General features: G+C 43.7%; 1 protein-coding gene and 1 pseudogene across 1 annotated transcript; both read left to right on the plus strand.

The window, feature by feature from the left end:
- Window positions 1–19,882: 19,882 nt before the first annotated feature.
- LOC124553881 (pancreas transcription factor 1 subunit alpha-like) lies at window positions 19,883–113,265 on the plus strand (the record flags this gene model as incomplete). Its single annotated transcript, XM_047127885.1, has 4 exons — window positions 19,883–20,017; window positions 32,709–32,889; window positions 96,203–96,396; window positions 112,521–113,265. Coding segments are annotated over 3 exons (504 nt in total), but the record flags the coding sequence as incomplete, so codon positions are not given.
- Window positions 100,312–100,429, plus strand: LOC124554348 (annotated as a pseudogene).
- Window positions 113,266–144,179: the final 30,914 nt, after the last annotated feature.

Below are 144,179 nucleotides of genomic sequence, written 5' to 3' on the forward strand. Positions count from 1 at the left end.
TATGCTATGTATATCATGACATGACTCCAGTGAGTACATCATTATTACGTTTTCATCGTAGGTTTGAGACCTTGTTTTTCCACGTATACACAGGAGTTTTCATTAGATTTATTATTCCAATAATCGTTATAATCCTTGAAACAGCACCATCGAAAAAATTAATTACTGACCGAGAAAAAAAAATCGCCATTTGAATGTGAATATGATCCAAAAAGATCAGCACGAATACCATTTTCCCTCCGATTCTTCTTAATCGCTGAAATTTTTCTAATCTTTGATGTAGAAATTGCATTAATTCCACGTATACACAAGAGTTTTCATTAGATTTATTATTCCGATAATCGTTATAATCCTCGAAACAGCACCATCGAAAAAATTAATTACTGACCGAGAAAAAAAATCGCCATTTGAATGTGAATATGATCCAAAAAGATCAGCACGAATACCATTTTCCCTCCGATTCTTCTTAATCGCTGAAATTTTTCTAATCTTTGATGTAGAAATTGCATTAATTCCACATATACACAAGATTTTTCATTAGATTTATTATTCCGATAATCGTTATAATCCTCGAAACAGCACCATCGAAAAAATTAATTACTGACCGAGAAAAAAAATCGCCATTTGAATGTGAATATGATCCAAAAAGATCAGCACGAATACCATTTTCCCTCCGATTCTTCTTAATCGCTGAAATTTTTCTAATCTTTGATGTAGAAATTGCGTTAATTCCACGTATACACAAGAGTTTTCATTAGATTTATTATTCCGATAATCGTTATAATCCTCGAAACAGCACCATCGAAAAAATTAATTACTGACCGAGAAAAAAAATCGCCATTTGAATGTGAATATGATCCAAAAAGATCAGCACGAATACCATTTTCCCTCCGATTCTTCTTAATCGCTGAAATTTTTCTAATCTTTGATGTAGAAATTGCATTAATTCCACATATACACAAGAGTTTTCATTAGATTTATTATTCCGATAATCGTTATAATCCTCGAAACAGCACCATCGAAAAAATTAATTACTGACCGAGAAAAAAAATCGCCATTTGAATGTGAATATGATCCAAAATGATCAGCACGAATACCGTTTTCCCTCCGATTCTTCTTAAACGCTGAAATTTTTCTAATCTTTGATGTAGAAATTGCATTAATTCCACGTATACACAAGAGTTTTCATTAGATTTATTATTCCGATAATCGTTATAATCCTCGAAACAGCACCATCGAAAAAATTAATTACTGACCGAGAAAAAAAAATCGCCATTTGAATGTGAATATGATCCAAAAAGATCAGCACGAATACCATTTTCCCTCCGATTCTTCTTAATCGCTGAAATTTTTCTAATCTTTGATGTAGAAATTGCATTAATTCCACGTATACACAAGAGTTTTCATTAGATTTATTATTCCGATAATCGTTATAATCCTCGAAACAGCACCATCGAAAAAATTAATTACTGACCGAGAAAAAAAAATCGCCATTTGAATGTGAATATGATCCAAAATGATCAGCACGAATACCATTTTCCCTCCGATTCTTCTTAATCGCTGAAATTTTTCTAATCTTTGATGTAGAAATTGCATTAATTCCACGTATACACAAGAGTTTTCATTAGATTTATTATTCCGAAAATCGTTATAATCCTCGAAACAGCACCATCGAAAAAATTAATTACTGACCGAGAAAAAAAATCGCCATTTGAATGTGAATATGATCCAAAATGATCAGCACGAATACCATTTTCCCTTCGATTCTTCTTAATCGCTGAAATTTTTCTAATCTTTGATGTAAAAATTGCATTAATTCTGCCAACAGCAACGTGGTGAATTCATGTTAATCAAGAATGTCTTTAAGGCGACAGAGACGCCATTATCCACACGTGACTTAGTTTCAACGACATCGTGTTCAAATGGTCCCAACGGCTCTAAGCACTATGGGACTTAACATGTGAGGTCTTCAGTCCCCTAGAACTTAGAACTACTTAAACCTAACTAACCTAAGGACACCATACAGACATCCATGCCCGAGGCAGGATTCGAACCTGCGACCGCAGCGGTCGCGCGGTTCCAGACTGAAGCGCCTAGAACCGCGTGTACAATAAAGCACAAGCATTGTACGTCTGTAAAACATATAAACTGTGGAAGCGGTCAGTCGGCAGTGTCGCCGCATTCTTGTTAAATGAAATAGCGCCGGCCAGCCAGGACGCCCCAATAGACGTTCACCACATCCCAAATGAACTTTACCACCTAAAACATTTCTTCGTACAATATAGCTACATTGGACGGGGAACACCCGAGAAAGATGTCATCAAAGTCAAGAAAATATACCAAAACTTAATGAACTTTCAGACCAAGAACATCATCATAGAACAAAAATACGTCGGTCACTCTTGGCATGATATCTGGAGGAACATACACCACCCGTATTTACCAACAAAAGTGCGGTCATTGTGGTACTATTTTGTGAATAGGAAATTTCCAACCAACTTCAGACTACATTCCATTCACCTGGCTGATTCCCCTTTGTGTACCACTTGCAACCTGATTGATACATATAAATATAAATTTGTCTGTGGAAATGCAAATAATATATGGTTGTCAATCAGAAAAAAATTAGCAACTATGCAGAGAAAACCGCCGTATTTGATAACGCCAACGTGCCTTTTATACCCGGAAGAGGAGTTATACCCCACCTGGAAGAAAAATGCCGTCAACTGGTTGAAGGGACACGCGGTATTTTACCTGCTGTCCAGTAAAGAAAGGAGCGAAGGAGATTTTTGGACGTACATTTCCGACCAGCATCACAAGCTACCACGCATGAATAATTATTATGATACATACGCCAACTTCCTCAGAAGAACAGTCATGTGAACTCCATTTTCGATGATGCGATTCAGAACATTAAGAAACGAGAGACAATTTGATCTTTGAAAAACAAATACGATCAAGTGACGAACATCACTATCTGGTTTAGACTTGGATTTTTTCTAAAATGCCAAGGAACCTGTAATTAATTTTGATTTGTTTTATTATTTTTAAATGTCAGTTGAAAATTATGTACTACAGTGGAATGTTATGACTAATTTAAAAAAAAAAATCGCTCGGCCACCACGGCCGTCATGAACAGCATTCCAGGGGATGTTTTCCAACAAGATAACGCTCGCTCGCATGCCGCTGCTGTAACCGAACATGCTGTAGATGCCTTCGCCTGCTCGATCACCAGATCTGTCTCCAATCGAGCACGTATGGGACATCACAATCTGCATTGGCCGTCTACGTACTGACCGACCAAATGCAACAGGCATGGAACTCCATCCCACAAACTGATATCTGGCACGTGTACAACGTAGTGGATGCACGCTTGCGTGCTTGCATTTAACATTCAGGCGTTGACAACTGTTATTAATGCGCCAGCAAATGGCTCTGAGCACTCTGGGATTTGGCTTCTGAGGTCATCAGTCCCCTAGAACTTAGGACTACTTAAACCTAACTAACCTAAGGACATCATACAGACATCCATCCCCGAGGCAGGATGAGAACCTGCGACCGCAGCGGTCGCGCGGTTCCAGACTGAAGCGCCTAGAACCGCTTGGCCACCACGGCCGTCATGAACAGCATTCCAGGGGATGTTTTCCAACAAGATAACGCTCGCTCGCATGCCGCTGCTGTAACCCAACATGCTGCTAGATGCCTTCGCCTGCTCGATCACCAGATCTGTCTCCAACCGAGCACGTATGGGACATCATCCGACGCCGACTCCAGCGTCATCCACAATCCGCATTAGCCGTCTACGTACTGACCGACCAAGTGCAAAAGGCAAGGAACTCCATCCCACAAACTGATATCTGGCACGTGTACAACGCAGTGGATGCACGCTTGCGTGCTTGCATTTAACATTCAGGCGTTGACAACTGTTATTAATGCACCAGCAAATGGCTCTGAGCACTATGGGACTTGGCTTCTGAGGTCATCAGTCCGCTAGAACGTAGGACTACTTAAACCTAACTAGCCTAAGGACACCATACAGACATCCATCCCCGAGGCAGGATGAGAACCTGCGACCGCAGCGGTCGCGCGGTTCCAGACTGAAGCGCCTAGAACCGCTTGGCCACCACGGCCGTCATGAACAGCATTCCAGGGGATGTTTTCCAACAAGATAACGCTCGCTCGCATGCCGCTGTTGTAACCCAACATGCTGCAGATGCCTTCGCCTGCTCGATCACCAGATCTGTCTCCAACCGAGCACGTATGGGACATCATCGGACGCCGACTCCAGCGTCATCCACAATCTGCATTGGCCGTCTACGTACTGACCGACCAAATGCAGCAGGCATGGAACTCCATCCCACAAACTGATATCTGGCACGTGTACAACGCAGTGGATGCACGCTTGCGTGCTTGCATTTAACATTCAGGCGTTGACAACTGTTATTAATGCACCAGCAAATGGCTCTGAGCACTATGGGACTTGGCTTCTGAGGTCATCAGTCCGCTAGAACGTAGGACTACTTAAACCTAACTAGCCTAAGGACACCATACAGACATCCATCCCCGAGGCAGGATGAGAACCTGCTACCGCAGCGGTCGCGCGGTTCCAGACTGAAGCGCCTAGAACCGCTTGGCCACCACGGCCGTCATGAACAGCATTCCAGGGGATGTTTTCCAACAAGATAACGCTCGCTCGCATGCCGCTGTTGTAACCCAACATGCTGTAGATGCCTTCGCCTGCTCGATCACCAGATCTGTCTCCAACCGAGCACGTATGGGACATCATCCGACGCCGACTCCAGCGTCATCCACAATCCGCATTAGCCGTCTACGTACTGACCGACCAAGTGCAAAAGGCAAGGAACTCCATCCCACAAACTGATATCTGGCACGTGTACAACGCAGTGGATGCACGCTTGCGTGCTTGCATTTAACATTCAGGCGTTGACAACTGTTATTAATGCACCAGCAAATGGCTCTGAGCACTATGGGACTTGGCTTCTGAGGTCATCAGTCCGCTAGAACGTAGGACTACTTAAACCTAACTAGCCTAAGGACACCATACAGACATCCATCCCCGAGGCAGGATGAGAACCTGCGACCGCAGCGGTCGCGCGGTTCCAGACTGAAGCGCCTAGAACCGCTTGGCCACCACGGCCGTCATGAACAGCATTCCAGGGGATGTTTTCCAACAAGATAACGCTCGCTCGCATGCCGCTGTTGTAACCCAACATGCTGCAGATGCCTTCGCCTGCTCGATCACCAGATCTGTCTCCAACCGAGCACGTATGGGACATCATCGGACGCCGACTCCAGCGTCATCCACAATCTGCATTGGCCGTCTACGTACTGACCGACCAAATGCAGCAGGCATGGAACTCCATCCCACAAACTGATATCTGGCACGTGTACAACGCAGTGGATGCACGCTTGCGTGCTTGCATTTAACATTCAGGCGTTGACAACTGTTATTAATGCACCAGCAAATGGCTCTGAGCACTATGGGAATTGGCTTCTGAGGTCATCAGTCCGCTAGAACGTAGGACTACTTAAACCTAACTAGCCTAAGGACACCATACAGACATCCATCCCCGAGGCAGGATGAGAACCTGCGACCGCAGCGGTCGCGCGGTTCCAGACTGAAGCGCCTAGAACCGCTTGGCCACCACGGCCGTCATGAACAGCATTCCAGGGGATGTTTTCCAACAAGATAACGCTCGCTCGCATGCCGCTGTTGTAACCCAACATGCTGCAGATGCCTTCGCCTGCTCGATCACCAGATCTGTCTCCAACCGAGCACGTATGGGACATCATCGGACGCCGACTCCAGCGTCATCCACAATCTGCATTGGCCGTCTACGTACTGACCGACCAAATGCAGCAGGCATGGAACTCCATCCCACAAACTGATATCTGGCACGTGTACAACGTAGTGGATGCACGCTTGCGTGCTTGCATTTAACATTCAGGCGTTGACAACTGTTATTAATGCGCCAGCAAATGGCTCTGAGCACTATGGGACTTGGCTTCTGAGGTCATCAGTACTCTAGAACTTAGGACTACTTAAACCTAACTAACCTAAGGACATCATACAGACATCCATCCCCGAGGCAGGATGAGAACCTGCGACCGCAGCGGTCGCGCGGTTCCAGACTGAAGCGCCTAGAACCGCTTGGCCACCATGGCAGTCATGAACAGCATTCCACGGGATGTTTTCCAACAAGATAACGCTCGCTCGCATGCCGCTGTTGTAACCCAACATGCTGCAGATGCCTTCGCCTGCTCGATCACCAGATCTGTCTCCAATCGAGCACGTATGGGACATCATCGGACGCCGACTCCAGCGTCATCCACAATCTGCATTGGCCATCTACGTACTGACCGACCAAATGCAACAGGCATGGAACTCCATCCCACAAACTGATATCTGGCACGTGTACAACGTAGTGGATGCACGCTTGCGTGCTTGCATTTAACATTAGGCGTTGACAACTGTTATTAATGCGCCAGCAAATGGCTCTGAGCACTATGGGACTTGGCTTCTGAGGTCATCAGTACTCTAGAACTTAGGACTACTTAAACCTAACTAACCTAAGGACATCATACAGACATCCATCCCCGAGGCAGGATGAGAACCTGCCACCGCAGCGGTCGCGCGGTTCCAGACTGAAGCGCCTAGAACCGCTTGGCCACCATGGCAGTCATGAACAGCATTCCAGGGGATGTTTTCCAACAAGATAACGCTCGCTCGCATACCGCTGTTGTAACCCAACATGCTGCAGATGCCTTCGCCTGCTCGATCACCAGATCTGTCTCCAATCGAGCACGTATGGGACATCATCGGACGCCGACTCCAGCGTCATCCACAATCTGCATTGGCCATCTACGTACTGACCGACCAAATGCAACAGGCATGGAACTCCATCCCACAAACTGATATCTGGCACGTGTACAACGTAGTGGATGCACGCTTGCGTGCTTGCATTTAACATTCAGGCGTTGACAACTGTTATTAATGCGCCAGCAAATGGCTCTGAGCACTATGGGACTTGGCTTCTGAGGTCATCAGTACTCTAGAACTTAGGACTACTTAAACCTAACTAACCTAAGGACATCATACAGACATCCATCCCCGAGGCAGGATGAGAACCTGCCACCGCAGCGGTCGCGCGGTTCCAGACTGAAGCGCCTAGAACCGCTTGGCCACCATGGCAGTCATGAACAGCATTCCAGGGGATGTTTTCCAACAAGATAACGCTCGCTCGCATACCGCTGTTGTAACCCAACATGCTGCAGATGCCTTCGCCTGCTCGATCACCAGATCTGTCTCCAATCGAGCACGTATGGGACATCATCGGACGCCGACTCCAGCGTCATCCACAATCTGCATTGGCCATCTACGTACTGACCGACCAAATGCAAGGAACTCCATCCCACAAACTGATATCTGGCACGTGTACAACGTAGTGGATGCACGCTTGCGTGCTTGCATTTAACATTCAGGCGTTGACAACTGTTATTAATGCACCAGCAAATGGCTCTGAGCACTATGGGACTTGGCTTCTGAGGTCATCAGTACTCTAGAACTTAGGACTACTTAAACCTAACTAACCTAAGGACATCATACAGACATCCATCCCCGAGGCAGGATGAGAACCTGCGACCGCAGCGGTCGCGCGGTTCCAGACTGAAGCGCCTAGAACCGCTTGGCCACCACGGCCGTCATGAACACCATTCCAGGGGATGTTTTCCAACAAGATAACGCTCGCTCGCATACCGCTGTTGTAACCCAACATGCTGCAGATGCCTTCGCCTGCTCGATCACCAGATCTGTCTCCAATCGAGCACGTATGGGACATCATCGGACGCCGACTCCAGCGTCATCCACAATCTGCATTGGCCATCTACGTACTGACCGACCAAATGCAAGGAACTCCATCCCACAAACTGATATCTGGCACGTGTACAACGTAGTGGATGCACGCTTGCGTGCTTGCATTTAACATTCAGGCGTTGACAACTGTTATTAATGCACCAGCAAATGGCTCTGAGCACTATGGGACTTGGCTTCTGAGGTCATCAGTACTCTAGAACTTAGGACTACTTAAACCTAACTAACCTAAGGACATCATACAGACATCCATCCCCGAGGCAGGATGAGAACCTGCGACCGCAGCGGTCGCGCGGTTCCAGACTGAACCGCCTAGAACCGCTTGGCCACCACGGCCGTCATGAACACCATTCCAGGGGATGTTTTCCAACAAGATAACGCTCGCTCGCATACCGCTGTTGTAACCCAACATGCTGCAGATGCCTTCGCCTGCTCGATCACCAGATCTGTCTCCAACCGAGCACGTATGGGACATCATCGGACGCCGACTCCAGCGTCATCCACAATCTGCATTAGCCATCTACGTACTGACCGACCAAATGCAAGGAACTCCATCCCACAAACTGATATCTGGCACGTGTACAACGTAGTGGATGCACGCTTGCGTGCTTGCATTTAACATTCAGGCGTTGACAACTGTTATTAATGCACCAGCAAATGGCTCTGAGCACTATGGGACTTGGCTTCTGAGGTCATCAGTACTCTAGAACTTAGGACTACTTAAACCTAACTAACCTAAGGACACCATACAGACATCCATCCCCGAGGCAGGATGAGAACCTGCGACCGCAGCGGTCGCGCGGTTCCAGACTGAAGCGCCTAGAACCGCTTGGCCACCACGGCCGTCATGAACAGCATTCCAGGGGATGTTTTCCAACAAGATAACGCTCGCTCGCATGCCGCTGCTGTAACCCAACATGCTGCAGATGCCTTCGCCTGCTCGATCACCAGGTCTGTCTCCAACCGAGCACGTATGGGACATCATCCGACGCCGACTCCAGCGTCATCCACAATCTGTATTGGCCATCTACGTACTGACCGACCAAATGCAACAGGCATGGAACTCCATCCCACAAACTGATATCTGGCACGTGTACAACGTAGTGGATGCACGCTTGCGTGCTTTCATTTAACATTCAGGCGTTGACAACTGTTATTAATGCGCCAGCAAATGGCTCTGAGCACTATGGGACTTGGCTTCTGAGGTCATCAGTACTCTAGAACTTAGGACTACTTAAACCTAACTAACCTAAGGACATCATACAGACATCCATCCCCGAGGCAGGATGAGAACCTGCGACCGCAGCGGTCGCGCGGTTCCAGACTGAAGCGCCTAGAACCGCTTGGCCACCACGGCCGTCATGAACACCATTCCAGGGGATGTTTTCCAACAAGATAACGCTCGCTCGCATACCGCTGTTGTAACCCAACATGCTGCAGATGCCTTCGCCTGCTCGATCACCAGATCTGTCTCCAATCGAGCACGTATGGGACATCATCGTACGCCGACTCCAGCGTCATCCACAATCTGCATTGGCCATCTACGTACTGACCGACCAAATGCAAGGAACTCCATCCCACAAACTGATATCTGGCACGTGTACAACGTAGTGGATGCACGCTTGCGTGCTTGCATTTAACATTCAGGCGTTGACAACTGTTATTAATGCACCAGCAAATGGCTCTGAGCACTATGGGACTTGGCTTCTGAGGTCATCAGTACTCTAGAACTTAGGACTACTTAAACCTAACTAACCTAAGGACACCATACAGACATCCATCCCCGAGGCAGGATGAGAACCTGCGACCGCAGCGGTCGCGCGGTTCCAGACTGAAGCGCATAGAACCGCTTGGCCACCACGGCCGTCATGAACAGCATTCCAGGGGATGTTTTCCAACAAGATAACGCTCGCTCGCATGCCGCTGCTGTAACCCAACATGCTGCAGATGCCTTCGCCTGCTCGATCACCAGATCAGTCTCCAATCGAGCACGTATGGGACATCATCGGACGCCGACTCCAGCGTCATCCACAATCTGCATTGGCCATCTACGTACTGACCGACCAAATGCAAGGAACTCCATCCCACAAACTGATATCTGGCACGTGTACAACGTAGTGGATGCACGCTTGCGTGCTTGCATTTAACATTCAGGCGTTGACAACTGTTATTAATGCACCAGCAAATGGCTCTGAGCACTATGGGACTTGGCTTCTGAGGTCATCAGTACTCTAGAACTTAGGACTACTTAAACCTAACTAACCTAAGGACATCATACAGACATCCATCCCCGAGGCAGGATGAGAACCTGCGACCGCAGCGGTCGCGCGGTTCCAGACTGAAGCGCCTAGAACCGCTTGGCCACCACGGCCGTCATGAACACCATTCCAGGGGATGTTTTCCAACAAGATAACGCTCGCTCGCATACCGCTGTTGTAACCCAACATGCTGCAGATGCCTTCGCCTGCTCGATCACCAGATCTGTCTCCAACCGAGCACGTATGGGACATCATCGGACGCCGACTCCAGCGTCATCCACAATCTGCATTAGCCATCTACGTACTGACCGACCAAATGCAAGGAACTCCATCCCACAAACTGATATCTGGCACGTGTACAACGTAGTGGATGCACGCTTGCGTGCTTGCATTTAACATTCAGGCGTTGACAACTGTTATTAATGCACCAGCAAATGGCTCTGAGCACTATGGGACTTGGCTTCTGAGGTCATCAGTACTCTAGAACTTAGGACTACTTAAACCTAACTAACCTAAGGACACCATACAGACATCCATCCCCGAGGCAGGATGAGAACCTGCGACCGCAGCGGTCGCGCGGTTCCAGACTGAAGCGCATAGAACCGCTTGGCCACCACGGCCGTCATGAACAGCATTCCAGGGGATGTTTTCCAACAAGATAACGCTCGCTCGCATGCCGCTGCTGTAACCCAACATGCTGCAGATGCCTTCGCCTGCTCGATCACCAGATCAGTCTCCAATCGAGCACGTATGGGACATCATCGGACGCCGACTCCAGCGTCATCCACAATCTGCATTGGCCATCTACGTACTGACCGACCAAATGCAAGGAACTCCATCCCACAAACTGATATCTGGCACGTGTACAACGTAGTGGATGCACGCTTGCGTGCTTGCATTTAACATTCAGGCGTTGACAACTGTTATTAATGCACCAGCAAATGGCTCTGAGCACTATGGGACTTGGCTTCTGAGGTCATCAGTACTCTAGAACTTAGGACTACTTAAACCTAACTAACCTAAGGACATCATACAGACATCCATCCCCGAGGCAGGATGAGAACCTGCGACCGCAGCGGTCGCGCGGTTCCAGACTGAAGCGCCTAGAACCGCTTGGCCACCACGGCCGTCATGAACACCATTCCAGGGGATGTTTTCCAACAAGATAACGCTCGCTCGCATACCGCTGTTGTAACCCAACATGCTGCAGATGCCTTCGCCTGCTCGATCACCAGATCTGTCTCCAACCGAGCACGTATGGGACATCATCGGACGCCGACTCCAGCGTCATCCACTATTTGCATTGGCCATCTACGTACTGACCGACCAAGTGCAACAGGCATGGAACTACATCCCACAAACTGATATCTGGCACGTGTACAACGTAGTGGATGCACGCTTGCGTGCTTGCATTTAACATTCAGGCGTTGACAACTGTTATTAATGCACCAGCAAATGGCTCTGAGCACTATGGGACTTGGCTTCTGAGGTCATCAGTACTCTAGAACTTAGGACTACTTAAACCTAACTAACCTAAGGACATCATACAGACATCCATCCCCGAGGCAGGATGAGAACCTGCGACCGCAGCGGTCGCGCGGTTCCAGACTGAAGCGCCTAGAACCGCTTGGCCACCACGGCCGTCATGAACACCATTCCAGGGGATGTTTTCCAACAAGATAACGCTCGCTCGCATACCGCTGTTGTAACCCAACATGCTGCAGATGCCTTCGCCTGCTCGATCACCAGATCTGTCTCCAACCGAGCACGTATGGGACATCATCGGACGCCGACTCCAGCGTCATCCACAATCTGCATTGGCCATCTACGTACTGACCGACCAAGTGCAACAGGCATGGAACTACATCCCACAAACTGATATCTGGCACGTGTACAACGTAGTGGATGCACGCTTGCGTGCTTGCATTTAACATTCAGGCGTTGACAACTGTTATTAATGCACCAGCAAATGGCTCTGAGCACTATGGGACTTGGCTTCTGAGGTCATCAGTACTCTAGAACTTAGGACTACTTAAACCTAACTAACCTAAGGACATCATACAGACATCCATCCCCGAGGCAGGATGAGAACCTGCGACCGCAGCGGTCGCGCGGTTCCAGACTGAAGCGCCTAGAACCGCTTGGCCACCACGGCCGTCATGAACACCATTCCAGGGGATGTTTTCCAACAAGATAACGCTCGCTCGCATACCGCTGTTGTAACCCAACATGCTGCAGATGCCTTCGCCTGCTCGATCACCAGATCTGTCTCCAACCGAGCACGTATGGGACATCATCGGACGCCGACTCCAGCGTCATCCACAATCTGCATTGGCCATCTACATACTGACCGACCAAATGCAAAAGGCATGGAACTACATCCCACAAACTGATATCTGGCACGTGTACAACGTAGTGGATGCACGCTTGCGTGCTTGCATTTAACATTCAGGCGTTGACAACTGTTATTAATGCACCAGCAAATGGCTCTGAGCACTATGGGACTTGGCTTCTGAGGTCATCAGTACTCTAGAACTTAGGACTACTTAAACCTAACTAACCTAAGGACATCATACAGACATCCATCCCCGAGGCAGGATGAGAACCTGCGACCGCAGCGGTCGCGCGGTTCCAGACTGAAGCGCCTAGAACCGCTTGGCCACCACGGCCGTCATGAACAGCATTCCAGGGGATGTTTTCCAACAAGATAACGGTCGCTCGCATACCGCTGTTGTAACCCAACATGCTGCAGATGCCTTCGCCTGCTCGATCACCAGATCTGTCTCCAATCGAGCACGTATGGGACATCATCGGACGCCGACTCCAGCGTCATCCACAATCTGCATTGGCCATCTACATACTGACCGACCAAATGCAAAAGGCATGGAACTACATCCCACAAACTGATATCTGGCACGTGTACAACGTAGTGGATGCACGCTTGCGTGCTTGCATTTAACATTCAGGCGTTGACAACTGTTATTAATGCACCAGCAAATGGCTCTGAGCACTATGGGACTTGGCTTCTGAGGTCATCAGTACTCTAGAACTTAGGACTACTTAAACCTAACTAACCTAAGGACATCATACAGACATCCATCCCCGAGGCAGGATGAGAACCTGCGACCGCAGCGGTCGCGCGGTTCCAGACTGAAGCGCCTAGAACCGCTTGGCCACCACGGCCGTCATGAACAGCATTCCACGGGATGTTTTCCAACAAGATAACGCTCGCTCGCATGCCGCTGCTGTAACCCAACATGCTGCAGATGCCTTCGCCTGCTCGATCACCAGATCTGTCTCCAACCGAGCACGTATGGGACATCATCCGACGCCGACTCCAGCGTCATCCACAATCTGTATTGGCCATCTACGTACTGACCGACCAAATGCAACAGGCATGGAACTCCATCCCACAAACTGATATCTGGCACGTGTACAACGTAGTGGATGCACGCTTGCGTGCTTTCATTTAACATTCAGGCGTTGACAACTGTTATTAATGCGCCAGCAAATGGCTCTGAGCACTATGGGACTTGGCTTCTGAGGTCATCAGTCCCCTAGAACTTAGGACTACTTAAACCTAACTAACCTAAGGACACCATACAGACATCCATCCCCGAGGCAGGATGAGAACCTGCGACCGCAGCGGTCGCGCGGTTCCAGACTGAAGCGCCTAGAACCGCTTGGCCACCACGGCCGTCATGAACAGCATTCCAAGGGATGTTTTCCAACAAGATAACGCTCGCTCGCATGCCGCTGCTGTAACCCAACATGCTGCAGATGCCTTCGCCTGCTCGATCACCAGATCAGTCTCCAATCGAGCACGTATGGGACATCATCGGACGCCGACTCCAGCGTCATCCACAATCTGCATTGGCCATCTACGTACTGACCGACCAAATGCAAAAGGCATGGAACTCCATCCCACAAACTGATATCTGGCACGTGTACAACGTAGTGGATGCACGCTTGCGTGCTTGCATTTAACATTCAGGCGTTGACAACTGTTATTAATGCACCAGCAAATGGCTCTGAGCACTATGGGACTTGGCTTCTGAGGTCATCAGTACTCTAGAACTTAGGACTACTTAAACCTAACTAACCTAAGGACATCATACAGACACCCATCCCCGAGGCAGGATGAGAACCTGCGACCGCAGCGGTCGCGCGGTTCCAGACTGAAGCGCCTAGAACCGCTTGGCCACCACGGCCGTCATGAACACCATTCCAGGGGATGTTTTCCAACAAGATAACGCTCGCTCGCATACCGCTGTTGTAACCCAACATGCTGCAGATGCCTTCGCCTGCTCGATCACCAGATCTGTCTCCAACCGAGCACGTATGGGACATCATCGGACGCCGACTCCAGCGTCATCCACAATCTGCATTGGCCATCTACATACTGACCGACCAAATGCAAAAGGCATGGAACTACATCCCACAAACTGATATCTGGCACGTGTACAACGTAGTGGATGCACGCTTGCGTGCTTGCATTTAACATTCAGGCGTTGACAACTGTTATTAATGCACCAGCAAATGGCTCTGAGCACTATGGGACTTGGCTTCTGAGGTCATCAGTACTCTAGAACTTAGGACTACTTAAACCTAACTAACCTAAGGACATCATACAGACATCCATCCCCGAGGCAGGATGAGAACCTGCGACCGCAGCGGTCGCGCGGTTCCAGACTGAAGCGCCTAGAACCGCTTGGCCACCACGGCCGTCATGAACAGCATTCCAGGGGATGTTTTCCAACAAGATAACGCTCGCTCGCATGCCGCTGCTGTAACCCAACATGCTGCAGATGCCTTCGCCTGCTCGATCACCAGATCTGTCTCCAACCGAGCACGTATGGGACATCATCCGACGCCGACTCCAGCGTCATCCACAATCTGTATTGGCCATCTACGTACTGACCGACCAAATGCAACAGGCATGGAACTCCATCCCACAAACTGATATCTGGCACGTGTACAACGTAGTGGATGCACGCTTGCGTGCTTTCATTTAACATTCAGGCGTTGACAACTGTTATTAATGCGCCAGCAAATGGCTCTGAGCACTATGGGACTTGGCTTCTGAGGTCATCAGTCCCCTAGAACTTAGGACTACTTAAACCTAACTAGCCTAAGGACACCATACAGACATCCATCCCCGAGGCAGGATGAGAACCTGCGACCGCAGCGGTCGCGCGGTTCCAGACTGAAGCGCCTAGAACCGCTTGGCCACCACGGCCGTCATGAACAGCATTCCACGGGATGTTTTCCAACAAGATAACGCTCGCTCGCATGCCGCTGCTGTAACCCAACATGCTGCAGATGCCTTCGCCTGCTCGATCACCAGATCTGTCTCCAACCGAGCACGTATGGGACATCATCCGACGCCGACTCCAGCGTCATCCACAATCTGCATTGGCCATCTACGTACTGACCGACCAAATGCAACAGGCATGGAACTCCATCCCACAAACTGATATCTGGCACGTGTACAACGTAGTGGATGCACGCTTGCGTGCTTTCATTTAACATTCAGGCGTTGACAACTGTTATTAATGCGCCAGCAAATGGCTCTGAGCACTATGGGACTTGGCTTCTGAGGTCATCAGTCCCCTAGAACTTAGGACTACTTAAACCTAACTAGCCTAAGGACACCATACAGACATCCATCCCCGAGGCAGGATGAGAACCTGCGACCGCAGCGGTCGCGCGGTTCCAGACTGTAGCGCCTAGAACCGCTCGGCCACTGCGGCCGGCCAATATACCAGCAAAAAGTCGTATGGGACCAAACTGCTGGGGTCATCGGTCCCTAAGCTTACACATCACTTAATCAAACTACATCTACATCTACATCTACGTGATTACCCTGCTATTCACAATAAAGTGCCTGGCAGAGCGTTCAATGAACCACCTTCAAGCTGTCTCTCTACCGTTCCACTCTCGAACGGCACGGGGGAAAAACGAGCACTTAAATTTTTCTGTGCGAGACCTGATTTCTCTTATTTTATCGTGACGATCATTTCTCCCTATGTAAGTGGGTGCCAACAGGATGTTTCCGCAATCGGAGGAGAATACTGGTGATTGAAATTTCATGAGAAGATCCCGTCGCAACGAAAAACGCATTTGTTTTAGTGATTGCCACTCCAATTCACGTATCACGTCTGTGGCACTATGTCCCCTATTTCGCGATAGTACAAAACGAGCTGCCCTTCTTTGTACTTTCTCGATATCATCGGTCAGTCCCACCTGATGCGGATCCCACACCGCACAGCAGTACTCCAGAATAGGGCGGACAAGCGTGGTGTAAGCAGTGTCTTTGCTACACCTGTTGCACCTTCTAAGTGTTCTGCCAATGAATCAGAATCTTTGGTTTGCTCTACCCACAATATTATCTATGTCATCGTTCCAATTTAGGTTATTTGTAGTTGTAATCCCTAAGTATTTAGTTGAATTTACAGCCTTCAGATGTGTGTGACTTATGTGATTTATGTGACTTACCGCGTAATCGAAATTTAGTTGATTTCTTTTACTACTCACACGAATAACTTATCCTTATTCGGGGTCAATTGCCACTTTTCGCACCATACAGATATCTTATTTTGCAAGTCTTTTTGATCATCTGATGACTTTACAAGACGGTAAATGACAGCATCATCTGCAAACAATCTAAGACGGCTACTCAGATTGTCTCCTATGTCTCGTTAATATAGATCAGGAAGAATAGAAGGCCTATAACACTTTCTTGGGGAACGCCGGATATTACTTCTGTTTTACTCTATGTCTTTCCGCCTATTAGTACGAACTGTGACCTTTCTGACAGGAAATCACGAATCCAGTCGCACAACTGAGGCGATACTCCGTAGCCACACAGTTTGGTTAGAAGACACTTGTGAGAAACGGTGTCGAAAGCCTTCTGGAAATCTAAAAATATGGAATCAATTTGACATCCCCTGTTGATAGCACTTATCACTTCATGAGTATAAAGATCTAGTTGTGTTTCACAAGAACGATATTTTCTGAATCCGTGCTGACCATGTGTCAATAAATCGTTTTCTTCGAGGTACTTCATAATGTTCGAATACAGTGTATGTTCCAAAACCCTACTGCAAGTCGACGTTAGTGATATAGGCCTGTAATTCAGCGGATTACTCCTATTTCCCTTTTTGGGTATTGGTGTGACTTGAGCAGTTTTCCAGTCTTTAGGTACGGATCTTTCTGTGAGTCAGTGGTTGTATATAACTGCTAAATATGGAGCTATTGTATCAGCATACTCTGAGAGGAACGTGACTGGTATACAATCTGGACCGGAGGCCTTGCCTTTATCAAGTGATTCAAGCTATCTTTGTTACACCGAGGATATCTACTTCTATATTTCTCATCTTGACAGTTGTTCTTGACTGGAATTCAGGAATATTTACTTCGTCTTGTTTGGTGAAGGAGTTTCGGAAAACCGTGTTTAATAATTCTGCCGTTTTTATCGCGCAGTGAAGGTATTGATTGCGTCTTGCCACTGGTGTGCTTTATGTATGACCAGAATCTCTTTGGGTTTTCTGCAAGATTTCGAGCTTCGTTGTTGAAATTATTAAAAGCATCTCGCATTGAAGTACTCGCCATATTTCGAACTTCTGTATAACTAAGCCAATTTTGGGGATTTTGCGTTCTTTTAAATTTGGCACGCTTTTTTCGTTGCGCTAAGGACAAGACACAAATTCATGCCCGAGGGAGGACTGGTACCTCGTACAGGGGAAGCCGCGCGAACCGTTACAAGGCACCCAAGACCGCGCGGCTACCCCGCGCAATGTACCAGCACTTCACATTTGCGATGTCTTATCTGGCGCTTACGTTAACCTGTGAACTTGCGCTGTTAACCACTGAAACACGTTACCTACGCTACTGGCCATTAAAATTGCTACACCACGAAGATGCGTGCTACAGAAGCGAAATTTAACCGACAGGAAGAAGATGCTGTGATATGCAAATGATTAGCTTTTCAGAGCATTCACACAAGATTGGCGCCGGTGGCAACACCTATAACGTGCTGACATGAGGAAAGTTTCCAACCGATTTCTCACACACAAACAGCAGTTGACCGGCGTTGCCTGGTGAAACGTTGTTGTGATGCCTCGTGTAAGGAGGAGAAATGCGTACCATCACGTTTCCGACTTTCATAAAGGTCGGATTGTAGCCTATCGTGATTGCGGTTTGTCGTTTCGCGACATTGCTGCTCGCGTCGGTCGAGATCCAATGACTGTTAGCAGAATATGGAATCGGTGAGTTCCGGAGGGTAATACGGAACGCCGTGCTGGATCCCAACGGCCTCGTATCACTAGCAGTCGAGATGACAGGCATCTTATCCGCACGGCTGTAACGGATCGTGCAGCCACGTCTCTATCCCTGAATCAACAGATGGCGACGTTTGCAAGACAACAACCGTCTGCACGAACAGTTCGACGACGTTTGCAGCAGCATGGACTGTCAGCTCGGAGACCGTGGCTGCGGTTACCCTTGACGCTGCGTCACAGACAGGAACGCCTGCGATGGTGTACTCGACGACGAACCTGGGTGCACGAATGGCAAAACGTAATTTTTTGCGGACGAATCAAGGTTCTGTTTACAGCATCACGATGGTTGCATCCGTGTTTGGCGACATCGCGGTGAACGCACATTGGAAGCGTGTATTCGTCATCGCCATACTGGCGTATCACCCGGCGTGATGGTATGGGGTGCCATTGGTTACACGTCTCGGTCACCTCTTGGTCGCATTGACGGCACTTTGAACAGTGGCCGTTACATTTCAGATGTGTTACGACCCGTGGCTCTACCCTTCCTTCGATCCCTGCGAAACCCTAAATTTCAGCAGGATAATGCATGACCGCATGTTGCAGGTCCTGTACGGGCCTTTCTGGATACAGAAAATGTTCGAATGCTGCCCTGGCCAGCACATTCTCCAGATCTCTCACCAACTCAAAACGTCTGGTCAACGGTGGCCGAGCAACTGGCTCGTCACAATACGCCAGTCACTACTCTTGATGAAGTGCGGTATCGTGTTGAAGCTGCATGGGCAACTGTACCTCCACACGCCATCCAAGCTCTGTCTGACTCAGTGCCCAGGCCGTTATTACGGCCAGAGGTGGCTGTTCTGGGTACTGATTTCTCGGGATCTATGCACCCAAACTGGGTGAAAATGTAATCACATGTCAGTTCTAGTATATTTGTCCAATGAATACCCGTTTATCAACTGCATTTCTTCTTGGTGTGGAAATTTTAATGGCCAGTAGTGTAGAGAAATGTATTCCCCAAATTTCTTTACTCTACTTTATTGTTTGCTGGTCCACTTCTATTTTCCCAATCAGTGCATACAGATTAGGACATAAAAATACAGCTTGCAGAGAATAAAAGAATTTTACAGCTCAAGCGGTTTTATTTGTCAACACGATTACTGTATTTCACACTTCACGTGTACCCCTGGTGTGTGAGTGTGTTGCCCCTGTAGACGTGATAACCACCCCGCCCGTGTGAGTGCAGGCAGCGCCAATACAACCCCCACCACCATGGCTGCAGACACCACCACCATCACCACCACCATCACAACCACAACCACCACCACCACAACCACGCGACGTCTCCGGCCCCCGGAGGCGGCGCCGGTGCCGGCGGGCCGTTGGAGGCGGCGTCGCAGTCCGGGAGGCGGCGCTGCAGCTCCGTGGGCGGCGGGGGCGGCGGGGGCGGTCGCTGCCCCCAGCAGCAGGTGCAGCAGCGGCAGGCGGCCAACCTGCGCGAGCGGAGGCGGATGCAGAGCATCAACGACGCGTTCGAAGGGCTGCGCGCGCACATCCCCACCCTGCCCTACGAGAAGCGGCTGTCCAAGGTGCGTGCCCGGTCAGCCGAGACCAGAAAGTGACTGAAGTAATTACTTTTGATTAGATTACGGGAGTGAACAGTGATCAAAGTGTTACAAATATTTACTATCAAAAACAGTCTCGTACAGATTCCCGTATGGAGGACATAGTGATAGATATCCGTGGGGTTGTGAAGCAGCTGAATGGGCTGAAAATAAATAAATCGCCAGGTCCTGATGGGATTCCAGTTCGGTTTCACAGAGAGTACTCTACTGCATTGGCTCCTTACTCGGCTTGCATTTATCGCGAATCTCTTGCCCAAAGTAAAGTCCCGAGCGACTGGAAAAAAGCGCAGGTGACGCCTGTATTGATTGGCGACTCCATGGAGTGCCCTGTGCACCACGACCACATAGTGGATATACCTGGAACGAGAAACAGCATTGGTCGTATTTTTTTTTTTTTTTTTAATATCCGCAAAATCGATTTTAGGTCACTTAGTGACCATCCTCAGGGCTGTAATATACAATTTAAATAGTTTATGTGATCGCTCTAAGCTTGTTGACACCAATTTAAATTGTATATTACAGCACTGAGGATGGTCACTAAGTGACCGAAAATCGATTTAGCTGACAATAAAACAAAAAAAAAAAAAAAAATACGTCCAATGCTGTTTCTCCTTCCATGACGCCTATATATAAGAAGGGTAGAAGGACGGATCCTCAAAATTACAGACCAATATCCTTAACATCGGTTTGTTGCAGGATTCTCGAACATATTCTCAGTTCGAATATAATGTAAGTAGGCTGTTTAGGTTTTTATGTTGGTAACGCCACGTAGCGCTCCGTATGAAAATCACTGGCTGTGCTGTGTGCAGTCTGTAGCTGGGTGGCATTGTTGGAATTCGCTATTGTAGTGTTGGGCAGTTGGATGTGAACAGCGTGTAGCGTTAGGCAGTTGGAGGTGAGCCGCCAGCAGTGGTGGATGTGGGGAGAGAGATGGCGGAATTTTGAGACCGGATTATCTGGACGTCTGTCCATCAGAAACAGTAAATTTGTAAGACTGGATGTCATGAACTGATATATATATATATATATATATATATATATGACTTTTGGACACTATTAAGGTAAATACATTGTTCTTTATCAAAATCTTTCATTTGCTAACTATGCCTATCAGTATTTAGTGACTTCAGTAGTTAGAATCTTTTATTTAGCTGGCAGTATTGGCGCTCGCTGTATTGCAGTAGTTCGAGTAATGAAGATTTTTGTGAGGTAAATGATTGATGAAAGGTATAGTTTATTGTGAGTCAGGGCCATTCTTTTGTAGGGATTATTAAAAGTCAGATTGTGTTGCGATAAAAATACTGTGTGTCAGTTTAGTGATGATCAGAATAAGTAAAGAGAGAAATGTCTGAGTGCGTTCAGTTTTGCTCAACTGTTTGAAAATCAAATAACGTGTGAGGTTTACCAGCACAGTAATTCACTAATTTTTCGAAGGGGACGTTTCAATAATGAATTTCCTTGACACAGAGAAGTTGCTGTCCATGCATCAGCACGGCTTTAGAAAGCATCGCTCCTGCGAAACGCAGCTCGCCTTTTTTTTCACATGATATCTTGCGAACCGTGGATGAAGGGTATCAGACGGATGCCATATTCCTTGACTTCCGGAAAGCGTTTGACTCGGTGCCCCACTGCAGACTCCTAACTAAGGTACGAGCATATGGGATTGGTTCCCAAGTATGTGAGTGGCTCGAAGACTTCTTAAGTAACAGAACCCAGTACGTTGTCCTCGATGGTGAGTGTTCATCGGAGGTGAGGGTATCATCTGGAGTGCTCCAGGGAAGTGTGGTAGGTCCGCTGTTGTTTTCTATCTACATAAATGATCTTTTGGATAGGGTGGACAGCAATGTGCGGCTGTTTGCTGATGATGCTGTGGTGTACGGGAAGGTGTCGTCGTTGAGTGACTGTAGGAGGATACGAGATGACTTGGACAGGATTTGTGATTGGTGTAAAGAATGGCAGCTAACTCTAAATATACATAAATGTAAATTAATGGAGATGATTAGGAAAAAGAATCCCGTAATGTTTGAATACTCCATTAGTAGTGTAGCGCTTGACACAGTCACGTCGATTAAATATTTGGGCGTAACATTGCAGAGCGATATGAAGTGGGACAAGCATGTAATGGCAGTTGTGGGGAAGGCGGATAGTCGTCTTCGGTTCATTGGTAGAATTTTGGGAAGATGTGGTTCATCTGTAAAGGAGACCGCTTATAAAACACTAATACGACCTATTCTCGAGTACTGCTCTAGCGTTTGGGATCCCTATCAGGTCGGATTGAGGAAGGACGTAGAAGCAATTCAGAGGCGGGCTGCTAGATTTGTTACTGGTAGGTTTGATCATCACGCGAGTGTTACGGAAATGCTTCAGGAACTCGAGTGGGAGTCTCTAGAGGAGGCGTTCTTTTCGTGAATCGCTACTGAGGAAATTTAGAGAACCAGCATTTGAGGCTGACTGCAGTACAATTTTACTGCCTCCAACTTACATTTCGCGGAAAGACAACAAAGATAAGATAAGAGAGATTAGGGCTCGTACAGAGGCATATAGGCAGCCATTTTTCCCTCGTTTTGATTGGGAGTGGAACAGGGAGAGAAGATGCTAGTTATGGTACGAGGTACCCTCCGCCACGCACCGTATGGTGGATTGCGGAGGATGTATGTACATGTAGACAATGTTTTTATTACGGTGACAGGTTTCGACCATTACTGTGGTCATCTTCGGACCAATGAATAAGGACCTCCTTGTGTTGGAGAATCACTCAGTAGAAGGAGGTGCTTACTCATTGGCCTGAAGATGACCACAGTAGTGGTCGAAACCGGTCACCATAATAAATAAATTGTGATCAGGACAGTTTTTGATGGTAAATATTAGCGACTAAAGTGACTATCCTCCGCATTTTCTCCCTTTGCATGTGGTCTCCCAATCGGCGAACGTGAAACTGCATCCGCAATTACATTTGTTTTTTCCCGGGACATGTGTGATGCGGAAGTCAAATTGCTGGAGGAATGAAACCCACCTTGTCAGCCTATCGTGTCTCAATTTTGCCGGAAGCAAAAATTCCAACGCTCTGTGGTCTCTAAAGACATGGATCTTTTGTCCACGCAGGAAATATTTGAATCTTTTGAAAGCCCACGCGATAGGCAATGCCTCCAGCTCAGTTACTGAGTAATTCCTTTCGCACTTTGTATGGACTGGGCTCCCAAATGATATCGTCTTGTTTGCTAATGTCCCCTTTTTCATAATTTGTTGGAATATTACTACGCCAAGACCTGTTTCTCGCTGTGCAGTCCACATACAAAAATCCGCTGTTAAGTCAGGGAGAGCTAGGATAGGTGCCCCCACAAGGGACTGTTTAAGCGAATTGAATTCATGATCGGCTGCCTCATCCCAAACCCATGGTGTCTTCTTTCCTGTTAAGACACGAAGTCTTGGTGCTCCATTCTCCTTGGTTCTAACAAGCACTCCGTCTCCAGGCCACGAGTGGCCTACCGGGACCATCCGACCGCCGTGTTGTCCTCTGTGGAGGATGCGGATAGGAGGGGCGTGGGGTCAGCACACCGCTCTCCCGGCCGTTAGTTGATGGTTTTCTTTGACCGGAGCCGCTACTATTCGGTCGAGTAGCTCCTCAATTGGCATCACGAGGCTGAGTGCACCCCGACAAATGGCAACAGCGCATGCCGACCACTCCCGACAGCGCTTAAACTCTGCTTCTACATCCATACTCCGCAAGCCACCTGACGGTGTGTCGCGGAGGGTACCTTGAGTACCACTATCGGTTCTCCCTTCTGTTCTAGTCTCGTGGAAAGAAGGATTGTCGGTATGCTTCTGTGTAATCTCTCTGATTTGATCCTCATGGTCTCTTCGCGACATATACGTAAGTGGGAGCAATAAACTGCTTCACTCCTCGGTGAAGGTATGTTCTCGGAACTTCAACAAAAGCCCTTACCGAGCTACTGAGCGTCTCTCCTGCAGAGTCTTCCACTGGAGTTTATCTATCATCTCCGTAACGCTTTCGCGATTACTAAATGATACTGTAACGAAGCGAGCTGCTCTCCGTCGGATCTTCTCTATCTCTTCTGTCAACCCTATCTGGTACGGATCCCACACGGCTGAGCAGTATTCGAGCAATGGGCGAACAAGCGTACTGTAACCTACTTCCTTTGTTTTCGGATTGCATTTCCTTAGGATTCTTCCAATGAATCTCAGTCTGGCATCTGCTTTACCGACGATCAACTTTATATGATCATTCCATTTTAAATCACTCCTAATGCGTACTCGCAGATAATTTATGGAATTCACTGCTTCCAGTTGCTGACCTGCTATATTGTAGCTAAATGATGAGGGATCTTTCTTTCTAAGTATTCGCAGCACATTACACTTGTCTACATTGAGATTCAATTGCCATTCCCTGCACCATGCGTCAATTCGCTGCAGATCCTCCTGCATTTCAGTACAATTTTCCATTGTTACAACCTCTCGATATACCACAGCATCATCCGCAAGAAGCCTCAGTGAACTTCCGATGTCATCCACAAGGTCATTTATGTACGAGGGCCGTTCAGAAAGTAACCTCCGGTTGATTTAAAAAAATACACCAAGTTAAATAAAAATATTTTCATACATACATCTTACAACTATATCTTTGCACTATTTTTCTACATAGTCTCCATAGCGATTGAGGCACTTATCGTATCTCTTCACAAGCTTTGAAATTCCTTCTGCATAAAAATTACTCGCTTGTGCCTGGAGCCAGCCTGTGACCGCATCTTCGAGCTCTTCGTCGTCATCAAACCGCTGTGACCCGAGCCATTTCTTCAAATGCATGAAGAGGTGATAATCACTTGGCGCCAGGTCTGGGCTGTAAGGTGGATGGTTGATAACGTCCCACTTGAAGGACTCAAGAAGGGCCGTTGTTCTGCGAGCGGAGTGAGGACGGGCGTTATCGTGCAAAAAAACGATACCGGAAGTCAGCATACCACGGCGTTTGTTCTGTATAGCCCGTCGTAACTTTTTATTGTTTCACAGTACACGTCTTGATTAATGGTCGTACCACGTTCCATGAATTCAACCAACAACACCCCTTTGGCATCTCAAAACACCGTTGCCATCAGTTTTCTGGCAGAAAAATCTTGCGAGGCTTTTCTTGGTTTGGTAGGCGAATTTGAATGTGCCCACATCTTCGATTGTTCTTTTGTCTCAGGGTTCACGTACTTAATCCAGGTTTCGTCACCGGTCACGATTCTGTTTAACAATGGTTCTCCTTCGTCCTCATAACGTGACAGAAAGTCTAATGCAGAGGCCATTCTTTGAGTTTTGTGGTGGTCGGTAAGAATTTTGGGCACCCATCGTGCACAGAACTTACGGTAACCCAATCTTGCTGTCACTATCTCGTACAAGAGAGCCTTAGAAATCTGTGGAAAACCAGTAGACAACTCCGACATTGAGAAACGTCGATTTTCACGAACTTTTGCATCAACTGTCTGAACGAGTTCGTCAGTCATCAATGATGGTCTACCACTCCTCTCTTCATCATGAACGTTTTCTCGTCCACTTTTAAATAAACGTACCCATTCACGGACAACTCCTTCACTCATAACTCTTGGTCCATACACGGCACAAAGCTCACGATGAATAGCTGCTGCAGAATATCCTTTGGCTGTAAAAAACCTTATGACAGCACGCACTTCACATTTGGCGGGGTTTTCTATTGCAGCACACATTTCAAACTGCCACAAAAACTAAACTAGCGCAGGTACGACGTTCACTCGACCACGGGTTGATGCCGACTGACCTGTTGAGTGCGTGAACGCACAGATGGCGTCGCTACTCCCCCCACAACCCGCACTGTGACCAATCGGAGGTTACTTTCTGAACCGCCCTCGTATATTGTGAATAGCAGCGGTCCTACGACACTCCCCTGCGGCACACCTGAAATCACTCTTACTACGGAAGACTTCTCTCCATTGAGAATGACATGCTGCGTTCTGCTATCCAGGAACTCTTCAATCCGAGGCACAGGACTGAAATCTGCAGCAATTTGCGGCAGGGTTGCACTTCTGTCACGTTGAACGATTCTCTTCAGTCGCCTTTGGTCCGTTTCGTGCAGGACCTACTTCCGGCCGCAGTAATGTAAGAGATTTGATGTTTTACCTGATTCCTGATATTCACGGCACACTGATGGAGTGGTCCTGCTGGAAGATACACACTTCATCGCTCCCTCGACGATGCTACGCCCCACCGCTCGTGCGCGGACTATAGCACCACGTTCAGACTCACTTAAACCTTGACAACCTGCCATCGTAGCAGCAGCAAGCGGTCTAACAACTGCGCCCCCGCTGCAGAATATATTGGGGCATCAAGGCGTGCCCAGTCTGAAAATAGAAGCTCAAGCCATGCGGCTACGCCTTCAATAATAAAAATTGACATTAAACCAATAGCTTTTTTGGTTGTCTTGTTTTTTTCTGTTTTTAAATGATTTAAGAAGACATTGGTTGCATAAATTTTTTTTCATATTTTAATTTTTTTATTTCTTTTTAATTTTTTCTTTTTTCTTACTTTCTCTTTATTATTATTTTTTATTTTTTATATCTTTTTAATTTTTCTTTTTTCTTACTTTCTTTTTATTTTTATTTTTTATTTTTATTTCTTTTTAATTTTTCTTTTTTTCTTACTTTCTTTTTATTTTTATTTCTTATTTTTTTATTTCTATTTAATTTTTCTTTTTTCTTACTTTCTTTTTATTTTTATTTTTTATTTTTTTATATCTTTTTAATTTTTTCTTTTTCTTACTTTCTTTTTATTTTTATTTCTTATTTTTTTATAATTTTTTCTTTTTTCTTACTTTCTTTTTATTTTTATTTTTTTATTTCTTTTTAATTTTTCTTTTTTCTTACTTTCTTTTTATTTTTATTTTTTATATTTTATTTTTTATTTCTTTTTAATTTTTTCTTTTTTTACTTTCTTGTTATTTTTATTTTTTATTTTTTATGTCTTTTTAATTTTTTCTTTTTTCTTACTTTCTTTTTATTTTTATTTTTTTTTGGTTTCTTTTTAATTTTTCTTTTTTTCTTACTTTCTTTTTATTTTTATTTCTTATTTTTTTATTTCTTTTTAATTTTTTCTTTTTTCTTACTTTCTTTTTATTTTTATTTTTTATTTTTTTATAATTTTTTCTTTTTTCTTATTTTCTTTTTATTTTTATTTTTTTATTTCTTTTTAATTTTTCTTTTTTCTTACTTTCTTTTTATTTTTATTTTTTAATTTTTTATTTCTTTTCAATTTTTTCTTTTTTCTTACTTTCTTGTTATTTTTATTTTTTATTTTTTATATCTTTTTAATTTCTTCTTTTTTCTTACATTCTTGTTATTTTTATTTTTTATTTTTTTTTCTTTTTAATTTTTTCTTTTTTCTTACTTTCTTTTTATTTTTATTTTTTATTTTTTTATTTCTTTTTAATTTTTCTTTTTTCTTACTTTCTTTTTATTTTTATTTTTAATTTTTTTATTTCTTTTTAATTTTTTCTGTTTCTTACTTTCTTTTTATTTTTATTTTTTATTCTTTTGTTTATTTTTTTCTCCCATTCGCTCACACATCACACCATATATAAATTGTAGACACTCATACATATTGCAGTTAACACATTCTCACACTCATTCATTCACCTTTTTTGTTATAAAATAGTAAAATAAATAAATAAAGACAACTGCGCCAGACACTTGTCGTCTCATATAGGCGCCGCCGACCGCAGTGCCTTATCCTGCCTGTTTACATATCTCCGTATCTGAATACGCATGCGTGTACCAGTTTCTTTGGGGCTTCAGTGTAGTTACGTGTAACAGGGGATGTAAAAATCGCAGAGTATCAAATATCGGATACGTAGGATAGTACAAGTGCCTGTGCCCTTTACAAGTATGATGCAGTGTTTTTTCCCGGGTTTGATACTAGTAACCTTCTCTACGGCAGGAATGCTCTTTTTTTCCAGTTCTACTCTCCTTTTTATGTTCGGCTAGCTCTGTCCGTCATCGGTTATTTTGCTGCCTAGGTAGCAGAATTCCTTAACATCATCTACTTCGTGACCATCAATCCCGACATTAAGTTTCTCGCTGTTCTCATTTCTGCTACTTCTCTACACATTCGTCTTTCTTCGATTTACTCTTAATCCATTTTTCTGTACTCATTCGATTGTTTATTCCATTCATCAGAGAATGTAATTATTGTTCACTTTCACTCAGGATAGCAATGTCATCAGCGGATCGTATCACTGATATCCTTTCACCTCGAATTTTAGTTCCACTCCTGAACCTTTGTTTTGTTTCCATCATTTATTCTTCGATGTGCAGATTGCACCCCTGTCTTACACCCTTTTTAATACGAGCCCTTCCTTTTTGGCCGTCCAATCTCATTATTCACTTTTGACTCTTGTACGTATCGTATGGTTCAAATGGCTCTGAGCACTATGGGACTTAACTTGTGACGTCATCAGTCCCCTAGAACTTAGAACTAATTAAACCTCACTAACCTAAGAACATCACACACATCGCCGGCCGAAGTGGCCGTGCGGTTAAAGGCGCTGCAGTCTGGAACCGCAAGACCGCTACGGTCGCAGGTTCGAATCCTGCCTCGGGCATGGATGTTTGTGATGTCCTTAGGTTAGTTAGGTTTAACTAGTTCTAAGTTCTAGGGGACTAATGACCTCAGCAGTTGAGTCCCATAGTGCTCAGAGCCATTTGAACATCACACACATCCATGCCCGAGGCAGGATTCGAACCTGCGATCTCCGGTCGAAGTGACAGAGCGGTTCTAGGCGCTTTAGTCTGGAACCGCGCGACCGCTACGGTCGCAGGTTCGAGTCCTGCCTCGGGCATGGATGTGTGTGATGTCCTTAGGTTAGTGAGGTTTAAATAGTTCTAAGTTCTAGGGGACTGATGACGTCACAAGTTAAGTCCCATAGTGCTCAGAGCCTTTTGAACCATACATTGCCGATCGCTTTTTCCAGGTCGACAAATCCAACGAACGTGTCTTGATTTTTCTTCAGTCTTGCTTCCATTATCAACCGCAAAATCAGAATTGTCTCTCTGGTGCCTTTACCTTTCCTAATGCCATACTGATTGTCCTCTAACACATTCTCAATTTTCTTTTCCATTCTTCTTTGTATTATTCTTGTAAGCATCTTGGTTGCATGAGCTTTTAATCCGATTTTGCGATGATTCTCGCACTTGCCAGCTCTTGCCGTTTTCGGAATTGTGTGGATGATGCTTTTCCGAAAGTCAGATGGTATATCGTCAGACTCGTACATTCTACAGACCACCGTGAATGGTAGTTTTGTTGTCACTTCCCCCAACGATTTTAGAAATTCTGAGAGAATGTTACCTGTCCCTTCTGCCTTATTTGATATAAAGTTCTCAGAGGCTCTCTTAAATTCTCATTCTAATGTTAGATCCCCTATCTCTTCTAAATCGACCCCTGTTTCTTCTTCTATCACATCAGAGAAATGGAAATGTCTTGTGGCTAGGGCCTCTCGTCGGGTAGACCGTTCGCCTGGTGCAAGTCTTTCGATTTGACGCCACTTCGGCGACCTGCGCGTCGATGGGGATGAAATGATAATGATTAGGACAACACCCAGTCCCTGAGCGGAGAAAATCTCCGACCCAGTCGGGAATCGAACCCGGGCCCTTAGGATTGACAGTCTGTCACGCTGACCACTCAGCTACCGGGGCGGACACATCAGAGAAATCTTCCGCCCCACAGGGCCTTCACTGTAACCTTTCCACCTATCCGCTCTCTCCTCTGGATTTAAAAGAGGAATTCCCGTAGCACTCTTAATGTTACCACCCTTGCTTTAAATTTCACTGAAGGTTATTCTGACTTTCATATATGTTGAGTCACTCCTTCCGACAGTAATTTCTTTTCCAATCGCTTCATATTTTTCATGGAGCCTTTTCGTCTTACCTTCTCTGCACTTCCGATTTATTTCCTTCCTCAGTGACTTGTATTTCTGTATTCGTGAATTTCCCTCAACATCTTTGTACTTCCTCATTTCATCGATCAGCGGAAATATTTCTTCTGTTACCCATGGTTTCTATGCAGTTAACTTCTTTGTACCTATGTTTTCCTTCCCAACTTCTGTGATTGCCCTTTTTAGAGATGTCCATTCCTCTTCAAATTTATTGCCTACTGAGCTATTCCTATCTATAGCCTTAGAGAACTTCAAGTGTGTCTCGTCATCCTTAGTACTTCAGTACGCCGCTTCTTTCCGTATTGATTGTTCTTCACTAATCTCTTGAACTTCAACCTACTCTTCATCGCTTCTACATTGTTCCCTGTGTCTATGTCTGCTCTTGGGCACCCCTTACAATCCTGTATCTGATTTCGGAATTTCTGTCTGACCATGAAAAAATTTAAAGGAAATTTTCCCCGTGTCATCCAGTCTTTTCCAAGTATACCTCCTCCTATTGCGATACTTGAGCAGAGTATTCGCTGTTACTAGTTGAAATTTATTACAGTACTCAGTTAGTCTTTCTCTCCTCTCATTCCTTATCCCAAGCCCATATTCTCTTGTAACCTTTTCTCCTACTCCTTCCCCTACAACTGCATTCCAGTTCCCCATGACTATTAGATTTTCATCTCCCTTTATGTACTGTATTACGCTTTCAATATCCTCATAGACTTTCTATATTTGCCGGCCGAAGTGGCCGTGCGGTTAAAGGCGCTGCAGTCTGGAACCGCAAGACCGCTACGGTCGCAGGTTCGTATCCTGCCTCGGGCATGGATGTTTGTGACGTCCTTAGGTTAGTTAGGTTTAACTAGTTCTAGGTGACTAATGACCTCAGCAGTTGAGTCCCATAGTGCTCCGAGCCATTTTGAACTTTCTATATTTCATCTTCAGCTTGCGACGTCGGCATGTATATCTGAACTATTGTTGTCGATGTTGGTTTTCTGTCGGTTCTGACAAGAACAACCTTATCGCTGAACTGTTCACTGAAACACACTCTCTGCCCTTTCTTCCTATTGATAACGAATCGTACACCCGTTATACCATTTTCTGCTGCTGTTGGTATTACCGTATGCTCATCTGCCCAAAAATCCTTGTTTTCTTTCCTATTATAAGGGGCGTTCAAACAGAAACGAGCAGGAGGCATAATTACATAAACCAGTGCCTGTATTTTAGAAGCATTGACCCTGACTGTTGAGACACTTGCCCCACTGTGACACAAGGCGGTGAATGGCTGTCTCATAAAATTCCCGGGGATGCGATGTGAACCAGTTCTGCACGTACAGCTGGGCGTTGTCGTCCACACGAGTGCAGGAAAGGTTATGCTGACGTTCTTCTTTGACCAAGATGGCCCCCTTCCGATTCACTTCCTGCAGCACGGGACAGCAGTGAACGCCCAGCGTTACTCGCAAACCTCGACCACCCTCCTCCGAGCGATCAAATCAAAACGACCAGGCAATCTCACCTGTGGGGTCATTCTGCTCCACGACAATGCAAAAGCCTCACACGGCCAACACAGTCGCGACACTCCTGCAGAAATTCAAAGGGGGGGTTCTCGGCCACCCTCCATACAGTTCGGACCTCCCTCCCTGTGATTACGCCATTTTTGGTACCTTAAATAACTGAACAGTTATTACTGACTCGCACTGCGGAAAACGCAGAACAAAAAACGCTTTCTGTTGCCCCGAAACCATTTTTACTAGAACTGAAGTGGGAACCATTTAAAGCTCGAGAGTTGCCTCTTTCCAACAGTACGTTGTTCACGCACATATCTAAAACAACATAAGTTTTTTTTTCGGATGATTCTTTTTGATACACCCTGTATATGTCCCCCAGTATTTCCTGTCCAGTTTTCTTATGTGAGCACGTGGAATAACTTCGGTGAGCTCTTGTTTCTATGGTGACATTATTTTCAGTTTATTAAGTGAGTAGTTATTTGCATTTTTTAAGTGAGCTTTTAGCTAGGAAAAATAGATTCCTATAAGTAATGGCTGACAGCTGTTTAGTTGTTAGTGTGATGTTGTTAAAGAGTGACCTTTGTAGTATTGGTGAGAACTCCCTTCCCCTGTCTCCTTTAAGTTTCTCTCTCTTCCCCTCCACCCCCCCCCCCCCCATCTCTGCCTGTCTTTTAAGTCTCCTGTAAGTATCTCTCCTTCTCTTTCTGCCTACCTCCCTCTCTCTCCCTCTCTACTTCCCCCTCTGTCTCTCTCTCTTTCTCTCTCTCTCTCTCTCTCTATCTCTCTCAACTCTTCCCTCTTCCCTTTAAGTCTCTCTCTCTCTCTTTCTATCTGTCTCTAAATTCTCACCCTCTTTCTCTCTCTCTCTCTCAAAATCAACTCTTCCCTTTAAGTCTCTCTCTTTCTCTCTCTCTCTCTCTTTCTCTCTCTCAATTCTCTCCTTTAACCTTTAAGTCTGTATCTCTCTCTCTCTCTCTCTCTCTCTCTCTCTCAACTCTTCCCTTTAAGTCTCTCTGTCTCTCTTTATCTCTGTCTCTCAATTCTCTCCTTTAAGTCTGTATCTCTCCCCCCCCCCTCTCTCTCACTCAACTCTTCCCTTTAAGTCTCTCTCTCTCTCTCTTTCTGTCACTCAATTCTCTCCTTTAAGTCTGTATCTCTCTCCCTCTCTCTTCTCTCTCTGTCTCTTTACATAGCAGAAATCTATTGACAGGTGGACACGCTGAAGTTGGCCATCGGCTACATCAACTTCCTGAGCGAGTTGGTGGCGTCGGACCGTGCGGGGGCGGCAGGAGGCGTCGGCGGCGGCGCCGGGGGTGGACTCGGCGGTGGCGGGTTGCGCGGCGTGGGCCACGGCCCGCTGCGCGATCAGCCCAAGAAGGTCATCCTCAGGGGTCCGTACACAGCCTGCTTCACTCTCACATGCAATAGTTTACATTCACCTGTCTCTGTTATCCCTTTCACTGCCAATTTAATCAACATAAACCGTGTGGTTCCAGACATCTTTTCAAGTCTCAAACATTTATGATGTATAAGGTTGTTTCTGTAAGAGCATGCAAAAGTTTAACAGGACATAGAGGATGCTCCACTGAACAATTTGAGGCAGGGAACCGGGGGTCGAGCCGAGCAGTCTGAGGCGATGCAGTCATGGACTGGGGCATGGAAGTGTGTGTTTGTCCTTAGGATAATTGAGGTTAAATAGTGTGTACGGTTAGGGACTGATGACCTTAGCAGTTAAGTCCCGTAGGATTTCACACACACACACACACGCACACACCTGTGGTCGAAGAAATCAGCTTAAGGCGACAATAGGAATAAAATCACATTACTGTGTACATCTTAGTTAACATTAGTTACAGTTAACTGCAAATACCATCAATGACACAATTAATGCACCATTTGCACTGTATCTTAAGAAACATGCTGAAACTGACGGTAATCAACCTAAATGCAAGCATGACATCGGCGAACACAATTCTGACGCACCCTGACAAAAATCCCTGGTGTGCTTCGAGTCACGTGACAGGCAGTACAATTCTGGCATCTCTACTGACCCTACGACTTATCTTAGAAAATAGATTAAGGAAAGGCAAACGTACGTTTCTAGCATTTGTAGAGAAAGCTTTTGACAATGTTGATCGGAATACTCTCTTTCAAATTCTAAAGGTGGCAGGGGTAAAATACAGGGAGCGAAAGGCTATTTACAATTTGTATAGAAACCAGATGGCAGTTATAAAAGTCGAGGGGCATGAAAGGGAAGCAGCGGTTGGGAAGGGAATGAGACAGGGTTGTAGCCTCTCCTCGATGTTATTCAATCTGTATATTGAGCAAGCAGTAAAGGAAACAAAAGAAAAGTTCGGAGTAGGTAATAAAACCCATGGAGAAGAAATGAAAAGTTTGAGGTTCGCCGATGACATTGTAATTCTGTCAGAGACAGCAGAGGACTTGGAAGAGCAGCTGAATGGAATGGACAGTGATTTGAAAGGAGGGTATAAGATAAACATCAACAAAAGCAAAACGAGGATAATGGAATGCAGTAGAATTAAGTCGGGTGATGCTGAGGCAATTATATTAGCAAATGAGAAACTTAAAGTAGTAAAGGAGTTTTGCTATTTGGGGAACAAAATAACTGATAATGGTCCAAGTAGACTGGCTATGGCAAGGAAAGCGTTTCTGAAGAAGAGAAATTTGTTAACATCGAGTATTGATTTAAGTGTCAGGAAGTCATTTCTGAAAGTATTTGTATGGAGTGTAGCCATGTATGGAAGTGAAACATGGACGGTAAATAGTTTGGACAAGAAGAGAATAGAAGCCTTTAAAATGTGGTGCTACAGAAGAATGCTGAAGATTAGATGGGTAGATCACATAACTAATGAAGTATTGAATAGAACTGGGGAGAAGAGGAGTTTGTGGCACAACTTGACAAGAAGAAGGGACCAGTTGGTAGGACATGTTCTGAGGCATCAAGGGATCACAAATTTAGCATTGGAGGGCAGCGTGGAGGGTAAAAATCGTAGAGGGAGACCAAGAGATGAATACACTAAGCAGATTCAGAAGGATGTAGGCTGCAGTAGGTACTGGGAGGTGAAGAAGCTTGCACAGGATACAGTAGCGTGGAGAGCTGCATCAAACCAGCCTCAGGACTGAAGACAACAACAACAACAACAACAACAGTTCCATCTCTGCATCCACTGGATACTTCAGGTATCCTCACAGGTCAGGAAGTGGAATAGGACCTGCCGTTCCAATCCAGCCACCAGGAAATACAGCACTGAGATGGATGCGGACATCTGCACTGAAGGGACGCGGTGTTGCGTCCACATCTTCTCACCAACAGCCAAGGCTACGGTCTCCAACAACTCAGGTAGAACTCTCTGCACGAACCCCAAGTAGAGCTGGCGGTGCAGGTAGAGGACATGGCCCAATGCGTTTGTCGCCTACAATGCCGGGTCAGATATTGACACCAAAACGTACTTGATCGTGTGACCCTACGACAGCGTGAAGCTTTCCCTTATCCCACACATGGTAATTCCTGCTGTTCGAAATACCGTCACGATCAAATGAGGCCTCGTCGGTTGAAAGTCGCGAGCTGTATATGTTCTTATCTCGAGTTTTCTGCTGAAAATATCTTGCTACTACTCTTGTTAACTTTACTATTACAGAGATCGCCTAAAATCTTATTTTATTTTTATTGGTCCTGTGCGCAACAGATAACTTACTTGGTATTTCTGCTGCCACTGCTTGATCTGCTGCATTCCATTATTTAACAAAAACATAAAAAAACCCTAATATTTGTGCTGAGTGCAATGCATGTTCTGTATGGCGGCTCCTGCCGTTGCTGCGGCTGCTGCTGCTGCTTACCACAACTACATATAATTCAAGAGAAAGGGTTTGGTCAAATCTATACTCGATAAATTATAATCCAAACAAGTAATAAACTATATTCTGAAAGCGATTCTTTCTCATTCAATTAACAAAACGCTTGAAGTTCTTACAACAATCGCTTCCTATGTAAATCTGCCTCCAGTGGCATTATAACAAAATTACAAATTAATCAAACTCTTGAGACAGACTGAATTACTTCTCAATAAAATACACAGTGAAACAATTCCCTGACAATTAACAAAAGAAGTCAGTGACAAAAATCAATACTTAATCTAACAATGGTTTCCCTTAAGAATTCAACTCCTATCATTTTCAAAATTACCGCCTGCTGCTACGCACATACACAAACCCTTTTCTTTAAATTAATAAGCGCGCTGCAAATTATAAAAAATATCAACCACATACCAAATCCTGTGTCGCTGCTGGCGGACACGGCAATCGGCAGCTCGGCGACGACCGCTCGCCCAACACACGTGCGCACCACAGCAGGCGGGCAGGCGAGCTCCTACACATCGCTTCACAATACAAAACGTACTTGAAAACATCTTCCTGGCAGTCACTGTTAAAGTTCGCATTTTATAAGCTGACGACAATATTCGTCTTTCCAACATGACGTCCACGACTTGACTTTCTCAAGGTCCGACTCTAACGAATTAACAACTAACTAGGAATTAGACTTGGCCACTGTTTCTATGTTTCGATACAGTGTATCGATACGTGGAACTGTTTCAGTGTTTCGGAACGGCTGTGGTTCACTGTTTCGAAACAGTGGTGTTTCATTCCGCCCCTGTCTCGGATAACCGCACCAGATTCGATCTCGAGCCAGACACAGAAACTGTATCGTTGTTTCCAAATAAGGCTGTTTCAGTCCGTCTGTGCTTGGAACGGACTAATTGTATCGAAACAGTGATGTTTCATTCCGCTCTGTGTCGGACGAGATTCGGGCTCTGCACAGGTACTGAAACGCAACATACCACTTCATGAAACACTTTCTAGGGTTTCGAAATCTTTTTGACAAGCAATAGCATGAAGCTTAAAATATCCGAAAATAAAGCTTCGTTTCTAGCTGACTGTCCTATTACGAAATGGCGTAACATCTGCTTTATAAACACTAACCAAACAATAAAACAACGCATACTATTCACATTGAAAATAATAAATATGTGAAAATCATTCGAATAAATTACACTTTTTTTAAACATACGCTTCTCTTTTCATGTACAGTAATCATATTAAGAAACGCAAGTAAGCCTACAACATTTTGAATAAAAAAAAAGGCGCAGAGTGACAATTATTAGAAATATACACAAATTTGATGTAGGTATAATTGCAAGCAATCTGTCTGACATATCACTGATAGTGTAATGGTGAACGGCAAGGGCTGGCAAGCATGGTGAATTTATAGTAATGGTTCGAAACACCTTGAAATACAAAATTTTTTTCTGTTATATTTTGTTATTTATTCGAATTCTTTGGCGTTATTTGTGAGTCTATAGTCAGTGTGCCTATTCTCCACAAGGATTCCCTTTGTGTGCATGTAAATTAGCAGGATGGGTATATTACCCATACTAGCGGAATGTGGGAAATCCCAGTAGCATATCCGTTGTTTCTGCAGTTTGCTCCCACCTCCAGTTCCGTTCGCGGTGGTTGTTCTGTCTTCAGCTATGGCTGTCCTCAGCCAATTGAAAAGTATGAAAGCCACACGACACGAAAGCAGCGGATTTGCTGCAGGAAATACGAAACTGCCAAGACGCCCAAGTGTAGCGCTCTCGCACCTCATTTGTGTTTATATGGGCATACTTATACAGTAGACATTCAAGATGATGAAGTGTGTAGGTTTATTAGATTACAAAACACAAACTGTTTCACTGTTTCGAAACAGCGTATCGAAACATTACATTGTACTGTTTCATTTGTTTCGAAACAGTTACGTGTTTCCAGTTTGCCCATCTCTACTACACTGGCTTCTAAACAGCGCCCGCATCTCGTGGTCGTGCGGTAGCGTTATCGCTTCCCACGCCCGGGTTCCCGGGTTCGATTCCCGGCGGGGTCAGGGATTTTCTCTGCCTCGTGATGGCTGGGTGTTGTGTGCTGTCCTTAGGTTAGTTAGGTATGAGTAGTTCTAAGTTCTAGGGGACTGATGACCAAAGATGTTAAGTCCCATAGTGCTCAGAGCCATTCTAAACTGCCAGTAATTAATCCGTGTGCTGCGAAGCGCGACAACAGTATCTGAGATTCCAGAGCTTGTGTATGCGCACTGTAGCCAACCTTTACATCCTAAGAGAGTATTGCCAACTCTCGCGGTAAACAGTAAGATTGAAAAACAAATCTCGTCTGCCAATCCACTGTTGCAGCAGCGGCTGACGCAATGCCTCCCTTGGTGCAATGTCAGCCACGGACACTGCACGGACTCGTTTTGGATGATACGGGTGTGTGACTGTTGTTCGTGGAGTACCCGCCACACGCCGGTACGTGCGGTACCCATCCCGCGTGCAGTACGGCGAGTACTTGCAGTGGCGTCCGCTGCAACACGTCCCACCACCTCCTCTTCAGAACTGAGTGTGCGAATAAACCTCATGTTGTCACGTCCTCCGTGTCTTCTTTCCAATGAACCAGTCTCCCGCATTCGTCGATCGAGACAAATCAACACTTGCCGTGACGGACGGTGCCTGTTAGTAAACCGTTCCCTGTACAGCCTTTCATAAGCGGGAGCACTGCACAATGTACTTCCTCATATACAAGGTGCGTGAAAGTTAATTCTCCGAAACTTCGTTGGTACTGCTCCATCGTACTATACCGTACGTCTTTGAATAGCGCTAACAAAGGAACCTCCCCACCGCCCCCCCCCCCCCCCCCCCAGATTTAGTTATAAGTTGGCACAGTGAATAGGACTTGAAAAACTGAACACAGATCAATCGAGGAAACAGGAAGAAGTTGTGTCGAACTACGAAAAAAAAATAAGCAAAATATACAAACTGAGTAGTCCATGAGCAAGATAGGCAACATAACAGGAGATTATAAGCTCAGGAGCGACGTGGTCCCGAGGTTACCGTGAGCAGCTGTGGAAGGAGAGGTCCTTGGTTCAAGTCTTCCCTCGAGTGAGAAGTTTAATTTTTTTTATTTTCAGACAATTATCAAAGTTCAGGCACTCACACATAATCAACTTCTCTCTCCAAAATTCCAGGACATGTTCACATTTGCTTGGACATATGCAGGATTTGACAGTCTACGCACGGAAAAATTTGAAAACGTTAAAAACATATGTTTTGATAGAACACAGGGAAAACTGTGCGACTGTGAAACTGTTGCATTTATTTGATGCAGTTTATGTGACAAACTCTTATGTTTGTATCACTTTTTTGGGAGTGATTATCACATCCACAAGAAAACCTAAATCGGGCAAGGTAGACGAATCTTTTTACCCATTCGCCAAGTGTACAAGTTAGGTGGGTCGACAACGTATTCCTGTCATGTGACGCACATGCCGTCACCACTGTGCTATAGAATATATCAGACGTGTTTTCCTGTGGAGGAATCGGTTGACCTATGACCTTGCGATCAAATGTTTTCGGTTCCCATTGGAGAGGCACGTCCTTTCGTCTACTAATCGCACGGTTTTGCGGTGCGGTCGCAAAACACAGACACTAAACTTACTACAGTGAACAGAGACGTCAATGAACGAACGGACAGGCCATAACTTTAGGAAAATAAAGAAAGAAAAATTTTTCACTCAAAGGAAGACTTGAACCAACGACCTCTCGTACCGCAGTTGCTCACGCTATACACGGGACCGCGGTGTTTATCAGCTCACAATTTGCTGTGATGTTGCCTATGTTGGACATGGACTACTCAGTTTGTATATTTTGCTTATTTTTTTCATACTTCCACACAACTTCTTCCTGTTTTCTCGATTGATCTGTGTTCAGTTTTTCAAGGCCTATCCACTGTGCCAACTTATAACTAAATCTGAGGGGGGTGCGATGCGGAGGTTCTCTTGTAAGAAATAAATGGGTCCGTCGCTGATTCATAGCACATTCTGTCTTGGGACAATGTAAATGGGATACAACAGAGCCACTATATGGGCAAGTGAAGTAAACAAAACCTCCATCTCGACTTTCTACTAATCGGGCTCGCTTTCCTCGTTTCCTTGAAGGAAATAAAGAATTTACGTGTAAATAAACTTGCACGAATGTCAGCATGAATAACGTGTGAAAACAGTAATGCTAGAGAAAGCGCTAGACATGTTTCCCTACTTCAAATTGTTCAGTGGAGCATTCTCTACGTCCTGTCACGTTTTTGCACGGTCTTCCGGAAACACCGCGTATATGCAGACTGAAGTGACAATGAAAATTTGTACCAAGGCCAGTGGTCAAACCACTTAAACACATTTGTTGCTGTGAACACTTAAACATTACGTTCTTTACCTACAATATGCTGGGTTCAATTTTACTGTGGAATAATGTAAACACGCAAGGCTTAAGTGTTAATACTAACAAATGTGCTTAAGTCATAAATAGATGTTTCGTTATGTTTCCTTTCGGATTGTTACCTAATAATTGTACTGCGACACGCCTAACTCCATTCCTCAGGCAGAAGTGGATGATGCGCACTGAAATCGTCGGAGAACGGAAACGGTACTTTTTCGGACATTGGCTGGTCTCCAAAATATTGTGTACTCACACCGCGGTGCATGTCATAAAAGTTTGTAACGGGAGTTTTCTAACACTCCGTATGTCGGCTGATTTTTTTTTTTGTTTTTGAGAGGTGCAGCCCCTCCGCGGTCACATCGGAATGATGGTCACCACAGGTCTGCTGCCATCTCTTTGTACTGGTTAGTCTCCGTTGAGGTCTCGTCGGGTATGTGTACTGCGATGTCTGCATACATCTGGTTATGATTAACCATTAATACCCGCTCATCTGGCGATATATTGGATCCGAACTTGAACCAAGAGTAGCGGTTTGAAGGGCAGAGGGGGAAAAAAGTGCCAAGTCAAGAGGCAATGTAAAAAAGACCTCTGCGATTCTCTATTATTCCAATCTCGTACAGCGCGCGGAAAGAACGAACACCTATATCTTTCCGTACGAGCTCTGGTTTCCCTTATTTTATCGTGGTGATCGTTTCTCCCTATGTAGGTCGGTTTCAACAAAATATTTTCGCATTTGGAAGAGAAAGTTGGCGATTGGAATCTCGTGAGAACATTCCGTCGCATCACGCCTTTCTTCTAATGATGTCCATCCCAAATCCTGTATCATTTCTCTGACACTCTCTCCCATATTTCGCGGTAATACAAGACGTGCTGCCTTTCTTTGAACTTTTTCGATGTACTCCGTCAGTCCTATCTGGTAAGCATCCCACACCGCGCAGCAGTATTCTAAAAGAGGACGGACAACCGTTGTGTAGGCAGTCTCCTCAGTAGGTCTGTTACATTTTCTAAGTGTGCCGCCAATGAAACGCAGTCTTTGGTTAGCCATCCCCACGACATTTTCTGTGTGTTCCTTCCAATTTAAGTTGTTCGTAATTGTAATACCTAAGTATTTAGTTTAATTTACGGCTTTTAGATTAGATTGATTTATCGTGTAACCAAAGTTGAACGAGTTCCTATTAGCACTCATGTGGATGACCTCACACTTTTCGTTATTCGGGGTCAACTGCCACTTTTCGCACCATTCCGATATTTCTTCTAAATAGTTTTGCAGTTTGTTTTGATCTTCTGATGACTTTATTACTCGATAAACGACAGCGTCATCTGAAAACAACCGCTCAGATTGTCTCCCAAATCGTTTATATAGATAAGGAACAGCAAAGGGCCTATAACAAATGGCTCTGAGCACTATGGGACTCAACTTCTGAGGTCATCAGTCCCCTAGAACTTAGAACTAGTTAAACCTAACTAACCTAAGGACGTCACACACATCCATGCCCGAGGCAGGATTCGAACCTGCGACCGTAGCGGTCTCGCGGTTCCAGACTGCAGCGCCTAGAACCGCACGGCCACTTCGACCGGCCCTCTATAACACTACCTTGGGGAACGCCAGAAATCACTTCTGTTTTACTCGATGACTTTCCGTCAATTACTACGAACTGTGACAAGTCCAGTCACATAACACAGACGATATTCCATAAGCGTGGAATTTCACTACAAGCCGCTTGTATGGTGCAGTGTCAAAAGCCGTTCGGAAATCCAGAAATACGGAATCCATCTGAAATCCCTTGTCAATAGCACTCAACACTTCATGCGAGTAAAGAGCTAGCTGTGTTTAACAAGAATAATGTTTTCCAAGTCCATGTTGACTGTATGTCAATAGACCGTTTTGTTCGAGGTAATTCATAACGATAATATATGTTCTAAAATCCTGCCGCATATCGACGTTAACGATATGGGCCTGTTGCTCAGTGCATTACTCATATTGCCTTTCTTGAGCATTGGTGAGACCCGTCCAACTTTGCAGTCTTTGGGTACGGATCTTTCGTCGAGCAAACGGTTGTATGTGATTGTTAAGTATGGAGCTAATGCATGCATCAGCATACTCTGAAAGCAACCTAACTGGTATACTGTCTGGGCCAGAAGACTTGCTTTTTTCAAGTGATTTAAGTTGCTTCACTACTCCGAGGATATGTACTTCTATGTTGCTGATGTTGGCAGCTGTTCTTGATTCGAATTCTGGGAAGTTTACTCCGTCTTCTTTTGTGAACGCATTTCGGAAGGTTATGTTTAGTAACTGTGCTTCGGCAGCACTGTTTTCGGTAGTAACTCCATTGCTATCGCGCAGAGAAGGCATTCATTGTACGTTGCCGCTAACATACTTCACACAGTTGCATTCATCATTGCTTAGTGTCAAATAGGTCATGTATCGGATTCACAGTGTAGGATTGTGTTGGCGGTTTGTTTGTGCGTTAGTGTGCTTCCCTGCTACAGCCTGCTCGACGGCTGTGGTAGCAGCTGGCATATCCAGTCAGTATTGCTGATTGGCAGGGCCTTTACGATGTTGTCGCTTGGGGGTGTGTGTTAGCTCGCCATAGCTAATGCAGTTTCAGCCAAACTATGAATTGAAGCTTGGGATAGCACCTTATGGCACCATAGCCAGAAATGGTTATGCCCTAGCAAGCAGCGTCTTCGGCCTGTTATTCTTCCACCCATGATTGTGATATTTCGCTTGCTAGGCTACAGCGGTCTAATGTCAAAATTGCGGTAGAGTAAAAGCTGGGAACCAGAATGAAAAAGGAATATGTCCCGGACAGAGATAGGGACATAGAAGAAGGGATCTGGCGGATTGAAAGACATTTAAATGAAAAAATCTTGATACACTCCCTCTTTTCTACGAGTTGACCACACTTTCCCAGCGCAGTGAGCTTGTAATACTAACGTGCCGTGAAGCACACTAATGTTACTCTCAGAGAGGATTTCAGAGTTCGACCGTGCGTATGTCTGATAGGAAAGGTTATCGGACTATAATTTCGAGTTTTGTGAAGTTGACAGTAAACCCAAACGGGCCTTAATCTTGGGAGTTAACAGAAGTGGTAAAATTGAATGCCGGACATTTGCCACGCCCGACATTGGCCACACTTGCCCCTTCGCCAGGTAGCTTGAGTAGCGACCCCTCAGGTAAGGGACGCCCTTCCCCGTACTTCATCTGTCCGCTTTCGAACCGCCGCCTCCACATCTTACTCGATACAACCAGTACGTAAGGGACCTACTTCTTCGACATCTTGACCAATTACAGAGCTTCTTTTCCGAAATCGAAATATTTATAACTTTTGGGAAACGAAAGCAATACCGACAATTATGTCAGTATGTAATTAGTTCTGCCAAACAAAAATATAGATTCCTCTATCTATAGGGTAACTTCCTTTCACGCTTACTGATTGCGATAGAAACCGTCCATCGCCATGGGAGCAACAAGAAAGGAATGACGTAAACAGAATGCGAATGTTCACTAATTTCTTTTTGATCACTGCATTTGTGTCTACTTCAATTCCTACAACACCATGCCCAAAAGACAATAAGGAAAGCAGAAATGGGTAAGTGAATGTTTGGAAAGAAGAACGACATATTCCATATTAATTTACTCTCTAAAATGAGATATCCCTTGCGGCGAAACATTAGTTAATAAAGTGTAGCGGGACAATGTTCAAAACATGACTGAAAATAGGTTCACTAAATATAAGAACATCTATGACTGACATGTCATCTAAAGTCGACGTACAATTTTAAAATGTTAGAAATAAGGAAATAAAGTAATACACAGTGCTATTCTTGTAACGTACGTTGTTGTTGTTGTACATTGTTTAGCTCTGGTATTTACAGGGTCACAGAGACATCATCCTAGGTTTTGGAGGGAAAAACCGTAATTGTAATGATCTGCACTACAACAGAAACAAGAAGCACAACTTAAGGAAAAACAATGTAATGTGTGTTCGAGCTCACAAGCGACAGTGAATCAGATAGTTCCTGTGACTTAGTATGGGAAGAGGTTATATTCGACAACCGGAATAAATTAATAACCGGCTCCTTTTACCGACCCCCAGTCTGAGATGAAGCAATTGCTGAAGTTCAAAGAAAACTTGAGTCTCATCACAAATAGGTACCCTACTCATATAATTATAGTTGGCAGTGACTTTAATCTACCTTCCGTATGTTGACAAAAATACATTTCCAGACCCTACTGTAGATAGAAAACAACTTCCGTAATTGTTCTAAACGCTTTTTTTAAATTTATTTTTTACAATTAGTTCACGAGGCCATTCAAATTGTAAATGATTACGAAAACACACTTGACCTCTTAGCCACAAATAATCCTGACCATCACGACGGATACAGGGATTAGTGAACACGCAGTCGTAGCGAGTCTCAATTCCGCAACAAAGAAATTCACCAAAACTAAACGCGAAATGTATCTACACTCCTGGAAATTGAAATAAGAACACCGTGAATTCATTGTCCCAGGAAGGGGAAACTTTATTGACACATTCCTGGGGTCAGATACATCACATGATCACACTGACAGAACCACAGGCACATAGACACAGGCAACAGAGCATGCACAATGTCGGCACTAGTACAGTGTATATCCACCTTTCGCAGCAATGCAGGCTGCTATTCTCCCATGGAGACGATCGTAGAGATGCTGGATGTAGTCCTGTGGAACGGCTTGCCATGCCATTTCCACCTGGCGCCTCAGTTGGACCAGCGTTCGTGCTGGACGTGCAGACCGCTTGAGACGACGCTTCATCCAGTCCCAAACATGCTCAATGGGGGACAGATCCGGAGATCTTGCTGGCCAGGGTAGTTGACTTACACCTTCTAGAGCACGTTGGGTGGCACGGGATACATGCGGACGTGCATTGTCCTGTTGGAACAGCAAGTTCCCTTGCCGGTCTAGGAATGGTAGAACGATGGGTTCGATGACGGTTTGGATGTACCGTGCACTATTCAGTGTCCCCTCGACGATCACCAGTGGTGTACGGCCAGTGTAGGAGATCGCTCCCCACACCACGATGCCGGGTGTTGGCCCTGTGTGCCTCGGTCGTATGCAGTCCTGATTGTGGCGCTCACCTGCACGGCGCCAAACACGCGTACGACCATCATTGGCACCAAGGCAGAAGCGACTCTCATCGCTGAAGACGACACGTCTCCATTCGTCCCTCCATTCACGCCTGTCGCGACACCACTGGAGGCGGGCTGCACGATGTTGGGGCGTGAGCGGAAGACGGCCTAACGGTGTGCGGGACCGTAGCCCAGCTTCATGGAGACGGTTGCGAATGGTCCTCGCCGATACCCCAGGAGCAACAGTGTCCCTAATTTGCTGGGAAATGGCGGTGCGGTCCCCTACGGCACTGCGTAGGATCCTATGGTCTTGGCGTGCATCCGTGCGTCGCTGCGGTCCGGTCCCAGGTCGACGGGCACGTGCACCTTCCGCCGACCACTGGCGACAACATCGATGTACTGTGGAGACCTCACGCCCCACGTGTTGAGCAATTCGGCGGTACGTCCACCCGGCCTCCCGCATGCCCACTATACGCCCTCGCTCAAAGTCCGTCAACTGCACATACGGTTCACGTCCACGCTGTCGCGGCATGCTACCAGTGTTAAAGACTGCGATGGAGCTCCGTATGCCACGGCAAACTGGCTGACACTGACGGCGGCGGTGCACAAATGCTGCGCAGCTAGCGCCATTCGACGGCCAACACCGCGGTTCCTGGTGTGTCCGCTGTGCCGTGCGTGTGATCATTGCTTGTACAGCCCTCTCGCAGTGTCCGGAGCAAGTATGGTGGGTCTGACACACCGGTGTCAATGTGTTCTTTTTTCCATTTCCAGGAGTGTATTTATAAAAGCAGCTAAAAATTCGGTTGACGTCTTTCTAAGAGACAGTCTCCAATCGTTCCAAACTATGTAAGTGAATACCATATGTGGCTTAAGTTCAAAGAAATAGTATCAACAGCACTTGAGAGATTCATACCAAATAAATTAATAAGAGACGGAACTGACTCCCCATGGTACACAAAACACGACAGAAAGCTGCTGCAGGAGCACCGAAAAAGGCACGTATAATGTAGACGAACGCAAAATCTCCAAGATTGGCGAAGCTTTACTGAGGCTCGAAATTTGGTGCGAATTTCAATGCGAGATGCATTTAATAGTTTCCACAACGGAACTCTCTCAAGAAATGTGGCGTAAAATGCAAAGAGATTCTGGTTGTATGTTGAGTAATGCAGCGGAAAGGCTCAGTAAGCGATGAGAGGAGGAGGGGGAGACAAGGGACCCAACCCTTCGGAGCAGGTGAAATCGTGGCAAATGTCCGGCATGGCAAATGTCCGCACACCGGTAAAATTATGAGTGAATGAAACAAAATGAACGGTCGCCAGCCTACTTAGGCACATTAATTTGGAAATATATATTTGAGAAAATTGGATACTACTTATTGAAGCTACTTTTGTTGAGATTTCCCTTTGAATATCAAACAGGATACAAACTGACACAGTGCTCTCTGTACTGTGTATAGCAGTAGTTACCAATAATACACACAGCAGTACAGAATGGGGAGCAAAACTGCATCGAGTTCATAGTAATGACAGCCACACTCAATAGCATTACTTAATCAAAACACTGAAACATCACACGAAGTGCAGAACTAATTTTGGATATGAGGAGCTTCTATCTTGACTGACATGAATGACACAAATAAAGATGAATAACATCTTAAATACACTGTTTAAGCTTCTCTGCATGTAGCAGTTTTCCTTAGTAATGGTAGCAGCCCAATTTTTCTTAATAGGAGGACAATATGATTGGGATCCAAAACTGATATATTTTCACTAGCCAATGTTCTTTGATTATTGTAAAAGTAAAAATTATCTCTAAAAGTTAATCATTCACTTAAATTACTTTGCAAGGTAATAAAATACAACACTGGGCTTAATTAACTTTAAAAGGAACCATTCATGATGGGGAACTAAACTACACTATCTTTGAAAATATGCACAACTTCACTTCTAATAGTCCTGCTGGAAATCGGTTCATTAAAGATTTATATTTACCTGTACTTTAATCACCTGTGAAGCAGGTATTGTTGGCAATGATATTTGTAAAATCTTGCACTGTAATCCAACAAAAGCCGGCCGGAGAGGCCGAGCGGTTCTAGGCGCTACAGTCTGGACCCGCGAGACCGCTACGGTCGCAGGTTCGAATCCTGCCTCGGGCGTGGATGTGTGTGATGTCCTTAGGTTAGTTAGGTTTAAGTAGTTCTAAGTTCTAGGGGACTGATGACCTCAGCAGTTGAGTCCCATAGCGCTCAGAGCCATTTGAACCAATCCTGCAAAACTATACTTTGTAATAAACTAAGGATACTTTAGCAAAAGCCTATAACTTCGCTTTTATGGTTTTAACTTGTAAATAATTAAGGTTTTCACTATCCTATTGATTGATCTTTATATTTTTGTACTTCCTACCTTAACAATTTCACTTGGAGAAGTTGATAAACAAAACGTCCAAATTTTACTCTTATTTTCACTTTTTCTAGTCCTTTTACGAAATACAAAAAAATCAGATTTAATCACATGAATGCCAGAATTGTTCATTTAAATCCGGATGCTCGCTTTTAGTAGCACTTGGGTGGGGACCCTGCGTAGGTTCGTCATCGGGATTGGAGTTATGGTTTCGAACACGAACTGACGTTTTATGTGACTATTGTTGAAACAACACAAAAATAAACTGGTCCATGCTAATGTACACTACGTAATGTATGAAGTCTGTGAAGCAGTGGCGAAGATTAGCGGCAAGCAAAATGGCGGCTAACTGCACTCACGGCTCTTGATATGTGAATGCTCTATAAAACCTCTCCTTAGCGTTGGATTTTCAACATACTAGAGCCATTCCATTATTCCGTGAACACGAAGTAATAGCCAGACCCACATCTGAGGCAAATCCCTTCTAATGCACCTTCCACTTGTCTCTCTCAGCACCGTCGAAGTGTACCGTGGTAAGGCCAGCCACGCACTGCGTGCCGTTCACACAAAACAGCCGCCCAGTTCGGCCGGCAAACCCACCTTTTACATCGCGCCATGGCACTTTAGTTGCAGGGAGACTTCCCTACAGCGCTTACATGTTACAAATACAAGTGCCCTAAGCATGAACGACCTTTTAACCAATATACTTATTTCATAAACATATTAATATTACAATAATTTTAAAATTTCAACATATTCTTTTGCTTTTTTCATACACAGGGTGTTACAAAAAGGTACGGCCAAACTTTCAGGAAACATTCCTCACACACAAATAAAGAAAATATGTTATCAGAATCTTCCACATTAATCGTGGAATGAAAACACACAGCAACAGAACGTACCAGCGTGACTTCAAACATTTTCTTACAGGAAATGTTCAAAATGCCCTCCGTTAGCGAGGATACGTGCATCCATCCTCCGTCGCATGGAGTCCCTGATGCGCTGATGCAGCCCTGGAGAATGGCGTATTCTATCACAGCCGTCCACAGTACGAGCACGAAGAGTCTCTACATTTGGTACCGGGGCTGCGTAGACAAGAGCTTTCAAATGCCCACATAAATGAAAGTGAAGAGGGTTGAGGTCAGGAGAGCGTGGAGGCCACGTAATTGGTCCGCCTCTACCAATCCGTCGGTCACCGAATCTGTTGTTCAGAAGCGTACGAACACTTCGACTCAAATGTGCAGGAGCTCCATCGTGCACGAACCATATGTTGTGTCGTACTTGTAAAGGCACACGTTCTAGCAGCACAGGTATAGTATCCCGTATGAAATCATGATAACGTGCTCCATTGAGCGTAGGTGGAAGAACGTGGGGCCCAATCGAGACATCACCAACAATGCCTGCCCAAACGTCCACAGAAAATCTGTGTTGATGACGCGACTGCATAATTGCGTGCGGATTCTCGTCAGCCCACACATGTTAATTGCGTAAATTTACAATTTGATTACGTTGGAACGAAACCTCATCCGTAAAGAGAACATTTGCACTGAAATGAGGATTGACACATTGTCGGATGTACCATTCGCAGAAGTGTACCCGTGGAGGGCAATCAGCTGCTGATAGTGCCTGCACACGCTGTACACGGTACGGAAACAACTGGTTCTCCCGTAGCACTCTCCATACAGTGACGTGGTCAACGTTACCTTGTACAGCAGCAACTTCTCTGACGCTGACATTAGGGTTATCGTCAACTGCACGAAGAATCGCCTCGTCCATTGCAGGTGTCCTCGTCGTTCTAGGTCTTCCCCAGTCGCGAGTCATAGGCTGGAATGTTCCGTGCTCCGTAAGACGCCGATCAATTGCTTCGAACGTCTTCCTGTCGGGACACCTCCGTTCTGGAAATCCGTCTCGATACAAACGTACCGCGCCACGGCTATTGCCCCGTGCTAATCCGTACATCAAATGGGCATCTGCCAACTCCGCATTTGTAAACATTGCACTGACTGCAATACCCACGTTCGTGATGAACACTAACCTGTTGATGCTACGTACTGATGTGCTCGATGCTAGAACTGTAGAGCAATGAGTCGCATGTCAACACAAGCACTGAAGTCAACATTACCTTCCTTCAATTGGGCCAACTGGCGGTGAATCGAGTAAATACAGTACATACTGACGAAACTAAAATGAGCTCTAACACGGAAATTAAGCGTTTCCGGACGCATGTCCACATAACATCTTTTCTTTATTTGTGTGTGAGGAATGTTTCCTGAAAGTTTGGCCGTAACTTTTTGTAACACCCTGTATACATTACACCACCCTAATTTTCTTGCTGTACATCAAGGAGTTCAAACGACACATACTGCACACTTCATAAATTGCAGATACCCAGATACTTAAAATAAACCTACTTCTAACCGACATTACTGTTACAAGTTAACTGCGTGTTGACACCTCTGCATCTTGCAATTTACAGACTACATCCCCTGATCCTATGCCCGAAACACAGAAGATTCGCCAGCCATGGTAGACAATATACACTGAGGTGACAAAAGTCACGGGATACAGATATGCACTTACAGTATACTTAAGGTGTTAGTATCTCGTACACAAGGTATAAAACGGCATTGCATTGGCGCAGCTGTCCTCTTTACTGATGTGATTCATCTGAAAAGGTTTTGATACCGGAAAGATATCAGTCCCAGGATTCAAGGGCGTACCCAGGAGCTGAACTAGGGGGGGAGGGGGGGGGGCAGGTCATACTAGTCTCAGGAAACAAGGAGGACTCGAGACAACATACAGCACTTCTTATTAAATAAAACAGTAAACCAGTGAAAACTGCTTTTAATAAACATTTTAAATATAAGGACTTATACAATCCGAGAAAACATGCAGCATTTCTTATTAAATAAAACAGTAAACTAGTGAAAAACTGCGAATATCTTCTACCCCTCCCTGAGTACGCGCATGCCAGGGATTCCAAGATTTTCAAGAACATTTTAATTTCAGTAATGCAGATGTGACACAGTCATGCTGGAAGCAGGAGACCATTACTATAATAATCAGCTGTTCTGCATTCGGGCTGACTGGAACTGTGAAAAAAAGAAGCAAAATATACAAACTGAGTAGTCCATTCGCAAGAGAGGCAACATCAAGGAGAGCGTGAGCTCAAGAGCGCCGTGGTCCCGTGGTTAGCGTGAGCAGCTGCGGAACGAGAGGTCCTTGGTTCAAGTCTTCCCTCAAGTGAAAAGTTTAATTTTTTGTTTTCAGACACTTATTATCTGTCCGTCCGTCCGTCCGATCCGAGGTAACTGTGCCGTAGTATGGGGACGCTACACCTAAACAGAAAATTTGAAAACGTTAAAAACATATGTTTTGACAGAGCACAGGGGAATCTGTGTGACTGTGAAACTGTTGCATTCATTTGTTGCAGTTTATGTGACAAACTCTTGGGAGTGATTATCACATCCACAAGAAAACCTAAATGGGGCTCGGTTCCAGACTGTAGCGCCTAGAACCACACGGCCACTCCGGCCGGCCAAACTCTACAGAAAGATGTGCACTGCAAAATGAACATATTTTTGAAAAATCGATTTTTCGAACATTTTTGACGTCCTGTCTCAGACGCACGATGGCGAGTGGAGGGGGGGGGGGGAGAGGGGGGAGGGGCGCCAATATCAAGTTTCTGGGCCCCTGTTCGGGAAGAGCGTAGATCCGCGGCTGGATTGGGGTAGAGTACAACAGTCTGAAGTTTCTCGCTGTTTTTAGACTCTTTTTGTGGTGTGCGTACTGTAAGACCTTCGGTACACACACCATCAGATTATTTGACTTGTCGCTCTAACGAAGTAGGCGAGTGTCAGCAATATGTCTCGTGGTCTTATCGTGGCGTGTTTATCTTCTGCCGTTAGGTCAGACGATAGAAATGCCACTTGCACGCTTAGAGTAGCAGATTGACAGTGACCAACTTTAAACAGAACTTGATTAATTTTCACACACATTTATTAAAATAATAAAAGGCATAGAAATAACTTAACTGGGTTCTGGATGCTATTTACAACTGACAATCTGAAGTTCCTTTGGTCTTGGTACATTAATCTTATTCTCACATATCTCTGATACTTGACAAAGTGTCTAGTCATTTATCTTCATGGCTATGTACAGGAATATGATAATGTTATTAGGCACAGACTGAAACTTGACTACAGACTAATGTAGACTGACTAATCGGAGCTTTTTTTTTTCCTTCATTGATTTTCAATTCCCCCCAAAGGGGGCAGGCTGGCAGCAGCTTCGTACGCTGCTCTACAGCCTACAGACTTTTATTTTAAAGAACGGAAGAAGAAAAGAAACAAGAAAAACAGGCGATAAAATGGTGACGTCAAGTGTAAAATGGCGGAAAAATGCGGAAAGTTAAAACAGAAAGCAAAAGGGGTTGGCAAGACACAGGAATCAGACAAGTAACATAGTACACACACAATTAAAAAACACAGCGACAGTCTGGTTTCTGTTCGCAAGAGATAAAAGGCACACCCAGCGACAGTATGATGGCCGTTCGCAACACTTCCCAAACAACACAACACGGAACACTCACTGTAAAACACGCACTGGAGAACACTCACTGTAGAACACTGCACGAAAGTGGCAGCACAAAGATGACACTCCCGAGCCAAAGGCAGATGGGGGGCGGGGACCTGCAGGAGGGGGAAAAACAAGGAGGGAGGAAGGAAAAAAACGAAAAAGGGGGGGAACCAAGGAGGGAGAGGACTAATAAAGGGGGAGAAGGGCAGACGCGAGAGGGAATGAGAGGAGGCAGAGGAGGGAAATGTGAAAGGACGCGGGGGAGAGAAGGGGGCAAAGAGAGGAGAGGTGGGAAAGAAGGAGGATGGAAGGGGGGGGGAGAGGGAGCCCGGGAAAAGGACAGAGGAAAGGAGGGGGAGTGAGGATCAGAGGATAGGAGGGATAAATGGAGGGAGAGAGGGCATCATCTGGGAGGGGGAGTTGATGGAAGCCACCTTGGGAAAGGAGATGTAGGGTGTAAAGATGGAGGATAGGGGGGACACAAAGGTGAAGACGTGGCAGGGGGCGGGGATGGGAGAGGAGAGGAGCAACCAGGGGGTGAGGGGGATCAAGGCGGCAGGAGGTGTAGAGGATGTGGGTATGTTCCAGGAATAGGAGGTCTAATCGGAGGTCTGTACACTCGTTATAATACCTCGAGCGTTCAGGTATCACTGCGCGAGTGTGATCCGCGAGGAGAGAAGGTTCTACATTAGCAGCAATCTCATTGGCTGCGTTACATATTAATATGCAGATCGGCGGAATCAGAATTTGGTCCGTCTCTGAGGCAGAGCCATCTCGTAGTGCGGAGACGGACGAGCGCTGCGCCTGCGCTGTTGTGCTTAGCGGGGTGCGCTCTAGTGGGAAAGTTGTGCACGCGCTGACTACGCGGAACTGTGTAAACAACACTTTTCACACTATTTTATTTTCCGTACATTAACTGAGGATCTTGGACGTGGACACACATAATCCATTTGTGGTTGCACGGGTGAACCGCCTTTCACTCCCCAGCGGCCTCTGGCCAGATTCAGTGCCGTGCGGTCCTCCGCTACACAGCACAGTCCCCCCCTCTACGCAGTCCCCCCACAATTGGCACCTTGTGGCTGCAGCACCTGTCGCCGACAGGACGTGGATCCTGTATTTATCACCGCGGACCCCCGCGCGACGGATGCGGCTGACTGCACACGCACAGACAGCCATATGGGCCCGCAGTTCGGACCTCGGCGCACCCCCGCTTTCTTCTTCCGGTCACAGCTGCTTAGTCAGTAATGAGGCGTCGGTCGCGGCGGCTACACTCAGCGCGACACCAGCTGTTCCCCACCGTCTCGCTTCCCACGCACGGTCGCCAGATTTTTTTCCAAACAAAGACGGCAATTTTTTTGCACACCTGGCACTTCTAAGTTACACTCCGGATATTTGCCAGACTGGCATCTTTAATCTTTCGAATACAGGGTGCGTCACTAACTATTGCCAGCCGGTCGGAGTGGCTGTGCGGTTCTAGGCGCTACAGTCTGGAGCCGAGCGACCGCTACGGTAGCAAGGTTCGAATCCTGCCTCGGGCATGGATGTCTGTGATGTCCTTAGGTTAGTTCTAAGTTCTAGGCGACTGATGTCCTCGGAAGTTAAGTCGCATAGTGCTCAGAGCTATTTGAACCATTCAACTATTGCCACATAGAATAACTCAGAAAGTATGATAGCAGCTGAAACGTTTTTGTGACAGAAATGCTGCATGCGACAACGGGGGCTGTAATACGACGTTAGTTTTTTGATGCTAGGTGGGGTCGCGTCGGACATAGGAAGTTCAACTATGTTTTTTTTAAATGGCATGCTATACTTACGTACTTTTTTCTGATCTACGTCTAAATCTACATCTACATCTTCATCCATACTCCGCAAGCCATCTGACGGTGTGTGGAGGAGGGTACCCTGAGTACCTCATGAAACGTACCCTTTGAACAATTATACATGACTGTGCTTAAACTGACACACAATACTTTTATTTTTTTAGCGCAACGCAGTCTGACTTTCAATAATCCCTACAAAAGAATGGCCCTGACTAACATTAACCTATACCTTTCACAAATCACTTACCTCACAAAAGTCTTCGTTACTCGAACTACTGTAATACAGCGAGCGCCACTACTGCCAGCTAAATAAAACATTCAAACTACGGAAGGCACTAACTACTGATAGGCATAGTTAGCAAATGAAAGATTTTAATAGAGAACAAACAATGTATTTACCTTAATATTCATAATATATATAGCAGTTCATGACATCCAGTCTTACGAATTTCAAAACTCCGCCATCTCTCTCTCCATACATCCACCACTGCTGGCGGCTCACCTCCAACTGCGCAACGCTACGCGCTGTTAACAGCCATCTGCCCAGCACTGCAATGGCAGACAACAATGCAAACTAGCCACAGACTGCACACAGCACATACAGAGCGCTACGTAGCGTTACCAATATAAAAACTTAAACAGCCTACTTACACTCTATCGGTTCTCCCTTCTATTCCAGTCTCGTATTGTTCGTGGAAAGAAAGATTGTCGGTATGCCTCTGTGTGGGCTCTAATCTCTCTGATTTTATCCTCATGGTCTCTTCGCGAGATATACGTAGGAGGGAGCAATATACTGCTCGACTCTTCGGTGAAGGTATGTTCTCGAAACTTCAACAAAAGCCCGTACCGAGCTACTGAGCGTCTCTCCTGCAGAGTCTTCCACTGGAGTTTATCTATCATCTCCGTAACGCTTTCGCGATTACTAAATGATACTGTAACGAAGCGAGCTGCTCTCCGTTGGATCTTCTCTATCTCTTCTATCAACCCTATCTCGTACGGATCCCACACTGCTGAGCAGTGTTCGAGCAATGGGCGAACAAGCGTACTGTAACCTACTTCCTTTGTTTTCGGATTGCATTTCCTTATGATTCTTCCAATGAATCTCAGTCTGGCATCTGCTTTACCGACTATCAACTGTATATGATCATTCCATTTTAAATCAGTCCTAATGTGTACTCCCAGATAATTTATGGAGTTAACTGCTTCCAGTTGCTGACCTGCTATATAGTAGATAAATGATAAGGGATCTATCTTTCTATGTATTCGCGGCACATTACACTTGTCTACATTGAGATTCAATTGCCATTCCCTGCACCATGCGTCAATTCGCTGCAGATCCTCCTGCATTTCAGTACAATTTTCCGTTGTTACAACCTCTCAATACACCACAGCATCATCTGCAAAAAGCCTCAGTGAACTTCCGATGTCATCCACAAGGTCATCTATGTACATTGTGAATAGCAACGGTCCTATGACACTCCCCTGCGGCACACCTGAAATCACTCTTACTACGGAAGACTTCTCTCTATTCAGAATGACATGCTGCGTTCTGATAGCAGCTATCAAGACGTGTAATAGTAAGGTCTTTGAAGGTCGCCGAAGGTCAAAAAGGTGGCATGAACGTCCTTTTACAGAGGGTGTTCGAAGTGATGGACCATTGGTATCGATGCAGTGCTGTAATCTTCTTATCGTGGATTGAGTGGTATTCCATATCACTTTGTCACTTATCAAAGCACATGCTCTGAGAATTCTCTCTCGTATATCGTGTAAACAGTAAATATCCGCCGAACACGACTACTCTGCAATTCACATTTAAGTGCTTGGCAGAGGGTTCATCGAACCACAATCATACTATCTCCCTACCATTCCACTCCCGAACAGCGCGTGGGAAAAACGAACACCTAAACCTTTCTGTTCGAGCTCTGATTTCTCTTATTTTGATGATCATTCCTACCTACGTAGGTTGGGCTCAACAAATAATTTCGCATTCGGAAGAGAAAGTTCGTGACTGATATTTCGTAAATAGATCTCGCCGCGACGAAAAACGTCTTTGCTTTAATGACTTCCATCCCAACTCGCGTATCATATCTGCCACACTCTCTCCCCTATTACGTGATAATACAAAACGAGCTGCCCTTTTTTGCACCCTTTCGATGTCCTCCGTCAATCCCACCTGGTAAGGATCCCACACCGCGCAGCAATATTCTAACAGAGGACGAACGAGTGTAGTGTAAGCTGTCTCTTTAGTGGACTTGTTGCATCTTCTAAGTGTCCTGCCAATGAAACGCAACCTTTTGCTCGCCTTCCCCACAATATTATCTATGTGGTCTTTCCAACTGAAGTTGTTCAAAATTTTTACACCCAGGTACTTAGTTGAAATGACAGCCTTGAGAATTGTACTATTAATCGAGTAATCGAATTCCAACGGATTTCTTTTGGAACTCGTGTGGATCACCTCACACTTTTCGTTATTTAGCGTCAACTGCCACCTGCCACACCATACAGCAATCTTTTCTAAATCGCTTTGCAACTGATACTGGTCTTCGGATGACCTTACTAGACGGTAAATTACAGCATCACCTGCGAACAGCGTAAGGGAACTGCTCAGATTGTCACCCAGGTCATTTATATAGATCAGGAACAGCAGAGGTCCCAGGACGCTTCCCTGGGGAACACCTGATATCACTTCAGTTTTACTCGATGATTTACCGTCTATTACTACGAACTGCGACCTTCCTGACAGGAAATCACGAATCCAGTCGCACAACTGAGACGTTACCCCATAGGCCCGCAGCTTGATTAGAGGTCGCTTGTGAGGAACGGTGTCAAAAGCTTTCCGGAAATCTAGAAATACGGATTCAATCTGAGATCCCCTGTCGATAGCGGCCATTACTTCGTGCGAATAAAGAGCTAGCTGCGTTTCACAAGAACGATGTTTTCTGAAACCATGCCGATTAGGTATCAATAGATCGTTCCCTTAGAGGTGATTCATAATGTTTGAATACAGTATATGCTCCAAAACTCTACTGCAAACCGACGTCAATTATATAGGTCTGTAGTTCGATGGATTACTCCTACTACCCTTCTTAAACACTGGTGCGACCTGCGCAATTTTCCAATCTGTAGGTACAGATCTATCGGTGAGCGAGCGGTTGTATATGATTGCTAAGTAGGGAGCTATTGTATCAGCGTAATCTGAAAGGAACCTAATCGGTATACAGTCTGGACCAGAAGACTTGCCCGTATCAAGCGATTTGAGTTGCTTCGCAACCCCTAAGGTATCTACTTCTAGGAAACTCATGCTAACAGCTGTTCGTGCTTCAACGTGGCTTTGACATGTAAACACCATTCGACGGTTTCGCAATACAACGCTAATAGGAACGGTAAGACGCAAATGTGAATGATGTATTCCTTCGTAGAACAAGTCGATATGCTTCTCATTTACGGAGAATGCCAACGAAATTCGGCCAGAAGTAGAGACTTATGCTTTGGAAGACATCCTCGACGTTGTCACCCTACACGTCGTACATTTAAAAATGTGTATGATAAATTGAGGACAATTGGAACTTTAACGCATCGGAAACATATCCGGCAAAGGAAAGTTACTAACGAGGAAACGGAAATTGGTACTCTTGCCACTGTGGTTGGAGATCCTTGTCTTAGTTGGCGTCAAAACGCAAGGGAATCCGGCATGAGAGACAGTAGTTATATTGTAACAAATAAGCCGTTGGTCACAAATATTAAGTCAAAATTGACATGGTTTCGCCGCTACTATGAGCGTCGTCTTCAGAATTGAACTAAGTGTACTAGAACATTACGTATATAGTACATTAATAAAATTAAAGTTTGTACTGACTCGAAAAGATGCAGTACTTACAAGTCACATATTAAAAAAAGATGTAAGCCGGAAAGGCCACTTGTGAAATGGCGAGCCGCTAAGGGCTGCTAGTACTGTGGACAAAGGTTGCAACAATTTTATGTGACTTGTAAGTACAAACTTTAATTTTATTAATGTACTATTTACGTAATGTTTTAGTACAGTTAGTTTAATTCTGAAGACGACGCTCATAGTAGCGTCGAAACCTGGTCAATTTCGACTTAATATTTGTGACCGAAGGCTTATTTGTTACAATATGATTCTGACACGGTCACTGAACCTTAGCAGCTATGTTCAAAATACAGTAGTGTTGTTCGTGATCTACATCGCCATAAATACAGGGTGTTTCAAAAATGACTGGTATATTTGAAACGGCAATAAAAACTAAACGAGCAGCGATAGAAGTACACCGTTTGTTGCAATATGCTTGGGACAACAGTACATTTTCAGGCAGACAAACTTTCGAAATTACAGTAGTTACAATTGTCAACAACAGATGGCGCTGCGGTCTGGGAAACTCTATAGTGCGATATTTTCCACATATTCACCATGCGTAGCAATAATATGGCGTAGTCTCTGAATGAAATTACCCGAAACCTTTGACTACGTGTCTGGCGGAATGGCTTCACATGCAGATGAGATGTACTGCTTCAGCTGTTCAATTGTTTCTGGATTCTGGCGGTACACCTGGTCTTTCAAGTGTCCCCGCAGAAAGAAGTCACAGGGGTTCATGTCTGGCGAATAGGGAGGCCAATCCACGCCGCCTCCTGTATGTTTCGGATAGCCCAAAGCAATCACACGATCATCGAAATATTCATTCAGGAAATTAAAGACGTCGGCCGTGCGATGTGGCCGGGCACCATCTTGCATAAACCACGCCGGCCGAAGTGGCCGTGCGGTTAAAGGCGCTGCAGTCTGGAACCGCAAGACCGCTACGGTCGCAGGTTCGAATCCTGCCTCGGGCATGGATGTTTGTGTTGTCCTTAGGTTAGTTAGATTTAACTAGTTCTAAGTTCTAGGGGACTAATGACCTCAGCAGTTGAGTCCCATAGTGCTCAGAGCCATTTGAACCATAAACCACGAGGTGTTCGCAGTGTCGTCTAAGGCAGTTTGTACCGCCACAAATTCACGAAGAATGTCCAGATAGCGTGATGCAGTAATCGTTTCGGATCTGAAAAATGGGCCAATGATTCCTTTGGAAGAAATGGTGGCCCAGACCAGTACTTTTTGAGGATGCAGGGACGATGGGACTGCAACATGGGGCTTTTCGGTTCCCCATATGCGCCAGTTCTGTTTACTGACGAAGCCGTCCAGGTAAAAATAAGCTTCGTCAGTAAACCAAATGCTGCCCACATGCATATCGCCGTCATCAATCCTGTGCACTATATCGTTAGCGAATGTCTCTCGTGCAGCGATGGTAGCGGCGCTGAGGGGTTGGCGCGTTTGAGTTTTGTACGGATAGAGGTGTAAACTCTGGCGCACGAGACGATACGTGGACGTTGGCGTCATTTGGACCGCAGCTGCAACACGTCGAACGGAAACCCGAGGCCGCTGTCGGATCACCTGCTGCACTAGCTGCGCGTTGCCCTCTGTGGTTGCCGTACGCGGTCGCCCTACCTTTCCAGCACGTTCATCCGTCACGTTCTCAGTCCGTTGAAATTTTTCAAACAGATCCTTTATTGTATCGCTTTTCGGTCCTTTGGTTACAGTAAACCTCTGTTGAAAACGTCGTCTTGTTGCAACAACCCTGTGTTCTAGGCGGTGGTATTCCAACACCAGAAAAATACTCTGTTCTAAGGAATAAACCATGTTGTCTACAGCACACTTGCACGTTGTGAACAGCACACGCCTACAGCAGAAAGACGACGTACAGAATGGCGCACCCACAGACTGCGTTGTCTTCTATATCTTTCACATCACTTGCAGCGCCATCTGTTGTTGAAAATTGTAACTACTGTAATTTCGAAAGTTTGTCTGCCTGAAAATGTACTGTTGTCCCAAGCATATTGCAACAAACGGTGTATTTCTATCGCTGCTCGATTAGTTTTTATTGCCGTTTCAAATATACCGGTCATTTTTGAAACGCCCTGTATCACCCTTACCATATCAGTCTCCACCGAAAATTAACTGGTGCGGATTGTATGCGTCGCATTGAATTCTGCCGATGGGCTCAACTTCAGATTCAGAGCGACCACACAGTTATTGATTTGATTTTATTTACTGACGAGGCTACAGTCACGAACCGTGGAAATGTTAATTTGAATAACATGCATTATTGGGCCGCTGAAAATCCATGTTGACTGCGGCAAGATGCACACCAAAAATTGTGGTCGGTGAATGTATGGTGTGGGATTCTGGAGGACGGAATTATAGGCCCCTATTTCTCCGAAGGAAACCTCAATGGTAAGAAGTATACCACATTCCTGCAAGAAACATTAGGTCTGTTATTAGAAGAAATACCGTTAGGAACAAGGAACAGAATGTTGTATCAACACAGTGGCTGTCCGGCACATTTTTTGCCGATTGTTAGAAATGAGTTGCAGAGACAATTCCCGAATCATTGGATTAGACGCGGAGGAGATGTGTCGTAGCCGGCTCGTTCGCCAGACTGACGCCTGTGGGTTTTTTGTTGTGGGGATTCGTAAAAGACATTGTGTATAAAGACGTTGCAAATACACCTGAAGATATGCGAGACAGAATTGTCAGAGCATGTGCTTCGATAAGTGTCGAAGTCATAAGGAATACCACTCAATCAATGATAAGAAGATTGCAGCACTGCAACTGATGCCAATGGTCATCACTTGGAACACCTTCTGTAAACGGATGTTCATGCTACCTCTGCGACCTTCGTTGACCTTCAAAGACCTTACTGCGTACACATCACTGAATTTGTCTCGATAGCCGCTATCAGAAAATAAGCACCAAACTATAGCATTCCATCTAAAAAAAAACAAAGTTGACCTTCAGATCTCTGAAGCGACCCCACCTAGCAACAAAAAACCAACGTCGTATCATGGCCCTTGTTGTCCCATGGAACTTTTGCCCCACAAACTTTTCAGCTCCTATCATACTTTCAGAGTTATTCTTGGTGGCAATAGTTAGTGACTCACCCTGTATATGGCAGTAAAGCAGCTGTGAATTTCTTGAGGGAAGTCATTTACCTGCATAGCAAACTGTTTTATTTTTGATATTACCACCTTACATCATGATATCGCCTAATTTCGTCCCTTTGGGCGTTATCAAGCATGCTCTGTAACTTGCATCAATGTAGAAAGTTTCAAGCATGTAGCACCACATATCCTAGACATCTGTGTTGGTGCAGGCAATATGTCATGGCGACCTTAGTAATGGCTTCTTATAACCGTGGTAGCTAAGAGCAAGCCTATTTCAGATGTGAAGTAAGTACATCAAAAATTGAAAAATACATCCATCAACCAAGTGCACGAATTAGTAAGGGTGCAAAGTTGTACATCTAGTCTTCCGCCCCTGTTGTTGAATCTATAAACTGTATAGAACAACCAATCACCATTCTTTTAAGCTTCAAGAGTGGGATAAAAGTTCAGGATGAAGGGTATCAATGATAAGATTTCGTGATGACACTGCTGTGCACAGAGAAAGTGAAGAAGTATTACAGTAACTGCGGAATGGAATGAACAATCTAATGAGTGCAGAATATGGGCTGAGCGTTACCCTTTTCTTGTATGAGGTCCTGTGCGGCTTGTGTATGAACGCCAACAGCTGTGTTCCACACTCCTAGATTTCCGTAAAGCATTTGACACGGTGCTACTCTGCCGACTGTTAACGAACGTTTAGGTTCCCAGGTATGCAATTGCCTCGGAGAGACTTCTTAAGTAATAGAATCCAGTATGTTGTCCTCGACGGTGGGTGTTCATCAGAGACAAGGGTATCGTCAGGAGTTCCTCAGGGAAGTGTGGTAGGACCACTGGCGCTCTCTCTATGTACAGGGTGTTACAAAAAGGTACGGAAAAACTTTCAGGAAACATTCCTCACACACAAATAAAGAAAATATGTTATGCAGACATGTGTCCGGAAACGCTTAATTTCCATGTTAGAGCTCATTTTAGTTTCGTCGGTATGTACTGTACTTCCTCGATTCACCGCCAGTTGGCCCAATTGAAGGAAGGTAATGCTGACTTCGGTGCCTGTGTTGACATGCGACTCATTGCTCTACAGTACTAGCATCAAGCACACCAGTGCGTAGCATCAACAGGTTAGTGTTCATCACGAACGTGGTTTTGCAGCCAGTGCAATGTTTACAAATGCGGAGTTGGCAGATGCCCATTTGATGTACGGATTAGCACGGGGCAATAGCCGTGGCGCGGTACGTTTGTATCGAGACAGATTTCCAGAACGAAGGTGTCCCGACAGGAAGACGTTCGAAGCAATTGATCGGCGTCTTAGGGAGCACGGAACATTCCAGCCAATGACACGCGACTGGGGAGGACCTAGAACGCCGAGGACACCTGCAATGGACGAGGCAATTCTTCGTGCAGTTGACGATAACCCTAATGTCAGCGTCAGAGAAGTTGCTGCGGTACAAGGTAACGTTGACCACGTCACTGTATGGAGAGTGCTACGGGAGAACCAGTTGTTTCCGTACCGTGTACAGCGTGTGCAGGCACTATCAGCAGCTGATTGGCCTCCACGGGTACACTTCTGCGAATGGTTCATCCGACAATGTGTCAATCCTCATTCCAGTGCAAATGTTCTCTTTACGGATGAGGCTTCATTCCGACGTGATCAAATTGTAAATTTTCACAATCAACATGTGTGGGGTGACGAGAATCCGCACGCAATTGTGCTATCACGTCATCAACACAGATTTTCTGTGAACGTTTGGGCAGGCATTGTTGGTGATGTCTCGTGTTCTTCCACCTACGCTCAATGGAGCACGTTATCACGATTTCATACGGGATACTCTACCTGTGCTGCTAGAACATGTGCCTTTACATGTACGACACAACATGTGGGTCATGCACGATGGAGCCCCTGCACATTTCAGTCCAAGTGTTCCTACGCTTCTCGACAACAGATTCGGTGACCGACGGATTGGTAGAGGCGGACCAATTGCGTGGCCTCCACGCTCTCCTGACCTCAACCCTCTCGACTTTCATTTATGGGGGCATTTGAAAGCTCTTGTCTACGCAACCCCGGTACCAAATGTAGAGACTCTTCGTGCTCGTATTGTGGACGGCTGTGATACAATACGCCATTCTCCAGGGCTGCATCAGCGCATCAGGGATTCCATGCGACGGAGGGTGGATGCACGTATCCTCGCTAACGGAGGACATTTTGAACATTTCCTGTAACAAAGTGTTTGAAGTCACGCTGGTACGTTCTGTTGCTGTGTGTTTCCATTCCACGATTAATGTGATTTGAGGAGAAATAATAAATTGAGCTCTAACATGGAAAGTAAGCGTTTCTTTGTGTGTGAGGAATGTTTCCTGAAGGTTTGGCCGTACCATTTTGTAACACCCTGTATGTATATGATTTGGCGGAGAGGGTGGGCAGCAGTCTGCATTTGTTTGCTGATCAGGCCGTGGTGTACGGTAAGGTGTTGAAGTTGAGTGACTGTACGAAGATACATAATGGCTTGGACAAAATTCCTAGTTGGTGTGATGAAGGGCAGCTACCTTTAAATGCAGAAAAATGTAAGTCAGTGGAGATGAATAGGAACAACAAACCGGTAATTACTAGAGCCCTACTTGACACAGTCGTTTAAATATCTGGGCGTAACGTTGCAAGCCTATGTGAAATGTAACGAGCGCGTGAGAACTATGGGTGGAAAGGCGAATCGTCGACTTCGGTTTATTGGAAGAATTTTGGGAAAGAGTGGTTCACTTGTACAGGAGACCGCATATAGGACGCTGGTGCGACCTGTTCTTGAGTACTGCTAGAGTGTTTGGGATCCGTACCAGGTCGGATTGAAGGAAGACGTCGAAGTAGTTCAGAGGCGGGCTGCTAGAATTGTTACCGGTAGGTTCGAACAAGGAGATGCTTAGGGAAATGGGAATCCCAGGAGGGAAGCTGACTTCCTTTTCGAGAAACACGATTGAGAAAATTTAGAGAACCGACATTTGAAGCTGAGTGCTGAACGATTCTACTGCCGCCAACGTAGGTTGCCTGTAACGAGTACGAAGATTAGAGAAATGAAGGCTCATACAGAAGCATGTAGATAGTCATTTCCCCTCGTTCTGTTTGCGAGTGGAACGGGAAAGGAGTGACTAGTAGTGGTACAGGGTACCCTCCGTCACGCACCACTGACTGACTTGCGAAATATGTATGCAGATGTAGGTGAGGATGTAGATGTAGGGTAAAGCGAAGAAAGAAAGAAAGGAAGTAATCGGGAGTAGGAGGAATGAGACTCGGAATAAATTTCATATGAAAATTGGTGACCAGGAAATAGACGAAGACTTTTCTTACCTTGGAAGCAAAGTAACAAGTGACGGAAGGAAGATGGAGGACGAAACAAAAACCAGATTAGCACAGGCAAAGAGTGCATTCCTGGCCAAAAAAAAAAAAAAAAAAAAAAATGGTTCAAATGCCTCTGAGCACTATGGGACTTAACTTCTGAGGTCATCAGTCCCCTAGAACTTATAACTACCTAAACCTAATTAACCTAAGGACGTCACACTCATCCATGCCCGAGGCAGGATTCGAACCTGCGACCGTAGCGCTCGCGCGGTTCGAGACTGAAGTGCCTAGCAGTTAATTCCATAAATTATCTGGGAGTAGGCATTAGGAGTGATTTAATATGGAATGACCGTATAAAATTAATCATCGGTAGAGTGGATGCCAGACTGAGGTTCATTGGAAGAATCCTAAGGAAATGCAATCCGAAAACAAAGGAAGTAGGTTACAGTATGCTTGTTCGCCCACTGCTCGAATACTGCTCACCGGTGTGGGATCCGTACCAGACAGGGTTGATAGAAGAGATAGAGAAGATCCAACGGAGAGCAGCGCGCTTCGTTACAGGATCATTTAGTAATCGCGAAAGCGTTGGGGAGATGATAGATAAACTCCAGTCGAAGACTCTACAGGAGAGACGCTCAGTAGCTCGGTACGGGCTTTCGTTGAAGTTTCGAGAATATACCTTCACCAAAGAGCCAAGCAGTATATTGCTCCCTCCTAAGTATATCTCGCGAAGAGACCGTGAGGATAAAATCAGATAGATTAGAGCCCACACAGAGGCATACCGACAATCCTTCTTTCCACGAACAATACGAGACTGGAATAGAAGGGATGTAGATTAATTCCCTCTTTAGGCGGAATTGCACGTAACGCACTAGTTTGCGTGTTGCCAACTCGAAAACCGATCGAAGACTGCCTTGGATTAAAAAAATCGCTCAAGTGCGTCATCCGAGACCATTTCTCAACAAACTGTTCCGTCTTTACACGAGATCAGATTTCATCTACGGATTCGTGTTTTGCCTCCCCGGAAACTGACCACAACTTGTTGGTGAGCTGTCCTATCAGTTTGGCGCATGCCCTCTCAGGGAGCAATTGTTATTGGTCCATCCTTTCCACCAATAACCACTGACAGTAGCTACGATTTGTAATCACCATTCCCTGGTGAACTGAATGATGTCGAAGTTATTATCAACAAGTTCTCAGTGCAAGTAACGCCACCAGCACGGCTGGAGCTGCATATCAATATTTAAATAGTAAATATAAATAATAAAAGATTCGCTACAATATCATCCGAAATTGTGCTAAACGCATTCTCTGAAAATTATTTCGAGGAGTTAGTTCATTGAGCCCACGCGAATAGTAAACGGATGTGAAAACACACTTGAACTCTTAGCAACAAATAATCCTGAGTTAATAACGAGCATCAAAACCGATTCAGGGATTAATGATCACAGGGTTGTCGTAGCGAGATTGAATATTGTAATCCCCAGATCCTCGAAAAATAAGAGAAAAATATACCTATTCGAAAAAAAGGAGATAAAAATTCACTTGGCGCCTTCCTGAGAGATAAATTGAGAGATTTATACCAAATAAACTAACAAACGACGGAGCTGATCCTCCTTGGTACACAAAACGGGTTGGAACACTGTTGCAGAAACAACGAAACAAAGATGCTGAAACGTCCCCTTAGAAAACTTTATGAATTACTGTTCTGACAAACCACTTACATTATTTGATTTTCAAACAGCTGAGCAGAACTGAACGTACTCAGACATTTCGCTCTTTACCTATACTGATCAACACTAAACTGACACACAATATTTTTAGCGCAACGCAATCTGACTTTCAATGTGTGTGTAGTGGTCTTCAGTCCTGAGACTGGTTTGATGCAGCTCTCCATGCTACTCTATCCTGTGCAAGCTTCTTCATCTCCCAGTACCTACTGCAACCTACATCCTTCTGAATCTGCTTAGTGTATTCATCTCTTGGTCCCCCTCTACGATTTTTACCCTCCACGCTGCCCTCCAATGCTAAATTTGTGATCCCTTGATGCCTCATAACATGTCCTACCAACCGATCCCTTCTTCTGGTCAAGTTGTGCCACAAACTTCTCTTCTCCCCAATTCTATTCAATACCTCCTCATTAGTTACGTGATCTACCCACCTTATCTTCAGCATTCTTCTGTAGCACCATATTTCGAAAGCTTCTATTCTCTTCTTGTCCAAACTGGTTATCGTCCATGTTTCACTTCCATACATGGCTACACTCCATACAAATACTTTCAGAAACGACTTCCTGACACTTAAATCTATACTCGATGTTAACAAATTTCTGTTCTTCAGAAACGATTTCCTTGCCATTGCCAGTCTACATTTTATATCCTCTCTACTTCGACCATCATCAGTTATTTTACTCCCTAAATAGCAAAACTCGTTTGCTACTTTAAGTGTCTCATTTCCTAATCTAATCCCCTCAGCATCACCCGATTTAATTTGATTATATTCCATTATCCTTGTTTTGCTTTTGTTGATGTTCATCTTATATCCTCCTTTCAAGACACTGTCCATTCCATTCAACTGCTCTTCCAAGTCCTTTGCTGTCTCTGACAGAATTACAATGTCATCGGCGAACCTCAAAGTTTTTATTTCTTCTCCATGGATTTTAATACCTACTCCGAATTTTTCTTTTGTTTCCTTTACTGCTTGCTCAATATACAGATTGAATAACATCGGGGAGAGGCTACAACCCTGTCTCACTCCTTTCCCAACCACTGCTTCCCTTTCATGCCCCTCGACTCTTATAACTGCCATCTGGTTTCTGTACAAATTGTAAATAGCCTTTCGCTCCCTGTATTTTACCCCTGCCAACTTCAGAATTTGAAAGAGAGTATTCCAGTTAACGTTGTCAAAAGCTTTCTCTAAGTCTACAAATGCTAGAAACGTAGGTTTGCCTTTTCTTAATCTTTCTTCTAAGATAAGTCGTAAGGTTAGTATTGCCTCACGTGTTCCAACATTTCTACGGAATCCAAACTGATCTTCCCCGAGGTCCGCTTCTACCAGTTTTCCCATTCGTCTGTAAAGAATTCGCGTTAGTATTTTGCAGATGTGACTTATTAAACTGATAGTTCGGTAATTTTCACATCTGTCAACACCTGCTTTCTTTGGGATTGGAATTATTATATTCTTCTTGAAGTCAGTGGGTATTTCGCCTGTCTCATACATCTTGCTCCCCAGATGGTAGAGTTTTGTCATGACTGGCTCTCCCAAGGCCATCAGTAGTTCTAATGGAATGTTGTCTACTCCCGGGGCCTTGTTTCGACTCAGGTCTTTCAGTGCTCTGTCAAACTCTTCACGCAGTATCTTATCTCCCATTTCATTTTCATCTACATCCTCTTCCATTTCCATAATATTGTCCTCAAGTACATCGCCCTTGTATAAACCCTCTATATACTCCTTCCTCCTTTCTGCCTTCCCTTCTTTGCTTAGAACTGGGTTGCCATCTGAGCTCTTGATATTCATACAAGTGGTTCTCTTCTCTCCAAAGGTCTCTTTAATTTTCCTGTAGGCAGTATCTATCTTACCCCTAGTGAGATAAGCCTCTACATCCTTACATTTGTCCTCTAGCCATCCCTGCTTAGCCATTTTGCGCTTCCTGTCGATCTCATTTTTGAGACGTTTGTACGCCTTTTTGCCTGCTTCATTTACTGCATTTTTATATTTTCTCCTTTCATCAATTAAATTCAATATTTCTTCTGTTACCCAAGGATTTCTATTAGCCCTCGTCTTTTTACCTACTTGATCCTCTGCTGCCTTCACTACTTCATCCCTCAGAGCTACCCATTCTTCTTCTACTGTATTTCTTTCCCCCATTCCTGTCAATTGTTCCCTTATGCTCTCCCTGAAACTCTGTACAACCTCTGGTTCTTTCAGTTTATCCAGGTCCCATCTCCTTAAATTCCCGCCTTTTTGCAGTTTCTTCAGTTTCAATCTGCAGTTCATAACCAATAGATTGTGGTCAGAATCCACATCTGCCCCTGGAAATGTCTTACAATTTAAAACCTGGTTCCTAAATCTCTGTCTTACCATTATGTAATCTATCTGATACCTTTTAGTATCTCCAGGATTCTACCAGGTATACAACCTTCTTTCATGATTCTTGAACCAAGTGTTAGCTATGATTAAGTTATGCTCTGTGCAAAATTCTACAAGGCGGCTTCCTCTTTCATTTCTTCCCCCCAATCCATATTCACCTACTATGTTTCCTTCTCTCCCTTTTCCTACTGACGAATTACAGTCACCCATGACTACTAAATTTTCGTCTCCCTTCACTACCTGAACAATTTCTTTTATCTCGTCATACATTTCATCAATTTCTTCATCATCTGCAGAGCTAGTTGGCATATAAACTTGTACTACTGTAGTAGGCATGGGCTTCGTGTCTATCTTGGCCACAATAATGCGTTCACTATGCCGTTTGTAGTAGCTAACCCGCACTCCTATTTTTTTATTCATTATTAAACCTACTCCTGCATTACCCCTATTTGATTTTGTATTTATAACCCTGTAATCACCTGACCAAAAGTCTTGTTCCTCCTGCCACCGAACTTCACTAATTCCCACTATATCTAACTTTAACCTATCCATTTCCCTTTTTAAATTTTCTAACCTACCTGCCCGATTAAGGGATCTGACATTCCACGCTCCGATCCGTAGAATGCCAGTTTTCTTTCTCCTGATAACGACGTCCTCTTGAGTAGTCCCCGCCCGGAGATCCGAATGGGGGACTGTTTTACCCCTGTAATATTTTACCCAAGAAGACGCCATCATCATTTAACCATACAGTAAAGCTGCATGCCCTCCGGAAAAAATTACGGCTGTAGTTTCCCCTTGCTTTCAGCCGTTCGCAGTACCAGCACAGCAAGGCCGTTTTGGTTAATGTTACAAGGCCAGATCAGTCAATCATCCAGACTGTTGCTCCTGCAACTACTGAAAAGGCTGCTGCCCCTCTTCAGGAACCACACGTTTGTCTGGCCTCTCAACAGATACCCCTCCGTTGTGGTTGCACCTACGGTACGGCCATCTGTATCGCTGAGGCACGCAAGCCTCCCCACCAACGGCAAGGTCCGTGGTTCATGGGGAGGTGACTTTCAATAATCCCTACAAAAGAATGGCCCTAACTCACAATAACCTATACCTTTCACAAATCACTTACCTCACAAAAATCTTCGTTACTCGAACTACTGCAATACAGCGAGCGCCACTACTGCCAACTAAATAAAAGATTCTAACTACTGAAGGCACTAACTACTAATAGGCATATTTAGCAAATGAAAAATTTTGATAGAGAACAAACAATGTATTTACCTTAATAGTGTTCAAAAGTCATAATATGTGTATCAGTTCATGACATCCAGTCTTACAAATTTACTGTCTCTGATGGACACACGTCCAGATGGTCCGCTCTCAAGACTCCGCCATCTCTCTCCCCACATCCACCACTGCTGGCGGCCCACCTCCAACTGCGCAACGCTACGCGCTGTTCACATCCAACTGCCCAACACTACAATAGCGAATATTCCAACAGTGCCACCCAGCTACAGACTGCACACAGCTCTGTCAGTGATTTTCATACAGAGCGCTACGTGGCGTTACCAATAAAAAACCCTAAACAGCCTACTTACAATGCCAAATTTAAACAGAAGCAAAATACAATTGGCGAACTTTTACAGAAGCTCGAAATTTAGCGCGGACTTCAATGCGAGATGCCTATAACAGTTTCCACAGCGAAGCTTTGCCTCGAAACCTGGCAGAAAATCCAAAGAGATTCTGGTCGTATGTGAAGTACGTTACCGGTAAGAAACAATCAATGATTCTCTGCGCGATAGCAATGGAGATACTATCGGAGACAGTGCTGCCAAAGCAGACTTACTAAACACAGCCTTCCGAAATGCCTTCACAAAAGAAGACGAAGAAAATATTCCAGAATTCGAATCGAGAACAGCTGCCAACATGAGTAACGTAGAAGTAAATATCCTTGGAGTAGTGAAGCAATTTAAATCACTTAATAAAAACAAGTCTTCTGGTCCAGACTGTATACCAATTACGTTCCTTTCGGAATATGCTGATGCATTAGCTTCATACTTAACAATCGTATACAACCGTTCGCTCGACGAAAGATCCGTACCCAAAGACTGGAAAGTTGCACAGGTCACACCAATATTCAAGAAAGGTAGTATGAGTAATCCACTGAACAACAGGCCCATATCGTTAACGTCGATATGCGGCAGGTTTTTAGAACATATATTAACGTTATGAATTACCTCGAAGAAATCGGTCAATTGACACACAGTCAACACGGGTTTAGAAAACACTGTTCTTGTGAAACACAGCTAGCTCTTTACTCACATGAAGTGTTGAGTGCTATTGACAAGGGATTTCAGATCGATTCCCTATTTCTGGATTTCCTAAAGGCTTTTGACACGGTACCATAAAAGCGGCTCGTAGTTAAATTGCGTGCTTGTGGAATATCGTCTCAGTTATGTGACTGGATTTGTGATTTCCTGTCAGAGAGATCACAGTTCGTAGTAATTGACGGAAAAGTCGTCGAGTAAAACAGAAGTGATTTCTGGCGTTCCGCAAGGTAGTGTTATGGGCCCTTTGGTGTTCCTTATCTATATAAACGATTTGGGAGACAATGTGAGCAGCCGTCTTCGGTTATTTGCAGATGACGCTGTCGTTTATCGAGTAATAAAGTCATCAGAAGGTCAAAACAAACTGAAAAACGATTTAGAAAAGATATCTGAATGGTGCGAAACGTGGCAGTTGACCCTAAATAACGAAAAGTGTGAGGTCATCCACGTGAGTGCTAAAAGGAACTCGTTTAACTTCGGTTACACGATAAATCAGTCTAATCTAAAAGCCGTAAATTCAACTAAATACCTAAGTATTACAATTGCGAACAACTTAAATTGGAAAGAACACACAGAAAATGTTGTCTGGAAGGCTAACCAAAGACTGCGTTTTACTGGCAGGACACTTAGAAAATGTAACAGACCTACTAAGGAGACTGCCTACACTACGCTTGTCCGTCCTCTTTTAGAATACTGCTGCGCGGTGTGGGATCCTTACCAGATAGGACTGACGGAGTACACCGAAAAAGTTCCAAGAAAGGCAGAACGTTTTGTACTATCGCGAAATAAGGGAGAGAGTGTCACAGAAGTGATATGAGATTTGGGCTGGACATCATTAAAAGAAAGGCGTTTTCCGTTGCGACGTAATCTTCTCACGAAATTCCAATCACCAACTTTCTCCTCCGAATGCGAAAATATTTTGTTGACAGAGACCAACGTAGGGAGGAACGATCGCCCGATAAAATAAGGGAAATTAGAGCTCGTACGGAAAGATATAGATATTCGTTCTTTCCGCGCGCTATACTTGATTGGAATAATAGAGAATTGTGAAGGTGGTTCGATGAAGCCTCTGCCAGGCACTTAAATGTGATTTGCAGAGTATCCATGTAGATGTAAATAGGGCGCTCGAGTGCGATGGGACAGTCGCCGAATACCCGCTTCCGTCCACCTCGTGTCTTACAAGGGAACCTCCCCATCGCACCCCCCTCAGATTTAGTTATAAGTTGGCACAGTGGATAGGCCTTGAAAAACTGAACACAGATCAATCGAGAAAACAGGAAGAAGTTGTGTGGAACTATGAAAAAAATAAGCAAAATGTACAAACTGAGTAGTCCATGCAGAAGATAAGCAACATCAAGGATACTCTGAGCTCAGGAGCGCCGTGGTCCCGTGGTTAGCGTGGACAGCTGCGGATTGAGAGGTCCTTGGTTCAAGACTACCTTCGAATGAAGATTTTAATTTTTTGTTTTCAGACAATTATTACCTGTCCGTCCGTCCTTCTGATGTGAGGTAACTGCGCCGTAGTATGGGGACGCTAGACCTAAAACGAAAAATTTGAAAACGTTAAAAACGTATGTTTTGACAGAGCACAGGGAAAACTGTGCGACTGTCAAACTGTTGCATTCATTTGTTGCAGTTTACGTGACAAACTCTTATGTTGTCATCACTTTTTTGGCAGTGATTATCACATCCACAAGAAAACCTAAATCGGGCAAGGTAGAAGGAACTTTTTACCCATTCGCCAAGTGTACAAGTGTGGTGTCACCGCTAGCCACCACACTTGCTAGGTGGTAGCCTTTAAATCGGCCGCGGTCCGTTAGTTTACGTCGGACCCGCGTGTCGCCACTGTCAGTGATAGCAGACCGAGCGCCGCCACACGGCAGGTCTAGAGAGACTTCCTAGCACTCGCCCCAGTTGTACAGCCGACTTAGCTAGCGATGCTACACTGACAAACTACGCTCTCATTTGCCGAGACGATAGTTAGCATAGCCTTCAGCTACGTCATTTGCTACGACCTAGCAAGGCGCCATTACCAGTTCATATTGAGATGAAAATGATACAAAAGAGCGATGTACACCAATTATGGATTAAAGTTAAGTATTCCAGGAACAGCGTACCTTATTGGCTATATTAATTACATTTAACTGCTCCAGACCTCACGCCAGTCTGCGTGTAATTAAACGCGTGCATTTCGGCCTCCTCTAGCAACACGGTGTTGGCTCTTCTGCCAACACAGCAACAAGTTAGGTGGGTCGACAACATATTCCTGTCGTGTGACGCACATGCCGTCAGCAGTGTCGTATAGGATATATCAGATGTCTTTTCCTGTAGAGGAATCGGTTGACCTATGACCTTGCGATCAAATGTTTTCGGTTCCCATTGGGGAGGCACGTCCTTTCGTCTACTAATCGCACGGTTTTGCGGTGCGGTCGCAAAACACAGACACTAAACTTATTATAGTGAACAGAGACGTCAATGAACGGACGGACAGATCATAACTTTCCGAAAATAAAAAAGTAAACTTTTTACTCGGGGGAAGACTTGAACCAAGGACTTCTCGTTCGGCAGTTGCACACGCTAACCTCGGGACCACGGCGCTCCTGAGTTCGCATCATCCATGATGTACGCATCATCCTTGATGTTGCTTATGTTGCACATGGACTACTCAGTTTGTATATTTTGCTAATTTTTTTCGTAGTTCCACACAACTTCTTCCTGTTTTCTCGATTGACGTGTGTTCAGTTTTTCAAGGGCTATCCACTGTGCCAACTTATAACTAAATCTGAGGGGGGTGCGACGTGGAGGTTCCTTTGTTAGCAGATGAGGTTTTTCCACTTTTGCTCTGTGCAGTACAACTCTTCGATACGATGCCTCTTGATACACAACAGTTCGGCTTCCCAGGCTGCGAAAGCACAAGTGGAGTAACAGTTTGTCCAAGTTCGACTTCATTTAACTCTGCCACATGAATTCTTACCTACACTGCTCTGACTGTATAGCGAACAGGGCACGAGTACCGTTTGTGGTCAAATACAACAGCGCAACCTCCCTATAGTCAATTCAAAATTACTTTAGTATTGACAGGTGCGACGGAAGTGGTAGGCAGAAGGCGGCGGCTGAGTCACGGCTCGGATTCAGCCAATCGGGTGATGCCTGCAGCTGCAGCCCATCCTGAGTTGCCAAATCTCAGTCCACAACACTTCCGCTTGTGCCGCGATTTAGTTGCAGTGAGTGCTGTAGCGACCCAATTTTCTATCCCGGCTTCCGTATCTTGCATGAAAGTAGGAATGTTAATTTATCTCTACATTGACTGGTATTGAGAGGTTTTGTTTTATCCCAGCTAGTTCTTAAATTAATCCCAGTGAGTCACTACAGCTACATCTACATTGATACTCCGCAAGCCGCCCAACGGTGTGTGGCCGAGGGCACTTTACGTGCCACTGTCATTGCCTCCCTTTCCTGTTGCAGTCGCGTATGGTTCGCGGAAAGGACGACTGCCGGAAAGCCTCCGTGCGCGCTCGAATCTCTCTAATTTTACACTCGCGATGTCCTCGGGAGGTATAAGTAGGGGGAAGTAATACATTCGATACCTCATCCAGAAACGCACCCTCTCGAAACCTGGACAGCAAGCTACACCGCGATGCAGAGCGGCTCTCTTGCAGAGTCTGCCACTTGAGTTTGCTAAACATCTCCGTAACGCTATCACGCTTCCCCAATAACCATGTGACGAAACGCGCCGCTCTTCTTTGGATCTTCTCCATCTCCTCTGTCAACCCGACCTGGTACGGATCCCACACTGATGAGCAATACTCAAGTATAGGTCGAACGAGTGTTTTGTAAGCCACCTCCTTTGTTGATGGACTACATTTTCTAAGGACTCTCCCAATAAATCTCAACCTGGTACCCTCCTCACCAACAATTAGTTTTATATGATCATTCCACTTCAAATCGTTCCGTACGCATACTCCCAGGTATTTTACAGAAGTAATTGCTACCAGTGTCTGTTCCGCTATCATATAATCATACAATAAAGGATCCTTCTTTCTATGTATTCGCAATACATTACATTTGTCTATGTTAAGGGTCAGTTGCCACTCCCTGCACCGAGTGCCTATCCGCTTCAGATCTTGCTGCATTTCGCTGCAATTTTCTAATGCTGCAACTTCTCTGTATACTACAGCATCATCCGCGAAAAGCCGCATGGAACTTCCGACACTATCTACTAGGTCATTTAAATATATTGTGAAAAGAAATGGTCCCATAACACTCCCCTGTGGCACGCCAGAGGTTACTTTAACGTCTGTAGACGTCTCTCCATTGATAACAACATGCTGTGTTCTGTTTGCTACTTGCGGTATACGGCTGTTAAAAGGAAAAAAAAACCATAAGTAAATTAATACTAGTGTTTTCAATAGATTCTCGTTCACTTGTTTCAGTTATTAGTCTGCAGTTTATTCTTGGTGAAAATCACGTAACCTAATTATTTATGAACTTACATCGAAGTAAACTTCAAGACGAATAGTCAGTTTCAAATTAACACGTTATTTTATTTAACAATAATTATTAGTAAATCAGTTGATTCACACGATCGCATCCAAAGGGGTTCTTTGAATAAGTATCTAATCTGGAATCCCGTCAATATTAGAGATACGAAACAATGTTCTGTCACTTTCGATAAAAAGATTGTTCCCGTTTAATATACATAAACTGTCAGGAACTATCATTACTAGTCGCGTGAAGTAAAGCTTATCCACTATCACAATACGAAGTCCGAATCTGTCCGAAAATCGTTAATTCCGTAAAATATTTAAATCTTCACGCGAAGTGACGTTAAAGTCAGAGAGATTATTGATCACCTCCCCGTTCCTCTAATATGACAAAAAAAAGTTCTAATTCTGATCTGAAATTAATGCTTCCGAAAAAACGATCTCGTCCCGATTTATTTTTGCGCCCTGGTTTAAAAAAAAAGAAGCTCCTATTGTTGCTTCCTAAAGCTGTACGTCCTAATTGACTTCGAACAGACTAGAGGATAGAGACTGGAGTACCATAATTGCATGTATGTCTACTTATACTTTAGTAAACGCTATCTTTGGTGTTCAAGACCTGCGTTCTGTGACTATAATATTGATTTTCTCATGTATAAGAATAACTAATAATTTAACCATATCTATCGTTTCCCCCCCCCCCCTCCCATGTTTCCAAAATTTATGATTAAAATTCTTTTCTTTTTCTATTATTTTTTTACTATAGATTTCCCTCTATTTGTCTTATTTCTATTTCGTAAATTACTACTTGTGGAGGGGCTTGGGACATTTTCTGAAGTTATATTTAGAGGGCATGGGAGCTAATTTGGGAGCTATTTTGGTTCATTAACACCGAGAGGCGTTGTAGGTGTTACAGTCCGTCCGTGCGATCGCTGCGCGCTGTGTTTGTTTCGCTGCAGTTGAGGAGTTACCTAATTGTTTCTGTGACAGTCATTTGTTGTGTCTTATTTAACATGTCAGAAGTACATCGAAAGTTAGAAGTGGAAAAGTTCGACGTCGTTCTGGTGGACAGGGGGCTGCTTTACGAGGACAGCGTAGAGAAATGATTTGTTCGTTAAGAGCTTACTTTGAGAGTGAGAAACTTAATGGCGGCCCACTACACTCCGTTAGCAACGTAGTAGATGGAACGGCTTCAGTCCTGAATATCAACAAAAACACTGTCGCAAAAATTGGGAAGGAAGTGTTTGAGACAGAAAAAGGGAGAACCTATCCAAACGTTGTAGTCCCGGGAAGAAGCGTTCTATGGATATGCGGCTTACGAATTTAGATTCATTTGCAGAGGATACAATTCGTCGTCTTGTTTGCGTTTATTATCGCAGAAAGGAACATCTCACTCTCTCAAACTCATTGGTGACACTTGAAGAATCAGGACTTTTCCAGGGCAGTCGAGCATCGTTGCTCACAGTTTTGCACAACGTACGCTTTCACTGCGGACAATTTTGCGGCCGTAAGCTATTGATGCAAAGAAAGGATATTGCTGCATGGCGATGCCGATGTTTAAGACAAATATTTAGCGTCAATGTTAATGAAGTGGTTTGGCTCGATGAAATTCTGGTCGTGTAGTTAATCAGGCGTGGACAGACAACACAATTAAAACAATGCAGATGCCGTCTGGTAAGGGGGGCAGATTGATTCTACTGCATGCAGGCACCGTGCAAGGCTTCGTACCAAACTGTCACCTTCTCTTTAAATCGTAGAAGACAGGAGATTATCACGAAGACATGAAACACATTACATTCACAAAGTGGTTCGTAGAATCTCTAAGACCCAATCTAGATAAACCGTCAACAATAGTTTTAGACAATGCTCCACATCATTCACTTGTTGTTGATAAAGCACCTACCACGGAAAAGTGAAAGGAGGAAATGATTAATTGGCTTGAGCGTCTTAACGTAAATGTATGTGATGACCTTATGAAGGTCGAGCTTATGGAAAAAAATAAATTTCCATAAACCGCAATTTTAAAAATATGAAATCGATGAACTACCAAAAAAATATGGGCATACAATCGTCAGGCTGCCACTGTAACACTACAACTTCAACCCTATGGCGTTCAAATGGCTCTGAGCACTATGGGACTCAACTTATGATGTCATTAGTCCCCTAGAACTTAGAACTAGTTAAACCTAACTAACCTAAGGACATCACATACATCCATGCCCGAGGCAGGATTCGAACCTGCGACCGTAGCAGTCGCGCGGTTCCGGACTGAGCGCCTAGAACCGCTAGACCACCGCGACCGACCTATAGAGTTGATTTGGGCCCAAATTAAATGTTACGTTGCCAGGAACAACCGAAAACTTAACGCTCTCCGCAGTAGAAGCAAGCACTAAGGAAGCTATCACTCCCGTTACCTCTGAAGACTGGAAGAAAGCCGCCAAACACGCACACAACGTTATGGAAAGAGCATGGCAGCGTGAAGGTGCTTTGGACACTTCAGTGGAAGAGATGATTGTCTCTTTAAATGGCAATAGTGACCCCGAAACTTTGTCTGTAATAGCGACGAGGGTAATGTCTACATCTAAATCTACATGCATACTCCGCAAGCCACATGACGGTGTGTGGCGGAGGGTACCTTGAGTACCTCTATCGGTTCTCCCTTCTATTCCAGTCTTGTATTGTTCGTGGAAAGAAGGATTGTCGGTATGCTTCTGTGTGGGCTCTAATCTCTCTGACTTTATCCTCACGGTCTCTTCGCGAGATATACGTAGGAGGGAGAAATATACTGTTTGACTCTCCAGTGAAGGTTGTTGTTGTTGTTGTGGTCTTCAGTCCTGAGACTGGTCTGATGCAGCTCTCCATGCTACTCTATCCTGTGCAAGCTTTTTCATCTCCCAGTACCTACTGCAACCTACATCCTTCTGAATCTGCTTAGTGTATTCATCTCTTGGTCTCCCTCTACGATTTTTACCCTCCACGCTGCCCTCCAATACTAAATTGGTGATCCCTTGATGCCTCAGAACATGTCCTACCAACCGATCCCTTCTTCTTGTCAAGTTCTGCCACAAACTTCTCTTCTCCCCAATCCTATTCAATACTTCCTCATTAGTTATGTGATCTACCCATCTAATCTTCAGCATTCTTCTGTAACACCACATTTCGAAAGCTTCTATTCTCTTCTCGTCCAAACTATTTATCGTCCATGTTTCACTTCCATACATGGCTACACTCCATACGAATACTTTCAGAAATGACTTCCTGACACTTAAATCTATACTGGATGTTAACAAATTTCTCTTCTTCAGAAACGCTTTCCTTGCCATTGCCAGCCTACATTTTATATCCTCTCTACTTCGACCATCATCAGTTATTTTGCTCCCCAAATAGCAAAACTCATTTACTACTTTAAGTATCTTATTTCCTAATCTAATTCCCTCAGCATCACCCGACTTAATTAGACTACATTCCATTATCCTTGTTTTGCTTTTGTTGATGTTCATCTTATATCCTCCTTTCAGGACACTGTCCATTCCATTCAACTGCTCTTCCAAGTCCTTTGCTGTCTCTGACAGAATTACAATGTCATCGGCGAACCTCAAAGTTTTTATTTCTTCTCCATGAATTTTAATACCTACTCCGAATTTTTCTTTTGTTTCCTTTACTGCTTGCTCAATATACAGATTGAACAACATCGGGGAGAGGCTACAACCCTGTCTTACTCCCTTCCCAACCACCGCTTCCCTTTCATGTCCCTCGACTCTTATAACTGCCATCTGGTTTCTGTACAAATTGTAAATAGCCTTTCGCTCCCTGTATTTTACCCCTGCCACCTTTAGAATTTGAAAGAGAGTATTCCAGTCAACATTGTCAAAAGCTTTCTCTAAGTCTACAAATGCTAGAAACGTAGGTTTGCCTTTCCTTAATCTTTCTTCTAAGATAAGTCGTAAGGTCAGTATTGCCTCACGTGTTCCAGTGAAGGTATGTTCTCGAAACTTCCAACAAAAGCCCGTACCGAGCTACTGAGACTCTTCCACTGGAGTTTATCTGTCATCTCCGTAACGCTTTCGCGATTACTAAATGATCCTGTAACGAAGCGCGCTGCTCTCCGTTGGATCTTGGAGTTTTACCATTATCCACATAGAGATGCAGCACAAACGGGTTCAGCTACACGTTTGGAGTGCGCAGTTTGCACTTGTAAGTACTCACATAACAAAATTAATTCACACTAAGTTTTGAAATTTTAATATGGCGGCATTATCAAATATTAATTCCAAAGAAAGTACATTTCTAGAATTCAGTCTGTGCATAGATATTACTGTATACAAAATAATGTCTGCAATACATTGGCCGTTTTTGTATTGTTTTTGTTTCTCAGAACAGATGTTGCCCAATTTAAGTTACCAAACATGCATTATTTTAATTTTCTTGTGTGTGAAATAAGGATGCATATCACAAACATATCAGGTCTTTACGAATATAGAGCTATGTTGCCTATCGTTACTGTACGCGAGCAAACGATTGCGCATCATATTATTTACAGACCTGTATCTCGCGTTAGAGATCTTTGACACAGTGAGGTTTGAAACAGATGGAAATTTAATGTTTTCTTGACATTTCATCCGGGTAATGTGTACACCTAGCTTCAATAACAAAAAACTTTCTCGCATGTCGAAAATTTGATAAAGTCGTCGGAAAGTTGTTTCTTGAAAACTGTCGTTTTATTGTCTACATAACCATTTTAAAAAATAAAAATGAAACCATCACATAGTGAAACTATTTCACAACGAATTACAGTCGGCTCCACATTTAAAGCTCAAATAGTTAGCTTGTATGAGCGAGTTGAATGAAACATGAGATAACGCACGAGTTCCGTGCGGGGCTTGGCAACTCTGCTCCATGCTCACCTGTGCTACTTCCGAACTGTCAGTCCTAAACTAATTCTGAATGCACTATAGCATGGTCGGCCGCTGTGGCCGAGCGTTTCTAGGCGCTTCAGTCTGGAACGGCGCGACCACTACGGTCGCAGGTTCGAATCCTGCCTCGGGCATGGATGTGTGTTAGTAAGGTTTAAGTAGTTCTAAGTTCTAGGAGACTGTTGACCTCAGATGTTAAGTTCTCAGAGCCATTTGGACTATTTGAACCACTATAGCACCTACATTTATCCTGTATATACTCAGACTGAAGTGACGAAGGAAAATTTGTACCAACACTGGGATTCAAACCTGGGTCCTCTGTTCAGTAGGCAGATGTGCTAACCACTAGGCCACCCTTGCACAATTGCTTTGCACAACTGCGTGGACTACCCTAGCACGCCTCGCACTTCAGTCCAAACTCTTATCCACTCTCCAGCCCACTAAGTATCCCCCCTATACTGGAACAACATTCCAGAGGCTCTCCAACTCTATTGGAATAGCACACCAGCGTCGAACAAAACAGTAGAGTCTGCCTGAAAACTAGGCATAGGTGCTTTTATCAAATGAAACTATATGGTTCCAGACACCTTTTCATGTCTCATTTATGATGTATACAGGGTGTTACAAAAAGGTACGGCCAAACTTTCAGGAAACATTCCTCACACACAAAGAAAGAAAATACATTATGTGGACATGTGTCCGGAAACGCTTACTTTCCATGTTAGAGCTCATTTTATTACTTCTCTTCAAATCACATTAACCATGGAAATGAAACACACAGCAACAGAACGTACCATCGTGACTTCAAACACTTTGTTACAGGACATGTTCAAAATGTCCTCCGTTAGCGAGGATAAGTGGATCCACCCTCCGTCGCATGGAATCCCTGATGCGCTGATGCAGCCCTGGAGAATGGCGTATTGTATCACAGCCGTCCACAATACGAGCACGAAGAGTCTCTACATTTGGTACCGGGGTTGCGTAGAAAAGAGCTTTCAAATGCCCACATAAATGAAAGTCAAGAGGGTTGAGGTCAGGAGAGCGTGGAGGCCACGGAATTGGTCCGCCTCTACCAATCCATCGGTCACCGAATCTGTTGTTGAGAAGCGTACGAACACTTCGACTGAAAAGTGCAGCAGCTCCATCATGCGTGAACCACATGTTGTGTCGTACTTGTAAAGGCACATGTTCTAGCAGCACAGGTAGAGTATCCCGTATGAAATCGTAATAACGTGCTCCATTGAACGTACGTGGAAGAACATGGGGCCCAATCGACACATCACCAACAATGCCTGCCCAATCGTTCACAGAAAATCTGTGTTGATGACGTGACTGCACAATTGCGTGCGGTTTCTCGTCAGCCCACACATGTTGATTGTGAAAATTTACAATTTGATCACGTTGGAATGAAGCCTCATCCGTAAAGAGAACATTTGGACTGAAATGAGGATTGACACATTGTCGGATGAACTATTCGCAGAAGTGTACCCGTGGAGGCCAATCAGCTGCTGATAGTGCCTGCACACGCTGTACACGGTACGGAATCAACTGGTTCTCCCGTAGCACTCTCCATACAGTGACGTGGTCGACGTTACCTTGTACAGCAGCAACTTCTCTGACGGTGACATTAGGGTTATCGTCAACTGCACGAAGAATTGCCTCGTCCATTGCAGGTGTCCTCGTCGTTCTAGGTCTTCCCCAGTCATAGGCTGGAATGTTCCGTGCTCCCTAAGACGCCGATCAATTGCTTCGAACGTCTTCCTGTCGGGACACCTTCGTTCTGGAAATCTGTCCCGATACAAACGAATGTAGTCGAATTAAGTCGGGTGATGTTGAGAATATTAGATTAGGAAATAAGACACTTAAAATAGTAAATGAGTTTTGCTATTTGGGGAGCAAAATAACTGATGATGGTCGAAGTAGAGAGGATATAAAATGTAGACTGGCAATGGCAAGGAAAGCGTTTCTGAAGAAGAGAAATTTGTTAACTTCGAGTATAGATTTAAGTGTCAGGAAGTCATTTCTGAAAGTATTTGTATGGAGTGTAGCCATGTATGGAAGTGAAACATGGACGGTAAATAGTTTGGACAAGAAGAGAATAGAAGCTTTCGAAATGTGGTGCTACAGAAGAATGCTGAAGATTAGATGGGTAGATCACATAACTAATGAGGAAGTATTGAATAGGATTGGGGAGAAGAGAAGCTTGTGGCGCAACTTGACCAGTAGAAGGGATCGGTTGGTAGGACATGTTTTGAGGCATCAAGGGATCACAAATTTAGCATTGGAGGGCAGCGTGGAGGGTAAAAATCGTAGAGGGAGACCAAGAGATGAATACACTAAGCAGATTCAGAAGGATGTAGGTTGCAGTAGGTACTGGGAGATGAAGAAGCTTGCACAGGATAGAGTAGCATGGAGAGCTGCATCAAACCAGTCTCAGGACTGAATACCACAACAACAACAACAACAACAACAAACGTACCGCGCCACGGCTATTGCCCCGTGCTAACCCATACATCAAATGGGCATCTGCCAACTCCGCATTTGTAAACATTGCACTGACTGCAAAACCACGTTCGTGATGAACACTAACCTGTTGATGCTACGTACTGATGTAGAGCAATGAGTCGCATGTCAACACAAGCACCGAAGTCATTGCCTTCCTTCAATTGAGCCAACTGGCGGTGAATCGAGGAAGTACAGTACATACTGACGAAACAAAAAAGGGCTCTAACATGGAAATTAAGCTTTTCCGGACACATGTCCACATAACATATTTTCTTTATTTGTGTGTGAGGAATGTTTCCTGAAAGTTTGGCCGTACCTTTTTGTAACACCCTGTATACGCAGACTGAAGTGACGAAAGAATATTCGTACCAAGGCCGGGATTCGAACCCAGCACTACCACTCAGAATGCAGACGCACTAACCACTATGCCACCCTGGCACAGTCGATTTGCACAACCACATGGAATATGCTAGCACGCCTCCCTCCTTAGTGTAATCCAGTCCCGGGATTGGTACATATTTTCATTTGTCACATCAGTCTGAATATACTGGGTGATCAAAAAGTCAGTATAAATTTGAAAACTGAATAAATCACGCAATAATGAAGATAGAGAGGTGCAAATTGACACAAATGCTTGGAATGACATGGGGTTTTATTAGAACCAAAAATCTCTGACAGATGGCGCTTCATATGATCAGAATAGCAATAATTAGCATAACAAAGTAAGACAAAGCAAACATGATGTTCTTTACAGGAAATGCTCAATATGTCCACCATCATTCCTCAAAAATAGCTTTAGTCGCGGAATAATGTTGTGAACAGCACTGTAAACCACGACCGGAGTTATGGTGAGGAATTGGCGTTCGATGTTGTCTTTCAGCATCCCTAGAGATGTCGGTCGATCACGATACACTTGCGACTTCAGGTAACCCCAAAGCCAATAATCGCACGGACTGAGGTCTGGGGACCTCGGAGGCCAAGCGTGACGAAAGTGGCTGCTGAGCACACGAGCATCACCAAACGACGCGCGCAAGAGATCTTTCACGCGTCTAGCAATATGGGGTGGAGCGCCATCCTGCATAAACATCGTACGTTTCAGCAGTTGTTTATCAGCCAGGCTGGGAATGATGCGATTCTGTAACATATCGGCGTACCTCTCACCCGTCACGGTAGTAGTTACAGCACCAGAATCACGCATTTCCTCGAAGAAAAAAGGCCCGATAACGGTAGATGTAGTAAATCCAACCCATACCGTGACTTTCTCGTCGTGCAGTGGAGTTTCCACGACAGTTCTGGGATTTTCGGTAGCCCAAATTGCGCAGTTGTGGTCGTTGACAGACCCTCGGATCGTGAAATGAGCTTCGTCGGTCCACAACACGTTACTCAACCAATCGTCATCTTCCGCCATCTTTTGAAACGCCCACACCGCAAATGCCCTCCGCTTCACTAAATCGCCAGGTAACAGTTCACGACGCCGATGGATTTTGTACGGATAGCATCGGAGGGTACGCCTAAGTGCGAACCAAAAGTAGTGTATGGAATGCCGGTGCGACGTGCGACTGCACGAGCGCTGACTTCCCCGTGCATAGACGAACCCGCTACAGTCTCCATTCCTTCCTGAACTGTCTCAGCAGCATTACGCCTTGTGCTCGGTCGGCCACTACGGGGTCTATCGTCTAAACAACCCGTGGCTTCGAACTTCGAAATCATTCTCGCCACAGCTGCATTTGTCAACCCGTTCGAATGCCCTTCCTATGGCGATAGGATCGTAACGCTGAACTAGCACATTCCGCATTCTCTTAATACAGCTTCACTAAAAGCGCCTTTTCAGGTAACGTCAACATGCTGCGACTGCTGGCGCATCTGATTCTCTCTCTTTTTTTTTATTTCCTTTTTTTCTTTATTGGGATTTTGATCACCTTACACAAGGCGGGCTGTCAGCAGCAGAATACGCCGCTCTTCAGCCTTGAGTTTTACAATAAGTAATACATAGAGGTGGCACAGAGAATACAATCAAAACGGCGGGCAAAAAATGTAGACACTAAAAAACAAAAAACATGGAGCCGTTCACGCTGGACGAGAAACATCACTAACACTAGTTGACACGGCGCACATAACTTGGATGACGGCGACGGCACACGTGAACAGTGGAGGCGTGACGGCGAAAGAACACTAAACACAAACGAAGGCACACACACGAGACACTGACGGCGATGATCCGGCGTGCGAAAGTCCACGTGGCGTGTGCGAGTCCGGGGACCTGCCAAGAGAGGAGGAGGGGGAGGGGTGGGAGAGGGAGAGGGGAGAGCAGAGGTGCCATGGGAAGGGGAGATAGGAGGAAAGGAGGAAGGGGGAGGGGAAGCCCGGGGGAAGAGGGACGGAGGAAGAGGGATGGGGGGAAAAGGAGAGAGAAGGGAGGAAAGGTGCCTAGAGGAAAGGACACCAGAGTGGGGGGGGGGGGGGGGCAGGATCAAAGTTGATAGGAGGGGTAGATGGAGGGGAGGAGGACATCAGCAGGGAGGGGGAGCTGGCGGAAGCCACCTTGGGAGAGGGTAAGGAGGGTGGAGAGATGGAGACCGGGTGGGACACGGGAATACAGATGCGGCAGCGGGCGGGGGTGGGAGAGTATGGGCGAGACAAGCGGGTGAGGAGGATCGAGTTTGCGGAAGGTGTACAGGATCTGTATCCTTTCAAGGAAAAGGAGGAGGTGGGGGAACGGAATGAGATCGTACAGGATCCGCTTGGGGGAGGGGAGACGGATGCGATAGGCGAGGCGGAGAGCATGGCGTTCAAGGATTTGGAGGGATTTATAAAAGGGAGGGGGGGCGGAGATCCAGACCGGATGGGCGTAACAAAGGATAGGGCGGATGAGGGATTTATAGGTGTGGAGGATGGTGGAGGAGTCCAGACCCCACGTACGGCCAGAAAGGAGCTCGAGGAGACGGAGTTGGGAGCGTGCCGTGGCTTGGATAGTCCGGAGATGGGGAGTCCAGGAGAGGCGACAGTCGAGGGTGACGCCAAGGTACTTAAGGGTGGGAGTGAGGGCGATAGGATGGCCATAGATGGTGAGATAGAAATCAAGGAGGCGGAAGGAAGGGGTGGTTGTGCCTACAATGATGGCCTGGGTTTTGGGATTTCTCTCTCATTACAGCTCCTTTTATACACGATTTTCATGCGCAGTCACTGACGTTTTGCTGTCCAGCGCCATCTGTCGGACATTTTGTGAACTTTGCTTTTTTTTTGCTTCTAATAAAACCCCATTTCATTCCAACACTAAGACCACTGGCCTACCAACGATATAAACCCGTCCAGGCGATGGCAGCGTCACATGACGCAGAATGACTGCCAGTCACACACATACACGGTGTGTATAGTATCAGTGAGCATGCTGTCCATGTGTAGAATGGGGAAGGCGTGCAGTCTGTCTGACATTGACCGAGGGCAGATTGTGATGCCTTGGGGGATCAGCATGAGCATTTTCGAAACTGTACGACTTGTCGACTGTGGTGACTGTCTTGAACACGTGGCGAAACCAAGGTGAATCCGCCGGCCGGGGTGGCCGAGCGGTTCTAGGCGCCACAGTCTGGAACCGCGCGACCGCTACGGTCGCGGGTCCGAATCCTGCCTCGGGCATGGATGTGTGCGATGTCCTTAAGTTAGTTAGGTTTAAGTAGTTCTAAGTTCTAGGGGACTGATGACCTCAGAAGTTAAGTCCCATTTGAACCATTTGAACCAAGGTGAACCCACGTCCAGATGTTGTAGGGTTGGGTGGCCACCCGTCATTACACATGTCGGATGCCGTAGGCTGGGCAGACTGGGAAAACAGAGGACAGGGAGGCGAACTCTGGAGGAACTACAGGGTGTCCAGAAAAGGGCTCCCTCATTTCAAAATTAAATATCTCGAAAACAAAGATCGATAGAGGAATGCAGTAAACGGTATGTTTATTGTGAAAGCTGTAAGAAGTTCATACTGCAGTTTGAAATAATAGTTACAAAAAGCTGCTAATAGATGGCGCTGTAATCGCCATACGTAATGCCTAGTATAAGTAGTGATCCGAAGCCCAGAGCGATCGGTTCCACTATTGAAACGTGAAAGGAGGTTAGCGTACCGAAGGAAGAGATTAAAACCGTGTACTCCATTGAACAACGCGTTTTTCTGGTGCTAGAGTACCACAGGTTAGAAGAGAGTCCTGCGGCAACAAGGCGAAGTTTTCAAGCACGATTTAATGTACCAAAAGCCCCGATGCGAAAACCATTCGTACGCTCTTCGCAAAATTTCAACGAACAGGCAGCGTAACTGATGATCTAGTGGGGCATGTTGGCCGCAAGCAAACCGCAGTTACACCTGAAAATATCGCCACAGTTTCTGGAATTATTCAGCGAAATCCAATGTCATCCGTACGTAGAATTTCATCTGAGACTGGTTTGAAGCCTTCCAGCAAGCAGAAAATACTGAGAAAGAGCCTACACACGTTTCCATTCAAAATTCAAAGGCACCAGGCCATACCCGTACGAGCTGTGCGACAGAGGGTTGCCTTTGCTAATCAGATGCTCACCATGATTGATAGTGAAGGATTTGATGTTGGCTGCATCTGGTTTACAGATGAAGCACACTTCCACCTGAATGGATACGTGAATAAGAACTGCCGATTTTGGGCTTCCGAAAAGCCATATTGGTGTGAAGCGAAACCCCTGTATTCTCCTCAAATTACTGTGTGGGCTGCAGTATGCAGCAGAGGCATTATTGGCCCTTTTTTCATTCGAGAAACGGTCACTGGTGCACGTTACGTTGCAGTTTTGGAACAATTTGTCGCCACACGGCAAGCGTTAGAGGATCGACCAGGTACTGAATGGTTTATGCAAGATGGAGCCCGACCACATCGGACCGAACAAGTGTTTCGCTTTCTTGAGGAATATTTCGGGAAGCGAGTCATTGCTTTGGAATATCCCAAATTTACTGGTGCAGGCATGGATTGGCCTCCATATTCGCCGGATTTGACTCCCTGTGACTTTTTTTTGTGGGACACAGTGAAAGACACGGTCTACCCGAAGCATCCCGCCACGCTGGACGAGCTCGAATCGGCGATCTCTGTGGCATGTGAATCCATTTCGGTTGAGACACTACGAAACGTGATGGCGAATTTCATTCTTCGTTTGCGCCACCTCTGTAGTGCCAATGGAGAACATTTTGAAAACATTGTGATGTGATTGTTTGCAAAGATTGTTTTCATACGATTATTTCACTTATGTATGCTGATATGAGCTGTACAGCGTACAGCGCCATCTGTTAGCAACTTTTGTAACTAGTATTTCAAACTGCTGTATAAACTTCGTACAGCTTTCACAATAAACATACCGTTTATTGCATTCCTCTACCGATCTTTGCTTTCGAGATATTTAATTTTGAAATGAGGGAGCCCTTTTCTAGACACCCTGTAACATCAGACTTTAACGTTGGGCAGAGTACAAGTGTGCCAAACACTGCTAATGGTGGACCTCCACAGCCGATGACCAGTGCATGTGGCTATGTTAACACTACGACTTTGGCAACTATGACTGAAATGGGCACGTGACCATCGGCTCTGGACATTGGCGCAGTGGCAGAGCAGTGAACGGTCTGATGAATCGCGATATCTTCTTCATCGTGCTGACGGGAGCGACCAAATCCGTCGTCTTCCACGGGAGCAGCTCCTCGACACCTGTACTGTGGTACAGAGACCAGCCGGTGGCTGCTCAATTATGCTCCACAGAACACTCACGCATGCATCCATGGGTGCAGCGGAGTTTGTGCAAGACACCATCACGGCCGAGGAGTATCATACACTGGTTGCAGACCACATACACACTAGAGATGGGCAAACACGTTCATCTTTGGGAACTAGTTCACTGCTGATGGTTCTTTACACACTAGAGATGGGCATACTCGTTCATCTTTGGGAACTAGTTCACTGCTGATCGTTCTTTACACACTAGAGATGGGCAAACTCGTTCATCTTTGGGAACTAGTTCACTGCTGATGGTTCTTTACACACTAGAGATGGGCAAACTCGTTCATCTTTGGGAACTAGTTCACTGCTGATCGTTCTTTACACACTAGAGATGGGCAAACCCGTTCATCTTTGGGAACTAGTTCACTGCTGATCGTTCTTTACACACTAGAGATGGGCAAACTCGTTCATCTTTGGGAACTAGTTCACTGCTGATCGTTCTTTACACACTAGAGATGGGCAAACTCGTTCATCTTTGGGAACTAGTTAACTGCTGATCGTTCTTTACACACTAGAGATGGGCAAACTCGTTCATCTTTGGGAACTAGTTCACTGCTGATGGTTCTTTACACACTAGAAATGGGCAATCTCGTTCATCTTTGGGAACTAGTTCACTGCTGATCGTCCTTTACACACTAGAGATGGGCAAACTCGTTCATCTTTGGGAACTAGTTCACAGCTGATGGTTCTTTACACACTAGAGATGGGCAAACTCGTTCATCTTTGGGAACTAGTTCACTGCTGATGGTTCTTTACACACTAGAGATGGGCAAACTCGTTCATCTTTGGGAACTAGTTCACTGCTGATCGTTCTTTACACACTAGAGATGGGCAAACTCGTTCATCTTTGGGAACTAGTTTATCGCTGATCGTTCTTTACACACTAGAGATGGGCAAACTCGTTCTTCTTTGGGAACTAGTTCACTGCTGATGGTTCTTTACACACTAGAGACGGGCAAACTCGTTCATCTTTGGGAACTAGTTCACTGCTGATCGTTCTTTACACACTAGAGATGGGCAAACTCGTTCATCTTTGAGAACTAGTTCACTGCTGATCGTTCTTTACACACTAGAGATGGGCAAACCCGTTCATCTTTGGGAACTACTTCACTGCTGATCGTTCTTTACACACTAGAGATGGGCAAACTCGTTCATCTTTGGGAACTAGTTCACTGCTGATGGTTCTTTACACACTAGAGATGGGCAAACTCGTTCATCTTTGGGAACTAGTTCACTGCTGATGGTTCTTTACACACTAGAGATGGGCAAACTCGTTCATCTTTGGGAACTAGTTCACTGCTGATGGTTCTTTACACACTAGAGATGGGCAAACTCGTTCATCTTTGGGAACTAGTTCACTGCTGATGGTTCTTTACACACTAGAGATGGGCAAACTCGTTCATCTTTGGGAACTAGTTCACTGCTGATGATTCTTTACACACTAGAGATGGGCAAACTCGTTCATCTTTGGGAACTAGTTCACTGCTGATCGTTCTTTACACACTAGAGATGGGCAAACTCGTTCATCTTTGGGAACTAGTTCACTGCTGATCGTTCTTTACACACTAGAGATGGGCAAACTCGTTCATCTTTGGGAACTAGTTTATCGCTGATGGTTCTTTACACACTAGAGATGGGCAAACTCGTTCATCTTTGGGAACTAGTTCACTGCTGATCGTTCTTTACACACTAGAGACGGGCAAACTCGTTCATCTTTGGGAACTAGTTCACTGCTGATCGTTCTTTACACACTAGAGATGGGCAAACTCGTTCATCTTTGGGAACTAGTTCACTGCTGATCGTTCTTTACACACTAGAGATGGGCAAACCCGTTCATCTTTGGGAACTACTTCACTGCTGATCGTTCTTTACACACTAGAGATGGGCAAACTCGTTCATCTTTGGGAACTAGTTCACTGCTGATGGTTCTTTACACACTAGAGATGGGCAAACTCGTTCATCTTTGGGAACTACTTCACTGCTGATCGTTCTTTACACACTAGAGATGGGCAAACTCGTTCATCTTTGGGAACTAGTTCACTGCTGACGGTTCTTTACACACTAGAGATGGGCAAACTCGTTCATCTTTGGGAACTAGTTCACTGCTGATGGTTCTTTACACACTAGAGATGGGCAAACTCGTTCATCTTTGGGAACTAGTTCACTGCTGATCGTTCTTTACACACTAGAGATGGGCAAACACGTTCATCTTTGGGAACTAGTTCACTGCTGATCGTTCTTTACACACTAGAGATGGGCAAACTCGTTCATCTTTGGGAACTAGTTCACTGCTGATGGTTCTTTACACACTAGAGATGGGCAAACTCGTTCATCTTTGGGAACTAGTTCACTGCTGATCGTTCTTTACACACTAGAGATGGGCAAACTCGTTCATCTTTGGGAACTAGTTCACTGCTGATGGTTCTTTACACACTAGAGATGGGCAAACTCGTTCATCTTTGGGAACTAGTTCACTGCTGATGGTTCTTTACACACTAGAGATGGGCAAACTCGTTCATCTTTGGGAACTAGTTCACTGCTGATGGTTCTTTACACACTAGAGATGGGCAAACTCGTTCATCTTTGGGAACTAGTTCACTGCTGATGGTTCTTTACACACTAGAGATGGGCGAACTCGCTCATCTTTGGGAACTAGTTCACTGCTGATCGTTCTTTTTTGGGAACCGTTCTTTTTCACTCGTTCACCATTCATTTGTGCTTACTATATGGTTCTTATGAGAAACTGAAAACCGGTAGTGTAGGTGACTGAAGGATGGAGGGCACCAAGAGGGTACACTTGCCTCCCCCTGGAGTGTAGAGTTTTTATTCATTACAGAATTCTTACACACTTTTAGAAGTAATTTCTGTGATTCTGCAGAACCTCTCGTTTAGCCAACCGTAGCCTTGTGTGGCTGATCGCAGGGAAATCATAAAGGGTGGCGCACGGAAAATCGGCCCCGAGTACAGACTGCTCGCCAATTACGGACGAAGTGTTGCCCGTTACGAGCAGATACAACAAACAGACAAACATGTAATAATTAGGCAGTGAAGAAATAACAAGCTAATGCAAGCAACAATTGCGAAACAATCGATGATGATGTGTAGAGAGCTGGAGAAGAGAACACGAAAATCTCACGCGACGAGTATGAGCTATAGCTCATGTAGTCTTGTAAACCTGTTGGTGGCTGTTTCCCAACGTGATAGACCACAAGTGTCTTGTAAAAAATTCTTCGTTTCAACTTCCACTACATAGCTAGGCTACGTTGTAAACAATAATCGTTTGCACCCTATATATACTTCACGTTCTCTCTGAGTTCGTAGGCGAAGTAGACTTTATGGAAGCATAAAATAAAATGTGGTTTTCTCATTGTACTTGCATCACATGATTAGTAAAAATTAGGTTTTTATGTTGCATTATTAAAGTTAATGCAGCAATAATAATAATAATAATTAAGTTCGTAGTAATAAAGTTTTTGGTTTGAAAGCTCCTTCTGAACAAATGTTTTTGAGATAATAAGTAAATACGATTTTATGGCAATCTACGTCTTTTCAAATGGAGAGGCACCGCTTTTCCTGCTAAGCCAAAATGACCCACAACCCACTTTTTTTTTCTTTTAAAGAAACCACACTAGCAGGTAATGCAAATTGGAAACAACCAAACTTAAAAATAACTAGAGCCCTCCTAAATGTAATGTTTTGTATATGAAAGATACACGAAAATCGTTTTATATGAATTTTCTTACACGAAAAATTAAGCAAATTATTGAAAGTTAGCTGCTAAATCAAGTCGATGAAACCAAAAAGATAAATGAATAGCAAAAAAAACTTGCCTTGTTATAAGTATGTCTTCTGCTGTTCATCGATACAATGAAGTGAGCTGATATGCCCTTTTGTTACCTGAAAAGACGTACCTATTACATACAGCGTAATTTTTATGTAATTTACTTAACTATAAAATACTTTTTGATTACCGGTCGTGGACGCTGAATAGCCAGAACCACTTGCAAGAACAGTTTCGAACAGACGTAAAATAGGCGAGCGCAGTGAACGAAACGAACAACTGGATGCTGAACTAACTAGGAGCAGTCGGCAGTGGAACTGAGACAGGCGGTCATGCGAAGAACGACGAGTGCGGCCGAGGGAGGCCGAGACTCAGATGAGCACGCGACCCAGGCTGGAACGAGAACTGCCCAAGTGACCGCCGCAACCGAAGTGAACTATGAACCGATCGTTCCTCGTTCCCGGGAACTATAAGTAGACCGCCGCTACCGAAGTGAACTACGAACCGATCGTTCCTCGGAATTCGTTCCTCGGTCCTTTCGTTCATCTTGGTGAACCATTCCTTTGCACCCGTTCGTTCGCGAACTACCAAACTCTAATACACACCTACATGATCATAACGTGTTCCTGACGGTAGTGGCCAAAAGTGTGAGGTGGTTCAAGAAACACAGTGGCGGGTTCCAATTGATGTGCTGCTCGCCCCACTCGCCATATCTGAACTCGATCGATCTGGGGTGTGATTGAATGTGACATCAGAGCTCATCGCCCCCCTCCCCAGAATTACGGTAGTTTGGTGACTTGTATGAGCAGGTGTGGTGCCAACTCCTTCCAGCGACCTACTGAGGTATCACTGCTTCCACACCACGACGCGTCGCCACTGTTAGCTGTGCTAAAGGTGGACATACTGGCTGTTAGGTAGATGGTCACGTGTTCTGGCTGATAAAAATACGAGCGGAGTTCGGAAAGTCCGTGCAAAGTCCAAGAGATGGCACCACCGGCGCGTATCGAGGTCGTACTTAGTTAGTAGCATCTTTGAAAAGAACCATAGAGTAAATATCTCTGGAGTAGGCATTGCGTTCTGCGCATGTTGTCAACATTAAACCAGGATTGTCACATGTTTTCAGGACAATGCTGCGCGTGTGTGCTTTCCGCAGCGTTTGTAATATCAAGAGCTTTTGTTGTGTTTCACCGTTTGTTGATAGTGTAATAGCGATGGTGAATTACTGTTGTTGCTATGGATGCAAAGAAAAATATGTGAAACGAGGGATAGTAACTTGTCACGGGTACATACCATGTAGCTCTAATTATAGTTATCATATTAGTAAGAGACACTGTATATGTTAAAAATTTCGAGACGCATTATAATTAAGGCTTGATTCCGTAGACCTATCTTTTTACGATTTTATGACTATATAATAAATATTACGGCTCGTACAAAAGCTTACAAACAATCGCTTCCTCTCGTAAATTTGCTAGCGGAACAGGAAAGGGAATGGTTAGTTGTTTTAGCAAATACTATCCTCCATGCATTTATCAGCGACTGTTCGATTATGTTCATAGATTACTCAGTCTACTATTTATTTAATAAACTGGGAGCAAGTACGTAAAATGCGTTAAATAAACACTTCAAAGTGTCAGCAGTAAGAAAAATTGCGCTTTAGGTCGCAAAAACGAAAAATACGCAGAAATATCAGAAAAAAAGGAAGAATTAGCAGGGATATAATCGCTAATGTGTGGCAAATTCGGTGTTTTTCGGACACTTGCAAAAGTACTAGAGTACTGTTAAGTCGTTTTGCAAAACTATCACTGCAAGAAGGTGTACGTCAGGCTCTTTAATACTATAAAGTGCCGCATCACACCGAAAACTACCAAAAATCGAGTGCATATGAACTGTGACACCTATCGCAAAGAAGCAGACTGCGTTATCACTTGCCATTAAAAGTTACGTAGCTGGTTTGTTCCCAGTATCAAATGGATACTGTTAAAATGTCTGCGCAACATATATAAATAATGCACGACACGTACGAAAAGAATCCGTCTGTACTCGGGATGTAGTGACATTCTAAATATACAGGGCGCTATACGGGCAAACACACGACGTCCCGAGAACACGTGACCTGGCCGGCAGTGTATGTTGACAACACAAAATCTGTTCTGCGCATGTGTATGCTCACTCCAGACATATTTATTCTATGGAAAGAACGCACACCAAGTTTCATCCATATTGGTCTATTTCTTTGTGTTTCGCATTCGTATGAATCAAGGAAGTCAAGTGATTGTCCAAAAATGGACGAAAAAAAATTTCGTGTCGTCATTAAACATTAATTTATGAAAGGCTAAACGCCCCAGGAGACTAAAGGGAAGCTTGATAAACATTACGGCGACTCTGCACCTTCGATTAGAACGGTTTATAAGTGGCTTCAAAATTTTCGCAGTGGCCATATGGGCACAAGTGATGCAGAACGTTCTGGACGCCCTGTAGAGGAATTTATTCCGGACATTGGCACGAAGTGATGAAGGACTTTCCGCCATCACCTCTCCTTCCCTTGCCGTCCAAATACTGGCCGTGAAAATTCCATCACCACAAGGATTCGAACCGGATTACCTCCGAAATTGATAAAATCCATGATTTGGTAATGGATGACCGTAGAGTTAAGGTGCCTGAGATTGCTAGCGCTGTCGGCATCTCGAATGAGTGGGTACATGATATTTTCCATAAACATTTGGACATGAGACAGCTATCCACAAGATGGGTTCCGCGATTGTTCACGCTTGACCAAAAATGGAATCATGTGAAGTGTTGCAAAAATGGTTTGCAGCTGTTCAGGAAGAAACTGCAGGACTTTAAGCGTCGTTTCGTCACTTTGGATGAAACATGGATACATTACTATACTCCTGGGACCAAAGAACAAATTCAACAATGAGTTACCAAGGGAGAATCTGCACCAAAAAGGGCGAAGACCATTCCTTCGGCCGGAAAAGTTACGGCGACTGTCATTTGGGATTCACAAGGGATAATCCTCATCGACTATCTGGAAAAGGATACAACTATTACAGGTGCATATTATTCACCGCTATTGGACCGTTTGGAAAGCGAGCTGCAAGGAAAACGCCTGCGATTGGACTGCAAAAAAGTGCTTTTCCATCATGACAATGCATCAGCACACACCTCAGCAGTTGTGGTCACAAAATTAATGGAAATAGGATTGCAGCTCGTTTCACATCCCCCCTTGGTTCCCTCGGACTGCTATTTGTTCCCCAATTTGAAGAAATGGCTGGCGGGACAGAGATTTTATTCAAACGAGGAGGTGATTGCAGCATCTAATAGCTATTTTGCAGACTTGGGCAGTTCCTATTATTCAGAAAGGATCAACAAATTAGAATAGCCAGAATAAGATTTTCACTCTGCAGCAGAGTGTGGGGACTCGAACTCGGGACCTTTGCCTTTCGCGGGCAAGTGCCCTACCAACTGAGCTACCCAAGCACGAGTCACGCCCGGTCCTCACAGCTTTACTTCTGCCAGTACCTCGTCTCCTACCTTCCAAACTTTACAGAAGCTCTCCTGCAAACCTTGCAGAACTAGCACTCCTGAAAGAAAGGATATAGCGGAGACATGGCTTAGCCACAGCCTGTGGATGTTTCCAGAATGAGATTTTCACTCTGCAGCGGAGTGTGCGCTGACACGAAACTTCCTGGGAGATTAAAACTGTGTGCCGGACTGAGACTCGAACTCGGGACCTTTGCCTTTCGCGGGCAAGTGCTCTACCAACTGAGCTCTGAGGATGGGGTGTGAGTCGTTCTTGGGTGGTTCAGTCGGTAGAGCACTTGCCCGCAAAAGGCAAAGGTCCCGAGTTTGAGTCTCGGTCCGGCACACAGTTTTAATCTTCCAGGAAGTTACAAATTAGAACAGCGTTGGACGAAGTGTATAAGCCTAAAAGGAGACTATGTCGAAAAATAAAAAAGTTTTACCCCAAACACGTAAGTGGTTTTTATTTTTGCACAGACTTTTCAAACGCCCCTCGTACATCATAGATGTCTGAGACTTGAAAAGGTCTGTGGAACCATATAGTTTCATTTGATCTCCATTTATGTTGAAGCATGCATTTCTCAAGGTGTTTTCCATAGTTTTGTCGAGTGTCAGTGTTTGCTGTGACTTAGGTGTTTGTGTTTGTATGTGCGTCTGTGTGGGAGGGGAGGTGGAGTGGATTGGGAGGGGGGGGGGTATTGGATCCCTCAGATATCAGTGGGAACACAGTAGCAAAGCAGTGAGTCCCCTTATAATAAGTGCGCTGTGTGATCTGCTGTACCCTACAGGAGGCTTCGGCTGCCCGTTCACGGCGCATTCACTATCGTGGTCGAGCAGCCGGTCGGAGCGCACGCCCACCGCCGCCGGGCTGATGTTCGCCAAGGTGTGGACCCCAGAGGACCCCAGGGCTGCCAGCAAGGCCGCCTCGGCTGTGCCAGCCGGCGACGCCCCCACGCCGGCGCCGCAGCGCTTCTGACACCAGGTAGCCGCCTGCCCAACTCCTGCCTCAACCTCTCACTCTCCACCTCCTACTCTTTCTCACTCTCATTCACACTGCCACTCTTTCCCTCTCATTCTGCTTCTCTCTCTCTCGTCCTTCTCTCACTGTTACTCACCTCTTCTCCCCCCCTTTCTTTCTCTCTCTCTCTCTCTCTCTCTCTCTCTCTCTCTCTCTCTCTCACACACACACACACACACACACACACACACACGCAGACACACACACACACACACACACCACATCAACGATGCACCGCAAAACGTACTGGTATACCGCAACAGCGATCTAGTGGCAGGAAGGGTTCTAACAACCCTTCCACAACAAAGGTCAAAAATTAATTATGATTGTGGTGTTGCTCACGCTGCTAAATATTGCATTTTCGGGCAACAACAAAGTTATATTATGTGGCAGGTGTCATTAGAGCACAGTTAATAAAGTCATTTCTTGAAATAATGGATAAACTAGCCACTCATCTTTTCGTGTTTCCCACGCTGGTCTCGTTGTGAACTCGTGGCTCAATCGTCGAAAATCTAGGTGGTGGTGATTCCAAGCTCGGATGCAAAGAGGCCTAGGTGTTATTATGCGATATTCAAAAGTTTTATAGATGTGTTTCATAAACCATTCTTGAAATTTAAACTTTTGCAAATTAGGACAATGGTGATGTAAAAAAGTAATCAGCACTCCGAATTTAAGTTACACTTCTTTTTTATTACTTTTGTTGCAATATCACGTAACTCGTTCCAAAACATCACTTCACAATATAAAACATACATGAAAATGTCTTCCTCACTGTTAAAGTTCACATTTCATAAACTGACTACAATCTGCGTCTTTTTAACATGACGACCAAAGCTTGACTACCTAAAAACCGCTTACGTGCCTAAAAATCAGAGTTACAAGTATGTCAACTATCATAGTCACAAAAGAAAGAATACACATAACAATAATATCATTGCAATATGTACACATCGATGTATCGAAGTACCTCTACATTAACGAAATCAAGTCTGAATGTTGTCACAGAAGTATGTTAACTATTTTATAGAAACACAGTAGAATATTGCTGGTATCAAGAGGTTGAGGTGAGGTGCCATAATTGTTACGTAATTCAAGTACCATTACAGGCCGAAACTACGAAAATGAGCAGGCACATTATCCATGCACCAGAACAGAGAGCAGTCCTAATCTACTGTCAATCCACGCATGCGCACCAGGCAGCAATAATTGACGCATGCGCAGAAGGGGGTACTGCAGAGCTTTCTGCTTGTTAGTTGCTTATTGTTAGGTGGCTGGAGGCTAATATCAGATCTTCGTTAATGAATCGGCGACTGCTGACAGACGCATCACAGTGAACGAATTGTCGCGCTACGTTGGGATAGGGAAAGGAAGTGTTTGCAGAATACTGAAAGTGTTAGCGTTAAAAAAGGTTTGTGCCAGGTTGGTTCCCAGGATATCGACAGTGGCTCACAAAGAAACAAGAAAAGCGGTATGCAACGAACTTTTGGAACCGTACGAGAATGGTGGAGATGAATTTTTTTGGAAGAATTGTGATGAAACATGGCTCCATCACTTTTCACCAGAGATGAAGAGGCAATCAATGGAGTGGCATCATGCAAATTCACCCAAGGAAAAAAAAATAATTCAAAAGCACACCTTCTGCTGGAAAAGTTATGGCTATGGTGTTTTTCGATTCTGAAGGATAGTTCCTTATGGACATCATGTCAAGTGGAACCCCCATAAATTCTGATGCATATGTGACGACACTGAAGAAACTTCGAGCTCGACTGAGTCGTGATCGGCCACATCGGCAAAAGCAGGATTTTTTGCTGTTGCACGACAATGCACGGCCACATGTCAGTCGAAAAACCGTGGAAGCGATCACAAAATTCTGATAGACAACAGTGAAACACTCGCCTTACAGTCCTGACCTGGCTCCATGTGACTATCATCTCTTTGGGAAACTGAAAGACTCTCTTTTGAAGAAGGTTTGAAGATGACGACTCCCTTGTGCACGCTACCAAACAGTGGCTCCAACAGGTCGGTCCAGAATTCTACCGTGCGGGTATACAAGCGCTGGTTCCAAGATGGCGTCAGGCAGTTGAAAGGGATGGAAATTATGTGGAGAGACGAAAATATTGTTCCTAAAGGATGTATCTACACACTGTAAAACTTTCAGACATGTAGAATAAAAGATGGATTTTAAAAAAAATAATGTGCAATTCTTTTGGAGCGATCCTCGTACTTACAATGTTAAATTTGTCAATGACAACGTTATAAAATTTTAATGGCTGGTGGAGGAAGAGTCTCTCTCCATTGACCTGTTTTTGTAGATGAGTCGCTTGCATAATTTATTTTTCAGAGAATTTTTTGCGAGTTGTAAAATTTTTTCCACATATTTAAGCTGTATTAATTCATAATTTCTACAATTTTAAACTGAACTTCTTTTAAACATGCATCATTGATGTTCAGCCCAGTTTCTGTAAGTTGTGTAAGTTTCACTGCTCTATGACGGTAAGTTCCTGAAAAAAATGTACTTAATCATTAAAAAAGTAAAGTGTCGGGAATCCGGCTTTAAAAGTGAACATAGTTTGTTGCTGACCTCAGAAGATCCCTGCGCCATATCCTGGGTCAACTGCATTTTCTTCATCCTCCCTGGCTCTCTTAGCATTCCTTGAGTGCGTTCTTGCCTTCGTACTCTGCTTTGTTCACACGGACAGCATCCAATTAGGAAGATGGCATCACCATATTTTCCGCAGGTTGTACGCCTATCTCTTGAAGCAGCCTAACTCTCACCACATTGTTACCATTAAATGAAAGAATTGCTTCATAAACCCCAAATTCAATGTATCTTTACCTACAAATACAGTTTCAGGAATTCTAGACCATATGGCACTGTTAAATGATTCATTTGGGTTCTGGAAGGACAAGAAACAAGTGAATACAGCGCGCGAAGAGGGCAGCCAACTGTGAGCACGAAATATTTTCACAAATCAGCAAATCAGGTCTTTGAAGTGAAGTGCAAGAAGTTGACAGAAGGCAAAAGGGGGGCGTGGCAACATGTGCTGCCCTTTAAGTAAATGAATATTTAAAGCCTTTAATGCCCTTAGAAAACGTATTTCTCTAGTAAAATACACTCCAAGGAAAGTATATGAGCAAAAAAAAATTTTTTATATTTTGTCGCCTATGAAGGTACAATATTTCCTTAATTCAGGCATATAGCGAGGAAAGGTGTATTTATGACCCATTGTATCATAATGAGGAACGTCGGTAATCGTTTCTTTCTGAGTAATATCCGTATAATGTTACACGGTGAATTTCGATTTGTATCGTAATGCCTTACTTAACGAAAGTTCACGTTTGATTTGATTGCATCTCTTGCGTTATTTCAGCGTGCCAGAAAGTAGAAAGTGGCAGTGGTTGGGTAGAAAGTAGCCAGGAAACGTAACGTTAAAACTAGCCTGCAACGTAACAGGGCTTTTATCGGTATTTTATTCGTGATTTAGGCTGTTATGATCACAAAACGTATAAATATAGGATTTAATTCTTGTTTTCGAGAGTGTGAGACAGCCTCCCTAACGACCGTGTCACACTTGTTACTTCCATCTTCTATCAAAGGCAGCAGCTTCTCGAAACAGGCCTTGTCCATCCACACTAAGTTTCGAAATTCTTGCGGACCTTCGAGACTCTGTTCATTCATAAGCAGTGAATAAAATCCACTCCCTTCGTCCGTTCTTTTCTGCCAGGGTCGAACTCAACAACCTCGGGCTTTTCGTTTTCGTCGCCGTTCTGTCCTAATCTGAAGATTTACTGTCACTGCCAAGGCAATAGCTCCAAAAACAAGTGGGTCCCTCCATGTGTAAAATGCTGTATAAATACATGTACCTTTGTAACCGAGTGGGCAACGGCCGTGCCGCAGTGGATACACCGGTTCCCGTGAGATCACCGAAGTTAAGCGCTGTCGGGCGTGGCCCGCACTTGGATGGGTGACCATCCAGGCCGCCATACGCTGTTGCCATTTTTCGGGGTGCACTCAGCCTCGTTGTGCCAATTGAGGAGCTACTCGACCGAATAGCAACGGCTTCGGTCAAGAATACCATCATAACGACCGGGAGAGCGGTGTGCTGACCCCACCCCCCTCCTATCCGCATCCTCCACTGAGGATGACACGGCGGTCGGATGGTCCCGGCACGCCACTCGTATCCTGAAGACGGAGTGCTTTTTGTAACCAAGTGCCGTAATATAAAATCAACTGTTGAATCTGTAATTCAGAACAGTAGTAATCTACATAAGAGAATAATAATTAGTTAATAAATAATGATAAAAACAGTTTCTTATTAAATGGGAACCTTGAGCTCACATAATTTGAACGAATGACGTTCCAATATGTCACACAGTCCCCTTTGTCCCGCGCGACTTTACAAGAGATCAGGTGTACCCCGCGTGGATGGTGTAATAGGTCTGCGCAATCCGGCCTGCACTACAGATATGCATGCTTTGCGCACTGGTGCATAGGTGTACGGCTTAGGCCCATCGTGTAATACGGTTCTTTTCCAGGACCGTACCGTAGCCACGGCGAGATAGCCTACTGCTCAGGACAAAGGCACAGAGGGGTGCAAGAACTCGCTGGAAAAACAGCCCTGTAAAAACCGTTTAACACTCTCAGACAATGTGGTACCGTCTGGAGCCACCCTCGTGTAACATGCACTGTAGTGACATCTGTGGCCACCCTCAACAGCTGCAGTAGGTGCTGCCATCTAGCAGCTGCAGCTTCAACTACTTCACATGTTTCGACTCTTAGCAATTAGACGAGAAAATGTAGGAAACATTTTTGTATGCAGTGCACGATTGTATTTGTTTTCAAATTGTGATTGAATTTTTCTCTATAATGCGTGTTTTGGACATGGACTAGGTGCAAAAAACTGTCCGGTTCAGTTTATACTGCGTGCATTGGGATAATAATTAAATTTATGCCCCACTGCAGACTCCTAACTAAGGTACGAGCATATGGGATTGGTTCCCAAGTATGTGAGTGGCTCGAAGACTTCTTAAGTAATAGAACCCAGTACGTTGTCCTCGATGGTAAGTGTTCATCGGAGGTGAGGGTATCATCTGGAGTGCCCCAGGGAAGTGTGGTAGGTCCGCTGTTGTTTTCTATCTACATAAATGATCTTTTGGATAGGGTGGATAGCAATGTGCGGCTGTTTGTTGATGATGCTGTGGTGTACGGGAAGGTGTCGTCGTTGAGTGACTGTCGGAGGATACAAGATGACTTGGACAGGATTTGTGATTGGTGTAAAGAATGGCAGCTAACTCTAAATATAGATAAGTGTAAATTAATGCATATGAATAGGAAAAAGACTCCCGTAATGTTTGAATAGTCCATTAGTAGTGTAGCGCTTGACACAGTCACGTCGATTAAATATTTGGGCGTAACATTGCAGAGCGATATGAAGTGGGACAAGCATGTAATGGCAGTTGTGGGAAAGGCGGATAGTCGTCTTCGGTTCATTGGTAGAATTTTGGGAAGATGTGGTTCATCTGTAAAGGAGACCGCTTATAAAACACTAATACGACCTGTTCTTGAGTAATGCTCGAGCGTTTGGGATCCCTATCAGGTCGGATTGAGGGAGGACGTAGAAGCAATTCAGAGGCGGGCTGCTAGATTTGTTACTGGTAGGTTTGATCATCACGCGAGTGTAACGGAAATGCTTCAGGAACTCGGGTGGGAGTCTCTAGAGGAAAGGAGGCGTTCTTTTCGTGAATCGCTACTGAGGAAATTTAGAGAACCAGCATTTGCGGGTGACGGCGGTACAATTTTACTGCCGCCAACTTACATTTCGCGGAAAGACCACAAAGATAAGATAAGAGAGATTAGGGCTCGTACAGAGGCATATATGCAGTCATTTTTCCCTCGTTCTGTTTGGGATTGCAACAGGGAGAGAAGATGCTAGTTGTGGTACGAGGTACCCTCCGCCACGCACTGTATGGTCGATTGCCGAGTATTTATGTAGATGTATTTATTTATTTTCGTAGTTATTGCGCTGGTTCCTTTTGAAACCACTGCAGTTCTAAGGGTAACATGAGTAGCCGCGACAGGTCGTTGTATTTCCCTGTCACACGATGTACTCTCGCAGAATAAAGGAAGAGGAAATTCGGGCGTGCCTTTTGGAAGGGATTTCTCCTGATGCCAACTCAGACACTGATGGCAGCAGTGAAAGTGGAGATATTGTGGTAATTGAAGACAGTGAGCTAGATTTGGAGGTGGCAAGCTGTAACACATATTTTTCCAGACTAATCAGAAACTCCCGGACGTCCAGGTACATCATCAGAACGATGAGCAAAAAAAATGTAAAACTGTTGTTCCAGCACGCAACAAAAGCGGAGCATCAGCCAATATATGGCACCTTAAGCCGCAATGTACTCTGTAGCACAAACGAGGAGCCTTTCAGGAGCCGAGGGAAGTACGCCCTGTGTCAGGTAGCCCTATACATAACAACAGAAAGGAAGTGCATTTTACCTTACCACCAAAAGTAACCACATTTCATACGCACTGGCTCCATTTGAAACCACCCCGTATTTGTCCAAGTAATGTACACACATCAAAAAAAGTTTTGCAGCACCCCGGTTCCCAGAACTCCTGAAGATAGACGCTGACTGTGGATATTGTATCACAGACACAGTCCCTTTGACTCTTCAGAGATGTTACTAAACCCGCCTTAAGATGTAAACAACCTATTAGACGAAGGGGGTCTGACAGCCGATCAGTTCCAGTCATTCCACCAGGAAGGAGGTACACGGCTCGTGTTGTCTGTAGTTCAACCGTGCCTAGACGGCAATACCGCGGTTCGATCGCGTCCGCATTGTTACTTTGTGCCAGGAAGGGCTCTCAACAAGGGCAGTGTCCAGCCGTCTCTGAGTGAACCAAAGCGATGTTGTTCGGACACGGAGGAGATACAGAGAGACAGGAACTGTCGATGACATGCCTCGCTCAGGCCGCCCGAGGGCTACTACTGCAGTGGATGACCGCTACCTACGGATTATAGCTCGGAGGAACCCTGACTGCAACGCCACCGTGTTGAATAATGCTTTTCGTGCAGCCACAGGACGTCGTGTTACGACTCAGACTGTGCGCAATAGGATGCATGATGAGCAACTTCACTCCCAAAGTCCATGGCGACATCCATCTTTGCAGCCACGACACCGTGCTGCGCGGTACAGATGGGCCCAACAACATGCCGGATGGACTGCTCAGGATTGGCATCACGTGCTCTTCATCGATGAGTATCACATATGCCTTCAACCAGACAAGTGTCGGAGACGTGTTTTGACACAACGTCGAGCGAGTGCAGCAAGGTGGAGGTTCCCTGCTGTTTTGGAATGGCATTATGTGGGGCAGACGTACTCCGCTGGTGGCCATGGAAGGTGCCGTAACGGCTGTACGATACGTTCAAATGGCTCTGAGCACTATGGGACTTAACATCTATGGTCATCAGTCCCCTAGAACTTAGAACTACTTAAATCTAACTAACCTAAGGACATCACACAACACCCAGCCATCACGAGGCAGAGAAAATCCCTGACCCCGCCGGGAATCGAACCCGGGAACCCGGGCGTGGGACGCGATAACGCTACCGCACGGCCACGAGATGCGGGCGTACGATACGTGAATGCTATCCTCCGACCGATAGTGCAACCATATGAGCCGCATCTTGTGAATGACTTCCTTCAGGATAACGACATCGTTCGACTAGAGTGGCCAGCATGTGAGCATTGCGACTTTTGCCGATTTCTGCGCCGGCACGGTAGCTCAGCGTGCTCGGTCAGAGGCTTAGCTACCCTGTGTAATAAAAAACTGAGTGAACGGATCAACACAGAACCTGAACGGGTGTCGCCGGGCGTCCGCCCAGAACAAATTCAACGAACAATATGCGGTCTAAAAAGAAAAAAAAAGAAAAAAGTGAGCAACACACCTTCTCACTAAGCAGGAGGCCCGGGTTCGATTCCCGGCCCTTGTACAATTTTCATTCGTCGCTTCAGTCTGTATACATAAAATCGTATCTGTATGAGACCCGTAGAGTCTCTGAAATTGTGTCATTTCATTTGTAAAAATATGCTGTTTACCTGAAGCATTGCGACTTTTGCCGATTTCTGCCAACTGACGACTTGAGTGGTACTGTTTAAGCTACATTCTGACATTGCCCTCACAGTATATATTTTCTTTAATGTCGTTTGTTGTTAGGAATATTAGCTTATTCCCAAGAGTTAGCAGCTTTCACTCAGTTAATACTAGGCAGAAATCAAATCTGCATGTAGACTGCACTTCCTGGACTCTTGTGCAGAAAGGAGTGCACTATTCTGCTGTATCCATTTTCAATAAGCTACCACAAGAACTCAAAAATCTTAGCAGTAGCCCAAACGCTTTTAAGTCTAAACTGAAGAGTTTCCTCATGGCTCACTCCTTGTATTCTGTCGAGGAGCTCCTGGAAGAGCTGAAAAATTAAGCAAATTCCAGTGTTGCATTGTTGATTTTCTTTATTTAAACTTACAAATTGTCGCCTGAATACGTTTCTTGTATTTCATTTTATCTGTTTCTACTATCGTGTTACAATTTCGTGTATTGACTCGTTCCATGACCATGGAGACTTCTCCTTAATTTGGTCCCACGGAACAATAAATAAATAAATAAATAAAACACGGCGCTTCAAAGTATTCGATAGAGTAGCAAGTGAAATGGGAAACAGGGCCCAAATATAACACCACCTGATCTCACTTGAATTTCCCGTCAGGAAAGCTTCCAATGAGAGCTTTGTATATTATTTTGGAAAATATGTGGCAGATTTGGGTGCCAAATATAACACAAATATCGCTGCATCTGAGCTAGTTAACGAAATAACTGCTTTCAAATTTCTGACGGAGATTCGCATCTGCTCACTTTGAAGTTGATTTATTTATTTTATTTATTTATTTCTTCAAAGTATCGGTTACGAGACGCTTATCGAAACCTCGAAATAGGTTACAGGATATTTACGACAATTTCAGAGACTACAGCCTCTTTATCACCGCAGTTTCAGCTATTTAAGATGACAGAAAACTAAATATCCAGTATAGGTGTAGCAGACTGTCAGATTCTTCATCTCCTCGATACGGTGCGACAGAACTGCTAAATTTGACATCAACAAGATAACCAAGAAAAACATACAGGATCGCTTTCTTGCGCTGCTGTAAAGTCCTCTTTTGCTCAGCAGTGCGTAGAGGTATTAAGCTGGAGCTTATGACACACACTAATGTCTTTAACGCCTTGGTGGTGTGGGAAATTAAAGCTCGAAAGTCAATGCCATCAAAAGATGCAACCATTTATGCCACATATTTTGATACTCGGAAAGTCACTCATCAAAACCTGTATGTGAACTGAAGAGACAAAAGTCATGGTATAACGGCTCCTCTTGATGATTTGGTTTGATTTGTACTTGGCCTCGGCTAAAACTCGGCGACAGTCGGTAGAGTGTTGAGATCGTTACCAAGTTACGAAGACGACGTTACGCAAAATAACAGTGCTGAACCGAAATGTCGACGTGCGTGAGATATTTACTTCGCCAAGAATCGAAATTAATCGTTCGTAATCGATGTTTAACTGATTAATGATGAAACATTAATGATAAAACCAATACAGTCACATCCACAACAAATTCCCTACAAGCTGGTCGTAATTTCAAGTATCTAAGGAATCGTAACAGTGGGCTTGTTATTTGAGTCAAAGGTTCTACACAAGCGCCGAGCGCTACAGTCAAATATTATCGCTGCGCGGAATTATTACTCGGGAGTTTCATGTCAATAATTTGATAGAATTTTAAATCACAAATGCACGACTTGGCACGAGAGGGTGTTTTATTGCACAATATCAGTCACTTCCTCAAATGGTTCAAATGGCTCTGAGCACTATGGGACTTAACTTCTAAGGTCATCAGTCCCCTAGAACTTAGAACTACTTAAACCTAACTAACCTAAGGACAACACACACATCGATGGCCGAGGCAGGATTCGAACCTGCGACCGTAGCGGTCAGGCGGTTCCAGACTGTAGCGCCTAGAACCGCACGGTCATAGTCACTTCCTAACCGAGCCTTGACAAGAAAACTTTCCCAGGCGTTGGGGGGATTTAAATTATATGCTTCGGACCTATCACTGAAGTTCCATAAACCACTGGCTATTATGAATGAAAATTGTCTATCAGTGTTGTTGCCTAAATCATTGTCTAAGTAATGTTTAGTTCAGTTATATAGTTAAAAGTTCACTTTATTCTAGTAGGTAAAAGTCCTCCGTTCGAATTCCAATGCCATGATATTTGAAGTCAGAAGATCGTATTACTGCGTCATAATAGATCGCAATTATTCAATCTCAAAAACAATCTAAGCGCGCCTACATGTACGAGCATTCAAGTATATGACCTGCTTCGGCTAACTCTCGTAACATAGTGACAATGCATTGAATTATACTTAGTCATTACTCGCGATTCCCAAAGAGTACTCACACGGAGTATTCTTTGGGATCATTGGTTCTACTTTGCGAATGTTAGTTTACGCCAATTTTGCCATTTAGTATGATTTTGATTTTAATTTTACTGAAATTTAATGTTTCTTTCGTAGATTGTTAAATTTTCAAGTCTTAAATTCCTGATTTAATTACTTGTTATTGTCCTAATAATAGTGATAAATGGAGCTTCGTTCGCTTATTCACTTTTCTGGGAATTTGGGACTTGGGGAGGGGGGGGGGAATCTTTTGGGTATTGTGAGCTAATTTTTGATTTTTATTTCTCGTCCGAAGAAGTGGCATTACAATGGGATAGAGATATGGGCATACGCAGATAGTGTAGCGTACACAACGTATAAGAGGATAGTGCACTGGCGGAGATGTCATTCACGTGATTGGCGTGCGAAGCTTACCGATGTGATTACGGCCGCATGACAGACTTTGAACGCGGAACCGTAGTTGGAGCTAGACGCATCGGAAATTCCATTTCGCAAATCGTTAGGAAATTCAGTATTCGGAGACCCACAGAGTCAAAAGTGTGCCGAGAATACCAAATTTGAGGCAGTACCCCTCACCACGGACAACGCAGTGGCCGAAGGCCTTCACTTAACGGCCGAGAGCAGCGGCATTTGCGTAGAGCTGGCGGTGCTAACAGACTAGCAACGCTGCGTGAAAAAACTACAGAAATCAATGCGGGACGTACGACGGACGTATCCGTTAGTATACTTCGACGAAATTTGACTCTAATAGGCTGTGGCAGCGGACGACCGACGCGAGTGCCTTTGCTACATCTACATCTACATCCATACTCCGCAAGCCACCTGACGGTGCGTGGCGGAGGGTACCTTGAGTACCTCTATCGGTTCTCCCTTCCATTCCAGTCTCCTATTGTTCGTGGAAACAAGAAATGTCCGTAGGCCTCTGTGTGGGCTCTAATCTCTCTGATTTTATCCTCACGGTCTCTTCGCGAGATATACGTAGGAGGGAGCAATATACTGCTTGACTCCTCGGTGAAGGTGTGTTCTCGAAACTTCAACAAAAGCCCGTACCGAGCTACTGAGCGTCTCTCCTGCAGAGTCTTCCACTGGAGTTTATCTATCATCTCCGTAACACTTTCGCGATTACTAAATGATCCTGTAACGAAGCGCGCTGCTCTCCGTTGGATCTTCTCTATCTCTTCTATCAACCCTATCTGGTACGGATCCCACACTGCTGAGCAGTATTCAAGCAGTGGGCGAACAAGCATACTGTAACCTACTTCCTTTGTTTTCGGATTGCATTTCCTTAGGATTTTTCCAATGAATCTCAGTCTGGCATCAGCTTTACCGACTATCAACTTTATATGATCATGCCATTTTAAATGACTCCTAATGCATACTCCCAGATAATTTAAGGAATTAACTGCTTCCAGTTGCTGACCTGCTATATTGTAGCTAAATGATAAAGGATCTTTCTTTCTGTGGATTCGCAGCACATTACACTTGTCTACATTGAGATTCAATTGCCATTCCCTGCACCATGCGTCAATTCGCTGCAGATCCTCCTGCATTTCAGTACAATTTTCCATTGTTACAACCTCTCGATATACCACACCATCATCCGCAAAAGGCCTCAGTGAACTTCCGATGTTATCCACAAGGTCATTTATGTATATTGTGAACAGCAACGGTCCTACGGCGCTCCCCTGCGGCACACCTGAAATCACTCTTAGTTCGGGAGAATGACATGCTGCGTTCTGTTATCTATGAACTCTTCAATCCAATCACACAACTGATCTGATAGTCCATATGCTCTTACTTTGTTCATTAAACGACAGTGGGGAACTGTATCGAACGCGTTGCGGAAGTCGAGAAACACGGCATCTACCTGTGAACCCGTGTCTATGGCCCTCTGAGTCTCGTGGACGAATAGCGTGAGCTGGGTTTCACACAACCGTCTTTTTCGAAACCCGTGCTGATTCCTACAGAGTAGATTTCTAGTCTCCAGAAAATTCGTTATACTCGAACATAATACGTGTTCCAATTTTCTACAACTGTTCGACGTTAGAGATATAGGTCTATAGTTCTCCACATCTGTTCGACGTCCCTTCTTGAAAACGGGGATGACCTGTGCCCTTTTCCAACCCTTTGGAACGCTACGCTCTTCTAGAGACCTACGGTACACCGCTGCAAGAAGGGGGGCTAACAGCACGGCATCGTCTGCAGTGGGTCTTCTCGGCTCGTGTCCGTATCGGTTGGACCCTAAACAACAGCAAAACCGTTGCGTGGTCAGATGAGTGCAGATCTCAGTTCTAAGAGCTGATGCTAGGCTTACAGTGTGGTGCAGACCCAAATTGTGAACAAGCCATTGTACAAGTTAGTGGTGGCTCCATAATGGTGTGGGCTGTGCTTACATGGAATGGACTGGGTCCTCGGCCAGAGTGGCCGAGCAGTTCTAGGCACTTCAGACCGGAACCGCGCTGCTGCTACGGTCTCAGGTTCGAACCCTGCCTCAGGCATGCATGTGTGTGATGTCCTTAGGTTTAAGTAGTTCTAAATCTAGGGGACTGATGACCTCAGATGTTAAGTCCCATAGTGCTCAGAGCCATTCGCAGGATATGCACGATTGGGGCGCGAATTGTCGTCCATGAAGACGACTGCCTCGCCAATGTTCTGCCAATACGGTTGCACTATCGGTCGGAGGATGGCCTCCAAGTGTCGTGCAGACATTACAGCGCCTTCCGTGACCACTAGCGGCGTTCCCTGGCCCCACATAATGCCACCCCACAACATCACGGAACCACCAAGTTGCTGCACAGTGTGTCTAACGCTTTCAGCCTGACCGACTTGCCTCCAAACACGTCTCCGACGATTGTTTCGTTGAAGGCATATCCGACACTCATCGGTGAAGAGAACGTCATGCCAATCCTGAGCGGTCCATTCGGCATGTTGTTGGCCGCATCTGTACCGCGCTGCACGGTGTCGTGGTTGCAAAGGTGGACTTCGCCGTGGATGTCCGGAGTGAAGCTTCGCATCGTGCAGCCAATTGCGCACAGTTTGAGTCGTAACACGACGTCCTGTCGCTGTACGAAAAGCATTGTTCAACATGGTGGCGTTGCAGTCAGGGTTCCTGCGAGCCATAATCCGTAGGCAGCGGTCATCCACTGCAGTAGTAGCCCTTGGGCGGCCTGAGCGAGGCATGTCATCGACAGTTCCTGTCTCTCTGTGTCTCCTCCATGTCCGAACAACATCGCTTTAGTTCACTCCGAGACGCCTGGACACTTCCCTTGTTGAGAGCCCTTCCTGGCGCAGAGTAACAATGCGGACGAGATCGAACTGCGGTATTGACGGTCTAGGCACGGTTGAACTACAGACAACACGAGCCGTGCATATCCTTCCTTGTGGAATGGCTGGAACTGATCGGCTGTAGGACTCCCTTGGTCTAATAGGCGGTGCTCATGCGCTGTTATTTCCATCTTTGGGTGGGTTTAGTGACATCTCTGTACAGTGAAAGCGACTGTGTCTGTGATACAATATCCACAGTTAACGTCTGTTTGCAGGAGTTATGGGAACCGGGGAGTTGCAAAACTTTTTTTGAGGTGTGTGTTATTGTGCGACATTGCTTTTACACTACTGGCCATTAAAATTGCTACTCCACGAAGATGACGTGCCACAGACGCAAAATTTAACCGACAGGAAGAAGATGCTGTGATAGGCAAACGATTAGCTTTTCAGAGCATTCACACAAGGTTAGCGCCGGTGGCGACACCTACAACGTGCTGACATGACGAAAGTTTCCAACCGATTTCTCATACACAAACAGCAGTTGACCGGCGTTGCATGGTGAAACGTTGTTGTGATGCCTCGTGTGAGGAGGAGAAATGCGTGCCATCACGTTTCCGACTTTGATAAAGGTCGGGTTGTAGCCTATCGCGGTTTCGGATTATTGTATCGTGACATTGCTGCTCGCGTTGGTCGAGATCCAATGACTGTTAGCAGAATATTGAATCGGTGGGTTCAGGAGGGCATACGGAACGCCGCGCTGGATCCCGACGGCCTCGTATCACTAGCAGTCGAGATGACAGGCATCTTATCCGCACGGCTGTAACGGATCGTGCAGCCATGTCTCGATCCCTGAGTCAATAGATGCCGACATTTGCAAGACTACAACCATCTTGACGCTGCATCACAAACAGGAGCACCTGCTATGGTGTACTCGGCGACGAACCTGGGTGCACGAATGGAAAACGTCATTTTTTCGGATGAATCCAGGTTCTGTTTACAGCATCACGGTGGTCGCATTCGTGTTTGGTGACATCGCGGTGAACGCACATTGGAAGCGTGTATTCGTCATCGCCGTACTGGCGTATCACCTGGCGTGATGGAACGGGGTGCCATTGGTTACACGTCTCAGCAGCTCTTGTTCGCGTTGACAGTCTTTGAACAGTGGACGTTACATTTCAGAAGTGTTACGACCCGTGGCTCTACCCTTCATTCGATCCCTGCAAAACCCTACATTTCAACAGGATAATGCACGACCGCATGTTGCAGGTCCTGTACGGGCCTTTCTGGATACAGAAAATGTTCGACTGCTGCCCTAGCAAGCACATTCTCCAGATCTCTCACCAACTGAAAACGTCTGGTCAATGGTGGCCGAGCAACTGGCTCGTCACAATACGCCAGTAACTATTCTTGATGAACTGTGTTATCGTGTTGAAGCTGCATGGGCAGCTGTACCTGTACACGCCATCCAAGCTCTCAGAATGAGATTTTCACTCTGCAGCGGAGTGTGTGCTGATATGAAACTTCCTGGCAGATTAAAACTGTGTGCCCGACTGAGACTCGAACTCGGGACCTTTGCCTTTCACGGGCAAGTGCTCTACCAACTGAGCTACCGAAGCTCGACTCACGCCCGGTACTCACAGCTTTACTTCTGCCAGTATCTCGTCTCCTACCTTCCAAACTTTAGAGAATCTCATTCTGGAAACATCCCCCAGGCTGTGGCTAAGCCATGTCTCCGCTATATCCTTTGTTTCAGGAGTGCTAGTTCTGCAAGGTTCGCAGGAGAGCTTCTGTAAAGTTTGGAAGGAAGGAGACGAGATACCGGCAGAAGTAAAGCTGTGAGTACCGGGCGTGAGTCGTGCTTCGGTAGCTCAATTGGTAGAGCACTTGCCCGGGGAAGGCAAAGGTCCCGAGTTCGAGTCTCAGTCGGGCACACAGTTTTAATCTGCCAGGAAGTTTCATCCAAGCTCTGTTTGACTCAATGCCCAGGCGTATCAAGGCCGTTATTACGGCCAGAGGTGGTTGTTCTGGGTACTGATTTCTCAGGATCTATGCACTCAAATTACGTGAAAATGTAACCACATGTCAGTTCTAGTATAATATATTTGTCCAAAGAATACCCGTTTATCATCTGCATTTCTTCATGGTGTAGCAATTTTAATGGCCAGTAGTGTACATTATCTGTGCTCTACCACGTACTGACGAAATGTTCCATCAATGTTATACTACCGTTGTTTGTTAGTTTTTTATGTGCACACACCCGATTGTTAAACAAATCGATGAACATAACCTCATGGCCTTTTTTACTCTCTCTTTTCAGGTCGTGGTTTCACACATCCTCTGACTGAATTACGGAGTGAATCCTCGCGTCGCTGTGCAGTGCGGACTTGTTGTGTCACAACAGGCTGGGAGATCACTGCAGAGACTGAAAGAAGTGGTCGAGTGCACACGCCATCGGCAGTGTCGTTCACGGCCGTGGATTCAGCTCAAGTTAGCCCTGTGAGGGACAGCGCGCATGCTGTTTCGGTATACCGTCATCATAAATTGTTCAGCTCTCTGTGTAATGGAAGGGATGTACCAAAGGAGAAATGTTACAAAGGTCTTATTGTGGCAGTGAATGGCTAGCAGCCAGTGAAGAGAGAGAAGCATCGTCTACAAACACTGAAATCTCTAGTCACACGTACCTACAAATTACCTAGTATGTTTTGCTGCGTGATCTGGCGTGTTCAGAATTCATTGTCTCCACTAGCTTGTTACTGAGCGGTCCCTAGAGTGGCTGACACAAAGAGTTTCCACATCTACATCCATATTCCATGTACCACATTATAGTGTATGATGGAGGGTACTTTTATTGCCGCTATTATTTCGCACCCTTTGCTCTTCCGTTCGCGAACGCCGCGTGGGAAGAATGATTGTCAGTAACCTTTCTGTATGTCCTTTTTATTAGTATTGAGACTTTCCCCGTGTATTTCTTAACTGTAAACTACTTTCAATACGGTCATATTCATGCATTTGTCCAAGCCAGCGACCTTATCGCAGTGGTAATACCGGTCAGATCACCGATGTTAAGCGCTATCGGGCTGGGCTAACACTTGGATGGGTGACCATCCGCTCTGCCGAACGCTGTTGGCAAGCGGGGTGCACTCAGCCCTCGTGCGGGTAATTGAGGAGCTACTTGACGGACAAGTAGCGGCTCCGGTCACGAAAACTGACAACGGCTGACCGTGTGCCCCTCCGTATCCCCATCCATTGACGCCTGTCTGTGAGGATGACGCGGCGGCCGGTCGGTGCCGTTGGGCCTTCACGGTCTGTACGGACGGTGTTTAGTTTATTTTACTTGTCTGTTCAAGGGCAAGTTGTGCTGCACCCTTATTACCATCAGGTGCTTCTCTCGCATACTTTCCTACACGAGCTACATGTCGTTATGGCTGCTGCTGCCTAGCAACACGTTTAACCACGTAAATAAGAAAGAAACAGTGGCGGCCGGTGCAAACTTTTACAAGTGTGCAACAATATTATGAAAAGAAACAGAAAACAAAATCATAAAAAATTTATTACAATAAAAACTAGTACTCCAGACAAAAAATTGAAGTCTGGGACAATTCTAGTGTCCGATTCCACTCGGCGGCTTTGGGCAACGACGTCAGAGACGCCACATAGAGGCAATCTTTGAAAGCAACGGATCATATTAGTAAACAAATGAATGTAGCACACGATAAAATTACAAACACAGTTCACGTGATTAATTACTTGGCCCCAAATTATACTGACAAGAACTAAAAGTAGCGAAAGGAAATAAGAACGGAAAAAGAGAAGTATACAAGTCTGAAATAAATTATTATCGTAATTTATGTGAGTAAGAAAAGCACAGAGAACCTTTACATCTAGTACAGTTCAGCGCATTGTGAAGCCATATTATGAATCAGGGTTAACTTTCAATACTAATTGTTAAATCTAACGGGACGAGTACACAAGTAACGAAAATAATATATTTGCAGTAGTCTTCTAAACTGTATATCTCATACATATTCAAATATACATTCATACCTGTACAAATATATAGATACATACATTACATTAATACTTGTTCCACAGGTCACAATTACATTTCATAATGGTGTGGAACATTTCAGCTTAACATACGATTTTTTTACACAATATAATTAAATACATAAAAATATGTAGATACGTACACATGTCCATTCCTATTCCCAAGTGCATGAGATGTACTGCAACCTACTTTCTTCATGCTCACTTCAACTGAACGATTATGTTGTTCACTTTAGGTGCTTTGCCCTTGAAGGTCATTTCAAAAGTCAAAACATAATGTGGAGAAAGTACCAGTCGGCCTTGCCTTTAGCTCAGCAAGGGACGTGTCCTCGCCCAGTCCATGAGTTATTGGAAACACTGAGTTATACACTCTCTCAATTACAGCTTTGAATATTATAAAAATATATTTACATTTTTGAGGCATGAGATTAAAAAGAATTTCAAGAAAAACAAGCAGTGGCAGGCAATGAACGTATCGGATCTAAATTTTGTTATGTGTTTCATGTTGTATAAAGGGAACTACGTAAAGTAAAGAAAGACACTGATGGATCTTAGTCATCATGGAGACTGTCTTGTTTTCCAAGAGTGGGGGAAAATGGAAATTTCTAATACTGTAGGTGAAAATTTGCCAAATTGTAAAAAAGTGAATCTTTGCCCTTATGTCCTGCAGAAATGGCCCAAAAGTCTCCTTTCTTACCATTAAACTTCCTTCAGCCTTTGCCATTACATCTTTTCCTGGCTTTATGTTGTCATATATGTCCACATTGTGGTAAATTGAGTAGGCCTACACTCATGCAGCTAATACCACAATTTAACATTTTTTGAAACACGTGGCCACAACCGAGAATCACTATTGAATTCTAGTCAGTCCTAGTTATTTTATTCTATTATATTTATTATCAAAGCCTGCCAAATCTTCAAATGAGTTGTGATCTCTGTGTAATTATTATATAGCATCTCGATGTTATTGTACGTACAGTTATTTGTTATTCATGTACAACTATTTATTAATAAATTATTCTGAAACTCAATCCTGACCTAGCAGACAATACTCTGTGTAAACTACAAAACAAATTTGTGCTGTTATGTGTCAGAGCCTCACAAATAGAGTTAATCGTCCAAATGCTATGGAGCATTTGTTAGTTTGAAAGTTCTGATGGCGTGAAACTGTGTCATGAATTTGCTATTTAAATACAGCCACCTTCCATTCAAGCTTCGCGGCGCAGCCAGACACACAACTTAGGGGCAGACTGAAAGTTTAAGATGGAGAGACATGTCTCATTCACATTGATTGCAAGAATATTGCTAGGAAAGATTTTGGGCTGATATGTGATCCAGCGCACAATCTTAATGCGCTAGGAAAATCAAAGACAAGCTTTGTATACATTGCTGTGTGCTATGAGCATTCTGTAAATACAACTCAAACAACAATATTACTGAACCATCCTTTACACCTGGTTACAAAGCTTGAAGGCAGAAGGTCACTGATGTGTTTCTGTAGATTTTCCCCTCCTCAGTCACCGCACCCTCTCAAACGACAAGTCAAGTTGATGAACAGATGTCAACTTAAATCTTCATGGCAAGAAAATATTCCTGAACATAGATCTCTTGAGATCTTATTATACAATTACAACTCCAGAAAAAATAAAAATATCAACTACTTTCTATTAGCTCATTGTCAATTTTATTTTATGCAACTCTTATTAAGAAATACACCTGACAGTTTTCAGAGATTATGAAGTACAGAATGCTCTGGTTGATAATTATCAACAATTTACTAACAAACGAGGTGACTCACCAAACGCAGATGTGCTACATCGTCCATAGGTACACTGACATAAACTACTGAGCTTTGCTGGCTTTTGCAAACAGTTCCCTGTTACAAGCTTGTAGGAATATACACACACACACACACACACACACACACACACACACACACACACACTGTTTTGTGGGGTTACTGGGGAGAGTAACTTTAGGCCAGGGAGATTATGAGTGTGTGGAATCACACCTTCTCAGTCACCATACCCCCTAAGCCCACTGCTCAAGTCGATGAACACATGACATCAACTTAAATCTACATGGCAATTACGAGGGCAGTTCAATAAGTAATGCAACATATTTTTTTTCTCGGCCAATTTTGGTTGAAAAAACCGGAAATTTCTTGTGGATTATTTTCAAACATTCCCGCTTCGCCTCGTATAGTTTCATTGACTTCCGACAGCTGGCAGCGCTGTACGGAGCTGTTAAAATGGCGTCTGTAACGGATGTGCGTTGCAAACAACGGGCAGTGATCGAGTTTCTTTTGGCGGAAAACCAGGGCATCTCAGATATTCATAGGCGCTTGCAGAATGTCTACGGTGATCTGGCAGTGGACAAAAGCACGGTGAGTCGTTGGGCAAAGCGTGTGTCATCATCGCCGCAAGGTCAAGCAAGACTGTCTGATCTCCCGCGTGCGGGCCGGCCGTGCACAGCTGTGACTCCTGCAATGGCGGAGCGTGCGAACACACTCGTTCGAGATGATCGACGGATCACCATCAAACAACTCAGTGCTCAACTTGACATCTCTGTTGGTAGTGCTGTCACAATTGTTCACCAGTTAGGATATTCAAAGGTTTGTTCCTGCTGGGTGCCTCGTTGTCTAACCGAACAACATAAAGAGCAAAGGAGAACCATCTGTGCGGAATTGCTTGCTCGTCATGTGGCTGAGGGTGACAATTTCTTGTCAAAGATTGTTACAGGCGATGAAACATGGGTTCATCACTTCGAACCTGAAACAAAACGGCAATCAATGGAGTGGCGCCACACCCACTCCCCTACCAAGAAAAAGTTTAAAGCCATACCCTCAGCCGGTAAAGTCACGGTTACAGTCTTCTGGGACGCTGAGGGGGTTATTCTGTTCGATGTCCTTCCCCATGGTCAAACGATCAACTCTAAAGTGTATTGTGCTACTCTTCAGAAATTGAAGAAACGACTTCAGCGTGTTCGTAAGCACAAAAATCTGAACGAACTTGTCCTTCTTCATGACAACGCAAGACCTCACACAGGTCTTTGCACACGAGAGGAGCTCACAAAACTTCAGTGGACTGTTCTTCCTCATGCACCCTACAGTCCCGATCTCACACCGTCGGATTTCCATATGTTTGGCCCAATGAAGGACGCACTCCGTGGGAGGCACTACGCAGATGATGAAGAAGTTATTGATGCAGTACGACGTTGGCTCCAACATCGACCAGTGGAATGGTACCGTGCAAGCATACAGGCCCTCATTTCAAGGTGGCGTAAGGCCGTAGCATTGAATGGAGATTACGTTGAAAAATAGTGTTGTGTAGCTAAAAGATTGAGGAATAACCTGGTGTATTTCCATGCTGAATAAAACAACCCCTGTTTCAGAAAAAAAATGTGTTGCATTACTCATTGAACTGAGCTCGTAAATATTCCTGAACCAAGATCTACTAAGATCTTACTATACAATTACTATTGCAGAAAAAATATACATAAATATCAACTACTTACTACTAGCACATCGAGAATTTTATTTCATGCCCGCCTTAATAAGTAATACATCTACAGTTTTCAGAGATTATGATGTACAGTATCCTCTGGTTGATAATTATCAATTATTTACTAACAAGTGAGATGACTCACCAAATGCAGATGTGCTGCATCGTCGATAGGTACACTGACATAACCTGCAGAGCTTTGCTGGCTTTTGCAAAGAATTTCCTCTTACAAGCTTGTAGGAATACACACACACACACACACAGTTTTGTGGGGTTACTGGGGTGAGTAACTTTAGGCCAGGGAGATTATGGGTGTGTGGAATCACACCTCATCAGTCACCGTACCCCCTCAGCCCACTAGTCAAGTCGATGAACAGATGACGTCAACTTAAACCTACATGATATGAAAATATTCCTCAACCTAGATCTCCTGAGATCTTATTATCCAATTACTATTACTGTAAAAATATAAATAAATATAAAGTACTTTCTATTAGCTCGTCGTGAATTTTACTTCATGCCTTTCTTATTGACAGATACACCTACAGTTTTCAGAGATTATGATGTACAGTATGCTCTGGTTGATAATTATCAATTACTTACTATCAAACGAGGTGACTCACCAAAGGCAGATGTGCTGCATCGTCGATAGGAACACTGACATAACCTACACAGCTTTGCTGGCTTTTGCAAAGAATTTCCTCTTACAAGCTTCATAGGAAAACACACACACACACACACAGTTTTGTGGGGTTACTGGGGTGAGTAACTTTAGGCCAGGGAGATTATGGGTGTGTGGAATCACACCTCATCAGTCACCGTACCCCCTCAGCCCACTAGTCAAGTCGATGAACAGATGACGTCAACTTAAACCTACATGATATAAAAATATTCCTCAACCTAGATCTCCTCAGATCTTATTATCCAATTACTATTACTGTAAAAATATAAATAAATATAAAGTACTTTCTATTAGCTCATCGTGAATTTTACTTCATGCCTTTCTTATTGACAGATACACCTACAGTTTTCAGAGATTATGATGTACAGTATGCTCTGGTTGATAATTATCAATTACTTACTATCAAACGAGGTGACTCACCAAAGGCAGATGTGCTGCATTGTCGATAGGAACACTGGCATAACCTACACAGCTTTGCTGGCTTTTGCAAAGAATTTCCTCCTACAAGCTTCATAGGAAAACACACACATACACACACACAGTTTTGTGGGGTTACTGGGGTGAGTAACTTTAGGCCAGGGAGATTATGGGTGTGTGGAATCACACCTCATCAGTCACCGTACCCCCTCAGCCCACTAGTCAAGTCGATGAACAGATGACGTCAACTTAAACCTACATGATATAAAAATATTCCTCAACCTAGATCTCCTCAGATCTTATTATCCAATTACTATTACTGTAAAAATATAAATAAATATAAAGTACTTTCTATTAGCTCGTCGTGAATTTTACTTCATGCCTTTCTTATTGACAGATACACCTACAGTTTTCAGAGATTATGATGTACAGTATGCTCTGGTTGATAATTATCAATTACTTACTATCAAACGAGGTGACTCACCAAAGGCAGATGTGCTGCATCGTCGATAGGAACACTGACATAACCTACACAGCTTTGCTGGCTTTTGCAAAGAATTTCCTCTTACAAGCTTCATAGGAAAACACACACACACACACAGTTTTGTGGGGTTACTGGGGTGAGTAACTTTAGGCCAGGGAGATTATGGGTGTGTGGAATCACACCTCATCAGTCACCGTACCCCCTCAGCCCACTAGTCAAGTCGATGAACAGATGACGTCAACTTAAACCTACATGATATGAAAATATTCCTCAACCTAGATCTCCTCAGATCTTATTATCCAATTACTATTACTGTAAAAATATAAATAAATATAAAGTACTTTCTATTAGCTCGTCGTGATTTTTATTTCATGCCTTTCTTATTGACAGATACACCTACAGTTTTCAGAGATTATGATGTACAGTATGCTCTGGTTGATAATAATTAATTACTTACTATCAAACGAGGTGACTCACCAAAGGCAGATGTGCTGCATCGTCGATAGGAACACTGACATAACCTACAGAGCTTTGCTGGCTTTTGCAAAGAATTTCCTCCTACAAGCTTCATAGGAAAACACACACATACACACACACAGTTTTGTGGGGTTACTGGGGTGAGTAACTTTAGGCCAGGGAGATTATGGGTGTGTGGAATCACACCTCATCAGTCACCGTACCCCCTCAGCCCACTAGTCAAGTCGATGAACAGATGACGTCAACTTAAACCTACATGATATGAAAATATTCCTCAACCTAGATCTCCTGAGATCTTATTATCCAATTACTATTACTGTAAAAATATAAATAAATATAAAGTACTTTCTATTAGCTCGTCGTGATTTTTATTTCATGCCTTTCTTATTGACAGATACACCTACAGTTTTCAGAGATTATGATGTACAGTATGCTCTGGTTGATAATAATTAATTACTTACTATCAAACGAGGTGACTCACCAAAGGCAGATGTGCTGCATCGTCGATAGGAACACTGACATAACCTACAGAGCTTTGCTGGCTTTTGCAAAGAATTTCCTCCTACAAGCTTCATAGGAAAACACACACATACACACACACAGTTTTGTGGGGTTACTGGGGTGAGTAACTTTAGGCCAGGGAGATTATGGGTGTGTGGAATCACACCTCATCAGTCACCGTACCCCCTCAGCCCACTAGTCAAGTCGATGAACAGATGACGTCAACTTAAACCTACATGATATGAAAATATTCCTCAACCTAGATCTCCTCAGATCTTATTATCCAATTACTATTACTGTAAAAATATAAATAAATATAAAGTACTTTCTATTAGCTCATCGTGAATTTTACTTCATGCCTTTCTTATTGACAGATACACCTACAGTTTTCAGAGATTATGATGTACAGTATGCTCTGGTTGATAATAATTAATTACTTACTATCAAACGAGGTGACTCACCAAAGGCAGATGTGCTGCATCGTCGATAGGAACACTGACATAACCTACAGAGCTTTGCTGGCTTTTGCAAAGAATTTCCTCCTACAAGCTTCATAGGAAAACACACACATACACACACACAGTTTTGTGGGGTTACTGGGGTGAGTAACTTTAGGCCAGGGAGATTATGGGTGTGTGGAATCACACCTCATCAGTCACCGTACCCCCTCAGCCCACTAGTCAAGTCGATGAACAGATGACGTCAACTTAAACCTACATGATATGAAAATATTCCTCAACCTAGATCTCCTCAGATCTTATTATCCAATTACTATTACTGTAAAAATATAAATAAATATAAAGTACTTTCTATTAGCTCGTCGTGATTTTTATTTCATGCCTTTCTTATTGACAGATACACCTACAGTTTTCAGAGATTATGATGTACAGTATGCTCTGGTTGATAATAATCAATTACTTACTATCAAACGAGGTGACTCACCAAAGGCAGATGTGCTGCATCGTCGATAGGAACACTGACATAACCTACAGAGCTTTGCTGGCTTTTGCAAAGAATTTCCTCCTACAAGCTTCATAGGAAAACACACACATACACACACACACAGTTTTGTGGGGTTACTGGGGTGAGTAACTTTAGGCCAGGGAGATTATGGGTGTGTGGAATCACACCTCATCAGTCACCGTACCCCCTCAGCCCACTAGTCAAGTCGATGAACAGATGACGTCAACTTAAACCTACATGATATGAAAATATTCCTCAACCTAGATCTCCTCAGATCTTATTATCCAATTACTATTACTGCAAAAATATAAATAAATATAAAGTACTTTCTATTAGCTCGTCGTGATTTTTATTTCATGCCTTTCTTATTGACAGATACACCTACAGTTTTCAGAGATTATGATGTACAGTATGCTCTGGTTGATAATAATCAATTACTTACTATCAAACGAGGTGACTCACCAAAGGCAGATGTGCTGCATCGTCGATAGTAACACTGACATAACCTACAGAGCTTTGCTGGCTTTTGCAAAGAATTTCCTCCTACAAGCTTCATAGGAAAACACACACATACACACACACAGTTTTGTGGGGTTACTGGGGTGAGTAACTTTAGGCCAGGGAGATTATGGGTGTGTGGAATCACACCTCATCAGTCACCGTACCCCCTCAGCCCACTAGTCAAGTCGATGAACAGATGACGTCAACTTAAACTTACATGATATGAAAATATTCCTCAACCTAGATCTCCTCAGATCTTATTATCCAATTACTATTACTGTAAAAATATAAATAAATATAAAGTACTTTCTATTAGCTCGTCGTGATTTTTATTTCATGCCTTTCTTATTGACAGATACACCTACAGTTTTCAGAGATTATGATGTACAGTATGCTCTGGTTGATAATAATCAATTACTTACTATCAAACGAGGTGACTCACCAAAGGCAGATGTGCTGCATCGTCGATAGTAACACTGACATAACCTACAGAGCTTTGCTGGCTTTTGCAAAGAATTTCCTCCTACAAGCTTCATAGGAAAACACACACATACACACACACAGTTTTGTGGGGTTACTGGGGTGAGTAACTTTAGGCCAGGGAGATTATGGGTGTGTGGAATCACACCTCATCAGTCACCGTACCCCCTCAGCCCACTAGTCAAGTCGATGAACAGATGACGTCAACTTAAACTTACATGATATGAAAATATTCCTCAACCTAGATCTCCTCAGATCTTATTATCCAATTACTATTACTGTAAAAATATAAATAAATATAAAGTACTTTCTATTAGCTCGTCGTGATTTTTATTTCATGCCTTTCTTATTGACAGATACACCTACAGTTTTCAGAGATTATGATGTACAGTATGCTCTGGTTGATAATAATCAATTACTTACTATCAAACGAGGTGACTCACCAAAGGCAGATGTGCTGCATCGTCGATAGTAACACTGACATAACCTACAGAGCTTTGCTGGCTTTTGCAAAGAATTTCCTCCTACAAGCTTCATAGGAAAACACACACATACACACACACAGTTTTGTGGGGTTACTGGGGTGAGTAACTTTAGGCCAGGGAGATTATGGGTGTGTGGAATCACACCTCATCAGTCACCGTACCCCCTCAGCCCACTAGTCAAGTCGATGAACAGATGACGTCAACTTAAACTTACATGATATGAAAATATTCCTCAACCTAGATCTCCTCAGATCTTATTATCCAATTACTATTACTGTAAAAATATAAATAAATATAAAGTACTTTCTATTAGCTCGTCGTGATTTTTATTTCATGCCTTTCTTATTGACAGATACACCTACAGTTTTCAGAGATTATGATGTACAGTATGCTCTGGTTGATAATAATCAATTACTTACTATCAAACGAGGTGACTCACCAAAGGCAGATGTGCTGCATCGTCGATAGTAACACTGACATAACCTACAGAGCTTTGCTGGCTTTTGCAAAGAATTTCCTCCTACAAGCTTCATAGGAAAACACACACATACACACACACAGTTTTGTGGGGTTACTGGGGTGAGTAACTTTAGGCCAGGGAGATTATGGGTGTGTGGAATCACACCTCATCAGTCACCGTACCCCCTCAGCCCACCTGTCAAGTCAATGAATAGATGACGTCAACTTAAACCTACATGATATGAAAATATTCCTCAACCTAGATCTCCTCAGATCTTATTATCCAATTACTATTACAGTAAAAATATAAATAAATATAAAGTACTTTCTATTAGCTCGTCGTGATTTTTATTTCATGCCTTTCTTATTGACAGATACACCTACAGTTTTTAGAGATTATGATGTACAGTATGCTCTGGTTGATAATAATCAATTACTTACTATCAAACGAGGTGACTCACCAAAGGCAGATGTGCTGCATCGTCGATAGGAACACTGACATAACCTACAGAGCTTTGCTGGCTTTTGCAAAGAATTTCCTCCTACAAGCTTCATAGGAAAACACACACATACACACACACAGTTTTGTGGGGTTACTGGGGTGAGTAACTTTAGGCCAGGGAGATTATGGGTGTGTGGAATCACACCTCATCAGTCACCGTACCCCCTCAGCCCACTAGTCAAGTCGATGAACAGATGACGTCAACTTAAACCTACATGATATGAAAATATTCCTCAACCTAGATCTCCTCAGATCTTGTTATCCAATTACTATTACTGCAAAAATATAAATAAATATAAAGTACTTTCTATTAGCTCGTCGTGATTTTTATTTCATGCCTTTCTTATTGACAGATACACCTACAGTTTTCAGAGATTATGATGTACAGTATGCTCTAGTTGACAACAATCAATTACTTACTATCAAACGAGGTGACTCACCAAAGGCAGATGTGCTGCATCGCCGATAGGAACACTGACATAACCTACAGAGCTTTGCTGGCTTTTGCAAAGAATTTCCTCTTACAAGCTTCATAGGAAAACACACACACACACACACACACACACAGTTTTGTGGGGTTACTGGGGTGAGTAACTTTAGGCCAGGGAGCTTATGGGTGTGTGGAATCACACCTCATCAGTCACCGTACCCCCTCAGCCCACCTGTCAAGTCAATGAACAGATGACGTCAACTTAAACCTACATGATATGAAAATATTCCTCAACCTAGATCTCCTCAGATCTTATTATCCAATTACTATTACTGTAAAAATATAAATAAATATAAAGTACTTTCTATTAGCTCGTCGTGATTTTTATTTCATGCCCTTCTTATTGACAGATACACCTACAGTTTTCAGAGATTATGATGTACAGTATGCTCTGGTTGATAATAATCAATTACTTACTATCAAACGAGGTGACTCACCAAAGGCAGATGTGCTGCATCGTCGATAGGAACACTGACATAACCTACAGAGCTTTGCTGGCTTTTGCAAAGAATTTCCTCCTACAAGCTTCATAGGAAAACACACACATACACACACACAGTTTTGTGGGGTTACTGGGGTGAGTAACTTTAGGCCAGGGAGATTATGGGTGTGTGGAATCACACCTCATCAGTCACCGTACCCCCTCAGCCCACTAGTCAAGTCGATGAACAGATGACGTCAACATAAACCTACATGATATGAAAATATTCCTCAACCTAGATCTCCTGAGATCTTATTATCCAATTACTATTACTGTAAAATTATAAAGAAATATAAAGTACTTTCTATTAGCTCGTCGTGAATTTTACTTCATGCCTTTCTTATCGACAGATACACCTACAGTTTTCAGAGATTATGATGTACAGTATGCTCTGGTTGATAATTATCGATTACTTACTATCAAACGAGGTGATTCACCAAAGGCAGACGTGCTGCATCGTCGATAGGAACACTGACATAACCTACAGAGCTTTGCTGGCTTTTGCAAAGAATTTTCTCTTACAAGCTTCATAGGATAACACACACACACACACACACACACAGTTTTGTGGGGTTACCGGGGTGAGCAACTTTAGGCCAGGGAGATTATGGGTGTGTGGAATCACACCTCATCAGTCACCGTACCCCCTCAGCCCACTAGTCAAGTCGATGAACAGATGACGTCAACTTAAACCTGCATGATATGAAGATATTCCTCAACGTAGATCTCCTGAGATCTTACTATCCAATTACTATTACTGTAAAAATATAAATAAATATAAAGTACTTTCTATTAGCTCGTCGTGAATTTTACTTCATGCCTTTCTTATTGACAGATACACCTACAGTTTTCAGAGATTATGATGTTCCGTATGCTCTGGTTGATAATTATCAATTACTTACTATCAAACGAGGTGACTCACCAAAGGCAGATGTGCTGCTCGATAGGAACACTGACATAACCTACAGAGCTTTGCTGGCTTTTGCAAAGAATTTCCTCTTACAAGCTTCATAGGAAAAAACACACACACACACACACACAGTTTTGTGGGGTTACTGGGGTGAGTAACTTTAGGCCAGGGAGATTATGGGTGCGTGGAATCACACCTCCTCAGTCACCATACCCCCTCAGCCCACTAGTCAAGTCGATGAACAGATGACGTCAACTTAAACCTACATGATATGAAAATACTCCTCAACCTTGATCTCCTGAGATCTTATTATCCAATTACTATTACTGTAAAAATAAAAATAAATATAAAGTACTTTCTATTAGCTCGTCGTGAATTTTATTTCATGCCTTTCTTATTGACAGATACACCTACAGTTTTCAGAGATTATGATGTACAGTATGCTCTGGTTGATAATTATCAATTATTTACTATCAAAAGAGGTGACTCACCAAAGGCAGATGTGCTGCATCGTCGATAGGAACTCTGACATATTCTACAGAGCTTTGCTGGCTTTTGCAAAGAATTTCCTCTTACAAGCTTCATAGGAATACACACACACACACACACACACACACACACACACACACACACACACACACACACACAGTTTTGTGGGGTTACTGGGGTGAGTAACTTTAGGCCAGGGAGATTATGGGTGTGTGGAAACCCCCATCGTCAGTCACCGTACACCCACAGCCCACTAGTCAAGTCGATGAACAGATGACGTCATCTTAATCAACATGATATGAAAATATTCCTCAACCTAGATCTCCTGAGATTCAATTATCCAATTACTACTACTGTATAAATATAAATAAATATAAAGTACTTTCTATTAGCTCGTCGTGAATTTTACTTCATGCCTTTCTTATTGACAGATACACCTACAGTTTACAGAGATTATGATGTACAGTATGGTCTGGTTGATAATTATCAATTACTTACTGTCAAACGAGGTCACTCACCAAAGGCAGATATGCTGCATCGTCGATAGGAACACTGACATAACATACAGAGCTTTGCTGGCTTTTGCAAAGAATTTCCTCTTACAAGCTCCATAGCAAAACACACACACACACACACACACACACACAGTTTTGTGGGGTTACTGGGGTGAGTAACTTTAGGCCAGGGAGATTATGGGTGTGTGGAATCACACCTCATCAGTCACCGTACCCCCTCAGCCCACTAGTCAAGTCGATGAACAGATGACGTCAACTTAAACCTACATGATATGAAAATATTCCTCAACCTAGTTCTCCTGAGATCTCATTATCCAATTACAATTACTGTAAAAATATAAACAAATATAAAGTACTTTCTATTAGCTCATCGTGAATTTTACTTCATGCCTTTCTTATTGACAGATACACCTACAGTTCTCAGAGATTATGATGTACAGTATGCTCTGGTTGATAATTATCGATTACTTACTATCAAACGAGGTGACTCACCAAAGGCAGACGTGCTGCATCGTCGATAGGAACACTGACATAACCTACAGAGCTTTGCTGGCTTTTGCAAAGAATTTCCTCCTACAAGCTTCATAGGAAAACACACACATCCACACACACAGTTTTGTGGGGTTACTGGGGTGAGTAACTTTAGGCCAGGGAGATTATGGGTGTGTGGAATCACACCTCATCAGTCACCGTACCCCCTCAGCCCACTAGTCAAGTCGATGAACAGATGACGTCAACTTAAACCTACATGATATGAAAATATTCCTCAACCTAGATCTCCTGAGATCTTATTATCCAATTACTATTACTGTAAAATTATAAATAAATATAAAGTACTTTCTATTAGCTTGTCGTGAATTTTACTTCATGCCTTTCTTATCGACAGATACACCTACAGTTTTCAGAGATTATGATGTACAGTATGCTCTGGTTGATAATTATCGATCACTTACTATCAAACGAGGTGACTCACCAAAGGCAGACGTCCTGTATTGTCGATAGGAACACTGACATAACCTACAGAGCTTTGCTGGCTTTTGCAAAGAATTTCCTCTTACAAGCTTCATAGGAAAACACACACACACACACACAGTTTTGTGGGGTTACTGGGGCGAGGAACTTTAGGCCAGGGAGATTATGGGTGTGTGGAATCACACCTCCTCAGTCACCGTACTCCCTCAGCCCACTAGTCAAGTCGATAAACAGATGACGTCAACTTAAACCTACATGATATGAAAATATTCCTCAACCTAGATCTCCTGAGATCTTATTATCCAATTACAATTACTGTAAAAATATAAACAAATATAAAGTACTTTCTATTAGCTCATCGTGAATTTTACTTCATGCCTTTCTTATTGACAGATACACCTACAGTTTTCAGAGATTATGATGTACAGTATGCTCTGGTTGATAATTATCGATTACTTACTATCAAACGAGGTGACTCACCAAAGGCAGACGTGCTGCATTGTCGATAGGAACACTGACATAACCTACAGAGCTTTGCTGGCTTTTGCGAAGAATTTCCTCTTACAAGCTTCATAGGAAAACACACACACACACACACACACACACACACACACACACACACAGTTTTGTAAGGTTACTGGGGTGAGTAACTTTAGGCCAGGGAGATTATGGGTGTGTGGAATCACACCTCATCAGTCACCGTACCCCCTCAGCCCACTAGTCAAGACGATGAACAGATGACGTCAACTTAAACCTACATGATATGAAAATATTCCTCAACCTAGATCTCCTCAGATCTTATTATCCAATTACAATTACTGTAAAAATATAAACAAATATAAAGTACTTTCTATTAGTTCATCGTGAATTTTACTTCATGCCTTTCCTATTGACAGATACACCTACAGTTTTCAGAAATTATGATGCGCAGTATGCCATGGTTGATAATTATAAATTACTTACTATCAAACGAGGTGACTCACCAAAGGCAGATGTGCTGCATCGTCGATAGGAACACTGACATAATCTACAGAGCTTTGCTGGGTTTTGCAAAGAATTTCCTCTTACAAGCTTCATAGGAAAACACACACACACACACACACACACACACACACACACACACAGTTTTGTGGGGTTACTGGGGTGAGTAACTTTAGGCCAGGGAGATTATGGGTGTGTGGAATCACACCTCATCAGTCACCGTACCCCTCAGCCCACTAGTCAAGTCGATGAACAGATGACGTCAACTTAAACGTACATGATATGAAAATATTCCTTAACCTAGATCTCCTGAGATCTTATTATCCAATTACAATTACTGTAAAAATATAAACAAATATAAAGTACTTTCTATTAGCTCATCGTGAATTTTACTTAATGCCTTTCTTATTGACCGGTACACCTACAGTTTCAGAAATTATGATGTGCAGTATGCTCTGGTTGATAATTATCAATTACTTACTATCAAACGAGGTGACTCACCAAAGGCAGATGTGCTGCATCGTCGATAGGAACACTGACATAATCTACAGAGCTTTGCTGGCTTTTGCAAAGAATTTCCTCTTACAAGCTTCATAAGAAAACACACACACACACACACACACACACACACACACAGTTTTGTGGGGTTACTGGGGTGAGTAACTTTAGGCCAGGGGGATTATGGGTGTGTGGAATCACACCTCATCAGTCACCGTACCCCCTCAGCCCACTAGTCAAGTCAATGAACAGATGACGTCAACTTAAACCTACATGATATGAAAATATGCGTAAACATAGTCTCCTGAGATCTTATTATACAATTACTATTACTGTAAAAATATAAATAAATATAAAGTACTTTCTATTAGCTCGTCGTGAATTTTACTTCATGCCTTTCTTATTGACAGATACACCTACGGTTTTCAGAGATTATGATGTACAGTATCCTCTGGTTGATAATTATCAATTACTTACTATCAAACGAGGTGACTCACCAAAGGCAGATGTGCTGCATCGTCGATAGGGACACTGACATAACCTACAGAGCTTTGCTGGCTTTTGCAAAGAATTTCCTCTTACAAGCTTCATAGGAAAACACACACACACACAGTTTTGTGGGGTTACCGGGGTGAGTAACTTTAGGCCAGGGGGATATGGGTGTGTGGAATCACACCTCATCAGTCACCGTACCCCCTCAGCCCACTAGTCAAGTCGATGAACAGATGACGTCAACTTAAACCTACATGATATGAAAATATTCCTCAACCTAGATCTCCTGAGATCTTATTATCCAATTACTATTACTGTAAAAATATAAATAACTATAAAGTACTTTCTATTAGCTCATCGTGAATTTTACTTCATGCCTTTCTTATCGACAGATACACCTACAGTTTTCAGAGATTATGATGTACATTATGCTCTGGTTGATAATTATCGATTACTTACTATCAAACGAGGTGACTCACCAAAGGCAGACGTGCTGCATCGTCGATAGGAACACTGACATAACCTACAGAGCTTTGCTGGCTTTTGCAAAGAATTTCCTCTTACAAGCTTCATAGGAAAACACACACACACACACACATACACACACAGTTTTGTGGGGTTATTGGGGTGAGTAACTTTGGGCCAGGGAGATTATGGGTGTGTGGAATCACACCTCATCAGTCACCGTACCCCCTCAGCCCACCTGTCAAGTCAATGAACAGATGACGTCAACTTAAACCTACATGATATGAAAATATTCCTCAACCTAGATCTCCTCAGATTTTATTATCCAATTACTATTACTGTAAAAATATAAATAAATATAAAGTACTTTCTATTAGCTCGTCGTGATTTTTATTTCATGCCTTTCTTATTGACAGATACACCTACAGTTTTTAGAGATTATGACGTACAGTATGCTCTGGTTGATAATAATCAATTACTTACTATCAAACGAGGTGACTCACCAAAGGCAGATGTGCTGCATCGTCGATAGGAACACTGACATAACCTACAGAACTTTGCTGGCTTTTGCAAAGAATTTCCTCCTACAAGCTTCATAGGAAAACACAGACATACACACACACAGTTTTGTGGGGTTACTGGGGTGAGTAACTTTAGGCCAGGGAGATTATGGGTGTGTGGAATCACACCTCATCAGTCACCGTACCCCCTCAGCCCACTAGTCAAGTCGATGAACAGATGACGTCAACTTAAACCTACATGATATGAAAATATTCCTCAACCTAGATCTCCTCAGATCTTATTATCCAATTACTATTACTGTAAAAATATAAATAAATATAAAGTACTTTCTATTAGCTCGTCGTGATTTTTATTTCATGCCTTTCTTATTGACAGATACACCTACAGTTTTTAGAGATTATGATGTACAGTATGCTCTGGTTGATAATAATCAATTACTTACTATCAAACGAGGTGACTCACCAAAGGCAGATGTGCTGCATCGTCAATAGGAACACTGACATAACCTACAGAGCTTTGCTGGCTTTTGCAAAGAATTTCCTCCTACAAGCTTCATAGGAAAACACACACATACACACACACAGTTTTGTGGGGTTACTGGGGTGAGTAACTTTAGGCCAGGGAGATTATGGGTGTGTGGAATCACACCTCATCAGTCACCGTACCCCCTCAGCCCACTAGTCAAGTCGATGAACAGATGACGTCAACTTAAACCTACATGATATGAAAATATTCCTCAACCTAGATCTCCTCAGATCTTATTATCCAATTACTATTACTGCAAAAATATAAATAAATATAAAGTACTTTCTATTAGCTCGTCGTGATTTTTATTTCATGCCTTTCTTATTGACAGATACACCTACAGTTTTCAGAGATTATGATGTACAGTATGCTCTAGTTGACAATAATCAATTACTTACTATCAAACGAGGTGACTCACCAAAGGCAGATGTGCTGCATCGCCGATAGGAACACTGACATAACCTACAGAGCTTTGCTGGCTTTTGCAAAGAATTTCCTCTTACAAGCTTCATAGGAAAACACACACACACACACACACACAGTTTTGTGGGGTTACTGGGGTGAGTAACTTTAGGCCAGGGAGATTATGGGTGTGTGGAATCACACCTCATCAGTCACCGTACCCCCTCAGCCCACCTGTCAAGTCAATGAACAGATGACGTCAACTTAAACCTACATGATATGAAAATATTCCTCAACCTAGATCTCCTCAGATCTTATTATCCAACTACTATTACTGTAAAAATATAAATAAATATAAAGTACTTTCTATTAGCTCGTCGTGATTTTTATTTCATGCCCTTCTTATTGACAGATACACCTACAGTTTTCAGAGATTATGATGTACAGTATGCTCTGGTTGATAATAATCAATTACTTACTATCAAACGAGGTGACTCACCAAAGGCAGATGTGCTGCATCGTCGATAGGAACACTGACATAACCTACAGAGCTTTGCTGGCTTTTGCAAAGAATTTCCTCCTACAAGCTTCATAGGAAAACACACACACACACACACACAGTTTTGTGGGGTTACTGGGGTGAGTAACTTTAGGCCAGGGAGATTATGGGTGTGTGGAATCACATCTCATCAGTCACCGTACCCCCTCAGCCCACTAGTCAAGTCGATGAACAGATGACGTCAACATAAACCTACATGATATGAAAATATTCCTCAACCTAGATCTCCTGAGATCTTATTATCCAATTACTTTTACTGTAAAATTATAAAGAAATATAAAGTACTTTCTATTAGCTCGTCGTGAATTTTACTTCATGCCTTTCTTATCGACAGATACACCTACAGTTTTCAGAGATTATGATGTACAGTATGCTCTGGTTGATAATTATCGATTACTTACTATCAAACGAGGTGACTCACCAAAGGCAGACGTGCTGCATCGTCGATAGGAACACTGACATAACCTACAGAGCTTTGCTGGCTTTTGCAAAGAATTTTCTCTTACAAGCTTCATAGGAAAACACACACACACACACACACACAGTTTTGTGGGGTTACCGGGGTGAGCAACTTTAGGCCAGGGAGATTATGGGTGTGTGGAATCACACCTCATCAGTCACCGTACCCCCTCAGCCCACTAGTCAAGTCGATGAACAGATGACGTCAACTTAAACCTGCATGATATGAAGATATTCCTCAACGTAGATCTCCTGAGATCTTACTATCCAATTACTATTACTGTAAAAATATAAATAAATATAAATTACTTTCTATTAGCTCGTCGTGAATTTTACTTCATGCCTTTCTTATTGACAGATACACCTACAGTTTTCAGAGATTATGATGTTCCGTATGCTCTGGTTGATAATTATCAATTACTTACTATCAAACGAGGTGACTCACCAAAGGCAGATGTGCTGCTCGATAGGAACACTGACATAACCTACAGAGCTTTGCTGGCTTTTGCAAAGAATTTCCCCTTACAAGCTTCATAGGAAAAAACACACACACACACACACACACACACAGTTTTGTGGGGTTACTGGGGTGAGTAACTTTAGGCCAGGGAGATTATGGGTGCGTGGAATCACACCTCCTCAGTCACCATACCCCCTCAGCCCACTAGTCAAGTCGATGAACAGATGACGTCAACTTAAACCTACATGATATGAAAATACTCCTCAACCTTGATCTCCTGAGATCTTATTTTCCAATTACTATTACTGTAAAAATAAAAATAAATATAAAGTACTTTCTATTAGCTCGTCGTGAATTTTATTTCATGCCTTTCTTATTGACAGATACACCTACAGTTTTCAGAGATTATGATGTACAGTATGCTCTGGTTGATAATTATCAATTATTTACTATCAAACGAGGTGACTCACCAAAGGCAGATGTGCTGCATCGTCGATAGGAACTCTGACATATTCTACAGAGCTTTGCTGGCTTTTGCAAAGAATTTCCTCCTACAAGCTTCATAGGAATACACACACACACACACACACACACACACACACACACACACACACACACACAGTTTTGTGGGGTTACTGGGGTGAGTAACTTTAGGCCAGGGAGATTATGGGTGTGTGGAAACCCCCATCATCAGTCACCGTACACCCACAGCCCACTAGTCAAGTCGATGAACAGATGACGTCATCTTAATCAACATGATATGAAAATATTCCTCAACCTAGATCTCCTGAGATTCAATTATCCAATTACTACTACTGTATAAATATAAATAAATATAAAGTACTTTCTATTAGCTCGTCGTGAATTTTACTTCATGCCTTTCTTATTGACAGATACACCTACAGTTTACAGAGATTATGATGTACAGTATGGTCTGGTTGATAATTATCAATTACTTACTGTCAAACGAGGTCACTCACCAAAGGCAGATATGCTGCATCGTCGATAGGAACACTGACATAACATACAGAGCTTTGCTGGCTTTTGCAAAGAATTTCCTCTTACAAGCTCCATAGCAAAACACACACACACACACACACACACACACACACAGTTTTGTGGGGTTACTGGGGTGAGTAACTTTAGGCCAGGGAGATTATGGGTGTGTGGAATCACACCTCATCAGTCACCGTACCCCTCAGCCCACTAGTCAAGTCGATGAACAGATGACGTCAACTTAAACCTACATGATATGAAAATATTCCTCAACCTAGATCTCCTGAGATCTCATTATCCAATTACAATTACTGTAAAAATATAAACAAATATAAAGTACTTTCTATTAGCTCATCGTGAATTTTACTTCATGCCTTTCTTATTGACAGATACACCTACAGTTCTCAGAGATTATGATGTACAGTATGCTCTGGTTGATAATTATCGATTACTTACTATCAAACGAGGTGACTCACCAAAGGCAGACGTGCTGCATCGTCGATAGGAACACTGACATAACCTACAGAGCTTTGCTGGCTTTTGCGAAGAATTTCCTCTTACAAGCTTCATAGGAAAACACACACACACACACACACACACACAGTTTTGTAAGGTTACTGGGGTGAGTAACTTTAGGCCAGGGAGATTATGGGTGTGTGGAATCACACCTCATCAGTCACCGTACCCCCTCAGCCCACTAGTCAAGACGATGAACAGATGACGTCAACTTAAACCTACATGATATGAAAATATTCCTCAACCTAGATCTCCTGAGATCTTATTATCCAATTACAATTACTGTAAAAATATAAACAAATATAAAGTACTTTCTATTAGTTCATCGTGAATTTTACTTCATGCCTTTCTTATTGACAGATACACCTACAGTTTTCAGAAATTATGATGCGCAGTATGCCATGGTTGATAATTATAAATTACTTACTATCAAACGAGGTGACTCACCAAAGGCAGATGTGCTGCATCGTCGATAGGAACACTGACATAATCTACAGAGCTTTGCTGGGTTTTGCAAAGAATTTCCTCTTACAAGCTTCATAGGAAAACACACACACACACACACACACACACACACACACACACACAGTTTTGTGGGGTTACTGGGGTGAGTAACTTTAGGCCAGGGAGATTATGGGTGTGTGGAATCACACCTCATCAGTCACCGTACCCCTCAGCCCACTAGTCAAGTCGATGAACAGATGACGTCAACTTAAACGTACATGATATGAAAATATTCCTTAACCTAGATCTCCTGAGATCTTATTATCCAATTACAATTACTGTAAAAATATAAACAAATATAAAGTACTTTCTATTAGCTCATCGTGAATTTTACTTAATGCCTTTCTTATTGACTGGTTTACCTACAGTTTCAGAAATTATGATGTGCAGTATGCTCTGGTTGATAATTATCAATTACTTACTATCAAACGAGGTGACTCACCAAAGGCAGATGTGCTGCATCGTCGATAGGAACACTGACATAATCTACAGAGCTTTGCTGGCTTTTGCAAAGAATTTCCTCTTACAAGCTTCATAAGAAAACACACACACACACACACACACACACACACAGTTTTGTGGGGTTACTGGGGTGAGTAACTTTAGGCCAGGGGGATTATGGGTGTGTGGAATCACACCTCATCAGTCACCGTACCCCCTCAGCCCACTAGTCAAGTCAATGAACAGATGACGTCAACTTAAACCTACATGATATGAAAATATGCGTAAACCTAGTCTCCTGAGATCTTATTATACAATTACTATTACTGTAAAAATATAAATAAATATAAAGTACTTTCTATTAGCTCGTCGTGAATTTTACTTCATGCCTTTCTTATTGACAGATACACCTACGGTTTTCAGAGATTATGATGTACAGTATCCTCTGGTTGATAATTATCAATTACTTACTATCAAACGAGGTGACTCACCAAAGGCAGATGTGCTGCATCGTCGATAGGGACACTGACATAACCTACAGAGCTTTGCTGGCTTTTGCAAAAAATTTCCTCTTACAAGCTTCATAGGAAAACACACACACACACAGTTTTGTGGGGTTACGGGGGTGAGTAACTTTAGGCCAGGGGGATTATGGGTGTGTGGAATCACACCTCATCAGTCACCGTACCCCCTCAGCCCACTAGTCAAGTCGATGAACAGATGACGTCAACTTCAACCTACATGATATGAAAATATTCCTCAACCTAGATCTCCTGAGATCTTATTATCCAATTACTATTACTGTAAAAATATAAATAACTATAAAGTACTTTCTATTAGCTCATCGTGAATTTTACTTCATGCCTTTCTTATCGACAGATACACCTACAGTTTTCAGAGATTATGATGTACAGTATGCTCTGGTTGATAATTATCGATTACTTACTATCAAACGAGGTGACTCACCAAAGGCAGACGTGCTGCATCGTCGATAGGAACACTGACATAACCTACAGAGCTTTGCTGGCTTTTGCAAAGAATTTCCTCTTACAAGCTTCATAGGAAAACACACACACACACACACACATACACACACAGTTTTGTGGGGTTATTGGGGTGAGTAACTTTAGGCCAGGGAGATTATGGGTGTGTGGAATCACACCTCATCAGTCACCGTACCCCCTCAGCCCACTAGTCAAGTCGATGAACAGATGACGTCAACTTAAACCTACATGATATGAAAATATTCAACAACCTAGATCTCCTGAGATCTTATTATCCAATTACAATTACTGTAAAAATATAAACAAATATAAAGTACTTTCTATTAGCTCATCGTGAAATTTATTTCATGCCTTTCTTATTGACAGATACACCTACAGTTTTCAGAGATTATGATGTACAGTATCCTCTGGTTGATAATTATCAATTACTTACTATCAAACGAGGTGACTCACCAATGGCAGATGTGCTGCATCGTCGATAGGAACACTGACATAACCTACAGAGCTTTGCTGGCTTTTGCAAAAAATTTCCTCTTACAAGCTTCATAGGAAAACACACACACACACAGTTTTGTGGGGTTACCGGGGTGAGTATCTTTAGGCCCGGGGGATTATGGGTGTGTGGAATCACACCTCATCAGTCACCGTACCCCCTCAGCCCACTAGTCAAGTCGATGAACAGTTGACGTCAACTTACATCCATATTCCTTAACCTAGATCTCCTGAGATCATATTATACAAGTATTATTACAGTAAATATATAAATAAATATAAAGTACCTTCAATTAGCTCATCATGAATTTTATTTCATGCCCTTCTTTTTAGCAAATCCACCTAAAGTTTTCAGATATTATGATGTACAGTATGCTCTGGTTGATAATTATCAATTACTTACTATCAAACGAGGTGACTCACCAAAGGCAGATGTGCTGCATCGTCGATAGGAACACTGACATAACCTACAGAGCTTTGCTGGCTTTTGCAAAGAATTTCCTCTTACAAGCTTGTATTAGAACACACACACAGTTTTGTGGGGTTACTGGGGTGAGTAACTTTAGGCCAGAGAGATTATGGGTGTGTGGAATCACACCTCATCAGTCACCGTACCCTTTCAGCCCACTAGTCAAGTCGATGAACAGATGACGTCAACTTAAATCTATATTCCTGAAACTAGATCTCCTGAGATCATATTAGACAAGTATTATTACAGTAAATATATAAATAAATATAAAGTACCTTCTATTAGCTCATCATGAATTTTATTTCATACCCTTCTTATTGACAAATGCACCTACAGTTTTCAGAGATTATGATGTACAGTATGCTCTGGTTGATAATTATCAATTACTTACTATCAAACGAGGTGACTCACCAAAGGCAGATGTGCTGCATCGTCGATAGGAACACTGACATAACCTACAGAGCTTTGCTGGCTTTTGCAAAGTGTTTCCTCTTACAAGCTGGTAGGAAAACACACACACACACACAGTTTTGTGTGGTTACTGGGGTGAGTAACTTTAGACCAGGGAGATTATGTGTGTGTGGAATCACAACCCATCAGTCACCGTACACCCCCAGCCCACTAGTCAAGTCGATGAACAGATGACGTCAACTTAAATCTATATTCCTGAACCTAGATCTCCTGAGATCATAGTATACAAGTATTATTACAGTAAATATATAAATGAATATAAAGTACCTTCTATTAGCTAATCATGAATTTTATTTCATGCCCTTCTTATTAACAAATACACCTAAAGCTTGCAGAGATTATGATGTACAGTATGCTCTAGTTGATAATTATCAATTACATACTATCAAACGAGGTGACTCACCAAAGGCAGATGTGCTGCATCGTCGATAGGAACACTGACATAACCTACAGAGCTTTGCTGGCTTTTGCAAAGAATTTCCTCTTACAAGCTTGTAGGAAAACACACACACAGTTTTGTGGGGTTTCTGGGGTGAGTAACTTCAGGCCAGGGAGATAATGGATGTGTGGAATCACACCTCATCAGTCACCGTACCCCCTCAGCCCACTAATCAAGTCGATGAACAGATGACGTCAACTTAAATCTATATTCCTGAAACTAGATCTCCTGAGATCATATTATACAAGTATAATTACAGTAAATATATAAATAAATATAAAGTACCTTCTATTAGCTCATCATGACTTTTATTTCATGCCCTTCTTATTAACAAATACACCTACAGCTTTCAGAGATTATGATGTACAGTATGCTGTGGTTGCTTATTATCAATTACTTACTATCAAACGAGGTGACTCACCAAAGGCAGATGTGCTGCATCGTCGATAGGAACACTGACATAACCTACAGAGCTTTGCTGGCTTTTGCAAAGTGTTTCCTCTTACAAGCTGGTAGGAAAACACACACACACACACAGTTTTGTGTGGTTACTGGGGTGAGTAACTTTAGACCAGGGAGATTATGTGTGTGTGGAATCACAACCCATCAGTCACCTACCCCCTCAGCCCACTAGTCAAGTCGATGAACAGATGACGTCAACTTAAATCTATATTCCTGAACCTAGATCTCCTGAGATCATATTGTACAATTACTATTACAGTAAATATATAAATAAATATAAAGTACCTTCTATTAGCTCATCATGAATATTATTTTGTGCCCTTATTATTGACAAATACACCTACAGTTTTCAGAGATTTTGATGTACAGTATGCTCTGGTTGATAATTATCAATTACTTACTATCAAACGAGGTGACTCACCAAAGGCAGATGTGCTGCATCGTCGATAGGAACACTGACGTATCCTACAGAGCTTTGCTGGCTTTTGCAAAGAATTTCCTCTTACAAGCTTGTAGGAAAACACACACACAGTTTTGTGGGGTTACTGGGGTGAGTAACTTTAGGCCAGGGAGATTATGGGTGTGTGGAATCACACCTCATCAGTCACCGTACTCCCTCAGCCCACTAGTCAAGTCGAAGAACAGATGACGTCAACTTAGATCTGTATTCCTGAACCTAGATCTCCTGAGATCATATTATACAAGTATTATTACAGTAAATATATAAATAAATATATAGAACCTTCTATTAGCTCATCTTGAATTTTATTTCATGCCCTTCTTATTAACAAATACACCTAAAGCTTGCAGAGATTATGATGTACAGTATGCTCTAGTTGTTTCAGAAACTTTGCACTTTTGTTTTTGTTTACACACAGTTGCGTATAGGCCAAATTTGTGTAACCATATTTTCGTGTTTATCTGTAATTTAACTGACTTATTCTTAATAAATTATTACGTTTATCATGAGTGAAAAGTGCTTGACTTGCCGTAGAATTGTTAGGTCGGGGCTTTGGTGTGATGGGTGCTGTAGTTTTTTCCATGTGGGTGACTGTAGTGGCGTGGGAATAGGGGAAGTAAATGAGACTCATCAGTGGTTTTGTAGGATTTGTAGTAGAGATAGGAAGATACTGGAACAGGAGGGGAAAATTGCTGTCCTTCAGGCTGAGTTAGACAAGGCCAGGGGAGATCTTGACAGGTTAAGGAGGGAGAAGGGTAAAGAGAGGTGGGAAGTGGCAACAGGCAACAGGAGGAACAGGCCTAGAACTTTGTCTGACAGCTTTATGGTGAATGTGGAAAATAGATTTGACCTGTTGCTTCAGTTAGAAGCTGGTGAGCCTCAAGCAGTTACAGGTGTAGACAGGGCACAACAAACTTTCAGCAGCAAATTGAAAAGTAAGAATGTAGGGAAATCAGTAAAGAGAAAGAAAGTGTTGTTGTTAGGTAGTTCCCATGGAAGAGGTGTTGGCCAACTCTTGCAGGATGAACTAGGATCAGAATACCAGGTCACCAATTTTTTTAAACCTAGTGCTGGTCTGGAGCAGGTGACAGAGAATTTAGGATCACTTTGCAAAGATTTCACTAAGGAAGACACCGTGGTTGTAGTGGGTGGGGCAGGTAACAGTATTGACAGAGATCCTGGGTACAGCATAGAGTGTGACCTGGCGAAGATTGCATCAGCATCGAGGCATACCAGTGTTGAGTTTGTATCTGTTCTTGGGCGCCATGACCGACCTCATTTGAACTCTTCTGTCAAGAGAGTTAATTTGGAGCTGGAACGGCTGCTCATGTCGGGTGCGGGGTCACACATTGGTGTGGTTCATGTTGATTCTGTCAGTAGGCGGGATTATACTAGGCATGGCCTTCACCTCAACAGGAAGGGGAAGGGTAAATTGGCTGGGGAAATAGCAGGAAAGTTAAAGGGGGGAGGCACTGTCATGAGTGGTAAAATACCAGTGGTTATAGGATTCAGAAAAGACCCTTTTTTAAAGTAGGGAGGACAGAAAGAAAACAAATTTTAAGAGAGGTTAGAACTGAGACAAACCTTCAGTTTGAGAAAGAAATCAAAAAACATAATTCCAGCTTATTACATCAACATAAACAGCCATTGGTTAAGAATTTTCAACTGTCAGCAGATATTTTAACTCCATCCAATTTTAAGTCAGTCAATGTGAAATGTCAGCTATCTTTATTGCATCAAAATATTCGAGGACTGAGAAATAAAATTAATGAATTAACTATCTGCATAGATGAATTAGAGTCTTCAAACCCAGCTGACATAATCTGCCTCTCTGAACATCATGTGACCACTGGTATAGAGCTTTTAAGTGTTACAGGGTTTAGGTTAGCATCTCACTATTGTAGATCAGAAATGGAGAAAGGAGGAGTTGCCACATTCATCAGGAACTGTCATAAATTTAAGAACATAGACATTCATAAATTTTGCCTAGAACAGCATATGGAAGCATGTGCAACAGAATTAGAATTTCACAAAAAATCTTTCATAATATTAAGTGTATATCGAGCACCTGCAGGTAACTTTAATCTGTTTGTAAACCACCTTGAAGCTGTACTGGCCCATTTAACAACCAAAAACAAAGAAATAGTGGTTGCTGGTGATTTCAATGTAGATTTCCTTAAAGACTCTCCCAATAAGAACCTATTTGAGTTAGTAACACTATCATTCAACTTAATTCCCACAGTAAAGTTCCCCACTAGGATAACCACTTGCTCACAAACAGCCATTGATAATATCTTTATAGAAAAGTCAAATGAACAAAATTATATTACAAAACCAATAGTCAATGGCCTCTCAGACCATGACATGCAGTTCCTTCTGTTAAATGTTAATACTGAACAAGATATAAAATCTGTTAAATCTGAGCTCAAGAGGGTAATCAGTAAGCCAAAAATTGACTATTTTAGGACACTCCTCAGAGACATTCACTGGACTGATGTTTACAGTGCTCATGGCATGAATGAAAAATATAACATTTTTGCTAATAAAGTGCTTACCTTATTTGAACACTGCTTTCCCCCAAAACTTACCAAGGTTAGAGCAAAGTCTACAAAGAAGCCATGGATTACTCGAGGAATAGGGGTATCTTGTAAAACAAAAAGAAAACTGTATCTGTCAATCCGAAACATTTCCAATGTTGATGCTATAGCACATTATAAGAAATACTGCAAAATATTAAAGACTGTAATACGGATGTCAAAGCAAATATATTACAAGGAAAAGATAGTCATATCAGATAACAAAATAAAGACAATATGGGATATAGTGAAGGAGGAGACCGGTAGAACCAGACATGAAGAGGAACAAATAGCATTAAGAGTAAATGATGCATTGGTGACAGATGTGTATAGTGTTGCAGAACTTTTTAACAAACATTTTATAACTGTTACTGAAAAGATGGGGTTGTCAGGTTCGGTAGATGCTGCTATGGATTACCTTAGACCAGACATTTCAAGTAACTTCCATAATATGAATTTGACCCTCACTACCCCAACAGAAATAATGTCCATCATAAAATCTTTAAAATCAAAAACATCTAGTGGGTATGATGAAATATCAACAAAGTTAATTAAAGAATGTGATTCTGAGCTAAGTAACATATTAAGCTATCTGTGTAACCAGTCGTTTATCAGTGGAATATTTCCCGAATGGCTGAAATATGCTGAAGTTAAGCCACTGTTTAAGAAGGGAGATAAAGAAATAGCATCAAATTTCCGTCCAATTTCACTGTTGCCAGCATTCTCAAAAATTTTCGAAAAAGTAATGTACAGTCGTCTTTATAACCATCTTATCTCAAATAACATACTGTCAAAGTCACAGTTTGGATTTCTAAAAGATTCTGATATTGAGAAGGCTATCTACACTTACAGTGAAAATGTACTTAATTCATTAGACAAAAAATTGCAGGCAACTGGTATATTTTGTGATCTGTCAAAGGCATTTGACTGTGTAAATCACAATATCCTTTTAAGTAAACTAGAATATTATAGTGTAACAGGAAATGCTGCAAAATGGTTCAAATCTTATATCTCTGGCAGGAAACAAAGGGTGTTATTAGGAAAGAGACATGTATCAAGCTATCAGGCATCATCCAACTGGGAACTAATTACATGTGGGGTCCCACAAGGTTCCATTTTGGGGCCCTTACTTTTTCTTGTGTATATCAATGACCTTTCATCAGTAACATTACCAGATGCCAAGTTTGTTTTGTTTGCTGATGATACAAACATTGCAATAAATAGCAAATCAAGTGTAGTCTTAGAAAGATCAGCCAATAAAATATTTGTAGACATTAATCACTGGTTCCTAGCCAATTCTTTGTCACTAAACTTTGAAAAAACACACTACATGCAGTTCAGAACTTGTAAGGGGTGTCCCAAGAGTATATGTCTAACATATGATGACAAGAAGATAGAAGAAGTGGACGGTGTTAAATTCTTGGGATTACAGCTTGATAATAAATTCAACTGGGAGGAGCACACCACAGAACTGCTGAAGCGTCTTAACAAATCTCTGTTTGCAATGCGAATTTTGTCAGACATAGGGGATATAAAAATGAAAAAGCTGGCATACTATGCTTACTTTCATTCCATAATGTCATACGGGATTATTTTCTGGGGTAATTCATCAAGCCAAGCTAAAGTTTTCCGGGCACAAAAACGTGCAGTAAGAATTATATGTGGTGTGAACTCAAGAACATCCTGCAGAAGCCTGTTTAGGGAACTAGGGATACTAACTACAGCTTCCCAATATATTTATTCCTTAATGAAATTTGTCATTAAAAATATATCACTTTTTCAAACCAATAGCTCAATTCATGGAATCAATACTAGAAATAAGAATAATCTTCACAAGGATTTAAAGTCACTTAGTCTTGTACAAAAAGGTGTGCATTATTCAGGAACACACATTTTCAATAACTTGCCAGCAGCCATAAAAAGCTTAACAACCAATGAAATCCAGTTTAAGAGAAGCCTAAAGGATTTATTATGGCCAACTCCTTCTACTCCATTGATGAATTTCTGAGGAAAACCAACTGATTTGTACATAAGTACAACATATCTTCTGCACAATTTCAGTGCAGTAATGTGTTCACTGAAAATTTGTGTGTGTGTGTGTGTGTGTGTGTGTGTGTGTGTGTGTGTGTGTGTGTGTGTGTGCGTGTGTGTGTAAGTATAATCTAACTTCTGCACCATTTCAGTGCAGTAATGTGTTCATTGTAAATAAGTATTACAGTAGTTGTATTACATGTTTCTTACCTTATAAATAAATAAAAAACTTTTTTCTTTTAAATTCAGTGCAATAGTATTTGTAAAATGACTCTTAGTGTTCATTAAAAAATGACGATCATTCCACTTGGGACCTGTGGAATGGTACATTAGCTTATTTGTTTTAGTTTAAATATTTGTCATGTATTGTTGTTTTTCTGACATGATCCACATC

Source organism: Schistocerca americana, chromosome 11 (assembly GCF_021461395.2).
Source record: "Schistocerca americana isolate TAMUIC-IGC-003095 chromosome 11, iqSchAmer2.1, whole genome shotgun sequence".
Lineage (NCBI taxonomy): Eukaryota > Metazoa > Arthropoda > Insecta > Orthoptera > Acrididae > Schistocerca > Schistocerca americana.